Below are 142,328 nucleotides of genomic sequence, written 5' to 3'. Positions count from 1 at the left end.
GAGTATATCATGTATATTTGTATTGGTGAATGTTAAGTTTAGTATGTGTATAATCGGCTCTAATGTTAAGAATGAAATTGAAACATCTAACGTAAAACAAATGAATAATAAGTAAAGAAGTTCAACACTTCATAAACCACTATACTTTACTTTTTTTTTTTTAATGCGAAAGCTGGCCATCTCTTTCACCGATTCTTTGTTAAACAATGTAACAACGCTCATAATGTATATATGTATTCGGTTATTAAACTGTGAACCTCAACTATATATTCATTCAAAACTATGCTAGAGTATGAAGGTGTCTTTTTTTAATTGGTCCTACATTTTCTGATAATATACAAGAAGCTGTCAATTATGTCTGACAATAACATTGCTGCTAGCTCGATCCTATGGGCCATGCATGGGCCCATGGCCAATCAATCTCATGCCCATAAAAAATGCTATGTCTAGTTTTGCCTTCATCGTCCACTGCCAAAGGATAATTTGTTATCCGCTTTTCAGATGAGGCCTAGAAACTTCTTATTAATTTCTTCGAAACAATCTGATACTAATAGAAACTATAGAGTAATAGGCAAGTGTGATCAACAAAAAAAAAAAAAGAACAAGAAGAAGAAAATAAATCTAGCTAGGACTTGACGCGTCTCTTATCCAGCTTCTTTATTACACTCTATCGTTCAACATCATTATTTATTAAAGCAACTTTGGCCAAAAAAAAAAAAAAAATCATTATTAAAGCAACCAACAACAACGGTGCACATGGCAGATGATGATATATATCATTGTGCTACTAAGACAAACATAGGGGGTTAACTTATTATGCATGATGCATCCATCCTATATTAACATAATTAGGATAGCTTGCCACGTGGGAGTTTCCCATAATGTTGGGCCATTCCGAATGGAGAAAAACTAAAGGGAAATGATATCCACATTCTTCAATGTATCTTCTCTATCGATTTTTTTATTTATTATTTTCATTCTGTAGTGTATTTATATAATCAGAACAGTTCATTTTTTAGATTATTCTTTAAAGATTATCTCAAAAAAAATCAATTAAATCAAAATCATTTGATTATATAATTATTATATAAATAAACGGTGAATCAAATTGTTATCAAAACCATCTGTTTATTTGATCATAGTTACATAAGTAAACGATGTCTGATTTGATTGATTTTTTGCAGAGATTATCTTCATAGAATGATAAAAAAAAAAAATGATTCTGATCATAAATTTACACTGTAGATTGAGAATAATAAATGAGAAGGTCGGTGGAGAAGGTAGATTAGAGAATGTGGATAACATTTCTCAAACTTCAATAAGAGGGCGGATGTATTCTATGTATCTATTTGTCATTACCTAATAGATCTAGTTCATAGAATGTTAGAGATAGATACATAAATATATATGTCAGTTCTACACAAGTATTCTTTTTATTCAAATAGTTATTGTCAATAGATGACTGATTATTATTTTAGATAACATAGTCAAGTCCTATTTGATTCGCGAAATGAGTTCTTTAGGAATATCGTACCCATGCTTATTATAAGGAGATGAGAATAATCACTTTCCATTACAATATCTGAAAATGCCAGGAATGATAACTAAGAAATTATTGTCATTCTCATGTTTAGTTTGTAAAGTAATAAGAATCCCATATGATAGGAATAACATATCCAAGGGGCAAGGGTTTCAAATTATCCCTTCATGGGTTTGAGATACCTATGTACAAAGTAACACATTTTCCTAAATGTGCTAACCAAACATGAAAATATAGAATCTGATCGATACCATTCCCAAGCTACAAATCCACCAACCAAACGAGCCTTAAGGTTTGTAATTGATATCAAATTTTGGCATTATTGTGTTACCCTAAATAAACTCGTTTTGGTCATATATAATTAAATACCCACAGCCCACATCTAGCTAGACTCGGCAAAACTTGCCACGACCCGTTAACACGACTCGGAACGACCCGTAAATTTGCGAGTTTGGGTTGGAGCTTAATGGGTTGTGTCAAAATCGTGTTGACCCAATAACAACCCATTAAGATAACGGGTCGTGTCAGTGCCAACCCGCGAAACCCGTTAGACCCGTTAAGAAATAAGGGCATTTAAGTAATTTCATATACTTAACAAAAACAACCCTAACCTAATTTCACTTCAACACTCACTCAGCCGCCTTCCCCCAACTCTCTCTCTCTCTCTCAATCTCTCAAATCTCTTAACAAACCCAAAAGTCCACAACTCAGAGAAGGCTTGAAGCCTTAAACCAGAGTGCGAGACTCAGCGAGAGAGCAGAAGAAGGCTTCGGACGATGTGATCGACACTCAATCTCTCACTAGAGCTTGGATCGATGGCTTCGGGGCGTGTCGACTCGAAGAAGAAGAGCACAGGGTGAGCTTGAACCAAAGCATCTGCAAGCTGAGTTCGTCGCCATCGTTGTCGTACGCGTTGAGTTCTTCGTCGTCGATGTCGTACGGGTCGAACGAAGCCATTTCTCTCAGCTTTGTTTCTCTCTCTCTCTCTCTGTGTAGAAACGACCCCATGGATTTCCAGAAGATGAGAATCCAATTACTACTATTCATAGTTGGCATCATCACCCTCTGTATCGCAGGTACACATATATATTTTTAGATATATATATATAAATGTTTGCTTAGAATTCTGAAGGAAAACGGTAATTAGAATTCAAATTAGAATTTTTGCATTTACTCTCCACTGGGAAATGAAATTCTTAGCTAATTGAATTTGTAAAAAACTGTCATTTTTTTAGAATATTTGATATTTTGATCTTAAATCATACTCTTCATGTTGGGTTGCAGCAAAAATACGAGAAGAAGGGTGACAGAAGTAGAGATAGAAATAGAAAGAAAGGTTTTACCAAGGATTGGGTATTCTTTGAAAATTAGTCTCCTATGTATATTTGTCCGATGGATCGGTGTGGAGTCTGTAATTTCTGTAATTTTTGGAGTATTGTAATTTGTAAGACATATTAATTATAATTTTGTTTAAAAATATTTATTTTCTTGACGGATAGAACGGGTCGTGTCGTGTTCACCCGTTAAGAAAACGGGTCGTGTTCGTGTTGGGATTTTTGTCACCCGTAGTTTAACGAGTCATGTCGTGTCAACCCGTTAACCTTAACGGATCGTGTCGTGTTTGACCCGAACCCGCAAAACACGACCCGTTTGCCAGGTCTGCTCTAGCATGTGGGAATCTCATTTAAGTAGTGGACTTTAACTCTACCAGTAACTAGCTAATTAAGGTTTGTTTAATCATTTTTAGTCATTCTCATGTTTAGTTTGTAAAGTAATAGGAATCCCATATGATAGGAATAACATATCCAAGGGGCAAGGGTTTCAAATTATCCCTTCATGGGTTTGAGATACCTATGTACAAAGTAACACATTTTCCTAAATGTGCTAACCAAACATGAAAATATAGAATCTGATCGATCGATACCATTCCCAAGCTACAAATCCACCAACCAAACGAGCCTTAAGGTTTGTAATTGATATCAAATTTTGGCATTATTGTGTTACCCTAAATAAACTCGTTTTGGTCATATATAATTAAATACCCACAGCCCACATCTAGGCTCTAGCATGTGGGAATCTCATCTAAGTAGTGGACTTTAACTCTACCAGTAACTAGCTAATTAAGGTTTGTTTAATCATTTTCAGTCTCCATACATTATTAATTATCATATCAGTATCATATTCGTGTTATATCTATCAAATATAGTTTTTTGTTTTTTGATTAGCAAGTCTCGTTCATGAATTTTAAACTCAAGACTACATCTATCAAGTATAGTTAAAATTATATAACAAATGCAATTATTTATGTTAATCATGACCAATTAGTTATTAATTATAGTTATATTTTTCTCTTTAATTTCAGAGATGTATCAAGTTCAAATTTTCCCTCTTCTAAATTGAAAAAAATATATGTTACTTATGGTTAATAATGATGTAATATATGACGCATAATTAACAAAATGATAATGATCCATCGTGAATAATGATAATGAGCAATTCGATTTGCACTTGTTAGCAACTCAAACACAGCATAGGGTATAACATTTATTTTTGGTTTAGGATTTTTGTTTTTAATCAAAGATCGAAAGGAAGATTAGAGAATAATAAGAAGAAATGATAGCTGTAAGGAAAATAAGAGAAAATGTGTATTAAAGGATACATAAAGTGAAAACAAAAAACTTAAAACGTACCATTTCAAATAATTTTTAATTTCTTTTCAAATTTTTGTTTCATGCATTGTTTATTTATTCAGCCCTCTCCCTCCATTTTTTTTTTCGTATATTATTTTCTTTATCTCTTTTACTAAATAGAAAACTTAAATAAAAACAAAATCTTTACCAAGTGGCTAGATAATGCATACATTTTGGTGAAGTCTATAAACAAAAAAGAAAATAACAATCTCATGTCTGTTTTTTTTGGTGGTCTTCCATTGTGATGTATGTTAGATAAGGTATAAATAATAACGAAACTTCCTACCAAAAATAAAAATTATAACCCAAGTTACCCAAATTAGGGCCTTGAAAGAAATCATCGTGGGACCCACAAAGTACTGAACCGACTAATTTTTTTTTTAACGCACTAATATTTTGACTTATCTGTTTGTAGGCTTGTAGCTTGGACAGTTGCTTGTAGCCTTGTAGGCTTTGATTAATTTTCTTGGCAATTGCGTCGGTGGAGGACATCTTATTCCACAGATTGAGCATGTAATATATCTTGCATTTATATGAAGAAAAAGGCATCATGCAGTCCCACTGTTATTGACCAAAAAAAAAAAAAGTCCCACTGTTTTGGGAACCTTCTTTGGAAAATCACGCAAACTATTTTCTAACATGGTTAGAAAATGAGCATGCATACAATTACCCGGGAATTTTTATTTTTTCTTATAGAAAGAAGATAAATGAGATTATTAAGAAGACACAACATACAACAACCTTATCAGCTGCTTGGAGAGTAGAGAACAGCCATGGAGGCAGGAGGCAGGAGGCTTCCCCTTAATCCTAACGACATTATCCATGGCAGACAATAAGACAAGGCAAATTGAGTTAGCAAGTGCATATACGTGTTGTTTGATTATATTGTAACGTTTTGAATATCATGTATAATATTTTGGAGTGCAAAATATTATTAACCATTCTTTATATATAAATGAGTATATGGTTGGACAGCACAACTTCATATCATAATTAAGAGAAACTTAATTAGCAAGTAACAACAAATCCTACTGATTTCAAGTCCTAACTAATCTAAACGAGCTAACTAGGTGTCCCTGAACTGGCTCTGAGCTATTCAGGCCAGGCTTGCATTGTCGCTTTGCTTGTTCTGAATCAAGCTGCAGCTGGCTCATGGTTTACATTGAACTGGGCTGGGCTGTCTTTCTCTCTCACGTACTCGCAACAAGGGCTGGGCTGTTTGGGTTTTTGTTTTTTTTTTTTTTCTTTCTTTATAGTTTATACAGTTAAGGCCTTAAGGGTAGAGTTAAAGAAAATTTTAGAATTTTTTTTTTTGTCGGATTTTGAAAACAAATACGCACCCTAATTTGCTTTTTCTTTTTCTAGATATAAAGAAAAAAACAAAGCAAATAAAGGGTTGTTTTAGAATTTCCCTAAGCACAAAGACAACTTAGGAAAACAATTTTGGGCCGAGGGTTCAATTCATATTAGGCCCAACCCACATTACCAAACAAATAGAAAGAAAACAAAGCCATGTGACACCACTCGCACAGTCACTCACACTAACAAGTAAAAAGGCAAAAGAAAAAATTGCGCCGAACTCTGAGAGAGAGCCAGCTGCCGTCGAAGATGGAGTCCTTGTCAGCAACCATCTCACTTTCACTCTCGCTCTGCTCTCACTCAGACGACGGCTTTGCTCCAAAACCTCGACGACCCTCGCTTACGTCATCCGCTCGCAGAATGCCCAAGTTGGAGGTACGTTGCTCCGCCGCCCAAGCCCAAGCCCAATCGGCAAAGCCCAAGGAGGCCAAGCTCTGGGGCGGTCGCTTCGAGGAAGGCGTCACCGATGCCGTCGAGAGGTTCACGGAGTCCATCTCCTTCGACAAAGCCCTCTACAAGCATGACATCATGGGCAGTAAGGCTCACGCTTCAATGCTAGCCAAACAGGTACTACTTTCTCTTTCCCTTTTTCGATTTTTTGGGGCTGTTTGGTTACGGGAAATTTCTGTTCTGGTTCAGGGACTGATTACTGTTCCTGACCGGGATAGCATACTCCAAGGACTCGACGAGATCCAGGGGCGAATCGAGAGCGGCGAGTTCGAATGGCGGACTGACAGAGAAGACGTGCACATGAACATCGAGGCGGCGCTGACCGATTTGATCGGCGAGGCGGCGAAGAAGCTCCACACGGCGCGGAGCCGAAACGACCAGGTTCTGACCGATTTTCGATTGTGGTGCCGCGACGCAATCGACGCCATCGGTGCGCGGATTAAGCACCTTCAGGTGTCGCTGGTCAGCTTGGCGATGAAGAATGAAGGTGTGATTGTGCCGGGTTACACGCATTTGCAGAGGGCACAACCTGTTTTGCTTCAACATTTGCTCTTGGCGTTTGTGGAGCAGGTTTGTCTGCAAAGTTGTGTGCTTGTGTTTGAAATCAACTTGTAGAAAAGATTAGGAGGAGTGAGATATCCCTACAACCCTAAACCCACCTTGGACGATTGAACTTAAAAAAATTGCTCAGTCTAACTCCTATTTTCTAGTAATATTACTCTTTCATCCTTTATAAATTTTTTTTTTTTAATTTTATTGAACTTTCGAAATTAAAAATAAGAAAAAATCTTTAAGCAATCACTATGGCTGTCATCGGCAGATGACAACCATGCTAGAGCCATGGCTGAAGGTGGAAGATGGGATATGGGATTATTTTTCATTTGAGGAAAAAATTGAATTTCTAATTGGTGGTTTTAAGAGCTTTTTTTTTTTTATTTGAAATAGAATGACCCAAAATAATTTTATTAGTTATATGTTGTTTTTATTACTGTTATAAATTTTTTTGTGATACCAAAAAAATTGATCTTTTAGGTAAAAAAAATAGAAACCGAGTGTTTGCTTAATCTATTTATATATATAAGTGTATGTATACACGTATATAGTTTTCTGGGTCTTGTGTTATGGTATTTGTTTCATAATCATTCATTATTTATAATGTTTATAGTGGCTTGATAGTTTTTTTTTTCTTTGTGTGTTAATGTGTGGATTAGGTGTTACTACTATGTTAATTGGCATGTTGGGTGTTTATTAAGTTGTCTGTGTTGCCTTCATTATATGCTTGCCCTTTAGAAGAGTAAATTGTGGGCATCTTTTTGTTGTATACTTGTGTAGCTTGAACGTGATGCTGGTCGTTTAATAGATTGCAGAGTGAGGCTGAATTTCTGCCCTTTAGGTGCCTGTGCATTGGCTGGCACTGGACTTCCGATTGATCGGTTTATGACCTCCGATGCTTTAGGCTTCACTGCTCCTATGAGTAACAGGTATGTCCCTCGGTACGAGTCTTTGGTTGGAATCAAAGTTGATCTGTGCTTGTGCGCTGCAGCATTGAGCTTCATGTAGTCCCTTCCATGTTTCGGTGGCATTCTGCAAAAGATGTTGTAAACTGGCCAATTAATTAACTGATCAGTCAATTGCTTTGAAATGTTCCTCATACCATTTTTCTTATTTCCCTTCCAATGCATGTGAGGCATATCAACACACACGATAATAGTGTATGGTTTCCCTTGTTTATCATTCTAATGAACAGATTGCAAGAACTCTGTGAAAGAAGCAGCTGATAAATTATCTTTTCCCTTATTTAAGAATGACTGATGCTTGCCCTTCTTTTCCCTCACATCAACATTGACAACAAAGATTAGTGATGTTTACAAACATTGGCAAACACAATGTTTTGACGTTTGTTATATTCATCATGCTTTGTTGTGCAGTCATACAAGTACATTAAGTATCCCCAATGAGCTCAATTTAACAAGCCTGGCAACAGTGCTTTATGGTCCAATCTGTTGGATCTAAATCTTGTCTCCTGTCTTGTTGTGACTGTTGTGTATACCATACTTCTTTAGAATCTGGCTTCATCAAATAACTGATTTTTTTTTTTTTTTTCTTATTCATATAGTATTGATGCAGTTGCAGACCGAGATTTTGTCATGGAGTTTCTTTCTGCTAATGCCATCACAGCCATCCATCTCTCCCGGCTTGGTGAAGAATGGGTATTGTGGGCTTCAGAGGAGTTTGGGTTTGTCACACCAAGTGACTCGGTTTCAACTGGAAGTAGTATCATGCCTCAGAAGAAAAATCCAGATCCAATGGAACTTGTTCGTGGAAAGTCTGCTAGAGTAGTAGGAGACCTGGTTACCCTTCTCACATTGTGCAAAGGACTTCCTCTTGCTTACAATCGTGATTTGCAGGTATAGTCTTTTCTTTTTTTCATTCCATGAAGAGAAACTTAATGTGCCTGTTGAGGGTCCAAAGGATTTGATCCATAATGCAATCAGCATGGGAGGCAGGGGTTCAATTGGGTCTTTCACCCGTCATGTTTTTGAACCTAAAACCTAGGTCTTAGCCACATATTGCATTCATGTTACATTGGTCCATAAACAATGCTCCTTTGCTCCTTACAAGAAGTTATTCTGCTTGCATGTATAATGTATAAATTCATTGATATTGATTCCTCCTGCAATATTTTGAGTATGATTACAAAAGTTTCTTTTTCTTTTTCTCATCTCCTTTTCCCCCTTGAGACAGGAAGATAAGGAACCTGTCTTTGACAGCGTGAAGACAATTTTGGGGATGCTTGAAGTGTCTGCAGAGTTTGCACAGAACATTACTTTTAATAAGGAGAGAATACAAAAGGCTTTACCTGCTGGTCATCTTGATGCGACAACGCTTGCTGATTATCTCGTGAAGAAGGCAAGTTTTATTGATCAACCTTCTTTTTAACCAATTAGACAAGCTTAGAACTCTTCAAATTATCGTTCATGATTAGAAATGTAGTTCTATAATTGCAGCTATCCAAGTAACTAGTCAAACTCGTTAGATCACTGATCTCAATGACTGATGTTTTATGATCACATTTAGTTCATAACACTTTGATCTAGATGAAATTCCAATTAACTGCCCATCCAAAATGACTTGTCTTTTTCTTAATGAAGTTAAGGTTTCTTTGTATTGGCTAATTTTCAATTATTGCTTTCCCTTGTTTACTAAAGCTGAAAAAGAGAAATGACTTGAGGTTTTCCATATAACTGTTATGTGGGGAGAGAAATGACTCAAACAAATGGAAGAGAAAGGTGGTAATGAATCCCCTGTCCTAGAATTCTCCTGGTGAGAGAGAGATGAGATAAGATATGGTGGGTATATATAAAGACATGCCAGTGTACCCTGTACCATGGCAATAAGATATAAATAGGAGCATGCATTCTGCTCTTAATCAGTTTAGCAGTATAATTACTGTATGCATCCTGCTCTTAATCAGTTGAGGAGTATCATTTGAATCCGTTGCCAGTATGGTATTTTCTTTATGTCTGCAGTATTGTGCCTAAAGCATGGTGGTCTGTAGTTTGTGCTAAAATATTTTACCCTTCCAATGATGCTATAGATAGAAAGTCCAAAATTCTTTGTATAATTGCTACTGAAGTTGCGTTTCTGGTTTTATTCAGGGAGTACCTTTCAGAACTTCTCATGACATAGTTGGAAAGGCTGTAGCCTTGTGTGTCTCGAAAAACTGCCAGCTTCAGGAGTTGAGTCTCGATGAGATGAGAAGTCTAAATCCAGTGTTTGACAAGGATGTATATGAGTTTCTTGGAGTAGAGAATGCAGTTAAGAAATTCTGCTCATATGGTTCCACAGGGTCATCATGCGTTGCCAGTCAACTTGATCACTGGGTTACTAAACTTGAAATCACCAAAGGGGCCTGACCAACCAATGGTGCTAGCGATATATAATGTGGAGTGCTGACAAAATTAGGAAACTATCACTGAAAACTTTGAATTAGTGCCTTTTGGAGGATCAAATAGTCTTGGAACAAGGTGGATTTAGTAAGGAAGATGCAAACATGTCCTGGAAAGTGTACCCTATTTTTGTGATGCGTTAAGATCCTTAGGATCAGTTTTCTGTTGTATGAAGTGCTTCTGTTTGGATGAATTCTACTTTTTTCCTTTTCTTTTTGGTTGTGGCAACAACAATGATCCGAAATTGCCAAATGCCAACAAAATGGATGAATTCATTTTAATAATGTTGATAATATTCTAGGTGGTAGGGGGAACCTAAAACAAAACAAAACAAAAAAGTCGTTAGGATAGACTTGGAGATGTGCAAATGACGAGAACAAGTATCATTTACATATCAGAAAGAACAAAAGGTGCGACATTGATAAGTTATCGTAGAGTAAGTTATATTTGCCAATTTTCCAGGGTAAGGGTGACTATTTGGTTTGGGGTTTTGAGTATTTGGTTTGTGTTTGAGTACAAGTAAATGAGAATTATCATAAACTACCATCCCTTGGTTCTCCTTGGTGGTCCACGTACGACATTTTACAAGGCTAAAATTGTTCTCTTTTAGAAACCGAACTTTATACTAGTGAGGTTTGGTTGCACAACTTTATACTAGAGTAAAAGGCAAATGTAGATTTCACATGAAAACCTAAATGGCATTACCATCCAAATCAGATATTCAGCCAATTCGTTTGTATGGAAAAAATCATTGCTGTATGGAAAAAATCAATTATCATATCAATATCTGTGCATCCATCCATACACAGAAGCTGTTACATTCTAACATCCAACAGAAACTTTCATTTCTAGTTGATTATATGCATCTCCAAACCTCAGCATGAATGTGAATTTTTGTAAATTTTGTAAAGGAGAAATTTATCAAATTAAAAGACAGTGGTTCTCTTTCTCATACAATGCCTCACAAGCCGAACTGCACTTTTTGGAGCAATATCAACAGTCAATTGACTACACAGAAAATTCATCTTGCTGACCTTCTGTAATTTGTCATTTTGGATTGGCCCTTCATAGCTATATCTCAGCCTGCATTGCATTTTCCTCTGCTTCTTTTAGGCATTTAGTGTTTACTGGCAGTGAGGAAGTTGGTTCTACAGTAACAAGCCGAATTGCCGGTGGCTTCCGTCCCTTTTTTCTTGGGCCAGGTTTCGCAGCGTTTGCATTCACCTGTAGGATTTCAAATTTGCAGTTAGAGAGCAAGGAGAAATGTAATGACATGGTCAAAGGGATAGACCCCAGCAGGCACAGACTACATTTTCAATGCCAATGGCATTTAGGGGTCAGAGGTACCTTCAAAAGGTTTTTCTGAAAGTTTGTCAAATAGAAACGCAGACAGCACATATAAGGGTAGGTAAGAAAACCATTAGAGGGCGGGCAACAAAGGAATCACTATGAAACATTTGATTTTTCTTAAGAAAATGAAGTGGAGCTCAAAAAGGATAATGAAGCGTACCAATATGTTCCCTATTTCAAATAAGGGTTTCTTTGAATTCTTTCTTGTTCCAAGATTGTCACTCGATTCAGAAGGCTTCTGAACTAGTGCACTCTCAAGTAGCATTGCACCTTGAGAAGCCGCTATGCTACTCTTCTCTGTTTCAGTGGTGTTTGAGCAATTCAAAATGCCATCAGCGGTCTCTGATTGTGGCGAGTCATTCAACCTGATTGAAACTGCTTCCCTGTTGCTGCACTTAGAGGCTGCACAGCCACATGAAGTCCCGCAGCTCCCACCCGTGGATCGACATTTGCATTTCATTGTCTTGCACAAAGAATTCTTACTGCATGAGCAGCACACCGATGAAGCAGTTTTAGCTTTTACATCATTAGAATCTTCTGATGCAGATGCACTGGTGGCCGCTGACTCATAACTACTGCTCCCAACCGAAACAGAATGTTGACTCAGAATATCCTGACATCATCACTGAAAGTGTTAGAATAAAGGATATTTTCTTTTTTAGTTTCTAACTCAGAAATTCATCTTGTATTTGATTAAGAACTGTGCAACTAATTCATTCCCTCAAACCACTAAATGATTCTGGCTCCAGTAAAAGATGAACTGAAGTTCAGAATATCAAGAAGCATGGATCCACATCCAAGTGCACTAACCTGTGACTTCTTCGTATAATCAAACTCTGCCTTGTGCAATTTTAGTTGTCCAACCATACTACTTAGGCTAACTACTTGTTCCTTCAGTTTATTAATACCTAAATCCTTCTCCAAGCAGTCAACCTCTTTTTCCTGGCAGATGCACCTTAAGATGGCAGACGGAAAAAGGGCACAAATCAGAAGGCTTAAGCATAGATAGTCACCATACTATCACTAAGGAAAAGTTTACAACAACCTTGCATGAACAAAGTTGAGAAACAAAACTTCTCACCTCAGCTTTTCTTGCTGCAGTGCCTCTACTTCATCGCTAAGCTTTGCAGATTCCTCAGCCATCCTAGTCACCAAAAATGAGAAAGATGCATTTCTTAATTTGGTCCTAATTTCTATGGAGAAAATGTGGTTCAGAAAGTCTGTTCCACTAGCACCCTGAAGCAGAATCTTTAAATAAATTCCAAAAACATTAAAACAAAACGCAACAAATAAAGAACTGCATCCAGAAAGAACAAATTCAAGATCATAAAAGGTTAAAAGTTTAATTCAACAAATTCCGTACTGATTCAAACCAAGAACTGAACCTTTGAGAGGATTGCATAGCTTCAACAGTTGAAAGAGCTATTATTCAATTAGTCACAGAAACATGGAAAGCAAACAAAAATGGGACTCACTCTTCTATTTGGCGTTCATATTGAGAACACAGTTCGTGTAACTGTGCTGTGTCTTCAAGCTCATGCTCCATTCCCTGCACCAGCTGTTCAAAATGAACGAAAGTATAAAACTAAATCCAGCAAAGATCATTAGACAAAGTACCCATACATTTATCATTTTAATTCAAATTGCAACAAGATTTATTATTATGTTTGGGTCCAGTGTAGTGATATGACTGTGTTAGAATGAAACCAAAAATAGTAACAAAAAAACCACTTCCAATTGCAGGTAGACCTCTTTGAAGATGAATTAAATGCAATGTCATTTCCAATTCCACTACAAACTTAACCAAAATACATGTAATACAAAAAATATATTAATAAATCAAATTTTTGTTTTGGTAATTGTAATGAATCAATTTATGCATACACATGTACACATGTATGAGTGTACACACCACGCACGCACACACACACACATTCTACTACTCCCAGTTTGGTTATGAAATACCTTAATTGCTGCCACATTTACATTTCTAGCACCTACATAAATTTAAACAAAAAATGAGGGGGCAAGGTCAAAAATTATATATGTATTAAAAAAAAAAGGTACGCCAACTCAGCAGTAGGTTTCCTGACCACTTTTTTTGTGCAACAAAGCCTTGCGAGATTCTAATAGCTGTCTGAGGCGTTTAGTAGCCATGAAAGCTTCTGTAGTCTTTCGATGCAAAACCTACACAGGACCAAAAGTAAGAGAATTAATTTGCCACTAGTTGTAACTACCAGATATACGAGGTTCCATCAAGTACTAGGTCTATAATCTTAATCTTAAAAAAAAATTATAAAATTTACCGTCTTCAGTCTTTCATTGGAGGCCAATAGCTTTTGCATCTCATGTTCATTCTTCCTACTCTCCTTCTTGAGCTGTTGATGCATAAAGATATCCAGGGAAATTTCATATATCTTGGCATAATATAAGTTCAGCATAAACTAGCAGAAACTTTTCTAGATATACCAAGCAGAGTGAGTTACTAGCTTAAATCTGTATACTAAAAGATACAATTCCAAAAGGTTTATCTCAACTGCACATCTCATTCCCTTCCACACATTATTCAAATTCAAACACTTCCATTATGTGCTAAGTTACTACTCAATCAAATACAATGCCTTTTCTATTTAAGCTAAGTAATACTTAAATATGCAACTTCATCAGGAATAAAATAAAGACCAACAAAATTTTTAATGGTAAAGCTATGTCATAGATTTACAAGTAAATAAGGACATGATAAAGATAGCTTTACATGTCATGCCCTTTTCCTATTTAAGCTAAGCAAGGCCGCTGGATCAAGATCTCTAAACTACTACTTACTAGTTTTTTAGATAATATGCAAAATTTTGATAATACTACTTTGTTGGATAGAAAAGAAAAAAAAAACAAATGAGCATGAAAAGGCATTTACATGGCAACATATTTGGAAAGACACCGAGCCCTCAACCAACTACCCCACCCCTCAACCAACTACAGTCAAACATCAAATCTCAAAGAACTTGAGGAGGAATTGATACCAAAATGGAAGCATCAATGGTACCAAGATTTGAAAATCATGCAACCCTTCTAAAAGATTCATCCCTCATATGTATGTTTATATTAAAGTCAACAGTATCTCCAAGCTTTACACATGTGACCTTACAACACCGAACTTTAGTGGTTTATGTAGCCACACATATACCTGAAGAACTTCTTTTTCCATCAAAGCCTTGTATAACCTGAACTGCACAGACTCCAGCTTCATCTTACATTGCAGTTGAACCTAAATAGAACAAAATTTTGTTAATGGTGGAAGCAAAAAAGAAAAACCTTCACAATATTTCAAACAGACATGCCCATTAATTAGCAAAATGTCACCTTCTGAGCCTTCAATCTCTGAATCTCAAAATGTAACTGTTTTGTTGGCTCGTCCCCTTTTCTTCTTTGGGTTGAGAACAGAGATTGAGCATCTAGCTTCTTTGTCAACACCGTAACCTGCACAAATGGATTATAGATATAGAACAGGCAAATACTATTACTAAACACTTCATCACAACTTCAAACATAAAATCCACCTGATCTTCAAGGAAAGTCAACTTTTGAAGGTAATCTTCTCTGAGCTTTTGAGCACTACTATCACCGGAAGCGGATGGAACATTTGCAAGACTGTATCTCAGCTCCTCAACCTCCTTCTGCTAAATGTCACCAGAAGAAATTTAGGAGATTTTCACAACAATTACGAAACTCAAACTCAAAATCAAATTCTTAATTTTCTTTTTCATTTCTTTTTTATAATTAGTTTCGCACAAAGTTAATATAAACATAATCAAAACAACTCTCATTTTAATCATTCGCCCAAAAATCAGAACCTAAGCGAACAATGCCAAACTGAACTTTCCCAATTTCACTCTTTTACTACATTTCTCACCAGTCAAACATACTTCACATGCATAAAATTAAATCCAAACGAAATTCACATCCAATCAAGCTCGTCCAAGCAGAAATCAGCGCTTCCAGTTTCCTTTTTTCTTTTCAACATTTTCTCAGCAACCAAACACAACAGACTCCCGAGCTCTAAAGAAAAACGAAATAAAAAAAAGAACAAAAGAGTGACCTGATAAGCTTTGTTCTCAAGTTCCAGTTGGCGAACTCTCTTCTCGTAATCATCGGCGTTGGATGGAGCAGCATCGATGGCTTGCTTTGAGCGACGGTTGTTGGCCTTCTTCATCTTCTGGTATTCGATTCGATCAATTTGTCAGAAAATTGGAAACCCTAATCGCTCGGATCCAGAGAAGGATCTAGTGGAAGCGTAATGTGGTGAAGTGAGGAGCACCTGTTTCTCTTTGGATTCCTTTTAAGCCTTAACGGCATGATAGGACTGTAATAATAATACTAAAAGGAGGGAAACCTCTGATTCAATTTTGCCACGTCACATGAAATGAACGTTGACCAACTCATCATTTAATTTCCTTTAAAAAATAAAAAAATAAAAACTCAAGAATTCAAGAATTCAAAAAAAAGTACTGCTTTAAGATTCCAAATTTATGTACAAAATCTGAATCTCAATGTGTCACTATTAGAGCATTCACAGTTGTTCAATAGTTCAATTTTGTGAACTGTTTTTTGCATCTATTGAACTGAACTGCATTTTAATTGCAGTGATTATTCAATAGTTCAGTTCAAAAATTTAAGATGAGAGACAAAAAAATATAATGTAAGAGTCAAAAAGTGAAGCTAATGAATAGAACCAAGAAATTGGGATTTTCAAATTCGTGAGATTATGAATTTCATTTTATCGATGCCTAAACAAGAATTATGAGTAGAGAAACCAAGAGACGAATCTAAGGTTTGAAAAATGCAATTGAAGATGTCAGATTTGTAAAGAACAAAAGAGATAGCAAGAAATCATAAAAAAAAAAAAAACTGTCTAAATACTAAGAAAATAAGAAACTGCTTGCAAAGAAAAAAAAAAGAAAAAGAATATAGGTGAAGAGATAGAGACGCAGATGAATAAAGCATCAAAGATCAGCAATCAAAAGACGCAGCAAACTATCCAAATTCATCTAAGAAGCTTGAAGGATCGTTAATGGCGCTAGCCGATTGCTCTGATACCATGCTAACAGAGGTTGAAGAAAGCATGAGAAAACTAAGAGAAACCAAGAAAATGAGGCTTTGTATTGATTGAATGATCAAAGTTACAAAAGAGTAAGAGAGCTCGAAGCTCATATACAACAGAACTCTATGTGTCAACATGAGAGAGGGTGTAGATATATACTTTTTCACATAGTGGGCCAGCTTATTGAAATGAATTTCACTTCAGAGTTCATATTTTTTATCTCTGAAATGAACTATTGATCCCCAATTTGAAATAAACTCTACCACTCAAGTTATTATTTTACCTTTAGTTCAATTTATTGCAATAAAATTGAAATTAACCTCACCACTTTAGATGCTCTCAGATAAAAAGAAAACTTATATTTTTTGCATATTTTTTCTAGTCATCACACTCACTCTCTAAAAATTCTATGCTTTAGTTTCTCAAAAAAATTTCGACCAAAAAAGAAAAGGTTTCTCAAACATATATATTTTAATTTCTTAAAAGCTTTAAAAATTAAAATAAAAAAAATAACAATTCAGACCAATCCAAGAATGTCAACAAGTAGTGTGGCTCGATACAAGTATGTGACAATGTGACACAATAATCTCCAATATATAGGTGAGTGGTTTATTATAAATCATACTGAGGCTTTTAAGATAAAACCTCACACATGAATAAGTTCACTAAAATTTGATGCCCATCAAATGATTGACCTAAGTGGTTAAGTTGGGAACAATATGAGTGTTTGGTCAAAATTAGTAGTAGACCTACACTTTGTAAGACTATCTTCGCCGGATAAAAAGGAGAAATATTTTTTATTTTTAAATAAGATAAATAAATAGAAAATAGAGATTGAATAATTTTTGTACCGAAAAAAATATATTATAATATTTTGATAAGAAAAAAATCAATATATGAGGAGTGTGCAAGTAGAATTGACCAGAAAAATTTGAGACAAGATAAAGTGTAAAAAAAGCACCAACTATATTCCCTCCTCTCACATATGTTAACTAAATTATATGTTTTTATATTCATGTGGGTTCAAACTCAAAACGGATCCCTTTACCATTAGACGACCTATGTAGATTGCAGTAAATTCATTGGTTGGGCATTTATTTTTGTTATTATCTATTGTTTAGTGTTAATATGTGTGTATGCCTTTTCTTTTTGTTGCTAAATAATTTTAATGTCACCATGCATTGCACCAACTAATAATATTTACAATTTTTTTATAATTGTTTTTAGCCTTAGCCATATGCTCGTTGCTCTTCAAATGTTGCATATGAAAGGGATTGCATGAAGGGCTTGATGTACTTGATGTACTTGATGCTTATTTAATGGAATGATCTAATTATCAACCAAGAACAAAAAACAATCAACCATTGTAAATAATTCAAGACAAGTTCATGGAAAACAGTGTCAACTTCATTTGTGGGAGATGTTCTTTGAATGAATCAGTGTATATATAATTGCCATTAAAAATGGTGCATGGACAATAAGCAGTATCCACCTAATTTAACTCCTGAGCTGCTGAGCTCCATCTAAACACATCAAAGAAAGGCCTAATCATCTACATCCTTCTTCAACAGTCAAACAGAAATCAAGTTCTTCTAACTTCCGACACACTGAAATACACCTTACCAAGGCACAAATATTGTGCCATTGCTACCCACTTTCTCCAGCAAATTCAACTAACCTGCACCACCAAAATGGCATACATCCCCAGCTCTTCACACTGATGGGCATAAACTATGCCAATGAGGGAGAGGCAAATGAAAGTTAAAGGCCACAGTTCTCCTTCTCATCTGATGTTCTGTTTTGCCTGAGAGGACTCCTTGAAGATGGAAGACCACCATCTGATGTTCTGTCCTTATTGGCGCCTGATTGATCTGGCTTTTCAGCATTCCTTTCTCTAAATGGGTTGCCACCATTTGATGCAGCTGACCGCATGGCCCGGGGTAGCTTCATATGGATGTCTGCCTCACGTGGCCTGTCATCCGGCCTTTGAGGTGCTTCAGCAACTTCTGGCTGCGAGGGAGGCGGAGCATTTGTAACAAGTTGTATGGTAGATCTTCGCCACTTCTTTCTCTGATTAGGCTTTGGTGCATTGGATTTGACCTGTAGTTGATGAAAACAGACAAGAGAAACCAGAAAACTGTAAGCCAAAACGGGTGTGTGAGTTCAGGAATAATGAAATACAATCAACCAAGAACACATTGCTTTGCAAAGATGATAGTGCAAAATGGATAGCCACTAGTTCAGAAGTCAAAAAGAAATTCTTAAAACAATAGAAATGCTTAGGTGAATGAATTGGTAAAAGCTATTCAATAAAACAATGCTTCTAAAAAGAAAATCAGGCAAGACTAAAGTATACCAACGTATTGCCAATCTCAGAAAGAGCCTTCCTTCTTGGCCCACCATCATCAGTTGTCTCACTAGGCTTGTCAGCTAATGCATTCTGAAGTAGCATTGCACCATGAGAAGCAAGTTGTTGATTCTTCTCTATTTCGTCAGTCCCCGAATCGTTTCTAACCCCTTCAGCCATCTCCGCTTCAGCTAATGCCATCTCCGCTTGTGCAGACTCTTGATCCTCACCTGAGAGAGGTTCTCTGTTTGAACACTTTGTGGCCACACAACCACATAATGGCCCACAAGTTCCCCCAATAGATCGACATTGACATTTGAGAGTTTTGCAAGAGGAACTTCTACTACAAGAGCAGCATACACCCGATTCATCTTTCTTCAGCAAAGCAACAATCCCCTCACCTGATTCATTTTTCTTCATCACAGCAACAACCCCCTCCCGTGATTCATTTTTCTTTGTCACAGCAACAATCCCATCACCAGAACTATCTAATTTTAAGCCTCCCAAATCATTAACATCAAATGCATGAGATCCCCCACTTGAACCATTTTTGGACTTTCTCTTTTTAGCTTTTCTTTGTGTTGAACGTACCCAATCGCCATCCTTTGCATCAGGATCAGATTTGTCTGAGTCAGACGTATCCATATCCTCCAAGATAAATGATGTTCGGGAATCCTAGATGCACATAACCATTAGTGATTGAGTAGTTAATTACATGAATAATGAATAACTATTATTTGTCAATTGTAATCAATTCAGAATAGCTAGAAGTAATTTACATACAGGTTACAAACATTGTAGTAAGGAGCAAGATAAACTAGCAAAAGAGAAAGCCACTTGGCACTTGCACTTACCAGCTTGCGTAAATCATACTTGTGTCCTCCAGCGTTTAGGTCGGCATATTTCTTCAAGGCTGAATTCTGTTGCAAAATTCGTACAAGATTAACCAAACTAGAATTCACTTATGAAAAAGAAACATATCAGAAACTGAAAAAGGATTTTTTTCTAAAGCCAGAAAACAAAAAATCAGAAAATCCAAAACGCCAATGTGTCCACGAAATTCAAGAGTTCACACAAATGGAAATAAGCACAAGAATCAAATGCAAAGAATGATTCATCCATACGATTACCAAAAAAATGTTGAGATGGCAAATTTACTATGCTATACCAAATCATGAAAAATAATGCAAAGACTATGATGACATTTTAATATGGGATTATAATGGTATTATTTACTTTTTGAACTTGAAAAACTTGAGAAACTCATAAAAAATAGCTCTGTGGTCAAAATCCAGTTCAATCATCCCGACAGCTAACCCAAGTCTAATGTCTTCATTCACGTAAACATGCAAATTTATTATCATGATACAGAATAATTATATCAACTTGTGGTCCCTTCGAACCCATATCATAATTATATCAACTTGTGGTCCCTTCTACTCAAAGTTCAATTCAATTTACACTGACAACCAAATAAACTAACCTGTGACTTCACCTGATGAACAAGTTCAGCCCTCTGCATCTCAGATGTTCTAAACATACTACTCAGGCTTACTACTTTTTCCTTCAAATCCCTTATTTCCAAATCCTTCTCTCTGTAAGCAACTTCTTTATCTCGTAACAAGCACCTTGAAGAGAAGGAAAAATTTTGTTGTAGTCAATTGCAACCCGAAGTACAAGGGAAGAATGAAAAGAACAGATAAAAAGCACACCAACATTATGTTTGGCAACATACAAAATTAAATTGTTTGCTTTGAGATACGAATTAGAAGGAATATTTATATTTAGGAAAAACTTTTGACTTAAATATAATCTATTACCTGGAGGAAGAAGCTAAATTGAACAAATGATTCATCAAATTTTTTGCATCAGCAAGAGACCGAACTTGGTTCCAACGTCCCCTGCCGCTAAAACCTCTTTCACGCTCTTCTGCTTCCGACAATTGTGATGCCATAGAAACGAGGGTGCCAGACGAAGTACGAAGCATGTTTTCAAGCGCAAAAATCCTTGAATTTCTTGCACCAGGGGACATTGTTTGGCGATAATCACTACAATCGATCAACACCATTCAAAACAAGGTTATATATGTCAAGGTAACCACAAAATAATAACGAGGAAAATTTTATGGAACATCATAAAGAATATTCAAGTTCAATCACCTTAAATTACTCTGTTTTAACATTTGTGCTTCTTCCTTTAGCTTTGCAACCTCCTTGGCCATCCTAGCCCGCCTGGAATACCAAGTATTAGTTGAATTGATTCAACAGAATTGCCATGTTATCTGAAGCTCCCGAGGATAGTTTCAATTGAAAAACAGAACAAGGTATTGGTAACTGTTGGAGTCTAAATCAAATAGACTATATGCAAGTTCTGTGAAACTATAAACATATCCAAGGTCGGATAGATATACTTAACTAAGCCTTGATCCAAAGTTCCAAACACAAAATTCTAAAAAGTAAAGTACTCTAACAAAGAGAGTGATGACAGATGAGGAAACTGCAAGCATTTGAGGCAACATTAATATAAAATTTCCTGAAGTTATGTTCAATTTACTTTACAAACAAAAACAACTGTTATCTCATAAACAACAGCCAAGGGATAAAACCAATCATATAGAACCCGATTTAGTGAAGAACAAATTTCCAATCAACAAATAAAGATATCTTTGTACAGTAAGTTGTCTATCTAGTCCATCTATCAAGCTTATCTAGGATCACCTCAAACTCATTGCTCTTCTTGATACCATTTCTTCATTAACAAGTAAGGATGAAAACTGTACATGAATAGAAAATTCTAACAGCAACTTAAATAGTCCAGACAGCCCATGCTGGTTCATTCTTTGCGTACTTTCAACAAAGAAAATGAACCAAAGGGAATCTAGGAGACTTTGAATTTTTAACAGGATGTGCATGAAAGTAAATATAAGATACACACTCCTCTTTTAATTTTCCTTTGTCAAAAGATGAGGGGGTTAAAAGCTAGTTCTGTAACCTACACAAAATAATTAAAAAATAGCCAATAAAATCTGTTTTCATAATAATTCTTAGCACAACGTAGTCTAATTGAGAGTGTCCTCCTCAAGCTATTCAATTCTGAAAATCTCAAATGAATGAAAAACACATACTCTTCCATTTGACGCTCATACTCAGAACGTACTTCATGCACCCGAACTGTGACTTCAAGCTCATGTTCAATTACCTGCATCAAAGCCTGTGCGGGGAAAAAATTACATATAGGAGAACCACATCCCAAAACACCAAGTAACCAAATAAATCAAGAGGTATATATTCTGTCAAATTGGATGATAAGCCAAGTAGATCCCATCACATGCATTCTAATTTCCATGTTATAATAACAGCAAAGGAAAATTCTTCTCTAACTAATGACTTACAAAAATTTCAAACTAGCTGATTTTAAAGTTTCATTATCAAGCCACATGAAACACATGGTCCCTGTCCAATATTGACATTGATACTATGATGCCATCTTTTTGTACATTTTGTTTATAGATCTACCAAAATTCTCCTACTCCAAATCATAAAGACAATTTATTGCTTTTGATAAATGATTTTTTATACTTTCGTTTAGATCCTCATTATAGAGTTACAAGTACCTGAATTCCAGGACCACTGCCAGTTCCAGCACCTGCATAGAGTAATAAATTGTCAGTATGCTGTAATTACAATAAATGGAAACAAATGAGGTAAATCCATGACCAGAAGTTTCACGTGAGGAAGTCTTTCGAGCTTCTAAAAGCTCTTTTAGCCTTTTGGTGGCCATAGAAGCTTCTTCTGTCTTTCGTTGCAAAACCTGACATGAAAATTGAGAAAAGTGAGAAAATCTTTTGCATAAATAAAGGACATCCAAGAAAAGCTTTTTTTTTTTTTTTTTTTTTTTGAGCATTTGCTTACCATTTTTTGCCTCTGATTTAAAGCTAATAGCTTATGCATCTCATACTCATTCCTCCGCCCCTCTTTCTTAAGCTGATAATTTTCACAAAAGAAGATTACATAACTCTCTATTTTTTTAAATATGGACAGTGAAGATCAAAGAAAAACATGATAATCAAGCTACAATACGTAAAGAATCTTATAATTATTATTTAGAGGGAAAAACATGTTATGCATCTAGCAAAAGTAACTTTCTGCGAACCTAAAAGATACTAAAACAAATTAATAACATCTTCGGAATAATTTTTTTTGGAAATTCAATAAAGTATGTGTTTTCCAATCATGATTTCTGTTGCCAATAACTACTAGTAATAAAAAATTGAAAAATACCACATGATTGGTAAACTGTCTGCTACAGAGCACCAGGGCTATACTATACGCACATTGAGAGATCATTTACGTTATAAGCATTCTAGAACTGCTAGTATCTACCTTTTATTACTTCTAAGTTTAGCAAATTTTATATAATCAAATTTCTCTACTTGAATTTTTGTACATTAGATATCATATAAAATCAACCAGTTAATGTAGATGAGTTATTTGGCAGCTTAGTAATTCTGAAACTACAGTTAAAGTTTAGAACCAACAGAAACACAAATGTTAGTGTATTGTTCTTATATGATATAGGCTATCACTGAGTTTATTACATCATCACATGATTAACTATCTGTCAATAGATCCTAATATGAAAGAGAGACTCAACGACATTCAACATCTATCTTTTCTGCTATCACAAGTGTTTCTTTTTTCTTTTTTTGAAAACCATATTTTTCAACTAATTTCAGTAGATACGTAATAAATATATACTATATGCATATGTTTGCATACATCCACGCATAGACAAAAGATATTGTATCAGAAAGGCCCCTTCATGTCATACCAGTTTTTAGATATCATCTGAAAGTAGAGTACTTTCTTAGTCATGTAATTGTGGTTTCTAATGTGCATCAAGTGCCGGCATCATACATCGATTGAAAATAGAAATAATCTATTACTTTATTGAGCTTAATTAACTCAATCACAAGTATTGCACATGATGTCACTCTAATCCATTAGAAAAACCATAAATTAAATGCGCATGCAATTCCTCAATTGCATATACCTGAAGAACTTCTTTTTCTCGTGATGCTTTCCATAACCTAAACTGCTCAGATTCTTGTTTGATCTTGTGTTGCAATTGAACCTAGGAAACAAAACACTGCATTAATATGCGAACAAAATGTTAACATTTTGCATGAATAGGCACCTTCTACAGCAAATAGCACCTTTTGAGTCTTTATTCTCTGAATCTCATCCTGTAGCCTCTTCGCAGCCTCATCACTTTTTTGTTTTTGTCTCAGCAGTTGAGCTTGAGCATCTTGTTTCTTCTTCAATTCTGAAACCTGCAAAGGAAACGGTAAGCCCCAGATATGCAATTGCCATCAAAAGGCTAAGGCATTCACAATCACCTGTGCTTCAAGGACATTCAACTTTTGTAGATAATCTTCCTTCAACTTCTTAGCGCCATCATCAGAAGTAGATGGGATATTTGCAAGATTCTGTCGCAAGTCCTCAATCTCTTTCTGCAAAATCACAACAGGAAAATTTGTTAGTCCAGCCTTTAAATCAAAACAGAAATATTGCAAATAGAAAACCAACCTGTAGTGCTTTCTTCTCATGTTCCAACTCCTGAACTTTCTTCTCATAATGTAGTTTAAGAACCGAGGTTTCAGGACTTGCAAACCGCTTCATTTCAGCCTTCAACAAGTCAAAAGGAAACCAATGTAAAACAAAATGACCAAACAGCCACAACAATGGGGAATGAACAAACAAGCAAAACCTTGACAACAATAGGATGATACATATCACTTTTGCACTTCTTTTAGTTGGAAAGAAGTACTCTCAAAAATTTAAACATGACATCTATGAGAAAAAAAAATTGGCATCAATTAAGCATGCCATTCACAATATCTTTCTAATGAAATGTTTCTTCAAATTTGAGGATCCTCACAACTCCATCTGAGAAGCAATTCAATAAGAAAAGCCTAGAAACTCTAGATAATTGCTTTTTAACATCTCCAGGGATTTGAAGCAATCTAATTAAAATTAGGCAGCCATGAGAAAGCTATCACTACAGTCAAGACTTTAAGAAAATTTACCTCCTTTTGTTCGAGCCTTTTGTCCAATTCTTTGAGCTCCCTATCAAGTTTCTCTTGAAGAGAAGAATGTTCTTGCTCCTTTTCAACATCTTCAATCTCATCTACATATGAATTAAAATAATTAAGTTTCATATTTGAATATGGTACCCTCAACATTCGAGATAAAACCCCAACCCCCGAGAAATAAATTATAAAAAAAAAAGTTGCAAATACAACAATGTTGGCAGCAATTTTCAGCTAAAGGACAATATCCCAAACTATTATTAATCTATCCTACATCCCTACCCAACTAGCATTGCACAACTTGCCATACATGCCAGTAAATAGGACAGATTTGGTTTTTGTACTTCATGACAACAGCAATTATTGACAATTAGTTGTAATAGAAAGTAGCACTCATAAAATTAATCTTGATGGTAGATGAAATTCTAATGTGCGCAAATCTAACAAATATGAGAAAGAAAACAATAAAATAAATCAAAAATGCAAAATTAAAAAGATTTTTTTTTTGTATCTTACCTGAAATATCAACATCTTTGGTATCATAATCAGATGAATACTCATTAATACATGGGAATAATATATTCTTTGAGCGAAAGGCGTCATCATCTGACTCAACACAGTCAACAAATCTCCTGCGTTTGGAGTTGTTTAAGTTTTTCAAGCACAACAATTCTGCTTCTAACTCCTGAATTTTTGACACATAGGTTTTCAGCAAGTCATTATCCTGAAAAGAGTTTAAAATCCATGTCTCAGTCAAGTTTCTTGTTTATCAAAGAGCTGCAATAACACAATAAAAAAGAAAAAACCAAGGCATCCTGCCAGATAAGAAAAAAATAAACAGAAAAATATGAGAAATCATTGTATGCAAACCTGAACTGAATTGGAATCGATCTCATCCCAAGATTTACCATTTCTGGCTGATTCAATTTTCATGACCAGTTTATCTTTTTCAACCTAAAATATCCAATATTAGTGAGATCTCATGGATAAACATCAATCAATCACAGCATTTTAGAGCTATTCAAAAATACCTGAGCATCAAGAGCACGTTTCTTTAGATGTTCGCAAGTGATTCGGCGTTCCTGAAGCTCATGTTGCAGCTCCACGTTGCTTGCTTCGAGTAAAGATACTTTGTGTTTAAGAATCTAGAAAAATAAAGGGTTATTGAAAGATATAAAAACAATAAACACATAACTAAAGTAATAGGTGCAGATATTGACACTTCTACCACGGTGATATACCTGAAGCTCCTCGTATGGTGCACTAGCATCACCACGATAAAATAAAAGTTCACTCTGCAACTGCTCAATCTGGCTCCGCATTGTTTGCAACTGAGCTGCCATTGGATCGCGATTGATCTAAAATAAACAATAAAGGATAAGGTCATTAGAAGAAAAATAAATGAAACCATAGAAAAAGAATAATTAAGTTGCACAGAAACTTACAACTGCCTTGTTCTGGATGTTGCGAGCGCGATTAGCATATTTCAAAGTATTCAAGGTTTCCTCAGCATTTGTGTCAGCAGGACTAACACAAGCTAAGCAAAGACAATGAATTTTAGAAAATAAAAACAGAATGATTAGAAAGGTGGATCTTAATTGCCCAAAGATGATTACTGTAAGACACAAAATCAACATACCAATCATCACGGTCTTGCTGTTTCCTCCAAGTGAATCCTAGAAATTCAAATTCCAAATTAGCCATAAGAGCATTGACAATTTTACCCTTTGTTTCTTTACAGAGTGAAGGAATTCTACTTGGAAACTACAAAACTATATTTTTTGTATCAGATTTGCAATAATGACTTCATTTGTAGTAAACTTAAATATCGTGGTGTCTACTCTTAACACCTCATAAAATGGGGGTTCAAATGCAAGGTAAAACATGATTGCAAACCATTTCCCATCAGACAAACTGTAGCCCCTAAAGCGATGAATTAAATTTCTGCACATTCTTCATTCCATTGTTTCAATTTTTCGGCTATGAAATTCCAATATGCTGAATGCATTGTTGTCCGCATGACCATAAGCAAATTTAAGTGGCTGAAAACATATCTATAACTTACAAGAACTAATTTAATATATTACAAGAATAGGAAATCAAATAATTTACATGCCTGTAACAAGCGAGTTAACTTGCTATCACGATACGGAACATGACCTCCTTCTTTCCGCTTCTTCTCATCTCCCAAGGCACTTATCACATTGCCAAGAGCAAGTAAACCCTTGTTGATATGAATGCCTATTACAAGAACCATAAATTATTCTTAAAGTAAATAAAAAAATAGTAAGGAGTAGCCACAAAACCAATAGGAAAAATATCAAAAGGTAATTTATCTCATTTATTTGAGAACAACAATGGAATGAGACTACTGAGGCCAAGGTAACAAAACTATACAGATGTTAAACTTGCCACAATCCCATCATAAGCCTATTGTATAGTTTCTTTACAAAGAAAGCTTCCATATAAGAACCTCATAAATACCTTCTTTCAAACGCATGCCATCTGCACCTGTTCTTTTTGCCCGCTCTGAACCTGCTAGGTCCACTAAATGGAGTTTTGCGCATAATATATCATCACCAATATCTTCATTATTTGCTCCATTTGGGCAGTGAACAGCCTTCTTTTGCTCCATAGTTATTGTAAAGATAGCATGGGAACGACTGCATTGTGAGAAAAAAGGAAAACCAAAAGGAAACAAAGAGGATAATACATTAGTTCATCCATAATGAATAAATCTTAAAAGTAAAAAATGACTAAGAATTATGCAAACAAATATGGTGTTTCTTGAGTTAACTCAACGTGACAAAGTAAGAAAGCTAAAGTATGTCATATTCTTGAGCCACAAACACCACTTGCTGATAATATTGCTAACATTGATAATAATGCACATATTACTACTAATGTTAATTAATCACCTACTTTTAAATAGCAAAACTACTTTAAAATGCTAACTAAAAGAAAATTCAGACATAGCACCTTGACTGACTGTTCATGTTTGTGCTCCCAGTAGCACGAGATAAAGAACCACGAGCCAGATATGATGCCATCTCTTCTTTCGTCCTAACCTCTGCCTCAGTCACACCAGCAAGTGTTATCCCTCCATTCACCGTTTCTCTAATTTGTATAGGCACTCTTGCTGGCACAGGCTTTGCAGGAGCTGCACCTTCATTTTTAGAGATAGCTGGTGAATTTGGGTCAAGCAGGTCAAACACTTCTTCCTTGAATATCTGCCATATTGAAAATTCAACATGATCATATAAATCAAATAATATTAAGAGAACAGCTAATAAACTAGAGGGAACTTATTTTACCTCAATGAATGATACCCTGATCAAAAACTCTGTATCATCTTTTGTTGTCCCGACTCTTTTGAATATGCTTTCCATGACTTTGGGTATAATTCCACTACCTCCTTCTCCATTATAGTTAGTCCCCATCGTGTATGTCTTTCCAGAACCCGTCTTCAATGTTAAAGCAAAAATTGAATTAGTTACTTCATATTAGCTCAATCATAAAAGCAAAACAAACCCAACAAAAAAAAAACCTAAATAAATAATCTACCTGGCCATATGCAAGGACAGTAGCATTGTATCCATGAAAGAGTGCATCAACTAGAGGAGCAACACAATCATCATATACCGCATTGGAAGGAGACCCGCTGCTACCATACACATAATCATATGTGAATGAATGTGACCCAATTTGCACCTGTTCACGCATCACATATTAAAAACATGTTTAACATTCTATTACAATCATTCAAAAAAAATTGAACCTTGATTGAAAAGCCATTACACAATTAAGAATTAACAATTCATATGCAGATATGCATTTCAAATTTAATCTACAACAAAATAAACAGCTAAAATTTTAAAATATAACTTAAAAAAAAAAAAAAAAAAAGTACCTGGGGTTCACCGGGAACAACGGAAATGCAATCCGTGCAGCCTAACAAAAGCTCCGAGGTAATCAAAGGCCTTATATTGACAGCCACTCGCACACATTCGGAACTATCCATCTCCACCTATTACAACAACCCCTTGATTCCAAATCCTAAAATCCTAAATCCCGCAAAAGAATGACAATAAAAAAACCCCAATCAGAATCAATAACGCATTAATCGCATGAAAATGAACAAACAAAGAAGCACAACATAAATGGTATTCAATAGCTAAGAGACGAAGAAATTCATGGATCTGAGAGAGAGAGTACCTAGAGGAGGAGGAGGTGAACGAAAATGGTATTTGATTTCAATTTCGTTGTTTGTGTTTGCAGAGAGAGAGAGAGAGAGAGAGAGAGAAGAAGAATTTGAAAGCGGGCGATTGGGGTTGAATTAAAGTGGAATAGAGAGAAGGCGGTCAGGTCCGAATTCAAAATATAGGGAGGTCACGTGCGGGTCGCGTGCGTTGTCAACGGTACTTATTAGCGGGTTTAATTTTGGAATGTTATATTGGATTACGGACAGCCTGGCCCACTTAAAATAGATAGTGTTGGAAATGTATGCCTAAAGAAACGGACTTGGGCCAAGGGGGGATGTAAACACCCAACACTTCACTCATCAACAATTAAATTTAAAAGGGTGATTTTGAATTTTAATTCTTTGAAAGAAAGTTAATTACTATTTTACCTTGCATTTCATATTTTTCCTTTCATTTTAAATTCAAATTTTTAACGAGATTTATATTAAATTTAAATAACATGTTACCTTTAACCTACTTTAACCCTTTTAGGTACGAAATTTTTTCTTTTAGAACGATATGGGTGTTGATATATGAATTATATTTCTTAACAAAAAAAGATATATGAATTAAGAAATTGTAGTATTTCTTTAATTTGATTAAACCAAAATTTTTTACCGACAAAACCAACCTAAAATCAAAGAGTAAAATTTTGGATTTCGCAGAAATTTTAATGGAAATTTCAACAAAAATTAGACATAAACAACAGAAATTGCTATCAAAATACGGAAATTGCTATCAAAATACGGAAATTTTGAATGAAACTTTATCATATGTTTATTTAACATATTATCTACTACATTGATAAAAAAATATTAAAGAAACCAAATTATATAGTAGGTTTCATGTGATAAAAGATGAATATAATGTGTATTGGAGACAAATACTGTTAAATAAAAATGAGTGTGCCTCTTATTGTGCCCATGTATAATTTGTCTATACTCTCTAATTTGTATAATTTGCAAAGACATACATAATTTGTATAATTTGCCCACTCTAAATTATAATTTGTATAATTTGTCCATACTCTATCCATATTCCATAATTTCATACAAGAATAAATCACCAATGTGTCAATGCCTCAACGGGAGGGAAGTAGCAAGCTTATTCAACAAGATTTGGAAATGGTCTTTTGTGAAACCCCGAATCTTTACAAAATTTTATTTCGAAAAATAATTTCAAATAAATAAAATGTTTTGAACATTTTTATAAATTCACTTTTAAACTTTTAAAAATAAAAAAAGTTAAAATTATTTTTTTATTCAAATTCTCCATTCTCTCACTTAATCACTCATGGGGTGATTATTCTTTCTTATCTCTCATCTCTCTTTCATTTTTTTTTTTGCCACTCATCTCTTTCATTAATCATTCTTGCACTCAACTCGAAGACTCTTTTCATTTCTTATCTCTCATCTCTCTTTCATTTCTCACTTTCCCACTCTGTCTCAGACTCCCTACAACTCACCTCTCCCTCACGAACTCAACTCGATCTGCACTCTTTTCCCTTTCTGCTCTCTCTTGGTTCTTCTCTGTCCGGCCATGGATGGCCATGAAATCACCCTATAAATTCTCCCTTCTTCCTCCTCATCATCCCTGCGATCCAGAAAAACCCAAAGAAACCCCAGACCCAAAAACCCAACTCGATACAATGGGTCAACGCTGAAAATTTCAAAAAATTTCGTTAATTTCGTGAAATTTCGAAAAATTTTGGCAAAATCATCGAAATATTTTTTGGTTTGTGTTGAAATTTTCATACCTTTAAAAAACGAAAATTTCGTGGAAATTTTTGAAATTTAACTCCTTGCCTAAAATCAAAAGTGTATTGTCTAACTTAATTAATTTTTAGGAGACTTAGAGTTCGGTCTATTTTATGGGACCTAAGCTTAATTATCTTTTAATTCTTTATAGCCATTTTACTGAATTTACAATGAAAAAAAAAAAACTCATATTTTAAATTTATTTCATTTCAATTCAATTTCCATCCTAACGTTCAAATGTTTTGTGTAATTACAATTACATGGACATTCAACTAACAATTACAATCACATTTTTATTTAAGGTTGTTTTTTCTATGAACTTATGTGTATTAATTTTTATATTATGTACTAATATCTATTCCGTTATCCATGTTGTTGGCTTGTTCTGCATCTAAAGTATGTCCCTGAGTTATACTTTTTGTTAGTTCATGAGTTGGAACGTTAAGATTGTCATCATCGGTTTGTTCATATGCCTATAGAAGCATCTTTCAAGAAGTAAAGTTTAGGGACCACAAGTTCCATATCCTGATGAAGGCAAAAGTATAATTACTATTTTCGATGCTATTTTTATTCTTTAACTTTCAGATTAGAATTACTAATTTACTTATCTAAGTTAATCGGTTATATTATTAAATTTCAAGAAAAAAATTATTACCAAGTGAGCAACTACATTTGCGTTTGTTAACTGCATATGTAGTTATAACATTACAGCTACATTATGTATTCTCAATAAAAAAACACTAATTTTTATTCTAGTACTGCTAGATATACCACATTTTTTTACCATAATTTCATACCACCTTATGTGGCAACTTACATGGCATTCATACATTGAATACTAAAAAATAAAAATAAAAACCCAAAAAGAAAAAGAAAAATTATGTCCAATAAAGTAATGACACGTGAGATGGTATAAGAATGTGGTATAAGAAATGTGGTAAATATAGCATTATTCTTTTTATTCAACCAATAAATTTCTTAAAACACACTATAAAAAAACATAAGTAACCCCACAACTATTAAGATTGAAATAAATAATCAATAAAAAAATCGAGCGGTAAATGCAAATGTAGTTGTTAAGCACTCGGCAAAACACCAAGCAATCGGCGGTCTAATTTTTGTTGATAGACGCACTTTACGCGTATGAGTTGTCATTTAGTTTAATTATGTTATTCATTGTATTTATGTTTAAGATTTTCAATTATTTTGGAGTAATTAATATTTTTTTGTTAGAGTATGTGATGTCATATTGATAGATTACCAATGTAACATGCCACATATACATTATCCATGGTTTAAAATGGACAAAAGGTCATGTAACAAGTGCACAGTAGTGCTAGAAATTTCAGATTTTTTTTTTTCAACTTTCTTTTCTTAATTTACATGGCATTTATATATTAGACACTAAATATAAAATAAAACCTTAAAAAAAAATATTTTATCCAGTAAAGTAATGACATATAAAATGAGAAATAAAAATTAAGACTCTTAGCATTTTCCTTACACAATATAAAGAATAGGAAATTCAATTGAATTCAGGATCTAAAAATAAATGCTTTTAACTATTATAATTTCAAGCCCTCACAACAACATCCATTTCTTAAAAGTAGCATAGCATAAACACATTATAGGCCTGTAAATGAAATTCATAAACGAGTCTTGTTGCCAGCCTTGCAATCATTTTGAGAGTTGTTCTTGTGATCCTATCCATATTGATAAAAACGGAGATGGCGAGAACGAGAGATGAGATGACATGACGACAAGGTTCACACTACAATGGATTGGTAACCCTTATGGTCTTTATCCAAAATAAGATACAAACAATATCAACACACCACAAACGTGTACGTTGCACCAAGTCACCAACACAACACTAATCATGGGAAATGACAAGCCTTGTTTTTGTGTTGGTAGGCTTGGTAGCTAAAAGGCTTTAGCTTACCGGCGGATGCAAGCATACCGGCAAGCTAAGATGGGCTTGCTCAATGAAAAAGCTTAATGGACCTATTTTTGATCCTAAATATGATTATATTATATAAAACTTTATGCAATTACCAACTATATATAAATTAAGGATTACACGACACAATTAATAATCATATAATAGATTATAAAAAAATAATTATCTATATATATAAAACAAACTTCCTCTTTAGGTGAAATTTTCATAAACTCCAAAAATATCTTCCTACTTAAAAAAGCTATAGTAAAATAATTTAATAAAGTAAGGGCAAATCAGTAAAGTTTTGACGCTTCCAAAGTCATATTATAAAATTTCTCAAGTCATGTTTTAAGGTATCTTAAGTCGTTTCTTAGGGTATATGAAGTCGTTCTTGGAGAATTTCAATTAGAAACTCGAGGCATTTTAAATGTTTGTACTATTGATGCATTTCATATTGTACCTAGTGACATTTTAAGTCATATTTTGACGCTTTCAAAGTTATATTCTAGAATTTCTCAAGTCGTGCCTTAGGGCATTTCAAGTCGTTCCTTAAAAATTTCAGTTCGTAACTCGATACAATTTAAATGTTTATACTCTTAATACATTTCATATTAAACCTAATAATAATAAAAGTAAATACTTATTAGTTCTATTATACAAATTATATTGTTTCTTTCAAGTTTAAAGATGAGGTTAGATTATTATTAGTATTTTTCGATTAAATGGCGGACTTTAGACCGTCCAAAAACTAACAAGACCTAGAGCAAAATGAATCGAGGTCGAGTCATACCCAATAAATCCTCATAAAGGAACCATGGAACATAGAAACATAGGGAAGATGAGAACAAAACAAATATAATCCGACAGAGAATTCAAAGCTCAAACTAGCTAGAGAGTCTGCTACACAATTTTGCTCACGATAGATATGATATAAATAAATTAATAATGCAATAAATGTTTGGGTGAGTTTGGAGCAGGTCTAGATGAGTCGCCCACAATAGGCTCAATTAGGCCAAGCTTGAATAAGGCTCGATCTTAGGAGCCTTGGTCCATGCCTAATCCATTATAACATTAGCCTGCTCAATATCTTGTCGGGCAATTTTTACATAATTTTCTCAATATTTTAAGGCATTTTGAACTGGATTGTATAATATAGGGCCCAAGACAATTTGTTTAGAGTTTCAGATTTTGATCTCCATATATGGAGTAGCAAAATCCAACTTTGTATTATTGAATTTTTTTTATTTATTAAAAAACTGGCGTTCAGAAATTAAAGATCAATCCTCAATCAAGTGGTCATTGACTTATATTATAGAGTTCAACTTTCACATGTTTTGTAATTCTTTATCTTACCCTTCATTATATAATTCAAACAAACTTTAATTCCCTTCTTTTTTAATTATGACAAATGATAATAATTCTATTATAATTTTAAATTTGTAAATTTTATTGTTATGAAGTTATGAAAAAGTAAAAAGTATTGAATTTTGTTGGCCCAAGTCACAATTACAATAAACCCGACCCAGACATGAGATCGATCCGGCACACACGCATAAATATCATCGGCCCCAGTCTACGCAATGCTGGCCTGCTGGGAAGGCGAAAACCAGTGTTAAACTGTTAAATACGCACGCCGCACACGTTAAGGCTCTTCCTATGCGCCACATAAATTATCTTCGCAAACAGCGAAAAGGTAATTTCGCGGGTCCACGTAACCAAACAAAATCCAAAACGCTGCAATTAGATTTGACCACGTTGTCAGCGTGAAACTGTGTACTCTCGGCGCAAGTTAGCGGTAGGCCACCCGTTTTGGGCTTCCCACACCTCCCCTCTCAAAACTAGTTTCCATTACAAGAAAGTTTCAGAGAATTCGGGAAATTATCCTCTACTTCACTTCATCAGGTTATAGTAGTAATACTAAAAAAAAATTATTTATTTGCTAATTTTTGTTCGTAGAATTTTCTAGTTATTATTATTATTTTTTTTAGTTTTCAAAATTTTGGTTTCTCTGATTTTACGCAACTCAAGCAGTACTCGGAATTATTATTTGGTTTTTGTTTTTGTTTTTTTTAACTTGTACTTAGCCCAGGTGCAGAGAAATTGAAACCCAATATTTTCTGTATTTATTTAGTTAAAGAAAAAAAGAGGTGAACTAAGTAGTGCAAAAATCATTTGGCTGCTTCAATTGTAAGCTTTTTTTTTTTTTTTTTTGGTAATTTCAATATGAACTGAGAATTTGAAGTTCAACTTTGACAGGTGCTGTACGTATTTGGTAATCTGATTTTGAACTGCATTACGATACTGTGCGCCAAGTCGAAGCTCTGCTTCAGTTTGAGAATCAACCATGCCACAAACTAGTTCTATGCGATTGTTTTATGAATGGAGAAGTTACAATAGTCATGGATGCCACAATCCACATGCTGTATGTGAGATTTCTTTGTAGTCTTTTGCATATTGTGTTCTTGCTTAAGAGTTTACATTTTTTTCTTCTGGCTTTTAATTGAATTGGATTGAATTTGTTTATTTATTTATTTATTTTTATTTCAGTGTGTTACAGGAAAGGGTCGAGTACATATGGTTAGCATCAATCTTCCCTCACATGGCTTGGTATGGTTTTCATGGGTTCAGAGTTCTATGCTTTATTTATTTTTTTAAATAATTGCTGGTATATGATTTGGTGTGATTTCTTGTACGTGATTGTCACTGGATTTCTGGGTTTGTTTAATTTTTCTGCTTTCCTTGAATGGCATTGTTGTGCGCGCTCTAGTGCTTTAAAAATTTGCCCACCATTCCTTGTGCTTCTAGTGTAGCATATGATGCATGCTTGCTCTGTGTGTGTGTGTAACTTGAGGGGGTTTTCTAAATAGAGTCTGAGACCATGAATTTTTTTATTTTTTATTTTACATTTGATTGTCAGCGACAGGGTGCCTGTAGTCTCCACCTTTTAAGCAGTGTACGTGGCCCAATAGGTCCAGTATCTTCCAGATGTAATGTTTTCTTGTGCAGATCTGTTTTAATACCAGGTGGAGGAAATGGGGTTCCCATTCTGAAATCTGCTGCTGTAGTTTTGACAAGGTTCGCCACTGTGTTCCCTTTTGGATTCTTAGACTCTCTCTCTCACATTAGACAACTGCACACACCGCATAAGTGCATATATATGCACTTCCCTTCCATTTATTTGGACAAGGGGTTGCTCTTATCAAATTGTGCTAAAGTCACTTCATCAACTTCATCCTATTTTTCTCTCTCATCAGTATATAAAGGTTCGGTAACTAAAGGAATTTATATGTTAACATATCATGCAGGTCGTATGATGCTTTGCGTGGAAGCCCTGTTTTACTTAAATTGATACCTGCAGTTGCTATCATTGCTTTTGCTGTTTGTGGTCTTGGGCCCCTATTGCGTCTGGGCAGGATTATATTTCTTCAAGTATATAATTTTTTATTCTTCTACCACAGCTTTCCTTTAGACAGTGTTTGATTATCTAATTGAGTTGATTAATTGTTCGGTCAATTCTCTGCAGCGAACTGATAGTAGCTGGAAGAAAAGTAGGTCACACTATGTTATGACCTCTTACCTCCTGCCTTTGCTGCTCTGGATTGGAGCAACACTTATATGCAGGTTTACTTCTACATTACAAAGAAATTAAATTCAAATGACTTCAGGGAATGAAAAATTATGTTACAGTTCACTTGACCTTATTGGACATTTGTTTCCAGCCATTTATCTGCACTAACTACAGAAAGTTTTATTTCAGAGCATTGGATCCGGTAGTCCTACCTTCAGAAGCTAGCCAGGCTGTCAAGCAGCGACTTATTAATTTTGTACAATCATTATCAACAGTGCTGGCATTTGCCTATTGTTTGTCAAGGTGAGCGTAGTGCTGCTAGTGTTGTCTTTAAGAAATTTGTTTCATCATTCTGTTGGTCAACTACTATACTAGCCTGTGATGAATAGAATTTTGATATTTGTTTCTTTAAAAAGTAGTCAAGTGACTTGTTATACTTGTTAAAAGTAATTTGAACACTGAGAATGACCCAAATGCCTGGTTTCAACAAGTTTAGTTCTTCTGCCAATACATGGTTAATTTCTTTTGTTAGCACATTTTTTTTTCTTTGGTGCTATGCTCTTTTCTTCTTTTTGGCCTTCATTGGTTCTAGAATAATTTTTTCAATGCATTATCTTACTTTGTTATTGTGGTGGCTCTGGTTTTGGGGTTTAAAATGTTACTTTTTATTGTCATACTTTTTTCTTTGCAGCTTGAATCAACAAGCACAGAAGTTCTTTGCAGAGACAAGTGACCCAAGTGATACAAGGAATGTATGTTTTTGTTACTTTTTTCAGTAGACAACTTCCTTTAATTCCTTGTCATGTTTTATCACTTTGAATGCATTCTTTTGGCTTTATACTTGTGCTGGAAAAATCTACTTCTTCTTTTTTTGAGCAACACTGAGAATGTAATGCCATCAGAGCTCATGAAAATAAATTAAATAAATTTAAGATGACCAATCTTGATAAAAGTGTTGATGAAATGTACCTAGTCTAGATTAGCTTATTTACTACTTCTTTTGGCCTCTTTGAATAAGATTGTAGCATAGTTTTCCTCTTTCCAATCAAGTTTCTCTATTGTGGGTTAGTATGTGATGATATAGCAATTTAGCGATATTCCTGAGGGTACTTATAAAGTATAAGATCATTTTCTCTTTGCATAATAGTGCTCTCTTGCTTGGGCAGATGGGCTTCAATTTTGCTGGCAAGGCTGTTTATACTGCAGTTTGGGTTGCTGCAGTATCATTGTTTATGGAGTTGCTGGGATTTTCAACCCAGAAATGGCTAACGGCTGGGGGTCTTGGCACAGTATTGCTCACCCTTGCAGGTCGTGAGGTGCAGATCTTTCTTCCCCTGATATTGTAATTTGAAACAGCTGCAGTTTCTTGATCATAGCAAATTCTGGATTATCCATGTGTATACTTTGTTCAAATGCTATTAAGAAATGTAGTTTCTTTTCGGCTTTTGTTGACTACGTGCACTTAATTTATTTTTTGAACTCAGATATTCACAAACTTCCTTTCAAGTGTAATGATCCATGCCACACGGCCATTTGTTGTTAATGAATGGATTCAGAGTAAGATTGAAGGCTATGAAGTATCTGGTACTGTCGAGGTTTGTACATATCTTTATTAATACCCCATAAAATGGAACAGTGGTTAGTGGGAAAAACATAAACGTATAGGCATGAATACCTTTCACTGCATCCACCTTAAACATAAGAGGGCTATAACCATTTGGTTCCTTCTACAAAACAAATACTGGAATTGAATTTTTATCCAGACCAGTTTTTGTTTTGTTTTTTTTTGACAAATTTGTTATACTGTACCAGCATGTGGGTTGGTGGTCACCAACAATTATAAGAGGTGATGATCGTGAAGCAGTTCACATTCCAAACCACAAGTTCACTGTAAATGTTGTGAGGAATCTTAGCCAGAAGACTCATTGGCGCATCAAGACCCACCTAGCCATCAGTCACTTGGATGTCAATAAAATTAATGTGAGTAGTAACTTCATTTCACTGGCTTGTTAAACTTGTGCTCCATGGACTTTGCGATTCTTCTATCATCTCATATCAGAATCTGAGTCATTCCTTTGCTGTCTTCAGACTATTGTAGCTGACATGCGCAAGGTTTTGGCCAAAAATCCTCAAGTAGAGCAGCAAAGGTTGCATAGAAGAGTTTTTCTGGACGATATAAATGCAGAAAATCAGGCTCTTATGGTAAGGCTTTTATGTCGGCAATTTGAAGTTATTATTATTATTTTAAATTCAAAACAAGTCATATTTCTTCTCCTTCCCCCATCATATGATTGCTTTACCTTCTCTTTCAAAACGTAATAAGTTGCTTTACTTTAAAGGGTTAATTACACAAATTTCCCCTGAGGCTTAGTGCTTTTTCACTTAGACCTGCACTTTTGGAATTTACAGAAACACCTATGATACTAAGGTTTTTAAGTGGTTGCAAATTAAACCCTCTGTTAGTTTTCCATTAGAATTTGTTGACATCAACATAAGAAAACCTGTAAATGACAAAATTAACCATGAGCATTAACAATAACTAAAAGGGTTGTTACACAAACACCGCTAGAGGTTTAACAAGTCATCAGCAGTTCTGGATTAGTGGATTTTATAGAAATCCTCATTAGCATTCCATCACAAATTTGCTAACATCGGGATAATAAAAAAACTTTGAGCATTAACAATAAAAAAACTAAGATTTCTTAAGAGAAATAAGATAAACCACTTATTCACACCCAAAGGCCCCAATAAGAAGGCCTAGACAAAATTAGATTGCTCACCTAAACAAAAATTAGATCAGTTTTATCTTTTCAATTTTTTTTTTTTCTAAAAATGTATTTATTTAATGGTTCATATTTCAAGCGTAATATCTTCTAAGCAGTCCAATTTTGTTACAGATTTTGGTCTCTTGCTTTGTGAAGACATCTCATTTTGAGGAGTATCTCTGCGTGAAGGTAAGACTACTTTATTTGAAGAAGCTTTATGCAATCGTGAATCCAAAATAGTAGAAAATTTATATCAACTTTGAATGCCAATACAAATTTTAGGAATCTATTGATGCTGAGTAATAATAAATGTTTGGTAATCTGTTCTTTAGTACTCACTAGCTTGGTGCTTTCTAGTTCTGCCATTTATTTCCATACTGGTTCCAGTAACATGATTCATGAGACTCCATGCTGAGATTTATTTAGTACAATGGTAATTCCATAACCTTGTGTGGATGTTCTGACTGTTCTTTTTTTGCTCTTCTTTTCAAATACATTGGTTCTTGATGAACGTTTCAAGGGATATTTTGCAATAGAGGTTCAACAAGATGATTTATCTTTTCTTGGCATTTCCTTTTTCATTGGATGGAAAAGTTGAGCAACTTAGATTTGTAGTTGCGAAGTGGTGTTCCCACAAACACCCATTTTCATTTGAGGATTAGTTCACAAGTAACTCAAAGAATAAGTTTTACCTTGTTAACCAGACCTTGGATGTGGATTGTATAATTTTCATTGTTTTATTAGTTTTAAAGGTTTCCAAGCGTCTACCTGTATGCCTGAATTATATAGTTGTTGTTTATGGATATAACAATACTGTTTACTTTCTCAATGTCCATTATAGCCTCTGGGTGAAGGTTGAATATTATCTCATGTAAAATCTTCTAATGAAATAAAACAGGAGGCAATACTCTTGGATCTTCTCCGAGTTGTCAGTCATCATCATGCCAGGCTTGCCACACCCATCCGCACAGTTCAGAAAATATACAGTGAAGCTGACTTGGATGATGTGCCATTTTCTGACACCATTTTTGCTCGTTCTAGGGCAGGCGCAAATCGTCCATATCTACTTATTGAACCATCTTATAAAATCAGTGGTGATGACAAAAGCAAGTCTTCAACTCGTTCAACTCGTACAAATGGAGACAAGCATGTCCAGGCTGAAGCAGCCTCAACATCTGACTCCAAGGAAGATACTAAAGCAGGGCCAACATTAACTCATGTACAAACTGACGATAAGGTTGCAGCAACTTCAAGTTCTAGCTTGAGCACAAACTCCAAGACTCCAGAGATGCCAACATCTGAACCCCAAACCCGGAATTCAGCATCTGATGGTTCAGTCCGAAACAACTCCGAAATGCTGCAGTCCAAGAATGAGAGTACAAGATATGCAGGGAAGGAGACAACAGGAGTTGATTCCAAAGACGTGTCTCCAAAAAAGGTGACGTCTAAGAAGCCCCCTGTTGGTTCGCCTGAGACTAGTTCTGAAAACACAGATATTCCTTTGACCACTTTACAGGCAAAGCAAGATGGTGAGAAGAAACCTGTTGCATCACCATCAATAGCCAGACCTCCCTTAGAAGAGAATATTATTCTTGGTGTTGCTCTAGAGGGCTCAAAGCGAACACTTCCAATTGAGGAAGATATGGCCCCATCTCCTTCTGCAGAATCAAAAGAATTCACTGCCCGTCGTAATGGTAGTGGATCTCCTCCTGTTGGCACGGATGTGAAAGAGGGTTAAATGACTGCAGTTCCTAGAGTCATATAAGTGAATAGCATGACCAAGAAGGCTACTGAGTGAAGTTGTGTAGCAATGTTTGCTGCTGAGTTTTTGAAGTTGGCAGTACATTGTCTTCCATGATTGCTTCATAATTTGTCGAAATAGAAATTTATGGATCTGAAACAACTAGTTTCCCGCATCTACAAAATGTAAAGATCAAAGGGAAAAAAAAAAAAAGTGGATGAAGGAAGCCAATGAATGCATATGCTGTTGATGTGCCATTGCAAATTTGGCTTTTATCCTGAACATTTCATTGTTTACAGATTCCTTCAAAGTTAATTACAGAATGGCCTTTGCATGACCTTCAAAAAATATTTCGGAGAATGTTTTCAAATTATAAATAAAAACTTCCAGAGTTAGAACGTAACTTCAAGGTAAAATTGGATGTCAACACTCTTAACAGTTATTATTATTATTATTATTTTAAAAATTATTTCAAGAAAATATAAACAAATTGAAGATTATGAAAAGCAAAAATTTCACTACCTTAATGAAAAGATACAGCACTTTGAATTAAATGCATCAATACGAAACAAACATCTTGGATTAAAGCAAAAAATCACTATGTTCATATGAAACAGTTAGTGTCTTCCGCTGGTGAGAATCTGATCTTGTCCTTCAGGCATCAATACATTCAAACTTCAAAGCAGGCTATACAATAATGAGCTCAGATGAAAGGCTATACAATAATGAGCTCAGATGAAAGCCTATACAATAATGAGACTGGATAATTCCAAAACTAACCTACAAAAAGCTACTTGCCAATTATGATTAACCACAAAGTAAAAACACATGATTTCAACTAAGCTTGACACATGCAATCAGGAGCAGGATATGTATATATAGACTGCACCTCCTTTCTCAACTTGATCTGCCCTTGTCTATTTTTATGGCCATCCACAACTGCATCTTGGAACTCTGACCACTCCAGGCTCTTATTCACGAAAAGCTTGCCCAACAATGTCATGCTTGGTCTAATAGTCTTCAATTTCATGTAAGCCCGATGACCCACCTGATGATACAAATTTGATGCTGTCTACTCAGAAACTTGATTTCTTTTTAAGGAAATAATACATCTACTGAAATACCAGATGTTTATATATAGGAATGACAGGCTATTTAGGGCATTACTTATTTTCACTATATTTCACTAAAACTTAATATTTGGTGATGTACATAATCTGATTTTTCCCCACCATTGTAAAGAAGACAAACGGGACAATCGTTTACCGACTATTGAACTTGATATTCTTACCAGTGCATTGTGCATATTTCCTGGAGAAGCAGAAATGAAGATGTCACTTAGCATGCTCACATAATAGTCAACTGCAGCTAACAGAGAAGCCTTGCCTTCAACCTTGTCCCTTTCCTCTGCAGAGGCAAGGCTCTTCTTATCTTCCATTAGTGGAAATAATTGCCTCAAAGTTGAGATCCTTGCTTCTCCCCCATAAACCTGCAAAGATGAAAATAGAACTATTCATCCGATTTCAAATCCCAATTTAAGACACAATTTCAACCCTTACTAAGAATGAACACAAGGAATCATATGAAACACTAAAGACCCATATGGTAACATTTTTGTTTTCTTAAGAGACAAAGGGAAAGTTATGAAAGAAAGGAGAGGGAGATGAAAAATGAGAGGGGAAAGAAAGGAGAATACCTAAAAGTAAACCTATGTAAATCTGTTTTTAGTTTTTATAAACCATTTATATATTTTCTCTCCTTTCCTTTGTCATATTTCTTCACTTGTTCTCTATTTTTAATTTACATATAAGAAAAAAAACCAAAACCAAAACTGTTACCAAACAGGCCCTTATCTCCCAGGCCCTAAGAAACAGCATAAAAATTCTTCTTTTACTCAAGACAAACCTTGTGTGAAGCTAGATAGAGCCGGGTACTGTTGTCAAAGCCCAAAGCTGCTAGAAGCAATCCAATCTCTTCAGGAGTCAAAGGGCAACGCCCCTGATTTCTCAACTCCTCATCTGTGAACTGAGATTTTATGACCCTTCCCTGCCAAATTACTTGCCGATATTTTGCAAGCGCGAGTTTCTCAGCTTTACCACCACCAAAATCACAGGCAGAGTGAGCAGCCATATCCTGTATGAGTATATGCAGGCAAATAGGATATGAGGAATACTTGACAAAAACCAAACTGTTTAACTGCAACTAAGTGAGAAGTAAATTTATAAGATTCTCCAAGGATAATATACATTTATCAACAAAGTTTGATTGAGCACTTAGGACATCCAAAATTTCAGTTTCCAGAATAATGAAAGCATATTCAATGGTCTAAAATGATGGCTGTAGAATGGAACCATTCTGGTATAATGATTTGGTATGCCTAAGACCCTAACAAAAAGCTGTCTTGCCAGCTTTTGTATGTACCAATGCACCAAAACAGGTACTTTCTAAGATGTAATTAGGATATTTCTTTATGAGAACCAAATGAATTTTATTATTATGATATAAAGCAGGAACAAACACAGTAAACAAGCTGTCCACTGAATACGCATACAAGGCCTTTAACATCCAGCTACCATAAACATTCAACTGCATCAAACAATATAACTAATTAACATTGTAAGAGACCTAAAATAAACAACAGCCTAAGAATCCACATGAGTAAAGAAGAGAGGTATAACCAAAATTTAGAAAAAAATTGAAGCCCAAAAGTGAACTGTAACCACAAAAATCCCACTTCCTCCCCACCAATTTTCACAAAACTTTGTATTTCGCTCCATCTACATCACCCAAAAGACAACCAACACACTACAATTCCACAAGACTTTTGGTTTCCTCCCCCACCAAAAAGTGCAATGCTTCTCAATAAAAACAAATATTCATGAATCTGGTATCACCCACAACAAATTAGCTTCCCTAAGTAGACTGTTCCAAACTTTAATTTTTACATTGAATTTAACTCCATTACACTCGATCTCCAATGCTCCTGAAATAAAGCTAGTCTCTGTTTTTCCATTGTAATCCTTGCCTCAAACAAGCTTGACTGAGAATATCCACCTCCAAAAAATTGCACCAAGCTCCCCAATCTGCTTGAAAATTTCTTTTTTCCAAAAAGGAAAAATGGAAACACTTCAATTCCAAGCCACTCACCCCAACAAGATATGTTACTTCAAATTGAATTAAACATTGGTTTCCATTTCGTAAAAGTTGTAAATGATCCTTCTAGAAAGAATCTTGCATAGCTTCCAATTTCGACATCATAATACTTGACATCATTTGGAACCTGTTATTTCTTCCTCCTTAAGGAATAATAATGCTCCTCATGAAACCTGCCCCCACGTAAAAACGCCTATAACAGTACCATTCTTATTGCTAAATTTCACTATACACATGATATGAAATTCCTATGTATTGGTTGAATATCCGCTTTGGTTACTTGTCATTGCTGCATCCGAAAGACACAACTTGATCCATGAAGCACAACCCAAGTCTACTATCATAACTACTATAAATAATTCTTTAGTCTATTTCTCTCTATGATTTTGATTGCTCCTTCCTGTGATTCCTCATCGACCTCAAGAATGAATACCTTTTGTTCTATTGTAAAATTCCTAGCCAAATGTAACTCCAGCTCTCATACTTTCTTCCACCTCCCGATATCCCAAATCTCCCTTACCTTTCAGACTCTCAAGCTCTCCCTTACCTTGCTCCATCTCTCAACTATGAGGTATACTTAGATGTATTTAGGGTCCTTAAAAAAAAACTTTATGATTCTTCAAAACATAATTTTGGCCAGCATATATTTCAAAAAACTGACACTGGCTCAAAGACTCCAAAAAGATTACAGAATGAAACATTCCATGGTTCTCCAGATTATCTAAAGCAGATGAGGAACATACTTTATCAAAGCGAAGATGTAAAACAACAAACTTCCCCGCTCCGTGTTTCTCAATTTCATTTGTCCCCTCCTGTGAGTCAGTCCTTGCGTCTTTGTTTCTAATAGGAGGGTAGCGGAGACGATTAACAAGGGTTTCTCCCAATTCCCTGATATGAGGAACAAAGGCTAAAGCTTGAAAGTTGACTTTACAACGTAGGCGCTGGACGTTTTCAGGCAAGTTGTTGAAAGTCAAACGATGAGAGAATGGGGAAATAGCAGCAACTCCATAACTGTATCAATGAAAAACCTTCTGAGTCATCAAGATATACTTTTGAAAAAATTAGTTCCTAAAAGGCAAACTATAATAGTAAACATATGCATAAACTGAAGGTTGGTAGCTCAAGTTATACAAAGGGAAGATACCTCAGACCCCAAAGAAAATGAAGATACTTGAAAATAAACCCAACGGATATTTTCGGCTTAAAACTAGATACAAATAAAATATTAAAATTCCAAAAGTAGAGATGCTATAATATAATGTAGCTTGAAAATAAGGTGGCTTGACTGGTAAAGACAGAAGTATTTTTGCGGAGCACTACTAACTATATGTGCTACACACATTAACCAAATAACCTATTTCCCAAAACCATGTCCCTAGCATCATAATTATTATTCCAAAATATTCCTTGTACAACAAGTGATTTCTGCCAATGTGCTACATATACTGAATCATTATTTTAAGAAATGAAACTCTGTGTGATCCAGTTAATGACATGAATAATAGCAGATTACATATAATTGCTGTCCCCAGTCCCTCCTTTTTTGGAAATAGTAATATGGGCGGGGATATAGCTTTAAGGACAGACATATCATGTGGAAAAGAGTATATGGTGCTAACTTAACATTCAAAAACAGAAAACTGCAAGAACAGGCTCCAGAAAAATTCAAGCAAGAACTTTAACTCTCAAGTAAGAAAGGGTCAAAGCATTTACTGACCTCTGCATTATGGGCAAGACATTTTCCAGATACCACTCAGCAGAAGCATGGACAGGCGCTGTTTTAATTCTAGTAGGTCGTATGCCGGTAGCATAATACTCCCTAGTGCTCCAATAAAATTCACTAGGCAGATGTTTAACTACAGAAATTTCATCACGTAGGACTTCAATAAAGTGATCCACATCAAAAATTTCCTCAAAGGAACTGCAAAAGCACACATGAAGTTTCATATCAATGGCTCCACTTTCGATAGAAATAAAGAAAAATCTAGAAAAGATTCCAAGTTAGCGCACTCACGATATACCTCGAATCTTGCCACACAGGATTAACTTCAAGGTGTGGTAAAACCAGAGTTGCATTCAAGATTTTAGCAACAGCAACTGCATCACAAATCTTTTTTTTTTTTTTTTTTAATAAAGAACCAAATAAAGTTAATTAGACAATCTAATTTTAGACATCCAATTGGCTTCATTATCACAAGAAGTAATAAAATCAAGTAAATGGGCATTCTTGTGTAACCTCATTTTTTATAAAATGCATTGCTTCAGCAAGAAATTCCTCATAAAATTTTAAAACTCACCCCCATTTTCTGCTGGTTCAAGCCTCCATCAAGGAACACCTGAATATAACCAGAAGACCCTAACGGTGACATTAAGAAAATGAATGGAAGTATATCAGATAACAATCAATTCACTTTACTTAAAAAAGAAAAGAAAAAACACCTTCTAACCAAAGGATAAGCACTCACATGATACACTTTTAGGTTCTTCAAGACAATGTTTCCATCTTTGGTTGGCCAACGGAGACCAAAGCTTGCTCTTTTGCTCAACAGACTAAACAAAACTCAAAGTATACACATATAAATGTATGCAATTAGAGCAAGTGTTTATACCAATTCTTAAAGCAAATAACAAATTGAGAGGAGAAAAAGGACCCAACAGGTTGGCGTAGTAAAGCCGCCTCTAGAAGACGCGAATGCATGGGCTTTGGAGCATTCCACTCCTGCATTGTGTACTCATTCCCTTAGTTTTTATTGCTATATTAAAAAGAACCAAGAATTTCCATTAACAGCTTCAAAACTATGAGACTGGTTCGAAAGAAGGGACTTACGGAGAAGATGGAAGGAGAGGCACGGCCCAATGGGCCGAAGAGATCGGGCAAGAAGACCGGAAAGAGGACCACCAGAAGCCCAGCTAGAGCGGCTCTCGGGTAGTTGTGCCCGTAGTAGTCTTTGTGGAGCTTCATTGGTCTGTTTGAGTTTGATTGGAAACCCTAAGCTTCACATTGATTGCAGTTTAGTTGTGTAGGAAGAGCAGCAGAGAAGCTCACTGTCGTTAATGGAGGTTGCAGAGAAATAGCACTCTGAATCGGATCTGATTTTGACGGAAATCAAGGGAAGGGTGTATGGACGTTATGGTATGGACGTCCTCATTGGATGAAACCGCGGGAGATTGAAGCGGGTGTTACTTTTCACTTCTGGGAGTTTTGACTTCTGAGCACGGTAATTTTGAAAATAACACCTATTTGGCTATTTAGGTGAAATTTAAATTAGAATTTATAACTTTACAAATCTTACATTTTGTTTTCACATTTCTTTTTAGTGATATGAATATATGATGATATCAACTTATCAAGTAAGGAAATTGGAGATAATCATCTCTCAAATTATGCCTTTTAATAAAGAACCAAATTTAATTTCTCCATCTAAACACAATGTTAGCGTTCCAATAACATCATTTTCATTCTCATCATTAGTTTCTAAAAATCCCAATCCAAGAAATGCAAAATTATATAAGATTTCTAGAATCTCATTTTGCGAAATAAACACCAGCTGCGATTCTTCCCTAAAAGTTTAAAACCACTTGATGAGGGTTTACCACTATCTCACTTGGGTCATCTCACATTCTAAGTGTGAGTTTCCCTGCTCTTTGTTTTTGGGTTTGTTGGGGTTGATAATTCACATGGAAAATTAGGTGCTAAAGAAGCATGGTACGTCCTCCTTTTGAGCATGAGGAAAGAATTTCAAGAATTTGATGAGTTGAAGCATATCAAAGTTTAAACGTAATGAGCATTCTTGGTGCCAACATCCAATGCACTCAAAATTCAGCATGAGTTTATCAAAGTTGGGTTTCAGTAAATTTACCAACACTCTTTGTGCCACCATCTCATGCACTTAACCTCGAAATTCAGCATGACTTGACATTTAAATTATGCAACTATCTAAACTATTCTTCTATCAACACTACTACATACCACCATATAGGGCCTATATGGAGACCTGATACTATTCACAGCATTCAAATCAATACCTATCAAAATACTTATTCACAGTTATCTAAGTGAAACTGACTAAGAGTGGATCTATGGCCTCACAAATTTGAATCCTCGGGAAGACTTCATGTGACACATTTTTCCCCTTCAAGTGGAGGGCTAAGCCGAAGCCTTTTTGCAGCTTGTTGCTCTTCTTCTGACTCAGGCATCATACCATCATCAACCATCTGCACATCATCACATGAGATTGTCCTGTTTTCTACCATATCGGAGTCTTGGTGCGTTGGCATATCAGTATTTTCTTGGCATGAGGGAAGTGGACCTCCATTGTCATTGCTATCATGCACCTTATCATGGTCTTGAGAACCTTCAATATCAGTATTTTCTCGACATGATGGAAGTGGACCTCCATTGTCATTGCAGTCATGCACCTTATCATGGTCTTGAGAACCTTCAATATCAGTATTTTCTCGACATGATGGAAGTGGACCTCCATTATCATTGCCATCATGCACCTTATCATGGTCTTGAGAACCTTCAATATCAGTATTTTCTCGACACGATGGAAGTGGACCTCCATTGTCATTGCCATCATGCATCTTTTCATGGTCTTGAGAACCTCCAACAATGGAAGCACCCTGCATCTTGCCTGAAGCAGAAACAACACCATCAATAAAAAACGTGACATTTTCCATTGATGGACAACTTTGTCCATCCAGTTCTTCTTTCTGACTTTGACCCAAATCTTCCCCAACTGGATAGTTTTCAATGATCCCTATATCTTCAGAATCATCAGAGGCACAAATTGATGCTTCAGGTGATGAATCAATGTTTCCATTTTGTGCTTGTGCAGAAAGTTCCAAGTCAAAAGAAGTCTCGGCTCCATAAATTCTAGACGAGTAAGGGATGCTACAAGTTTGAGATGTCATTCCAGTTATTTGCTGAAAACCAGAGTCTCCCGTAGGCAAATAGGTGAAATGCTCTCCAGTTTCGGTATCTTCCTGTTATGAAACAAATAGACAAGTGCAAGTATTGCATTCTCCTCAATGAACTTATGTAACATCAAATGTATCTTCCTATAATATGTATGTTTAAGTCTCTAGAGATCTGAGCTAAAAAAAAAAAGCTTACCAGCCCGTCTCACAAGTTTATATAGCCTAGGATTTGTGAAGAATGGAACAAATGATTCTTAAGGCTTTTATTGATTAAAGGGACAAAAAAAGGAAGATATTGCGGGCTATTTTGAAATAATTTTTAAACAATAGATGATTCAAAATCTGTCACATGGTATGTCAATCTCTCTCTCCAACACACACATAAGCATTATGAAGCAACTCCCAAAAAGACGTAAAAGCCACAATTTATAATTGCTCATGATTTTCAATCCCAATTATCTCATAATTAGAACAAGGATATTGTTCCTAATAGAATAAGAAGAAACGTTCGTACCTCTACTGGTGGTATAGCTCCATTAAGACGGAAAAAAGATGATTTCTGGTCAAATGATTGATATTGTCCAAATGGTGAACCTGCAGTGGCTCCTGATTCAAAAAATTCCCTGAGAACCAAGCTTGCATCATTAACACACTCAGAACTCCTTAGAGAAGAAGTGGATAATAAAGTCATTTCAATCCCCTGGCCTGCTTGGGAACTTGATATATCTTCTTGGCAAGCTATAGCAGGACAGCATCGTCCTGAAAGAAACTCCACACCAGTTTCATGCTCATTACATACTGGAAGTTTAGCCCGGTTTTCATCACTGCAAGCTGCTGAAGAGACTTCCCGACAACGATTTTCAAGGAGTTCAAAAATTAACTTCTGGATTAAAGTACGCTTGAGAGAAGCCTCGGAAGGAGGAAACCAATTTGCTTTAAGCTGGTAAGAGAAGTCATGGTTATGAATGACTAACATTGAAAACATAAAAGTAAGTGAAAGAGCAATTAATCTACGGAAGGATTATATAAGAAAGTCAATAAGTTAAAACATTATGGAAAAAGGGCAAATGACCGGTAGGCGATGAAAACTTAATTAAAGTTTCAGCATTTGCATCTAAAACCCGAGTTCATCCCAAGATCTGTTTATTTCATTACATGTCATCAGAGTTGATAAACCTTCTATTTAAGAAAAAGAAAATCCTAGCATGAGAGATTCCAAAGAAATGACTATGTCCACATACAACCAAGGTATGTGGAAAAGAAGGCATTACATATGGTAGAAATTGAAAATCCACATAATAACACACAAACACACACATGTATGTATGCAGAAGTATTCAAACACTTGAGATCAAGCACTTCAAGAGGAAACATATCTTACTCTATGAATTGGATTTTCATCCAATGGTTAATAGGGAAACATACCATGTATTTGAATGCTCTAATCCTTTTTTAACCATCAGATTTTCATCCAATGACTTAGAGTATGTTATGTTTCCTATTTTGGTGTTTTAACCCTCCTCCATATGCACGTAATATACACGTATAAAAGATCATATATTAACAAATTAACAATAATTGATTTCCACTAAAAACGCATGAACAATAATTTACAAACATCACCCTCTAAACTTACATAGACTGTAACTTGGTTTTTAAAAACAAGAAATGAAGTATGCACAGCACAGGGAAAAAATTGAATATTTAGGATTGTGTAAGGTTAAAAATATTCAAATATTTCTAGGAAGTAAAGGTTAAAAATAATAAAAAGAATTAATGACATTAGATAAAAACTGAAAACAAAGTAGACCACTTACAAAGTTGGAGGACTTGGTTATTTTGAAAGGATTGAAATTAACAGGAACTTCTGCCAGAAAGAGCTCCAGATAGTGGAGCAAAAACAGGCCACAATCAAATGAATTTTCCTGTTGCGGTAGCTGAAAGCAATATAAACCAGTGTCAAGTTTTAACATTTTATCATCAGCAAAAAATGAAGCCTTTTAACATTTATGTATCACAAAAGTAAAAGAAAATGAGGGGGAAAAATGTTAACATGTCAGAGACATAATTATCTCATGTGATGTGACTGAACAAAGAGAGTAAATATCTAATGCAGGAAATAAAAAGACAGTATGATGACAGATGAGGATGCAAATATTAGAAAGTGAGGGGAAAAAAAAAGAATCAAGAATGGCTCTGTGATCACAATTCATAGTGAAAAATGCTTATCTGATTTCTAGTTATTCAGTGCTAATCGCAAGAAAGATTATTACATTCATCTAATGGCTTTTTTTCTTTTGTGGGGGGGGGGGCGCGGCTGCATCTGATAGCTCTTTATAGATCTTTAGAGCATTTGGGGATGAATATGTTAGGTATTTTCATTTGATAAAAAGACAATGGAATTACTAAAGTACATCTAGAAGTTAACTACCTATCAAAAGAAAGCTAAAGGGAAATAACTGAATCATAATTTGGTGCATTCACTTGAATATAAGACTATCTAAATACCCATTTCTGAAAAATTCTTTTTGTGTCTTCTTTTAAAAAAAAATAATAATAATAATTGTTTCAGGATAGTTATTCCCTTCACAGGAGTAGTAGCACTTTTTTTTTCTTTAATAAGACAAGATGGTAGCATTTAAATATCAAATTATTTAGACTTCATACATCATTTGAACTCCTAAAGTAAAGGTCTCTTAAAATCAGCACATATAGAGGACACTCATTTGCTCAATAAGATCTGCACTTAGCCCAAACTTTCTTATTTTTCAAACTAGGAATAGCTGCTATATGTTAATCTGAACTGCATAAAGCAGTTATAAGCATTAGAAAGTACAATGATGCCACTTTTATCTCTCCCGATCTTGAGATAAACATGCATCACCAAAGAATTTCAAGATGCCCTGCAGATACCGACGAGAAAAGGAGAAAATGAAAAGCATAATAAGGATTAGTCACAGTATCCAACCAGTGAACATCTTACACTAATGCTCAACCAAGAACATCATTCTGTATAGCTACCAATCTTCATCTAAATCGCCCAACATTTGAACACCAAGGTTTTGTACAATAAAGTAAAGTTCGCGCATATACTAGTATCAACCACAAGGTTAATAAGCATACACAACAATATGAACATATGACTCAAATGTGGCCCATCAGTCTATGAAATCACTATGTCGTCTCAAACTTCAGCTACAGTACCCATCTAAAGCAGATTTTTTTAGGAAATTCTATTTCTCTTCCCTCTTTGAAAAATTTGTCAGATAAGACTGGAGCATTACCTCAAATGGGACAAACCGCAGGTTGTGGAATTTTGATGAGATTTCTTCAGATGTCTCCTTTTTCCTTTCTTTCCACTCTTCCCACAAATAACTATCATTTCAAGGTCAAATATCAGTTTCACATTAGAAGATTTAAATTCCAAATTTGTTATCAAAGGAGGAAGAAAAGATGGAAAGAAGAAAGAGGAATAAGCCAACAAGTGTAGAGCAAAACATAGTAGTTATAACCATGTCAATACCCTGTGATCGCATGGCTTGCATCCTCCTTTGGTGTTTTTATTTATTAATCATTCATCAAAATAAACTAACAATGCCACGTTCAACCTCTATCCTAAGGGGATCTTGTCAAACAAATTTCATTTTGTTTTTTTTTTTCTTCTCCTTTGGTTTATTGGAAGGATCTAAATCCAAGACCTACCACTATCCCACAAACATTCACCAAAGCCTAACTAGCTATTCACCTCTTAAAGGTCCAACTGTGGCATAAGAAATACAATAATAATAAGAGGATTATGAGAAGAAAGTACGGTGAAGAAAGGACTTCATAACACCTCTATTCTTCAAAACAACACATATATGCATCAGAAAACAAAAAAAAAATGAACTTCAATAGCTAAAGATACCTTTGAACAAGATTTTTGAGACCTGTATGACTTCCTTTGATAGAATCCATGTGCAATATACAAGGTACTTTAAGTGACTTGCTCGGGTCCCCATCTGAAACATGACAAAAGTACATAAATAATTGGAAAATAAATTCAAAGATATATTTTACACAATCCAACAAAAACTTACCCTTATGTCTAGGCAATTCACCAGGATGACATATGACTATTAGACTCCAGTGTAGACTGGCATTAAAAAGCACAAAAATGATATATCAGCACTCCAATAAATTGAGCTTATTACAAGAGCCAAACAGTTTGGGCAAGAGATCATACTTGAAGTTTATAGGAATGAAGATGTACTCCTTTTCAAATAAATCCACTTTCCTTGTCCATTTACGAACACGTTGAAAGGCAGCCCTGCCATCAGAAACACTTGATGGATCTTTGTCCAGGTCAGCCAGCTTTCGAAAGAAAAAACTATTGAAAAAGTGGAACCTATGCTTTTCCTCGGGTGGAATCTGATTCTTCAAATACCTGCCAATTGATTACATTTAAAAAGGAACATTTAAATTGGAAAAAACAATTGACGAAACTTATAATCACAACAAAAAATCATAATTTTGCCAAAAATAAAGACCAAAGCTCCATTGTTGACAAAGCAAGTTTAAAAATTATTTAATAAATACCCATGCCGGACACAAGATTGTAAATTTGGCCAAAGGCTTAAAAGCCCAAACCCATTTACTTTGGGCAACAGCTTGGCCAGGTTGGACCTAGGACAAGGTTTTAGGGCATGACCTGGCCCAGTTTCCTTGTTTAAGGCTGGCCTTTCTGGACCTAAAACAACCAGGCTTAGGCCCGCTATTTAAGCCCAACCCAGTCCTTTTTGTTTTTAAAACGAAAGGGCCCATTTGATGCTGTAGTGTTGTTTGATTTTCAAACAATCATATGACCATTAATATATATTGCACCTAACCTTCAAATTTTCTGACCGTTTGATTTCGTTGAAAATTTAAAAATTAAACAAATGTTATCCCTTTATGTCCCTAATTCAAATAACTATAACTAAGGTTCAAAATCACCCATTTTTTCACACAAAAACCATTCCTCCTCGATTTCTCATCTTCCAATCTGTGTTAGTGACTTATTTTTTCTATATCCAATCACCTTCACTACTATTAGAAATCAAATTTTGTATCTACAGGTGGCACTAGCTACTTGAAAAGACAATCTAGAAGATGGGTAAGCATTCAGCATCCATTTTAACAAATCATTTCTAGTGAGCCTTAAGCAAAAAAAAAAAAAAAAAAACCTCAATGCTGTCCCTTTATGGAGCCAAAACTCGTAAGGATGAAAATCCATTAGGATTCAGAAAAAGAACATGGGTAGGGCTTAATACAAAGCACATAGAACCATACATGTGAGCTTATGCATGCAGGCTTACTTGATATAGAAGTCAATAATTGTATCATTAATGAATGTCTCTGGCTGTAAAAGATCAACATCTCTCTTACTGATGGAAACAGCATCTGAATCCCCTTTCGGATATACAACATCTTCAAATGGCTCGTCAAAACTGTATAAAATCTCAAATTTGTTCAGTATACATCATACAGTAGCACCAAGAACAAAAGAAAATGAACACAAAAGCAATCATTTTTCTTTTCACAAATAGAACCAAACAAGTGTTCTACCATATTATTGGGCAACATGACAACATAAATAGTCTCCAGCAGATTCCAGCTCTATAAAAACTCAAGTTGAACAAGCAGTGACATGAAAAGGGACCACAGAAATTTATTCTTCACCCACTAGTTCTATGAATTCAAGAAAAAAGGCATACATCCAAATCATACAGAAATAGTTCCCTAAAACTCAAAACAAAATTCATTCTAAAACGAATCCAAGAAAGTCACAGAAGTAAAACAAGCCTCATCATGCGATATCCAAGAAATTCATTTTCAAACCATAGAGATGTGATATCAATGCATATACCGCATGGGACAGAGTTAAATCTTTATCCAATCCTCATCATATAAGAGAAGGAAAAAAAAAAAACATTTTCAAAAACTATAGAACATAACAAAAAGGACTAAAGAACTCAAAAAGACATGAGAAACATGACAAAGTATCCAAAAAGAAAAGAGAAAAAAAAGGGAAAAAGAAACATCATAGAACATAGTAACAAGAGAGAGCATTCTAATTTGTGTCTTCATAATTATAATGAAAAGGAAATAGGATCACTTTAACTCACTTTGGAAAATGACGCCTCTGCCCAAGTGAATCATCCTCATCTGTCCCCATGCTACTTGCACCAAAAGGGGGAAAAAGATGAATTTAAGACTGTACATAACTATTGAAGTAAAAAAAAATTAAGAATACCCAACACACACAAAGTGCTAGTACAAATTTAAAATCATGACAAAGCATTTCACCAAAGACAAATAAATTGTGAATCCAGACCATTCCCTCACATTTCTAAGCTTGATATGCTTGAACAGAAAAAGAGCATATATACATCCTAACAAAATTAGCCACAAAAATGTACAGTTGACCCATTCTAATTTGCAAATTAATAACAAAACAGGCATGCTTATCACAAGAACGGCACATCATCCCTCTGAAGAGGCAAAAAGACTGGACACTATGCCCTAACAGATACCACACAAGATAAAAGCAAGCTGAAAAGTAAAACTCAGCACTAATGTAAATAGAGTACATAATTCAACCAAGACCCTTAAAGTACATAAAATGTCCTGTTCACTGAGTGTTTCTTCCACCATCAATTATGAGGATAGAAACGCAACTTAAATGGATCACACTATACTTGGCAGCTTCAAATTCAATACTGGATCTCTGATGTCTCACACCTGAATAATCTGTAGACATAGTATGGCAGCAATCCCTTTGTCTACTGGACTATATATCCCATTAAATCTGTCATATTGTAATCACCCAAACCACTATTTAATTGATCCTAAACCTAAATCACATTGAATTGTTTTATGACCCTCCACCCCTAAAATCTTAACTGTTGATTAAACGGTGATAAAGTTGATATTGCAACCTGGCCATTAACTTTAAATCAGATTACCTTGACTGTATCTTGGATATTGTTATGGCTATGCTGTCTCCAATTATTTTGTGCATATTGGTGAATATACCAATATTTTTGTAAATGTTGGTACAATTAGAGAGTTAAAGAAGAAAACATGAAATTTTTAAAAATCTTGTTAAAATAGAAATGCTAGTGATTTCAAAAGGCATAATTTTCGAGTCTGTCTAAACTAATACACAGAAGAATAATTAATAAGCTCAATTGCTTTTTACAAAATTATCAAATATTGCTTTTTTACAAAAAAAAATAAATAATGCACTCATTTCAGAAGTTCAATACAAATATCATAGCTGTCTTATAATATGAGTACTTAGCATAACAAAAAAGGGGAGCGGGGGGGGGGGGGGGGTGGTTAGGGTTTAGGGTTTAGGGTTTAGGGGGGGGGGGGGGGGGGGGACATTGATATCAACAGTCCTGGCCATTAATTTAGTAAGCCTATTGGCATGAAGCTTAGAAAATCGAAGAATAAAAATTACATAAGGAATGCAGAACAATATTGTATTAACCAACGCATGTTAAACAAACTTACTTTTGCACAGCCCATGCATTCAAATATTTCACATTTAAAGACGCTATCTTTTCCTGTATCTGGAACCAGTTGGGATCCACAACTGCAATCTTCAGCTCCTCAATGCCTAGGAAAATTTTGGGTAGCAGATAATGAAAGAAAAAAGAGAAGCCACAATCAGTTGAGAGTATGAAGTCCCAAAAAAGCATAACATTAACGAGTTTGGACAAAATTTAAACCACATACTGTTCCAGAACTTGAGTGATAATCTCATACCTTTTTTTTTTTTTTTTTCTAAACTAAAAAGAATCACGTTTTCTGATATGACAAATACTGTTTTTTATAGGATCATACGACACATACTACTGGCTAAAAGTAAAATATAAAACTGCAAGATGCCTCATTGATACTTGGATAAACAAATTACTTATCGGTCTTACTTATGACTTTTAGCTAAGAAAAGATTTTCCAGTCGTGCATAATATGATTCTATATGGTCTCCCCACCATAAAATATTTTTTATATTTGCTCATCCATAACATAATCTACTCTTAATCAGTGCCTTGTTACACAACTTAAATGTCATAAAATGAGAAGTGAGAATCTGCACAGAACCCCTGTGAGAATTTACCAAACTTTTGCAGAGAATTGAACAGCAGGTTAAACAATCCTACTAAAAGATGCTGGTGAAACTGAATGGAGAAAATTCCACCAAAACTACATTATGCAGTGCAATCCTAGTAGGTGAATGCAAAAACCAACAAAAACAAAGGAACACTACTTTGTACAAGTTCACTGACCGGAAGTACCATGTGCATTATCATCTTCAGCGGCATCCTTTGATATCACACGAAGTTTGATCATGACAAATTCTACCTGAATGTAGTCCACACCATAAACTGTATATATTCAATACCAAGTATGTATAAAAATCGGCAATACCAATAGAAGAGTTTCAGGACTCACTCTTTCAAACCACTGACATTCAACATTGACGAGATCATCAACTCCCCATTCAAAATTAAAGATTTCGTGGTTTTCAGATGGTGTTGGACCACTGATTTTGATACAACTGTCGGAAAACGTTAATTGGGGCTCTGTACAATAATTATCCCGATATACAACATAATCAGGATAAAGAACAACTGTCATATTTATGTCATCCTGCAAATTCTGTAAATGGATAAAAGTCACAATTAAAAAACATTCTAGCACTGGATAAACATGGTATTCAAAACTTATTTAGAAGGCAAGTACATTTTGTACTAATCAATAAGAAATTATGTTTTTTGTCTCATTACACTTCTCAAAATATTAGACAGCCTCACTCACTGAAAGCATGTATTTTACCTTAACTAAGAGAACATGACAATCAAGAAGGAAAAACTATAGAGATGAGGTTCACAAGACTATAATGATAGATTGATTTCTGACAAATGCAATAAGCATTGATTGATGAACATTTAGAAACATATAATGATACCACCACAGTAAAATTAGTAGTAGAAAATAGCCTAAGAACCCCCAAACAACTAACAACTCCCAGATAGAAACTCAGATATTATTTAGAGGAAGAGCATAGTATTGACAGACACTAGTGAGTGAAAACGGGACAGAGTGGCTCCTGAAATGATTTAAAAACAGAAGAGAAAATCAATGTAAAGGTAAGACAGAGAAGGCATTTAGGAGTTTGTGAGATCTAAGAAACAGTATCAGTCGGAGCCCCAAAGGTTAGGAACATCTCCCTCAATCTCTGCTTCATTAGCTCACCTTTATATTTCTTTGTTATCTATACTATTACAATTAAGTGGATTCTTTGGTGTCCCCAATTTAGCTCACCTTTCTTTCTTATGCCTCACTTTCAGTTTTTTGACAGAGAAGACAGAGAAGGCATAATTCCATTTTTTGACATTAAAAATACCCGATACCCACTTAAACCACCCATTACCCTATTTAGATTATCCCACAAACTACCCCTCTTTCTTTCTTGACGATTATTTTACTAAACTAAACCATCAACATAATATTTACTTCTTTATTTTTTGTTTTTCTAATCCCAGTTATGTAGTTATGTAGAAGACCAATCTCATATGCATTGGAAGGGCAATAGAAAAAGAAGAGAAGATTACCATTCCCATATTGCCTGAGCAAAGACCCAATTTAAAAGTACCCAAAGAAACTGAAAGTGAAAAACAAATAATAGTAAGAACACAAAGGTGCAAGACATAAATTCCTAAGCAAAACGCACACTAAAGAAGATAAGCATAAAAATCCTCCAATTAACAAAGAAATACCATCATCCTCTTCAATTTCAGAAGCAGGACTCGATGGAGACCCACTCATGCTTTCAGCAGCATCTGAAATCACATCAACTGGCTCATTCTGCACAAAAATCAAATTACGTAAGCATAAATTTGTATTGTTAATTTCCGCATTAAGGATGTACTTTGGTATATATATGGAAGTTAAAGTACACTGGATGGAGACACTGGAAGGGCACAGTCTAACTGGCCTTTCCCAAGGAAAGGCAATGTAGCATTTGAACCTCTTCTCTCTGGTTCAGAAAGAAAACTTCTGGATCCATGATTATCTAATTTGGAATCAGAGTACTCTTCATGACTCAAACGTTTGGATTGTGGGGCAGCATCCAATTCCAAATGATCTTTCTCAGTAGCAAGCTTCTCTTCAATTGTGCCCAGAGGGGAATGTGAATTAGCATTATTGGAACAATGATCACGGCCGATTACATCGACATCTACACAAGGTATGCTGCTAATTTCTTTTGTTTGAACATTGGCTCCCTGGGAAACTAGAAGCACATCTAGATGAATTAACATATTTTGAATGGTAATACTGATGGTATACATCAATCATCTTTAGCTCAGCTGACTTCAAAAATTAAGAGAAACAAAACAAAAGAAAAAACAACACCAACAACAACAACAACATATCAACAAGATTCAGAGAGCTATATCAACCAAAACTGGACGAATCAACAAATAAACAAACATTCACAAATAGTGAAAAACCATTTTGAACAAGAGACTGGAACTATCGAGGATTTTATAGACAGTCAGAGCTTAACAACATGTTAATTAGTCTATACTCTTTACATTTAAAAAATTATGCAAAAATATAGATAACTGTAAGTTGCCTTATATAATGAATATATGATTACCAGGAGATCCATCTCTAATTAACTAGTTGTTTCAAGTATATATCCCAACTAGCCGAATAATTTTCTGCTGGATTACACTTTTCTAAAATATTATTAACCTAAAATTTACAGATTAAACAATGCCATTCATTTCAGCAACCAACTGCCATATTATCAAATTACTTAATTCTACGTGAACAATCAATTTACACATAAAGATAGACTTATATGAAGAACCCAAATTTGAAATTATTATAGTAGTAAGTGGGTAACTGCTAACTGATAATTCGAAGAAGTAACATATAAATTCAGACAAAGTACTGAACTTTCATTCATTCTCCAAGTTTTATTTTCCCAAAGATTCTAGGCAACCAAACATGGAAAAGTAGTAGTATTAGACATTGGGAACGTGACCTACCACACTCGAAAAGCTTGCACTTCAAAATTGGGTCGCTATCGGGGCTAGGGTTTTTGCACTTTCCCGGACAATTCCCGACGATCTGTTCGGTGAGCTCGTCCTCTTCGTCATAGTCGAAGACTTCAAGGCCTCTACGCGGGGAGCTGCTCTTCATGGCGAATCAGCGAAGGGCTTGGAATCGAAACTCGGGCGAGTCGAGTGACTCAGTGAGTGAGCATTAGGCTTTGTGAAAACTCAGTCAAATCAGAGAGAAAACAATGTGCGACGAGAGCTGAGAGGGTTTTGGCCGCGTAGGAGCGGGTCGTAATTTGTAATGTAACTAACCAATCGGAGACAACTATTTTTTTCCCTTTTTCTTTAAAAAAAAAAATGAACGTTAATGAGCGTATTTATTAAGTTCACGCGCGTTGGCGGAGCGTGCAAAACACTGCCCTCATAAGAAGGGCGGAGTCGTCGAGTATTGCAAATGTATTCTATGATGGTTATGTATAATTTGTCTATTTTTCTTCTTTTGAATGCATAATTGATAGGGATACATTCCTTTTTCTCTTTCATCTTTTTCCATATGAGCCCTACTTGCCTTTTCTTTTTTCTTCAAAGCTAAAAATATAGGCCAACCATTTTTGACACCAAATATGAATGTCATTCTTTTCCCCACATTTGGCATAAGAAATGACAAATGCAATTCTTGTGGCAACATATTCATTCATGCACAAATGGATTGGAGATAGTTGTTCAATGATTCCCAAATTGGCAATAGCTTGTACAAAGTTTGGTGCATTGCAAATTCACAATTTCCAAAGAGAAATAAGTTTTATACACTACGTTTATTTTTATTTACAAAAATAGAAGTGTCAATTGTAACATTTTTTAAAAAACTATTTACATCAATTTATACCATGTGCAATATGGATTGGATTAACACGAATCCCAATAAACCCAATTCGACTTTTTAATTTATATGAGCATGTTTAAAAAAAAAAAAAAACACATGTTGCACTTAGGTTGGACTTGGAGTGAAAATTTTTCAACCCAATAAATTTTAGTTCATACTTATTTGAGGCTCACCAAACCTTCAAATTAATTATTTAAATTATTTTGGAGAGTCCGATTATTATGAGAGACTGTGTGAAATTTTTAATGAAAAATGATTGAGAAAATTTGGGTTAAATACCTAATCCCAATAATGTTTTAGAAAACCAGTAAGACCATATAATTTTTGGGTTGGGCTACTAATTTATGGAGTTAATTTTCAGAATAGGTCACAAACTAACAACCAATTTCTATTGGGCCTTATTATTGACAGATTTGCCCTTTGGCCCATATCTGATGGAACTTGAAGTTCCTTAAAATAGTTTTGCTGTGATCGTCATTAAAATATGACTCTTTTAAATTAGGTCGTTTGGCCACTTCTCTTTTTTTTTTTTTTTTTTTTTCTGTTTTCGTTTGTGATCGTCTCTCTCACGCAAATATTCTCTGCATTTGTTTGTGCAATTTCTGGAGATTTTGATGTGAGTTTGGTGAGCTCGCTTGGTTGTAAAGGTATGTGATCGCTCTCTGCTTTTCTTCGTTTGGTTGTGCGATTTTGTAAATTGATGTTGTGTCAATGTTGAAGTTTATTGTAAGTTTTGATTTCGCATGTAATTTAGGGTTTTTCATTGATTGTTTAGAATTTGTGATCTTCATTGTAAGTTTGAACTATGTTTTTTCTTCAAAATCTGAGTATATGATGAAACTCACAATGAATTATTTGTCTGGATTATGTTTCTTTTGAATTTGTGCTATTATTTTTCCTAGGGTTTGAGTTGCGATTTTTGTTATCTTTGTGTAACTTTTGAGTTTTTTCAAGTTTTGTATATTGTTTAATTTTGGACTTTAGGCTTGGCTCTGTTTTTCCTTATGTATTTGATTTGATTACTATTTCTCGTTATGTATGTTATTGTTCTATTATTATGGTTTCTGCATTAGAGTTATTATTCTGTAATTTTGGAGTTCAGTCACAGCTTCTAATAATAAATTTAGGCATTAATTATGGAGCTCAGTCACAATTGCTCATTACCTTCTAAGTTCAGTCACAGTTTTTATTAATTATTGTTTTTTTGTTTTTAATCTTAAAGGTGATGGAAAATTTCATAATAGGACGTTGTTGCTATGGCTCAGACATTTTCATGGTTAAGTTGTCTATGACTTCATCGTTTATTGATATAACTAGTAAGGTTTGTTTGAGGTTTAACTTGAAGTTAGGACTTTTTAAGTTGAGGTATGAACTTGTTGGGTGCTCTAATTGCTTTTTGGACTGTGTGATGATTTGCAACTTATGTTGGCATATGCGGAAATATCAACTAGTAAATATGTGGACATAGTTGTAAAAGATTTGGTTTTGGAGAATGAGATTGAGAATTTAAACAATAATAGTGTTGTGCTTCATAAAAGTGCTTCTTCATCTACCAGTGTAATTTCTACTGATGTTGAGACTGACTACAGTGAATATTATGGCAAGTATAAGAGTTCCAAATCAATGGTCTATTTGTCAAATGAATGGCAGCAATATATTCATAGCGTTGGTTTTGATTTTCATTTTGAATATGTTTTCTTTATCAATTTGGTTGATTATGACTTTTAATTGATCAACTTGCTTCGAGCTTTTAGGGATTTGGTTTTGATTTTCATTTTAAATATTTTCTTTCTGTGATTTGTTGCAATAAAATCTTTTATTAGTTTGATTATTTAGGGTTTGATCTGCGATTTTCAATTTTTTCTTTTCTATCTTTTCTGCATTTTTTTAGTTTGAGATATAGAAAGATAAAGATGAATTTCAAGTTGTTCTGCTTGATAGTCACAGGTTAAATTTTCTTCTTAGAGTGTATATATTTAATGTATTTGTTTAATGAAAATCTCATTTTTATGTGAGCTTTTATGTCAAACATCAAGGTGTTTTATGTTAAACTTATCTTTTCTGATCTCAGTCACAACTTCTGATTTTGTTAATTAGTTGTTATATGAGTTTTGGTAGTGATTTTGGTTCTATTGAGTTTTAATTTTTGTAGCTTATGTTGATTAGTTGAGAAAACTATGGCAGATGCCAAAAGGAAAGTAAAGTTTGCATGATTAGGTGTTTTATGAGCAAAAGGGTTCTTTGTTTGTTCTTATTGTTGATTCTAGTGAGGTTGCAATTTTTTTCTGCATATTTTTTGCTTATATAATTCAGAGTTACATGACAATTTGATTGATTACATATACACCTGTGTTATGTCATGAAAATTTGGTTGATTACATACACACATTGTTATGTCATTAGACCTCATCAAATAGAGAAAACTTTCTAAGGTTGTGGAAAGGTTGAAGTTATTAGACCTAGTACATATGCAGTACTAGGTGAAGTTCGAATGTGTACAATCCAAATTTGCATTCTCTAATTACAAAATAGTAAATGATAGGACTTGTATGCTTATGTAGATGCATTGTCATTTGTACAATGATATTGTCTTTATATTGGGGTTAGCATATGATATTATGATATCTTGATGACCTTGTAGCCTACTAGTACTTAATTGTTATACCTTCAAGGAGTCTCTTAATTTTGTTGTGAAACAGTCAGTCACAACTAAAATATAAAGTTGTGACTGTCGAACAGTTACAACTAAATTATGACAGTCACAACTTAGATTTAATTAGTTGTGACTGACTGGATTAATTATTTTAAAAAATATATATATACACAATATCATATAAATTAGGTTCAAATCAATTACTTTACACAAAAGAAGACTTAGTGCATTACAGTGAGTGCCACAAAGGTTTTGAATTTTGATGTCAAATTGCGACTTTGTATTTGCATGTATGTTCGGTTTTCATTGTGACTTCTTTTCCATTCTTATGACAAGTATGCGTTTTTTTAATGTCTTCTAAATTATGATTTTCATTTTGCTACCTTTGTAATTTTTTCTTTGAGAGTAATAAGGTTAGAACCATTGAATCATTTGGGCTTTTGTTTCCTTTTTCCCCCTCTTTTTGGCAGAATAGGTTTACCGATACTTTTGCATTGATGTTGATTATGGGTTTCCATGTATTGTTCATGGATTTGTCATTTTTTGAAATTAATTCATTGCTCAATGACCAACTCAGAGTTTTTTCAGTAAAACAAGTAATAAAACTCAAAATGGGTAGTAAATAAGAATGCTGGTCTTGGTAAGCAAGGTTGCTTTAAGCCTATTAACTATGAATTTGTTCTTTGGGAATTTGAAATATTTTTGATGGTTATGTAGGGGATACTCTGAACCTTTCTCTATTTTACGTGAGCTTTTATGTTAAACATTTAGGTCTTTTATGTTAAACTTATCTTTTTCTTAATATTAGTCACAATTTCAAATTTTGTTATATGAGTTTTGGGGGTGGTTTAGGTGTACTTTCTATAGTTTGCATGCTGGAGTTTATGGTCTATCTTTTTCAAATTGTGACAGTCACAACTTCAGATTTAGTTGTGACTACAGAACAATCACAACTAAATTATGAGACAGTCACGGTTAAGTTGTGACTTGATTGAATGTTTTTGAAAAAATTGTACTACAATGTAGTATAAATAAAGGTCAAAGCAATATTTTGTATACAAAATAATTACTAGTGCAATTGGGAAATGTATCTCTTTCAACTTACCATGACAGTCACAGTTTAACTTGTGACTTGTGACTGAATTAATTTTTTTTTTTTTAAATTGTATTACAATATTGGATAAATAGAGGTCAAAGTAGTACTTTTATTGAAATTATTATGTAGTGTAGTGGTAAGAGGTGCCTCTTTCTCTTGCATGAGAGGGGTTCGAATCCCTTCTATGCCAAGTTATTTTTGTGTTGTTGAACGGCGTTGGCCGGTGGTTGGTGGTTGGCCGGCCGGACGGCGGTGGCTGATGGTCGGCCGGACGGAGGTGGCCGGTGGTCGGCCAGACGGAGGTGGCCGGTGGCCGGTGGTCGGTCGGACGGAGGTGGCTGGTGGTCGGTCGGACGGCGGTGGCCGGTGGGCGGCCGGACGGCGGTGGCCGATGGGCGGCCGGACGGCGGTGGCCGGTGGTCGGCCGGACGGAGGTGGCCGGTGGTTAGTTGGGAATATTTTAAATTTTTTTATTGTAGTGGCATATGATGTAATTTTTATGAATTCTAGTACCCTTCACTTTATTAGTTTGTTTGACTTTTCAACTAGTATTTAAATTAAAATGCTATTAAATTTTAGTACCTAAACTAAAAAATTATTAAAGTTTGGTATTTAAAGTCAATGGACCTAAAATGATTTAGGGTGCAAAAAATGATCTTTTTAATGAAAACATTTTGATTTCTAATTTGGCATTTCAATTCGCGTGGACATGGAGGACCATCAAGGATTCAAGGGTGCACCCAACTACCCCAAGCATTCCCCTAAAAAAATTAAGATTCAAGAACCATAAAACTTGTCTTTGAAATTTCGTTAAACAACCTTTCCACCATCGTCTTTTTAATGAAATTTTCCACCATCTTTTCAATCACAATACTCAGTTTTCATAAACGACATAGTCTTAAATATGATAATTTAATATAATAAGAGTAATTAGTAAATGCATTACATAATACTACTTGCAACATTCATAAACATATTTAAAGGAAATTGATCTACTAGCCATGTCTTCCCATTTTATACCAATTTTTTTTCAAGCCAACTCTGTACCAACTTTAGACATACAACTAACGGTAACTCTTAAAACCACGACCTTATTTATTAATTATAATATCATACATATACTCCCATCTTTCTCCACATTCTAGCCAGAAAAAGGAAGCCTGAAATTTAAAGAAAATGTAAATTGATAAGCATTTTTATTAAATAATGAAAAGAAATAATATAAGCATCATAGCATAATGAATTAAAAGCCAAATTACATTTATTAAATTTAAATATTAGTTAAAGAATATATAGTAATTATGATAGTCATTTGTTGAGGTATGACTGGTGGAACCTACTTCATATTATAATTCAATGATTGAAGTTGTTTTTTTTTTTTTAATCTCTATGCAAAGATCACGTCTGTAAAAAATTAAATAAACTGGAACTCATTAAAACATCCAATTGTGGTTGGATAAACAAATGAATATAGTAATTTCGATAACCCTTTGAAATGATAACCATTTAATCAAACAGTTAAACGATTTCCGATTTATCTAATTTTTTGCATTGATAATTATTGGATTGCGCATAGCTCACCCGAGTTTGAGAGATAATGTGTCGGAGCAGTCATCTTCAAGAGAAGGACTGCTACTGGTGTTGGTGACATTTGTTGCAGAATCCGATAACATACCATCTTCGACAATCAAGGTATCCGACTCCATTAGCACACCTATGTTTCTATTGGACAACATCACCATCTGTAATTACAACGTAAAAAGATCACCAAACTTTAATTAAGAGCCTTTTGAAATAATAATGATAACCAAATAATAATAATATTAAGGAAGTGGTCGCTTACCTTCTGCCTCAATTGGTTGTTCCCTTCTTCCAACTCCGCTCCCTGCATTTTTTAATTAGTGGGAGAAGCCAAATAAATGATTAAAAAAAAATCGTAATATTACGAAGCCCAAACAAGACTGCACATTTTAAAAATTAAATCTCTTCCAGTTTTGGCTTGAAAGGGTTCATTCGCAAATTTGTGAAACTTAAGGTCCATTCGCAATAAAAGCTTATTTTCTAAGTAAATATGTACATCTAATAATACTTGTTGTATCTAACTTGCTAACCTTTCTTTCAAGTTCCATAATCTCTCTCAGAATCCTTTCTTCCTGAAAGTAATGGGAAGTTTTCGATTAGATATTTCTCTATATGCATACATATATATACCAAAAAGAACAATGTCATAATCCCAAATTTGCATAACCAAATAATATCTCAATACACACATGTTAGTTTATCACTTATTAGAAATAAATAAAGTTCATAATGAAATACTCGCACATTTTGTGCACAAACCTTAGTTTCAATCACCCGGCGAAGTCCTGCTCCAATTATATTTTCCAGCTTCTGCAACTCATCTATATTCAACCCTTGAAGATCCTCTCCCTTCATCTGCCTGTTGCATGAAGGCATGCTCTCCAATTTCAGCAGACACGTCAAACAAGAATATCTTAATTCAGAAATAACCATATTAATTAATTTCAAGTTAATTACTTACCTTAGCTGGTAGCTCTTGTCCGCAAGTTCCTTGCCCAGTTTGATGTTATTTTCCTTCTCTAGCTAAAATGAGAAATGGAATTGTAATTTAATTTAGTAATCTTCATTTGCATAATGAAAAGACACTAATGAGATGATAAATATCTATGGGGGAAGCATGTAATGCCTCAGCTTGATTTTCTAAAATAAAGTATAAAGCTATTCAAACCTTCTCTATCAGTGAATAGTTTGGTTTGTTTGCTGCTATAATTAAAATCAAATTTTATATAAAAGTGTATAAAATTGTAAGTTAAAACAGTCAGATCTTTCAGAATACAATTTGAAACTGCAAGTCTACCCAGATTTTGTTACATTTGCCTTAAAACTTTATTGGATTTTTTTTCTCTCTAAAGAAAGGAAAAGATACAAGCATGGGAAACTATATATTCAAGTGAATTGAAGTACCTGCAGCTCAACGTATGGCTGGTCCAATTTTTTGACCTCATTGTACCTTGCAATCACATCCTTGGTTCTTCACAGCACAAAAGGATGAAATAATTAGAGTGTTTTCAGGGTCCAATGTTATAGAAGATCAAATTAATATATGTGACCAAGTATACAACTCTGCTGAGACTTGAATTTTGACCCACTAGGTGGTTTGCAAGCAGATACAATACAACACTTGTGATGAAATATACAATCATCAACATTTATCAAATTTGAAAAAGATTCTGAAGAAATGATTCAATCCTCTTATTTTTATTTCTCGAATAAACTAACTTGCTGAATTTATTACAGAAATTACATGAAGAGTAAAGAACAGAGGAACCATGACAGGTTTGTAGATTTAGACCAATCAACCATTAGCACTGTTCCTACCAAGAATCAGAAAGAGTTCATTCAACAGCAACATCACAACCATGATTCTAAAGATTGGTCAGCTTGCAGACAAAAGCAACCAAATCTCAGTTTTGGGGTTGATGATTGGGGTTCATCATCATATAGACACACAAATCTCAGTTTTAGTCAGAATCCTTGATATTTAAAATACAAGGAAAACTAAAGTGAGGCTCTTTTAGGACTATTCATTTTCATTTTACATATGTGTCTAAGGGCTCCTTTAGGACTATTGAAAGCAGAGACCAGTCTCTAGGGAAAAGGATGTTCTATATCTTGGTCCCAGGTTGAACTACAGAAGCTAATATTAAGAATCTGCAGTTTTTCACCGGTCAAAAAAAAAAAAAAGGATCTGCAGTTTCTCATACTAAAAAGGTCTTTTTGGAATCTGATTTCCAATTATATATTGCGGACCCAGAATTTGATTTCCAATTACCCAAAGAGGGTCACCCCAAAAATTAACCAGTCATCTAAAGAAAGCAAAGACTCTCATATGTTTGCTACAAGTAATTAAAATCATAAACTTCAATTTAATTGTGATTATAAACAACCACTTTGAGCATGCATGCAACAAACTAACTTGTAGAATTTAGACCAATCAACACATTAGCACGGTTCCTAGCTTGAATCAGAAAGAGTTTATTCAAGACCACCATCACTACCATGATTTTTAAAGATTGGTCCTGTTACAGAAACAAGCAACTAAATCTCAGTTTTGGGTTCAACATCAATTACCAAACTGTACAAGCCAACCTAGCTCTCCCTCAAGCATGATTTTTGAGCTCATACATATATGCCACTTGTTTTTTTTGGAGAAATATATGCATAATGAGACAAGTTTGAAGAAGGTTAAGCTAGCTTTTTGCGCAAATCCTTATGTTATTTGATTTAACCGAGAGTCAAGGTTCATTCAGATTCCTTGATAATGAATCAATGATAACTAGTTGGCTACTCCAATCTAGAATATAGGTAGAGTTGCAAGCTTAAAGTGTAACTGAGAGGTCAATCAAAAAAGAACATCAACTAAGTGGCGCTCACCTATCAAGAAAATAAAAATAAAAAACTAAGTGGGGATTAAATATCTTCCTCAGTTGACTCAGTTAGATCTTTTATTCTTGGTCAACACTTGGTAGCTGATACCAGACAAAGAAGAATCAAATAAAATCCATAAACTCTCAAGGGTTTGAAACTTCTATCCTATGATCTTTAATCTCATGCAATATGGTTGATTCATTTTAATCAATATAAGTGATCCACGTTGACTTGCTGGGGCTAGTGAGCAATTTGACAATAGACCTTAAAACCCAACATCTTGGCCTTGCATGCCAACATGCATGGTGTAATAGAGAAGATTGTTAAAAGGAAGTGGTGGGCTTGGGGCTAGGTCATAGACAAGCGTCGGGCTTCATCTCTTAAGCCAGGGTTCGTTTTTTCAAGTCATCCCATCAGACATTTATACACCCTCCATATCATATATATGTTAAATATATGGAATGTAATACTATTCATTCATTATGTTGAAACCTTTTGATGCAGTACAATCAGCCAAAGGTTTACAAACGTAAACCTAGAAGAACAAGAAGCCTGGAATCCACCAGGAAATTGAGAGAAAACCTCAACAATTAGTTTGATAAAAATAATAATAGAATAATCCGCTAGCAATTGTAAAAATTGCTTAAGTACGCTTAACGAAACCCTAGGGCGCAAACAACCATATAATTAAGGCCCACGGACAATTACAAACCCAAATAAAATATAAACGAAAATAAATAAAATGTCTAAAAGTTTAGAATGCAGTTTTGAGGCCCTAAACGATCTCGCGATTCCCTTCGAAACGATATGCATTGGTACCACTTTCAGAGCCAAACCCTCCGACTAGTAGAAATAATTTCCCCAATTTCTTGGGTTTGCGACGATCAAGCTGTTGCATAAACTTCTCCGCCATCCGTTCTGCATCACCTTTTCTTTCATCTCAATTACAGATATACTTCTTTTGGCTTAGTGTGAAAATTCAGTTTTATTACAAGGAATATGTTATCTGCACTTAAATAAGTTTATGCACTCTTCATGTGAGTACTTGGAACAATGAGAGAAGTTCATTTTGGAGGGCAAATGATAGAATTAGAGCATCCAACTCAAAACTAATTGGCAATGGGAGGAGTAGCCCAAATCTTTATATGCCACTAGCAAGGCCCTCACATCTTCAATGTGAGATTTTTCTCAACACACCCCCGCATGTGTAGCGTCATTTAAGCCTAACACGTGGACAATTTATATTGGGTAGCGTGGGAGCATGTGTGGCCGTTAGGCGCATCACGTGTATAACCTGCTCTGATACCATGATAGAATTAGAGCATCCAACCCAAAACCAATTGGTAATAGGAGGAGTATCACAAATCCTTATAAGACACTAGTAAGGCCCTTACATCTTCAATGTGAGATTTCTCTCAACACAAATAACATTTCTATTATAAAAATATTAATTTCTCTTAATTTTTATGCAATGTCAATTCTTTTGCTATACCTTTTGAAAATCTTGTAATACTCTACGTCCATCCCACAATGTATGAAAGCTCAAACCCGCTTGTTAGGGCCGAATCATATCCATCAAAATCAACACTTAAGGGATATTTAGACAACAATTTATTCTTTCATTAACTAAGCTAATGTGGGATGCACACATTTTCAAAATCAAGTACTACCTATTGCTCTATGGTATTAGAACACTAACGCAAATACGAGGAAATTTTCATGTCTATGTCATATTTCCACCATATATGGGCTGAAGAAACTCTATAAGCACCAAAAACACCTACGGTTGTCTCCTCTTCAAGCATAGCTAGGTTGTACAGTACTACCTCGATTACCATCAACGCAACCACTCACCCTCCAAACTCAAGTCAATGAATAATCCAACATGGCATGCACATTTCATAGCCATCCTACGTACTTTGGCAAAACATAATACAGCTCATTCTCATGCATGCCTACCACAAACTGAATAACGGTCTTAGTCTCACGCATACTCTTTATATTGGATGCACTAACATGAACTCCTATTACATGTTATTCTAGCCTTAGTCTTGGAACATGTTGCATCAATCACTGCAATTGCAAAACCTGGTGTCATTTCCAATTCCACCTAGGACCTAACACCCTTCGGACATATGCACCAATAATACCCGTAAAAATTTCCCAAAATCAACAACTAAACTACTAATGCCATTAAAAATATAAATCAAAGGTACAACTCCAATCAATGACGTCCGCGGTCGAAAATAAGGCCATGCACATGCAGTGCCAAGCAATGTATCTTTCACCTTGGAGAACTAATGCCCTTATTGTGCGTGCTTCAATATTCATGCTATCAGTATGAATGACTTGTTCTCTGCCACTTTCAGTACCAAAGAACATCAAACTACCAATACTATATATGTCCTACTCGCTAACTCTAAATTGGCAAGATAATTGTATCATTGGATATGAGCAACCTTCTCTCTCCACTCCACATATGAACGACCAAACAAAATTAGCTCCACCACAATAAACTTCTTTTGAGCTGAAGCATTTCAAACAGTTACTTATCTTATTAACCAAATACCATTCCCCAACACTTCAAAACAAGTTCCCATGCATTTAAAGCCTTTATTTTTTGGAAACACCCAACTACCACAAGCTTCTTGCCTTTGGTTGCTTATCCTATACGGCGTGAGTTGTAATTTAGTTTAATACGAGTTTTAATCATTGATTACTTTTCTTATTCTATTTTTTCCTAGGCCTAGTCTAATTAGGATAGAATTATTACATTTCTTATTATTTTTAATTAGTTTTCTTATCTTTATAGAAATAGAATTGTATTATTATAAATACCTCATAAGGAAAAAAAAAAAAAGTAATGCTAAATTATTTTTACCTAAAACTTAAATTTTGACACGCCTTAAAATAAGCATAAATTAGAATATTGCTCTCACCCATGTGTCTCTCTTAGTTAATTATTCAAAATGCCTACAAATGCATGTCTTCATGATTAATTTAAAGCCTTGCATGGTGTAGGAACTAGGAAGTAAGTTTGTTCTTAATTTCTCATGGTTTTATAAACTGAGCGCTCCAAATTGGGTGCCTCACTTATCATTTACCCATATTGATAATGTTGTGTTTTATTTTCTCGTCTATGCTTATAATCTTATATTCCTTTGCCAATGATGCATTTCCATTTTCTAAATTTATTGGTGTTCTCTTTCATCAGTTCTTCGTAAGGATTTGGGTTGCTTAAATTATTTTCTTACTCAAAACAAGTACAGACTTAGTGTACGAGATGAAACAGAAAGCTTGGAAATAAGACTCTGAAGCCAGGCAGTAAAAAGACCTTTAGTGCAAATATGTTCACCCGTTGATCATGACTGCAAGTGTAATCAACCTCAAGTTCACTACACTACGTACAACCTTCTCACAAACTTAGTGGTACGTAGTCGTCCTTCAAGTGTCTAGTGCCCCATGGAAGACCGAATGTGGAGCCAACGAGATATATATAACTAATGTTGCCACACCAGACCTTAGGACAAAGGAGAAATAAACCCAAATCTTTGTATAAAGAATGCAGCCAGGATATTTCAACCGCAGTATACTCAAGCTGTCTGTATTCAGCCTCGATACTATAACCAGAAACTGTGCAGTGCTTCTTGAAGGAAATTGGAGTATTTAACGCAAAACCAATTGGCCATGGGTGACGAGGCTTAACTCCTTATAAACTATTACTCAAGAATATATTTTTCTCAATATGGAATCTCTCTCAACACCCGCACGTGTAGTGTCACTAGCTTAAACCTAACATGTAGACAATTGTTAAGCAAGTAGAGAGTTGCTTTACTTCATAGCAGCTTTATTCACAACTATTTTACTTCACAGCAATACTAAATTGACCCTAAGCAATACTAAACTGGCCATAAGCACCATGATCTTCCATCAAAATCAAGTACTGTGAATTTACTACTACCGTTACTAAGCATTTTTGTTGTTCAACCTCTACTTGGTGAGCATGATGAACTCGGTGTCTTTCTTCCCAAATGAAGAAATGTTATATAACCACTCATGGACACCTCACCGCCTTAATGTTAAACCTGAAAAAGGCTAATCACTAATAATGCTCCCTGCAATCTTTATAGCCTTGATGGAACCCAGTACATAACCGTTTGAGATCAATACACGCTAGCTCGTACATTCCACACAAACTTGTGACATTAGATTACAATTAAACCTTGTGGACCTAAACTAGTATTGCATTGCCCTTAATCCCGCTTGGTGGCATTTAAATGGCTCTAATACCATTTATCACGACCCAGGAAAAGTTCCTTGCAATCACATAACCGATGTGTGGGACAATCCACACACCATTTGGAGTAATACACTGTCCCCTTAATTATTTGACGTTTTTGTCAGGCCCACAATCAAATTTTTGACAATTTTGTAAAGAAGCACATATGCTAAGCTCTAGTTTTGCGATATGAGACATTACTTCACATTACTCTCAACAGTCCCCGCACGTGTGGCGAGATTTTGAGCCTAACACGTGGACAAATTGTATTGGGTGACTTGAGAGTATGTGTGGCCATTGGACCTTACACGCAAATAACCAAGTTCTAATACCATGATAGAATTTGAGCATTCAACCCAAAACCAATTGGCAATGGGTGGAGATGCCTAATTTATAAGCACATATGCTAACCTCTAGTTTTCCGATATGGGACATTGATCTACATTACTCTCAACAAAAACAACCCAGGGACACTCACCACCTAGACATGATACCCCAAAATGACTAGACATTTATAAGGCTAGCTTCTTACAATTGCTTATATAGCCTATATAGACCCGAGATTAACCGATATGAGACTCAATAAAGGCATGATTCACACAGTACTATTAATATTGATTAGATGTAGTAATATATATATATATTGCATTTTGATTAAAAATTTAACTTTTAGTGTTAAACTTTATAGTTTATACATCAAAGATGTAAGAGTTATGCTATATCTTTAACTTTTACATAGAAGACTCGAATCGAAAGTCAAGTAACACTAAAAAACACTATGATCCATGTCCAAAAATCAAAGATACCAATACATGTACCTTAAAAATACACCTATAGATATTTTACATACAATTTATTCAATTAAAAATACTTTTTAATTTTCTTATGAGTTACAAGTCTTGTAGTCATCGATCTATTTCGTTTAAAGCATTAAATAATTGAACATCTCAAAATTGGAGCAGTCAAAACTATAGTTTTTAAATTTTTTTCATTTATGATTTTATAGAGTTTCAAGAATACGTGAATATACCAATTTTAGGATTGTTTTCCATGCTACCAATGAAATAGAGATTGTTTTCTAGAACTACACTTTCCAGCCTTTTCAAAAAGGTTATGTTGTTCTTTAGACTTAGATTTTAGTTTCTAATATTTTTGTACAATCACTTTTAAGGTTTTTGTTTTGTTTGCAAGTATGTTTTAAGTATAAATATGTCTAATAGAAGATACCAATTTAGAAATGAAAAACTTCAGAAATAAGAAAAGAGAAAATAGAAAGATATATTAGTCTTTTTTTTTTTTGGCCAAGAAAGAAAGATATATTAGTCAGTTTGCATAGAAAAAGTTAATAAGCTAGAATCTCAAAAAGCAAGAAGTTGACTTTTTGTTCGGTCAAAATCATAATTAGTTATTATATCAGCTTATTCGTATATTTACCCAATGAAATAAAACTTTGTCTTATTTCACCCTATGACAGTTTAGTATCTCATACCCCTAAAAGTTTATCCATGTTCCACATTATACGAAAATGTCAAGTTCATCAATGCTACTATCTAAATTTATGACGAAATTGCCCAGCCACGTAGAACACTATATCATCGATTCAAAAAATTAATTGACAAACTTAACGGTTTCAAGTAAGTAGAACATGAGATATAGGGGTAAAATACAACTTAAAACTTTTAGAGTGAAGTGAGACAAATTATAGTTTTAAGAGATAAATGTACAAATAAACCTATTATATAATGAGATATCAAACTCATTTCATAATTTTACTGATGGGCCTCATTTGTAGCGGATCAGCTATGCTTGTAAAAGCAATTTTAGTTCTCACATAAACGAAACAGTTTTTCTGATTAAAAAACAAACACTTTTAGGTGTGCCACTATATGCTATTATTAATCAATTGAAAATATTAAGAAAAAAAAAACATTTTTAGTTTGTTTGGCATTTTTAGAAGGTTTAAAAGCCCTTTTAAATGGTCAAAAGCGTCTTTACTTGCGTTTGGCGAAAAAAATTAAAAGCACTTAGAAGCGTTTCCTATCACCGCGAGCAAACATGTCATTATTAATGACGAGGAACACATTTTTGCTATGCTACTAATACTTGTACTTGCTCTGCTATTCTGCCCCAGCCTGGCTGAGGAAGAATTACGAGGCGTAAAACAAAAATAAAAAGAATAAGGCCATTCCATTTCGACAAAAGACCCACGCCCAAATTCCATAGCTTTGGGTCCGATTTATGTGTTTCTAACTAAAGTGCTTTTAGTGAAAGCGCTATCAAGTAAAAATGTTTCCTATAGAAGTACTCTCAAACAGACCCTTAGAAATTATTTCAGGTAATTATATGTCTTATTGTCTTATGTCACTTATGCTAATGGAAAACTCATTAAATTCTAGCAAACAATAAAATTTTGCAATTTCAGATTAGTATTTATAAATATTAATAACTAAAAAAGAAATTATCAAAATCATTTGTTCGTGCAATATATGCACTCGATCGATAAAAACTATCATAACATAGTGTATTTTTCCTATTATATGCAGTGTAATTGGGATTGCATTGACAAAGAATCTTGTAATGCCACATGTTGGGGTTAAAGAAATTAAACCACTTAGGCATGCACTTACATATGGTGATTTACTTTAGAGTTTTTTTTCATATTTAGCACCTAAATTTTGACCATTGTCTTAATGTGGTACCTAAACTTTTATTTGTCCCAATTGAGTACCTAAACTTTTATTTTGTGTCTAATATGTACCAAAATGAATTTCTGTTAAAATTGTCGACAAAAATTAGGGGCAATATAGTTACTTCAAAAAATTTATATTTTAATTATAATTTATTATTATTTTTGTTTGTTGTGTGTTTTTTTTAATAATTTTAAACATATAAAGAAAATAATTAAAATATACTTTGACTATATTGCCCCTAACTTTTGTTGACAATTTTAACAGAAATTCATTTTGGTACCTATTAGACACAAAATAAAAGTTTAGGTACTCAATTGGGACAAATAAAAGTTTAAGTACCACATTAAGATAAGAGTCAAAGTTTAGGTACTAAATATGAAATAAACCCTTTACTTTAAAAAGGAAACATACATAACCTTATTTAAATTCTTATTCCATGGCAACATTAATTCTCACCCTCCCTCAATCTTCTTCGGTTCTTCCACTCATGCATGCACACGTCATGAAAAGTAGGTTTTAGTTTGAAACAATTTTAATATGCAAGAAATCCAGGCATGACAAAAACACGTTAATATGTTATATGTATATAGCCATGCCTCGAGCACTCATTGCCCTACTCGAAGCATGTACGCATGCATGCATATATATTCCCGCTGAAAGCAGTACTCTTCAAGCTTCGATACGAAGAATTCCAATTTATCATCAAATCACTTTAATTCCTAGTATGAAAATTCCAAATCATATAATATAATGCTAGTAACGTACTCTTAAGTCTTCTACAAAATGCATGTAATCGCACTTGCAAACATTTTAGTTTAAGTGAAGAGAGACGTTGCATATTGTAAAACTACGTTGGATACTCTTAATATATTCTCTCAATCTCTCACATGTGGCGCAACTTGAGCAAATACGTGAAACACTTCTATTGAGTGATGTATTAGAATGTATGATTGTTGGACCTAACTCGTTGATGACTTGATTTGGTATATTAATATATAGCAAATTATGGAAATCCTCTCTAAACTCATATTTCTCCTATTAAAATCCATGTAATTTATTTTTTTATGATTGCCAACTCATCCACTTTCCATATATATATATATATATATTTTTTTTTTTCTTAGTTAGCATTATTTATAATTAAGATTTTGTAAATTCCTTGTATGCCCTCAACCTCATGTCAGATATTTTTTCATTGTTTTTGACTTTTTTAAAAATGCTATTGTTACCAAGGAATGAAATTTCGAAATTTTCGGCGAAATTTCGCCGAAAATTTCATTTTTTTGGGTCACCGAAATTTTATCACATACCCAATTATTTTCGGTAATTGTTTCGGCGAAATTTCGGCTGGGTTTGGGGGAAAAGGGGTTGGGACTTGGGAGGGGTCTGGGTTCGGGGGAAAAGGGGCTGGGAAGGGCTGGGTTTGGGGGCAAATGTAATGCCAGCCGCGGCCCAAAATCTTCGATCCGCCACCGTGTAGGGTCGTCGGAGCCAGGGAAGCACATGGGCAGACTCGCCGTGACGAGAGGAAGACAACCCAGGTGATGGGAGGTCGCGTCGTCGCCGGAAAAGTGAGATCGCCGCCGGAGCTCCAAGGATCGGCCTCAGCTGGTTTGCGAGTCGGGGGAGGTTTCTGGGCTGCGCCGCCACCAGGGGGAGGAAGAAGGAAGAACGGCGAGGAGATCTGGGCCGGTCCCATTGCCAGCCATAGCCGGACGCGCCGCCACGCGCCGGTGGCAGGCGCGGCGAAGGAGAGAGAGAGAGAGAGAGAGAGAGAGAGAGAGAGAGAGAGAGAGAGAGAGAGAGAGAGAATGGGATAAAAATCTGATTTTTGGGTTTTAAAACCCCTTTTGTAAAAATTACAAAATTGCCCTTTACTTCAGATGTCCGTAACTTTCAAACCATAACTCCGATCGACGCGTGCTACGTGTCTATGAACTCGTGAACTCGAGACCTATCCAACGTGCCCAAAATCTGAATCAAAAGTCCACTAATTTTAAAAGTTAACTTTGGGTCAAACCCAATTTAAAACAAAAATAATTAAATAATTAAAATTAAATTAAAACCTTTTTAAATTCTAAATAAATTTCCAAAATCCTTAAAATAAATTCTCAAAATATTTAAAATAATTATCTGGAAAATACAGGGTTTCACAAAAAAGGGACTGTGAAGGGCTAGGTTTGGGGGGAGAGGGGCTGGGTGAGGGGGGGTGTGTCGGGGATGGACTGGGTTGGGGGGAGAGAGGCAGGGGGCTGGTGCTTGGTGGGGAAGAAGAAGAAGGAGAGTCATGGGCAAGGAGGAAAAGGAAGGAAGAAAGAAAGAAGACTGTGAAGAAGAAGATAAAGAAAAGGAGTCATGGGTAGGACTGTAGGAGGAAGAGGAAGGAAAAAAAAAAAAAAAAAGACATGCCAACATACTGTCATGCCTAGGTAGAGGAGATAGGATTTGATCTGGGTTACAATTTATTGACAGAAAATAACAAAAAACAACAAGATCTTATCAACAATTTTAACTAAAATGGAATTCCCACCACTGATGATAAAGCAAATGAATGACCATCATGGCATCATCAACGTATATTGCTTACAAAGTTACAAGTTAACTTTAAAGAAAAGGAAGGAAAGAAACAAAAAAGAAAAGAAAAGAAAAGGAAGAAAAGAAAAATAAATAAATAAAAGGAAGGAAAGAAAGAAAAAAAAAATTAAAAAACAAAGAAAAAACTTTAGGGTTGATTGAGATTTGAGGCCTTTGGGCAATTGGAAAGAAAAAAAATGATTTGGAGTTTCGTATAGTTGTTTTTAAACCCTAAACCCTAATACACTTTTATATTAAAAATAATTAAAAATATCCTAAAGGGCCTAAATCATAATATCTTATACCATATGGTCCATATCTTAAAGAATATACAGTATATAGGGTTTAGTGCATAGATTATAGAGTATAAAGAGTATTAGAGTATATAGAGTATATAGAGTATATAGGGTTTATTATTAGAGTTAGTGTATAGATTATAGAGTATAAAGAATATACTGAATTCATTATTCATTATACTAATTTTGTTTAACAGTATTTGTCTTCAACGCGCATTATATTCATCTTATATCACATGAAACCTATTATATAATTTGGTTTCTTCAATGTTTTTTATTAATATAGTAGATAATATGTTAAATAAACATATAGTCAAGTTTCATTCAAAATTTCGTATTTTGATAACAATTTCTGTCGTTTTTATCTAATTTTATCGAAATCGAAATTTTAATCGAAATTTCCACGAAAATTTCCTCGAAACCGAAATTTTACTCCTTGATTGTTACTACTTAAATTTTGGTACTTTTAATACTAACGCAAATATCATAAACTACTAAAGAACCTACACAAATCAAAATAGAAACAATTGCAATAAGAAACCTACAACTAAGACACCTACCCCAACAAATTTTCAATCAACTCATTTTTCTATTAACTTTGATACTTTTTCTTCAAGGGAATAATATGTATATTAATAAACCTACAGCCAAACTCTAGCTCGTTTGGTACTGCTTTTAGAACTGTCAAAAGTACATTCAGATTAGTAAAAACGCTTTTAGTAGCGTTTGATAAAAATAAATAAAAGTGTTTATGAGTTATAAAAGCACTTTTAAATGATTTTAAAAAAAAGTTAGATGCTTCCTTAGAAAGCACTTGAAAGTGCTTTTGTATGAACAATTTTAAAATTTTTATAAAAATTAAAAGTGTTTCGGATAAAAATGTTACTAAATAAAAACGCTTCAAAAAAGGAACGAGAAACGGGCCCAACCACCTAATCATAATATGCTCTAGCCCCGCAATTTGTGTAGGTTCTTTGTTAGTGAACCTACAGTAAACTAAGTCAGCTACACAAATAATATTAAACATATAACAAAGAACCTATACCGTACCCTAAAGTATGAAGACTGTCAGTCCAGGCCTTAGGGATGTCCAAAAGGAGGGCCTAGTTCATTACTTCATTATAGTGTTGTTGTCGTTGTTGGGTGAGAAATTTCGAAACAAACGTTAGTTAAATAATGGCACAATTTGTAAATAGTAAGAAATTAATGGAATATTATTATTTTATGTGACGCAGGCTTTTGAATATGTACATGCTTTAGGTATCAAAAATAAAATAAAAATGATGGGCTAATAAGCCTAATATAGACAATTAAATGGGCTAATATACAAATGACTGTTATATAATATCATCGACCACACACCAGTTTCTTGTAATTATAGCTAGAATTAAACCACCGAATTTTAACAAAAGATATGGAATTTCCATAAAAAGTGATCTCCTCCTTACATATTGACCCAGATGACTCAAACTCTCAATATCTCTCTCAATATCTCTCTCTCTCTCTAAAACAGAGAGAGACAGACAGGGATAGAGAGATATTGAGAGAGACATACTACTTATACATAATGATTATTTTTTTGGAGGAAGAAATTAAAGTCAAAACGAAGATATTTACACATAGATGGAGTAGTAGAGCCGTAGGGGTACCTGGAGCTGGAGTAGTCAAAGAGCTTGCCAGTAGCAGAGAAGATGATGACAGCAACCTCAGAATCACAAAGAACAGAAAGCTCTGCTGCTTTCTTGAAAAGCCCTCTTCTCCTCTTCGAGAAAGTCACCTGCCTCGCTGGCAACTTGTCAATCTTCTCGATCTTGATCATGTTCATCGATCTTATTCAACATGAAAATCAAACCAAACCCATTTCACATACGCATTCACTCAAACAATACGTGTGCACACAGATACACAAGGATGTACATATATATATATGGACCAAATTTTAAAAATTATTCAGCTGAAACCCTATCATCAATTAAATTTAAAGAAAACCCAGAAAAACCCAGAAGCCATGGCTCATGAACTGACGAACAACAAGGTATACCACATAAATTAGTCGGTTTATTTTGCTCTGTTTTGTTTGTTTACCTTTTTTGGGAGGAAGATGATGAATATTTGGTGTGACCAGAGCAGCGAACTGTACTAAATTCAAGAAAGAAAGGATATTTCCCCTTTTATGGTAAAAAAAAAATAACATCTCTCTTTCTTTATTATTATCCTCTCTGCTTTTCTTAATTTTCTCGAATTGATTGGACGGAGATCACTGCACTTGAGGTGATGGATGCGATCTCCACCGTTTATTTGTAAGGCGGTAAAAGATGTGATATTTATAAAATTATAGAAAAGCTGTCGGTAAATTCCTTTTTATCTGGACGCCCGTATTCCGTACAGGTTCCAACCATGCGACTGAGCTGGCACTAAACCCACCACCGTTCGCCACGTGGCTGTCTTTATTTTGGTCGTGCATGCCCGCTCCAATTGTACGAACTTTGATTTGTGGTCATGTGATGTCCAAACTTTCTGGATCCATTATTTTTTGTTTAGGTGCTTTAGTAGTATGAGAAAAGACCTTTTTTTTTTTTTTTTAATGAAAGAGATATATAAAATTTTATTTTCTCCATTTCAATTGGTATAGACATGGAAATTCACTCTAGAGTGAACAAGTTCGCATTATTTAATACCCAAAAAGAGGACTAAAAAATGGCCTAGCCAGAGTGCCCCACATCATAAAGCCCGTCAACAACAAAATTCTTTTTTCTTTGTTCTATGAAATGTCGCCAAACAGTTTCCACGTTTTTTTCAAATGGGGTTGTGCCACCCTCTTTTCAAGCACAACAATCAATTACATAAAATACAGTCTTATACTCTTATGTAATAAATATTTTACAACATCTACATGCATTACACAATACCGGCTGCAAGTCTGCAACATATAAAACATATTTAAAGCAAGTTACTCTACTAGCCATGTCTTCCAATTTTATACCAAACTAAGACATACACGACATACAATTACTCGACATTGTTCATTCATTATAATAATATACAATATCTATATATAGATACTTTCATCTTTCTCCACATTCTAGCCCAAAAAAGGAAGCCTGAAATTTAAAGAAAAATGGATAAGCAATTTCATTAAATATCAAGTAGAAAGGAAATATAAGCAGATAGAAAAAATTATAAATACTAAATGCTTAACTTAAGTTCTAACTTCTAACTTAAGTTTTAAATAATAGATTTAATAGTTATAAATAGTATGAGAATTGTAGATTATCCCATTTGTTATCAATTTCTTTAATTTCACTCGCATTTTCCTTTTCAATCACTCTATTCATCCCATAAATCCAAATTTCTATCTTTCTACTGCAATTACAATATATATCACATGTATTGTATGTGGTATTTAATTGAGATAAAGGTAAGACAATGGTTTAAACGTCTCATTGTTATTGATACTTGATTTATTTAATTATAGTATATGAAATAAGTATGCATATATATCTTCTAAAAAGGCAAATTCAAAGCAGAGCTCACCCCAGTTTGAGAGATAATGTGTCTGAGCTATCATCCTCTACCGAAGGGCCACTATTGCAGTTGGTGACAATTGTGGAAGAATCGGATGACATAGCTTCTTCTGCAATTAAGTTATCCGACTCCATAAGGACACCTCTGTTTTCAGTGGACAACATCACCATCTATAAATTGCACAAATATCACCAAAATTTAATAAGAGCCTTCCCAAATAACAACGACCACAACAACAATAATAATAATAAAAATAATAATAATAATAGATAAGTATTAACTATTAAGAACAGTCATAGTTGGTTACCCTCTGCCTCAATTGGTTGTTCGCTTCTCTCAGCTCAGCTCCCTGCATTTTTAGTTTGTGGGAGAAACCAAACAAATGAAAAAAATAAGAAAAAGAAATTACAATCTTTGAATAGAATACCCAACACTCCCTTAGGTTCTACCCCAGAAAAATTAGCTAAAATCGGCGCTGAAAATTGTAGAATACCAAAGCTCCCTTCAAACCAACCAAATGAATTTCAATTTCACAATCGAAACCCTTTGAGCTCAAAAACGAAGGGGCTTCGGGATTTGATTCGTAAATTTGATCAAGCAACTATAATGCATATAGTATTACTGTTATATCTAAATTACTGACCTTTCTTTCAAGTTCCATAATCTCACTCAAAATCCTTTCTTCCTGAAAGTAATGAAAGGTGTGCATTTAGATATTTCTCTATAGACAATAGAGATACATATATATACTTGAAAGGATAATTAATGCTACAATACCAGATAATGTGCCAATACACACATGTTATTAGTTTATCACTTGGTGGAAATAAAAAGAAGTTCAGGATGGTCTCAAATTTGAACAAATGAAAATGCTTGCAGCCTTGCACATGCAGTGAACAAAATTTAACAAATAAATTTGATGAATGTGACAGTACTCAACATGAAAATACACTTTATATTCTTATAAAACGATTTATTAGCACAAACCTTAGTTTCAACCACCCGGCCAAGTCCTGCTTCAATCATCTTTTCCAGCTTCTTCAACTCTTCGATATCCAAATCCTCAAGTTCCTCTCCGTGCAGCTGCCTGTTGCAAGAAGGCATGCTCTCCAATTTCAGCACACGCATAGAAAAACAATACCTACCTAACTCAAACATATTAATTAATTACCTTAGCTGGTGGCTCTTGTCTGCAAGTTCCCTGCTCAATTTGATCCCATTTTCCTTCTCTAGCTAAAATGAGGAATGAAATCGTAATTTAATTTATTAATCTTAATCTTAATCTTCATAACGAAAACTTATAAACAAAGCACACAAAAAAAAAATAAAGTAAAAAAGAAATGATTTTAAGCCATGTGAGATTAGTTCATTTAGCCAAAACAGCATTCTGAAAGCTAATGAATATGCTGTATGGAGCCTAAGTCATCATATGCATTCGGTTGAATCAGTTATGAAGCCATCAAAACTCGACTCTCGACAAAAGGGTCAACAAAAACATCAACTAAAGCCTGAGCTTTGACCAATTTCTAAGATAATACTGGATTATGAACTTGGATGAAGTACTAGTCCACTTACCCATCCCTTTGATAATTGGTCTACTTAACAATTCAATATAACACGCACCTTATCAAATCGATGTTACCAATGATAAATATCTCTCTGGGAAGAATGTAATGCCTCAGCTTGATTGTTATAAAACAAGGAAAAGATACAAGCGTGGGAACTATTCAAGTGAGTTGAATTACCTGCAGCTCAAGGGATGGCTGGTCCAATTTTTCAGCATTGTTATAGTGCGATTTGTACCTTGCAATCACATCCTTGGTGCTTCACAACACAAAAGGATCAAATAATTAGTGTTTTCAGGCATGCAGTCATAGAAGACGATGTACTCATGAAAAGGAATTAATAGGTGCAAGTGAACATTAGAGTCAATTATCACATGTAGAGGATCAAATTAATGAATGTGGCCAAACATATTACTCTGCTGAGACTTGAATTTGACCCACTTGCATTGGTGGTTTGCAAACAGATACAACACTAATTTTACAGTGAAAGAACAGAGGAACTATTACAGATTTAGAGATTTAGACTAATCAACCATTAATTAGCGCTGTTCCTACCTAGAATTAGAAAGTGTTCAATCAACAATAGTACATGCCACCCCAACCATGAGTTTATTTATTTATTTTTTGTTGGTCTGACCAACCATGAGTTTAAAGAATGGTCCTAATTGCTGACAAAAGCAACCAAATCTCAGTTTTGGGTCTCCAACATAATTTACCAAAGAGTACAAGCAGACTTGGCTAGCTGAGCTCAAGCATGATTTTTGAGCTCATTTATAAGCTACTGTTTTTTGACGGAGAAATCATATGCATAAAACGACTAAATGGTCAGTCCAAAAAAAATAATAAATAAAGACTAAATGGGACAAGATATTTAGAATGTAAGGCAAACGAAAGTGAGAGTGTGAAACCATCAAATCAACTAAGTACCGCTCACCTATTTAAAGAAATAAAAAAACTAAATGATCTGATAGGGTTCATATTATTTTCACATAATTCTGATATATATATATATATATATCTTATTTTTTTCGCAGATGCGTACAGAATCACATGATTCTATACAATTTTCACCTCATCCTATATGCATCCAGAAGAAAAAATAGATGCGGATCATCCACACCTAGGAAAAATCCTATATATATATATTAATGGCTATATGGGTGTGCATGTCTCATGTGTGTGCAAGGTTCTTTTAGGACTATTTGAAGCAAGGATCAGTTTTCATGCTAAAAAGGTTCTTTTGGAATTTGATTTCCAATCATCTAAAGAAAGCAAAGAGGCTAGATCTATTTGCTACTATAAGTAATTAAGTTCCTACACTTGAATTGATTGTGATTGTAAACAACCACTTTGAACAAACATGCAACAAACTAACTTGTAGAATTTATTACAGCAAACCAACAGCACTGTTCTTAAGTTTTGGGTTTTCAACATCATCAACTCTAAGATTGGTCCTGTATTCATGCCAACCTAGCTCTCGCTCAAGCATGATACTTGAGCTCATATACATACTACTGTTTTTACTTTTCACGGGGAGACATCATATGCATAATGAGCCAAGCTTGTGAAACTTTAAGCCATTTGCAAGTTTTGGTTGATCAAATCAAAATGTTTAGTCAGATTCCTTGACACACTTGATAGCTATTCTATTCTAGAATATTATGACTTTTATAAGACCATAGGCTAAGATATTTAGGCTAAATGGGACAAGATATTTAGAATGCAAGGCAAACCAAAGTGAGAGTGTGAGATCATCAAATCAACTATAAGTGGCGGTTCACCTATAAAAAATAAAAGTAAAAGATTAAGTGGGGGGTCAAAAATCTTAGTCAGCTGTTCTCTTACATCAACTCAGACATCATTGCATCAGCAAAATAAGCATCAGACTCGTTGCAATATGTGTTGTTTTTTTATCTTTTTGCTTGGCCTTTTTTTCATTCTTTGTCAACACTTGCTAGTTGCTACCACACATTAAAGAGTCAAATAAAAATTCATATTCAAATTTGCAAAACTTTGACATTTCTATTCATCATAGTCCCATGCATTATGGTTAATTCATTGGCTTGCAGGGCTAATAGCAAATTGACAATGGACCTTAAAACCAACGTGGGGCGGGGCATACAAGGCCTATCTGTTGCCTTTGCATGCCAAACTGGTGTAATAAAAAAGACTGTTCAAAAGAAACTAGTTGGCTTGTGACTAGGTCATGGGAAAGCTTGAGGCTTCATCCTCAAGGTGGGATTGTTTTCTCAAGTCAAACCGGCAGACATTTATACACCCTCAATATCATATGTTAGATTGAATGTAATACTTGATGAGAGTTCCCATCCAGTCAGCATAGTCAACACTGTTGACTGCTGACTCAGCATGCTAGCTGTGTTAGTTATCCAGCTGTGTTGTTGTTTTAGTATGATAGTTAGTTACTCAGATTCCTTGAGCTAAGCTTATCTTATATACTGTACGAACACACTTGTAACCATTCATTCAATTCAATACAAGATTAATCAATTCCTTTCTCTCTTTTCTTGCTTCTCTTTCTCTCTTGTTTTCTCTGTAACCAAACAACACATGAACTCAATCATGGAAGATTATCAAGACTATATATTATTCATTATACAAAAATCTTTTCTTTCATCAATTAGAAATATACTTCTTTTTAGTGAGGTTAAGAAAAAGAGGTACTTGCAATCCTCATGTGTGAGTACATTGAACAATGTGATATATCAAATGTTTATTTTGGAGTGCAAATAAATTTTTTCTGTTATAAAAGATTAATCTCTCGTATTTTGATGCAATGTCTTTTGCTATAAGTTTTTAAAATCTATAAATATTGTATGGGTATTAATACTCTGAGTCCATTTCACAACAATGTATGAAAGCTTAGACCCACTTTGTAATGGCCGGATCATATCTATCAAGATTAACACTTAATTTTCTGTACTGGATTAAGCATTATTTGGTGGAAGCTCCAAATATCCCATGTGATGAGCCTTGAACATCGTCTTACTATCACACATTGTGATTCAAAGCATGTGGTCGAGTACATACAAACCATCTAGGTATCTCTTATCAATTAGCGGAATTAGCTTTGGTTGATGCACCCACTATATATAAATGATGATATTGTGATCCATATCATGAACAACTTTGGGCCTTAATTCAAGAAACCTATTGTTTGGACACGAAAATGATGGGCCTATGCTATGCAAGCGGCTACTGAGCTACCACGTGACAAAAGGAGTACTGGCGTGCCACTGTCGGACACGAAAAAAAAAGTAAATCCGGCCGAGATCTAGAAGATACGGTCATAGGAGTGATCAGGAGATTGGTGATTGTGGGCCGAGATAATCCTGTTTTCTCAGCTGAGATTCTTTTCTTCACTTGTTAGAGCTTGTCCCTTTGTGACATCATGAGATTCTCCTTGATTGCTTCGTCACCTCAGCCGAACTTATGTCTGTCTGACTTCGGCCGGAGCCCTTTATCTTGGCCGAGAGATGGTGACTCGTTTGGTCAAGTTTGACCTTACTGCTTCTCTCATCCACGTAGCGGAGTAAGGGAAGTGCCTCATGGCGTCTCAAATCTAGTTTCAACACTTCAAAACATATTCCAATTTGAAGCCTTTTTCCCTCATATATAATCCCATTTCAAAAGAAGTATCTCAAAGCATTACCACATGGTCTTCTCATAATCTTTCCCTCTTGTCAGCACTGGAAATAACTTACCTATCACGGTTGTATACACTTTTTGTGTCTATCTCTCTTATCATGTGATCTAGCACGTGATGAGATAGATAGACACAATGATATATACACCCGTTACATGGAAATCTTTCTCGTCAGCACTTCATTTTGAGCAAATCATAAAATTTTTCCTCTCTGTACCAACTAGCTTACCCACATGAAACTTACGCCTCATCACTTCTTGTAGGGTCACGTCTGAATATCTTCATTTGTCAACATCATCCCTCTTTACCATACCCCCTCAACATTTCAATCCATCTTCCCTAGTCGCTCATGTATTGGATTATCCCACCCTATGCCCATCTCCACTTATCTCATAGTCACTCTCACCTCACAACATTTTCAAACCCAAACTAATCACTTGAAACTAGTTTATGTCTACAATACGCTTTCTTGTGGTAGACTGCCCCTCCTAGGGGGCACTTGGCAACAACTCACTCGTGGGGCATGATATCCCAAACTCAATGTCATTGTTTGTACCAGGAAATGAGACGCCACGTGTCACTCCCCTAATCGCTGCCACGTAGGCACAAAGGATGACAAGGACTAATGGACCTAAATCGACGAATGACCTCTAGACCAAAAGCGTGTCATCTCGGCCAAACAAGTATGTTTAGGCCGAGATGAACGGGCCGTTGTCTGGGCCAAAGTGATGGGACTCGGAAACAAAGAATCTCACATGACCAAAGTAAGGACAACATCTGTAAAGATACCCTGCCATAACAGCTGTGAAAGGACAAAAGTGCTGCGAGGCTGACACAAAAGTACGAGATTAGGTGGAATACATGAAGGCCCTACATGTGGTGCACATCAAGGAAAATACTTACTGAAACCCTAGCCAACAAAAAGGCTATATAAGCATTACTGCAAAGAGCATAAAGGCATCATCACCAACCCCCAAAAAACACAAACTCTAAAGCCGCGACCCTACAAAATCTAAAGATTCAAGAACCCTCTTTTGTTATCTTTCTCACCAACTTTCTGCTTTCTGCAACTTGTTTAGGTAGTTTTTGGCTTATGAATGAAACCGACGACTATTTATTTATTTTTAGTTTATTGTCTTGTCTAGTTACTCCAAAGTTACTATTTTTATGTAAGTTACTTTATGAATCTTTGAAATACCTCATGCTCTTTACTTTTCATATCTTTGTTTATTTTTATACTTGGAATATCTCCCACCCTCTTTTACTCGACACTTAAAAGTGGTTCCTTTTTCGAAAAGTGGGGAAAGGGGTTTGACTAATGGTTAGATTTGTGGTTAGAACCACAGTGACTTATCAACCATACCGGCCCTTGCCACATCATCTTAAAGTTTATTGTTTAACCTAGGGCAAAACACTTTAAGTCCAGTAGTCAATATCTTTGAATTCACTTACAGAGTAAGGTCAGACACAAACGAGTGAAGTCTTAACCTAAATTAGGCAAAAAAAGAGCATGGCCCCAGAAAAACGTCTTTTTCTCGGCCGAACAGTTGTCTTGATTAGAAAAGTTAGATTAGGATGAGTTTTTAACGGCTAGACCTTCATTTCCGCCGGCACGCCCGCAAGAGAGAGAGAGAGAGAGAGAGAGAGAGAGAGCCGTGGGGTGACCTCTCGGCCTGACACGTGGCCGAGATATTTTTAGACCAAAACAGTCATCACACCATGTTAAAGTAACTTGAGTTTGTTTTTACAGGATCACCCTTAATTCTTCGACGTCCTTGTCAGGGCCATTCTTTGACGTCTCTTTCAAGCCCATTCTCTGACGTCTTTGTCCACAGGTGGCATTAGAATGGGTCTAATACCACCGCGGACAAGAACACAATATCCCAGAATGACTTGTCATTTATGGCTAGCTTGGCTTCTTACAATGGCTTATATAACATATAGCAACCCAGAGTTAACTGATATGAGACTCAATACATGCATAATTCACGCAAACTGATAGCCCTTGAATATATATGTGATATAAGACTCAACTGAAAGTCAAGTAACATTAAAAAGAGAAAATGATCCATGTCAAAAAATCACACACACCCATTATATGTACCATAAAAATACACCTCACTACAATATCATACATACAAAATTCATTCAATTAAAAAATCTTTTAATTTTCCTTATGAATTACAAGTCTTGTAGTAATCTGTTTTGTTTAAAATTAAATAATTGCACATCTCAAAATTTGAGTGGTCAAAACTATATATAGTTTTGCTTAATTTTTTTATTTCCAATTCCATTTATGATTTTAGAGTGTTAAATGAATATACAAATTTTAAGAGGATTTTCCATGCTACCAATGGAAGAGATATTGTTTTCTAGAAGAACACTTTTCCAGCCTTTTCAATTATAGATAAGGTTCTACTGTTCTTTAGACTTAGTTTCTAATATTTTGGTAAATCAATTTCGAGGTTTTTGTTTTGTTTGCAATTATTTTTATGTATAAATGTCTAATAAAAGATACGAATTTGGAATTGAAAACTTCATATATTAAAAAGAGAAAATAAAAAAATCAGTAAGTTTGCGTAGAGAAAGTTAATAATCTAGTATCTCAAACAGCAAGAAGGTTCTCACCTAAAAAAAAAAAAGCAAGAAGGATGTCTTCTAGACAAGTCAAAATATTAATTAGTTATTATATATTGAGATATCAAACTAAAGTCTCATTTTAAAAATTTAGTGATGAGCCTCATTTTGTAGCGGATCAGCCATGCAAATAAAAAGCACTTTTAGTTCTCACAAAATATGAAAAGCACTAGTCCTCACGATAAAATAAAAAATAAAAAATAAAAATAAAATAAAAATAAAAACTTTTAGTTGTACACTTGTACCACTAGTTATGCTACTCAGTAAATCCATTGAAAATATAAATAAAGCATTTTTAGTTGTACAACTAGTATATGCTATTTACTTAAAATCCATTGAATTGTTTTTGGCTAATTATGTCTTAAGTCACCTATGCAGATCCATTTGCTTTCTTTCTCTTCCCCAGACAAAAAAGAAAAAACCTTTTTGCGATCAATAAAATTTTATAGTTTCATATCATAATTTATAAATAGTAACTAAAAAGAAATTATCAAAACCATTTGTTTCTGCAATATATGCACTGGATAAAAACTATCATAGCATGGAGAGTTTATTTTTCTACACATGCAGTGTGCTTGGGAGACAGGGAATCTTGTAATGCGACATGTTCGTGTTAAAGAATTAAGACCACTCAGGCATGCACTTAGGTATGGTAATTTACTTAAACAAACAATTAATTACAATAAACTTATAAACGTTATTTAAATTCTTATTCCATGGTTAACATCAATTCTCAGCCTCCCTCAATCCTATTCCTCTCATGCATGCACGTCATGAAAAGTACGTAGGTTTTTTTTTGTATGGTTGAAATCATGAAAAGTAGGTTTTAGTTTGAAATTTTAATATGCCAGAAATCCATGCATGACAAAAGCACGTTAATACGTTATATGTACTTATGGTCATCACTCATTGCCCCACTCAAATCAAATGCATGCATATTCCCGCTGAAAGTCTTCAATCTTCGCTATGAGGAATTCCAATTTATCATCAAATCACTTTAATTCCTAGTATGAAAATTCCAAATCATAATATAATGCTTGTAACTCTTTTAAGTGTTCAACATATTGTCATCACATTTACAAACTTTTTAACTTGTGGGGAGAAAATATATATATATACATTTTGTGAATTTCAAAAAGAGCTATGAGAGGTAATCAAGAAAAAGTCAACCCAAAATTAGCTCCTAAAAATTTCAAATATATATACCAACAAATAAGATATTAATATCATAAAAAAGTCAACTCATAAATACTGATGGTCAAGGGACTAAAAATAGTCTTTGATCTTACACCAGGGTCTATATATATATATATATATATATATATTTTTTACCAGTAAAGCAAGACTTCACATTCCCTATATATGCCATGAGATACTCTCAACACACTCCTTTATGTGTGGCATGACTCGAGCCAAATATATCGACAACTTTTATTGCCTGACGTGTAGTCGTTGGACTTAACATGTGAATTGTCTGCTCTGATACCAAGAAGAAGTTAGAGCATCCAATCCAAACCGATTGACAATAAATGAAGGCTGTAAAAAGAGACATATATCATTCTATTGAATCTGTTATGATAATAATTAATCAGCCAGACAAGTTACAGAATCTACAAGACAATTTACGTACGCATTTAGGAAGACATAATCTTCATGCATGTAATAAACAAATTAAGAATATAATCACCAATCACTCATAGTTTGCGAATAATTACATGTATGTATGTTTGTATTCGGATTTTATCTTAAAATCTTCTATCGAATGAAGAGACGGTGGGACCGGAGATGCAGATGAAGCTGGTACGGACACCTAGCAGTTGTCTTAATGTAAACGCTTAATCATATATCTTCCTCATCCTCATCTGAGGACACATGTACTACTGTACCACCTACTACGTACTACGACACATGCATGTTATGCTTTGAAAACAGAGACAGATGACTAAAAAAGAATCATTAACAAGATTCCTCTCTTAAAAGCTTCTGGCTAGATTCTCCCTTTCCTCAACACCGTAAAAGACATACATGTATATATAATATCATAGCTAGCTAGAATTAATTAACAAAGATAATGAATTTCCATAAGGGTCTCCTCCTTATCTATTGACCCAAATGACTCTCTCTCTCTCTCTCTCTCTCTCTCTCTCTCTCTCTCTCTAGCTCACACACACACATAGGTATCATGTATGTATGTATATATTGATTATTTTTTCGAGGAAGAAATTACAGTCAAAAGAATATACATGTCTATGGAGCACTAGAGGTACCTGGAGCTGGAGTAGTCAAAGAGCTTGCCAGTAGCAGAGAAGATGATGACAGCAACTTCAGAATCACAGAGAACTGAAAGCTCTTCGGCTTTCTTGAAAAGCCCTCTTCTCCTCTTCGAGAAAGTCACCTGCCTCGCTGGCAAGTTGTCAATCTTCTGGATCTTGATCTTGTTCATCTTATTCAGCATGAAAACCAAACCCACTTCACATACTCAGTCACTCAAACTCTATGTGTGCACACAGATACACAAGAATGTACATATATATAAATAGACCAAATTTTAAAAAAATTTCAGCTGAAACCCTAGCACATATCCAAAATTTGAATAAAACCCAGAAACCAAAGCACATGAACTTGGAGGTAGATCACAGAAATTAATGTCTTTCTTTTTTGCTATTTTTGTTTACCTTCTTTTTTTGGGAGGAAGCAGATGAAGTTTTGGTCTGACCAGAACTCAAAGCAGCGAACTGGAGAGAGAATTTTGAAGGAACAAGAGGCGGTTGGCTGTTCAAGAATAGAAAGAATTGTTTACCTTTTATGGAAAACAATGACATATCTGCTTTTCTTTATTTTCTCGCACTGATTTTTCGAATCGGACGGACAAATGCATTGAGTAGATGAATGAGATCTCCACCGTTGGTTTCAGATATTTTGAGGCGGTAAATAATGTAATATCATCAATACTTTATGTAAAAGTTGCGAGTAAATTGATTCCGTTTTATGTGGACTCTAGCATCCCTTACAGCCATGCAGCTGAGCTGGCACTCACACCGTTTGCCACGTGGCTATGTCTTTTCGTCCTGTCATGTCCACCCGATTTATCGCGACTTCATTAGTTTTGAAGTCGGCCCGTTCGGGTGGTTTAGCAGTATATATGAGAAATGATTTTTTAATAAAAGATACAAACTTCTATTTTGTCCGTTTCTGGTGGGGTGGGACCTACAAAAATTAAGGTTGGTATTATCTTCAAACAAAAGTTGTTCGACTAGTCAAGTTGGAGAAAACCCAACAAAATCCTTAATGAAAAGCTACTCATACAGTCATACCCAAAAGAAAGACTCAAATATGGCCAAGCCTAGATCCAGGGGCCCCACATCGATCATAAATTAAGCAAACGACAACAGAATTCAATAAAAGTACGTCACTATGGTACATCTACTATTACGATATATATTGTATCCAACTTGCTAACCTTTCTTTCAGGTGCCATAATTTCACACATAATCCTTTCTTCCTGAAAGTAATGGAAAGTTTTCATTTAGATATGTTTCTCTGTAGCCATATGTAAACTTTAAAGAATATTTAATGTCATAGTTGCTAAATTTGCATGTGTTAAATACACACATGTTAGTTTATCACTTGTTAAAAATAAATTGTCTAGAATTAACCCAAATTTGATTAAATATACTAGCACATTATATGTTGAACAAATTCAACATGTAAATTTGCTGAGCATAACATATATTACTCAACCTGAAATTACACGTACGTATGCTTTCAAAAACTGAATTATTAGCACAAACCTTAGTTTCAATCACCCGACTAAGTTCTGCCTAAATCCTCTTTCCCAGCTTCTGCAACTCATCTATTTCAAGCTCTACAAGATTTTCGATCTCCTTTCATCTGCCTATTGCAAGAAGCATATTAATGAATTACAAAATGGCTCTTATCTGCAAGTTCCTTGCTCAATTGGATGTTATTATCCTTCTCCAGCTAAAATTAGAAATGAAATCGTCAATTATTTAAGTAATCTTAATTTGTATAATAAAAAGCTTTAAACCCATCCAAACAAACAAAAGACCAAGGTAGCATAAGCTTCCGACAATACAACGTCCATACTCCCTAGTCATTAACTCATTAACATTTGGTTATTACTAGCTATATCTCTACCAGCAAAATAAACTTCAAGAATTTGAAATTAATTAAAATTAGAGGTGGGTACAGATTGGTTCGAATCAAACTAAAGCTCAATCAACTTGCCCAAAAAAAAATAAAAGCTCAATCGATATTTTTGGGTTACCCACCTCTAGAAATTGATGAATTGACTAAAAAAAATTGATGAAATTTTGATGAACTCAAGCAATTAATCCTTGGACGTCTAAGCATGACAAATGATCCTCAAAAATATCAACCAAAGTCTGACCTTTGATTATGAACTTGGATGAAGTACTACTTCACATACCGATCCTTTCGATAATTGGTCTAGATAACATGTAACGTAACAAATCATTGTAACACTTCAGCTTGATTGTTGAAAATTAAGTATAAATTAAGCTAAGGAAAGCTTCAATATCAGTGAATAGTTTGGTTTGTTTGCCGTTGTATATAGAACCAAACGTTACCTAACTCTATATACTTTGCGATGTGGCCTAGTCTGCATGCATATATATATATATATATATATATATAGTTTAACATGTAAGCTAAAATAGACAGATCTTTCAAAATGGGTTTGAAACTGCAATTGTACCTAGAATGTGTTGCATTGACTATTTCAAGTAGAGACCAGTTTCTAGGGAAAACTGAAAAGGATGTTGTGGGTATGTTGGTCCAAGGTTTAACTAGTACTGGAGAAGCCAATATATGCTAATCCTCAGCTTTTCATTCTAAAAGGGTTCTTTTGGAAATTGATTTCCAATTATAGTGCAGACCCAGAACTTAATTTCAAATGACCTACAAAGGGCTCCCCCTAAAAAATTACCAATAATCTAAAGAAAGCAAAGATGGTCCAGTAATTAACCAACCACTCAACAATTAATTAAACTAACTTGTAGAAGTTATTACAAAAGAAACATGAACAGTAAAGAACAGAGGAACTAAAGGACAACACTTGCCTCAGTTTCTAATTGGATGAACTCTTCCAACCTCCTCTCACGTATATGCATGTTATTTTTGTTTTTTCATTTAATTAATTTATAAATTCATTTTTTATTTATTTAAAATAAAAATGCCAAAAAGACGTGCTTTTGTGAAAAGAGATTGAAGGAGCTCCTATTAGGGATTAAGACAAGTATTGTTCAGAACAAAATATTAAAGGGTGATCCTGTTCAGTTCTGTTCCTTATTAGAAACGCCATCAGAGCCATGGTTTTAAAGGTTGTTGCACACAGAAGCAACATGACTTTTGACGAGCATGAAGTTAAAGTGACTTACATGACTTCAACATTGGTCCTGTACAAGCATAAAGTCTAAGCTCAAGCATGACTTTTCAACCCGTAAGTATATGCTACAGTTTTTGGACGGAGAAATCCCACATGCATTAAATGGCTAAATGAGCCAAGTTTAATTGAGAAACGTTGAGCTATTTTCAAGTTAATTTGGCGATTGCTTGGTTGCGCAAATCAAAATCTTTAGTCAGATTGCTTGATGCCTACTCTATTCTAGAACAATGATGCGACCATAGACTATAAGATAGAAATAGAATACGAGGCAAACTACAGTGAGAGTGTATAACACTATAACCATCAAATCAAGTAGTGGGCCTCACCCGTCAACAAAAAAATAAGGAACAATATTTTCCCTCAATCCTTGTACCTCCAACCCCCTCAATGTCTTTTTTAGTCTTAAGTAGGGATTTCAGGAGCTCCTCTAACCAGGAATTGAGAAAAATATTGTTCAAAAATAAGTGGGGCTATAGAAACTTACAGTGATTTTTATTGCATTCATATTCTTGTTAAATAAGCTTGAAATATAATAATTCTCTAAATTTTTAGTTTTTGCGAACTTTTATATTGCCGAGCGTTCAGCTATGTAGCTGATTTTTAACGTCCGATCACTTCTTGCAGTAATCAGTGCCATTTCCTCCGTCATTTTATACCTAATTTTCCAACAAACTTAACCTCATAGGGTGTAAAATGATTCATTGAGACTTTTATGTTATATTTTAACTTTAAAATTTTAGGCCCAAACTCAAAATTTTAAAATTAAAACTCAACATAAAAGCCGATAAATCAGTTTCGATTGCACGAAAAAACAAAAAAAACAAAATTACTGTTGAGCACTCAGTAATTGCTACCAAGCGCTCAACATCTGAGATGAAAATAAAAATTTCGGTGTCCTGCACTAGAGAAGGACTCTATATATGTAAACCTAAATCCTATTGATAGCCTCTTAATATGCTTTTATTTTTTAAATTAAAAAAGATACGCAAACATTGAACTAAAAGCATTCACAACAATCACAACCCACTATGTAAGGAAAAGAAAAAATACAACAAACAATGGGTAAAACATCAAATAATATGCGTTAAGGGCATTTTAAGAAATCTCTAAATCGGAATTTTCATTACTATTGAGTATTGACTCAAAATTTAAGATTGGTGAGTTGATAAGTAGTCAAAAGGTGAACCCACAAGGGAAAAATGACGAATTTTCATGGTTGCATATCCGGCATCGATTAGGCACTTTTAAACTCGGCGTTACAAACGTTACTTCCTTTGCACTTCTTCTATAACCTGATTTAGAGAGAGGACGCGGTCTTTAGACACTCACCATACTTCTAAGTATAGATAGACAAAGTTGAGAAGTACTAGATACGGCCCAACTATAAGGTACACCAACAGGTGTTACAATAATACGTAGATGAGTCTTGGCTAGTACAAGTGTACAACCACTCTATTGTCCACTTCTAATAAACGCGATTAACCCAATTCTAGATCATCATCTGGAATCGTATAACTATCAAAAGTGATTTCATCAAAACTGTTATAGTTTGAATACACATAAAAGAGATGATGTATAATATATACTTGCAATAAAGAAAATGTGAAGCGGGGTTTAGTAGTGTGAGAAATAATGTTATTTAAGAGTAAACTACACTTTTAGTCTGAAATCACATTTAGTCTTCATAGTTACAATTTTTTCAAATCGAAACTAATAACTCAATTTTACTCTAAATTGACTGAAAATCATGCATGTAACCTTGAATTTCAATTTCAAACAAGAATTTAAAGAAATCTCAAACTTAAACCCTAAATTTTGAAAGCCTCAATCTCTTTTGCAAAGAAATATGAGAATGAAAATTAGTTTTAAAAAGTTTACCAGATGGTGTTTCAATCCCTCAATAAATTTTTTCTCAAAACAAATGAATAACTTGTCCCCATATTGAAAATTTGAATTTTTGTAAAGTTGTTATAAGATTGCAAACAAAATAAAACACAAGGACCAAATTGCAACCATGAGTACCATATGTGATTTCGAGCAAAAGCCAAGGACCAAAAAGGTATTTTACCCTTTTTTTCAATAACAAACATATCAATTTCGATTGGTACGGACAAAGAGACAACCAGAGGTACATGCACGTGCACCCAAGCATTCAAAAAACGAAACTGAGGTTCCCAATTATCCTAGTAGTCTAGAACAATAAAACTATTCTTCATTGACAACAAACAATAAAACCAAAAACATAAGAGAGTCCAAAACAAACAAAACAGCAAGCTTTCCGAAATCGGACCCCCGAAATGCCAAACCCTAGTCTATTGGTAATCCTATCAGCAACCAAAATACCCAATAGTGAAGATGAGGGTAATGTTACCCAATCCTAAGGACACATCTTCATGCGAGCTAGCTTAAAGACTGCATCTACAGCTCTATTAGCTTTTCGATTTACCCACCATAGTCCTTTTAATGGAATTTTCAACTATCTTTTCAAGCACATTAATCAATTACATAAACGACACAGTCTTAAATATAATAATTTGTTATAATAAGTATAATTATCTAATTGTTTTACATAATACCGTCTGCAACATATAAAAACATATTTAAAGCAAGTTACCGTACTAGCCATATCTTCCAATTTTATCCCGAGTTTTTTCCAAGCTAATTTTATACTGAATTTAAACATTTTTTACTGGTATCTCTTAAAATACCCCGACCTTACTTTTTAATTATGATATTATACATATATTCCCATCTTTTTCCATATCCTAGCCAGAGTAAGAAAGCCTGAAAGTTAGAGAAGACGTATATTAATAAGGATTCTCACTAAATAACGAGAAGAAAGAATATAAGAATTTTATAAGTACCATATTCAAAAGCCAAATTATATTATATTTTAATTTTGTAGTTTGAATAATTTTCACTTAATCCCTTACTAAAATTTTTTTGATAAAATTTATGTAATTTACTTTAATTTACAATTAAGACCAAATCTTTTATTTCGTTGAGTAATTTTATTACATGGCGGCTCCATAATGCTTGAATAAAGATATTTTGATCATTTTGTGTAAGATTTTGACAAATAAAAGATAGTGAAATAGTTTTCTGTATTATTCTCCAACTTTATGAGGCATATATATAGTGATACAACCCTAGACAATCTAGGGGATACAAGCCCAATATGAAACTAATTACAATTAAGACATGCCAATCAGGAGTCAAGTCATAGTTAGTACATAAAATTTTAACTTTGTTTTCATCCGGAATCATATTCAATCCTCGTGATTTAAATTTGGCGAATTTAGTTCCTTTGTTTCAATTTGGGGATTAATTATCCATTTATTCTTTCGAAATATTTTGTCAGGGTATTAAAATATCATCTTATGGACTTTTTAAAACTAATTTCAATTTTTATTTTCTAGATAAATTGAGGCTTACAAAATTTTTAAGGTTTGCACTTTGAATTTGGAATTTCTTTGAATTCTTGTTTGAAAATCAAATTCAATGATACATACATAATTTTTTGTCATTCTTGAGTACACTCGCGAGGTTAAACAAGTTATTAGTTTTAATTTGAGAAAAAAATATGACGTTAAATGCAAAATGTCCTAAAATTGCAAACAACATAAAACACAATGATCAAATTCGAAAAATTTAAGCCAACAAAGGCTAAATATTTCATGTCAAAATATAAGGACAAAAATGTACTTTGCCCTCTAAAGTATTGTGTATTCATAAACGATCAAAGATTGAATCTCATATATTACTTTATTTATTTATAAAAAAATTAGAATTAAATACCAAATATTATTAGTTTTTTAGCAAAGCAGCAAGACACTAATTATTTATTAGTTTAGGTACTAACTTAGAACAAGACATTAATTTTTTTTTAGTTTAGGTACTAGCCTAGGTCATAAATCAGTTTACTATACAGTTGTGACTATTCGTCAGTCGAACAGTCACAATTGTGACGGTTTGAAATTCATAAAAATTCAAAGTTTACGAGAGTTTAGTGCTTTTGATTTAGGCTCGAGAAATGAAGTCCTATAACCTAGAGACTAAATATTAAAGTTTAAGTCTTGCACACACTGAAAAAATAAATAAATAAAAAGTTGCTATGTTTTTTAAAGCTGGTACCTAAACTAAAATTTAGTATTTAAAGTGAAATAACATAAATATTTTAGTAGTTAAAATGAAATAACATTAAAATTTGATACCTAAAATTAACGGACATATTTATTTATTGTTATTATGCTTGAGATTAAAATTATATTACTTTCCACATCTATTTAAGTATCTTCCAAAATTCTATACACAAAAATTAAAGAGTGCTTATATTTACACCCGCCGTCTTATTTCTCTACCCACCTTATTTTTATGTCCACCATTAAATTTTTTAAAAATATAAAAACACTATTTTACCTCCTATTATTTCTATAATATCCTTTGATATACCAACTCAATACACCCACCAACTAAATACTCTTCCCACGCCCCTTAACCATCATTCCACTCACCCATATTTTTGCAAATAGAAGAGAGAAAATCTTATACCCATCCTATAATTTATTCCTAAATTTCAAATTAAATCTCTAAGATTAATATTCAATTTCGAAATCAAAAGATACATTAAAATATAATGAATTTTTTTTCCAAAACAATAAATAAATACATAAAAAGAGTTTAGGGTATAGAATAATCATACATTTTAAAAGATGTATGGGCATCAACCAAATATATCATCGATTTTTAGTTTTGGTGACAGTAGAATTAGAGTTTATGAAAATATATGGGTATGTGGGATGATAATTAAGGGGGTGGAAAGAGTGTGTAGTAGATGAGTGTTTGAGTTGGACTATCAAAGGATATTATAGGAATAATGGGAAGTAGGAAGATATATTATTTCTAAATTTATATTTTTTTTCAAATTTAATGGTGGATGTAAAAATAAAATGGGTGATCAAAAAGAATAAGAGAGTGAAAATATAAGCACTCAATCTAAAATGCTTAACCTTTTTTTTTTGGCCAACTAAAATGCTTAACCTTAAACTCTAAAATACACTCATTCCTTGTTCACAATTTACATAATAAACATATTAGTTAAAGATAATATAATAATTATTAACTAATTTCTAGATAGTTATACCTTCACTCTCTCTCCTTTGTCAACCAAACTATTCATTCCACATATCCCATTTTGTCTATATATACTTCAACTTCCAACCTCCAACCCACGCACATATATATTTTTTTTCCAGGAACAACACATGCACATCAATTTAAGGGATAGAGGTAAAAGTGAAACAATGGTTTATGTGTTGCTCGAGTACTTAGTACTTTTTTAATCTATTGAGGAAGAATCAAATTTATGACCTTTTCCAATCAAATAGAGAAAAATAGAACTGACCAATAGCTAGTTGGTCCAAGTATTGATACTTGATTTAATTAATTTTAATATAGAAATGTTGGGTGTATCACATTTTTTGTACCACCTCACTAATAAAGGCAAAGTTTACCTATAAAAGTAAGTCACACCTTTATTAGAAATGTGGAAAATAAAATAGACCAATAGCTAGTTGGTGCAAGTATGGATACTTGATTTAATTAATATTAAAATGGGAATGCTAGATGTACCATATTCTTTGTACTACATTTCTAATAAAGATAGGCCTACCTATAAAAGTGAGTCACACTTTATTAGAGATGGAACAGTACCAAAAACCTGATACACATAGCATTTTGAGAAAAGGAAATAACACACGTCTCCTGAAAAGCAAAGCTCACCCCAGTTTGAGAGATAATGTGTCAGAGCAGTCATCTTCTAGAGAAGGACAACTACTGCCGTTGGTGACATTTGTGGCAGAATTCGATGACATTCCATCTTCTGCAATCAAATTATCCGACTCCAAAAGGACAATTCTGTTTTTATTGGATAACATCACCATCTGTAAATTATAGTGCATAAATGTCACCAAACTTTAATTAAGAGCCTTTCGAAATGTCACATCTGTAAATTATAGTGGTTTCTTACCCTCTGCCTCAATTGGTTTTTCGCTTTTACCAACTCAGCTCCCTGCAGTTTTCCCCAACTTAGATTTCATTGGATTTTAAAAGTCTAATGAAATTTAGGTGTCCCCAATTTAGATTTTAATGGATTCCAATGAAGTTTAGGTGTCCCCAATTCAGATTTTAATGGATTCCAATGAAATCCAGGTGTCCCCAACTTAGATTGGGGTGGATTTTAAAAGTCTAATGAAATTTAGGTGTCCCCAATTTAGATTTTAATGGATTCCAATGAAGTTTAGGTGTCCCCAATTCAGATTTTAATGGATTCCAATGAAATCCAGGTGTCCTCAAAAAGTCATGGATTTCATTAAGTGAAGGATTTTAATGGATTTGGATGGATTTGGTTGGATTTGAATGCATTTTTTACACATAACAAATTCCATAAGAATTCCACCCAATTCCTTTGGATTTTGATAGATTCTATGGATTTTAAAATCCATTAAACTCCTTTAAAATCTGAGTTGGGGACACCCCCCTTAGTTAGTGAGAGAAGCCAAATAGAAGAAAAAAAGTCGAACTCTAAATCCAATCTCAAAATTTTAGGGCCTATTCAATTTTTTTTTTTTTTAAAACTAAATATATTTTAATCAAGAAAACATGTTTGATAGACCATTTTTAAAAATAATTTTTAGAAAAAAAATTTTCAAAAACTTTTTTTAAAAAATGATAAAACATTATTTTTCTTAATTTTTTTTATACTTATTTCTTCCTTAGCTGTCATTATTTTTACAATTTAAAAATTGTTACCAAATAAGTTTTCAAATTTTTAAAATTAATTTTGAAAACTCACATTTAAAAAAAAATCTCAATTTTTGAAAAAAAAAAAAAATTTGAGTAAGATGTTCCCAACAATAAATGTGATCAATGTAATATGAAATAACTAAACAAAAGAGCTAGCTTTTAAAACGAATGTTGCACATTTTCAAATTTGTAGACCCAAACTCTCAGTTTTGGCTATAAATGGTTTAAATTGTGAAACGGAGCCCTTTTGGATTGGCTATTTTAGTTAAATCAACGAATGAGATCCAAGTAGAGATCCCTTCAAACCAGCCAAATGAATTTCAATTTCATAATCGAAACCCCTTCAAGCCAAAATAAACGGGCTTCAATTTGATAAGCAAATCTGCAAAATCTAGTGTCATCCGCTTTAAAAACTTTTCTAAGTGAATATGGTACATCTAGTGATACTGTTGTTGTATGTAACTTGCTAACCTTTCTTTCAAGTTCCATAATGTCACTCATAATTCTTTCTTCCTGAAAGTAACGGAAAATTTTCATTTAGATGTATCCCTATAGACATATGTATATATATTACAAAGAATAATATCATAGTTACCAAGTTGCATAACAAATAATGTGTTAATACACACGTTAATTTATCACTTGCTATAATTAAAGTTCAGAGTGGACTCAAATTTGAACAAATGAAAAACTTGCCACATTATCTGGTGAACAAAATTTAACAAATAAATTTGATGTGTGTAACAGTACTCAACTTGAAACACACCTAAGCTTTCAGAAACCGAATTATTAGCACAAACCTTAGTTTCAATCACCCGGCTAAGTCCTGCTTCAATCATCTTTTCCAGCTTCTGCAATTCATCAATATCCAACCCCTGAAGATCATCTCCCATCAGTTGCCTGTTGCAAGAAGGCACGCACTCTAATATCAGTAGACACATTAAAATAATAGCTAGCGTTCCTAAAAAATAATACCTTAATACAAAACCATATTAATTGATTACAATTAATTAATTAATTACCTTAGTTGGTGGCTCTTGTCCGCAACTTCCTTACTCAACTTGATGTTCTTTTTCTTCTCTAGCTAAAATGTGAAATAAGATCGTAATTTACTTTGAATAATTATGACCAATGGAAAAGCTTATAAACAATTGAAAAATAATGGACCTAAGTATTTAGGATTTACCTCAAGCCTAACCAACTAAGGTAATACCAGATTATGAACTTGAATGAAGTACTAGTCCACTTATTAATCCCTTCGATTAATTGGTCTAGATAACATGTACCAGATCGAGTCGATGTTACGATAATTGTCTAGATAACATGTTCCCTATCGAATCCATGTTAGAGACTTAGAGATGATAAATATACATCTCTGTCGGAAACATGTAATGCCTCAGCTAGAGTGTTGAAAATTAAGTATTAAGCTAAGCAAAGCTTCTCTATTCAAGAATAGTTTGGTCTGCATGCATATATGTAATTCTAACACGTAAGTCAAAACACTCGATCAGATTTTTCAAAATACGTTTTGAAACTGTAAGTCTACGTAGATTGTCTTACATTGACTAAAAACTTTACTGGATTTATTTTCTTCTAAAAACAGGGGAAACTATTCAAATGAATTGAAGTACCTGCTGCTCAAGGGATGGTTGGTCCAATTTTTCAGCATTAATAGAGTGCGATTTGTACCTTGCAATCACATCCTTGGTGCTTCAAAACACAAAAGGATGAAATACTTAAGAGTGTTAATTTTCAGGGCCCAATGTTATAGAAGAGAATGTACTCATGGAAAGAAGTAGGTGAAGTGAACATTAGCCTCAATTATCAGATATATAAGATCAATTAATGTATGTGACCAAGCATACCCACTCTGCTGAAAATTGAATTTGGTCCACATGGTGGTTTGCAAATAGATACAACACTAGATTATAGTGAAATTGATTGGGTTCTAGGGAAAAAGGATGTTGTGGGTATGTTGGTCCAAGGTTGAACTAGTACTAGAGAAGCCAATATTAATAATCCTCAGTTTTTCATACTAAAAAGGGTTGTTTTGGAAGTTGATTTCCAATTATATTACAGACCCAGAATTTGATTTCCAATTACAGTGCAGACCCATAATTTGATTTTCAATTACACTGCAGACCCAGAATTCGATTTCCAATTTGTTTAGGACTATTTCAAGCATAAACCGATTTCTATGTTGGTCCTGAAGAAATCTAGACATCCATCCTAAAACCATACCATGAAAAAATCTAGACGTTCATTCCAAAACCAATTGGCAATAGGAGGAGTAGCTCAAGACCCTGTTATAATATTCCAATGTGGGACAACACTCCACATTCTCACAAGTCCAAGGTTCAACTAGAGAAACCAATATATGATAATCCTCAATTTTTCATACTAAAAGGGTTCTTTTGGAATTTGATTACCTATATTGCAGACCCAGAATGCAATTGATTACCAATTATAATGCAGACCCAGAACTAAATTTCCAATGACCTAAAAAGCGTTGCCTCATAAAATAACTAATCATCTAAGAAAGCAAAGATGCTCCAGTAATTAACCAACCACTCAACAATTAATTAAACTAACCTGTAGAATGTATTACAGAAGAAACATGAACAGTAAAGAATAGAGGAACTATATATGACATGTTTAGACCAAATTAACCAGTACTGTTCCTAGCAAGAATCAGAAAGAGTTCACGATCAAGAACACCATTACAATTCACAACCATGATTTTAAAGGTTGGTCCTGTTGCAGACAAAAGCAACTAAGTCTCAGTTTTGGAATTTTCGGGTTTTTGACATCATCAACTTTAAGATTGGTCCTGTACAAGATGTTTGAGCTCATATACATGTTTTTTGATGGAAAAACCATATGCATAAAATGACTAAACGGGCCAAGCTTGAGAAATGTTAAGCACTTAATCTATTTGCAGGGTAATTTGACGATTGCTTGGTTGAGTACATCAAAATGTTAATTTAGTAAGATTCCTTGATAGCTATTTTATTCTAGAATATTATGATGAGACCAAAGGCTATAATAAAGATATTTAGAATATAAGGCAAACTAAAGTGAGTGTGAAACCATCAAATCAATTATTGGGGCTTGAGAGAAACTTTCCTACAAAAGAGATATGGTTAATTTATTATCTCAATCCAATAACATGATGACACATATGCTTTTATATTTCTATCACATAACAAATATCAAGACATAATCTATCTCTTGGAATGCCAAGTCAGCCTCTATCTTTGTTATATCTTTGTTATATCTTTGTTATAGGTAAGTTTTGTTCTTTGGCCTTACCTATAAAAAAAAAAACTAAGTGGGGCAATAGAAACTGATAGTGAATTTAATGGGGTTCATTTTCTTGTTATATGGGTGTGGAATCTGTGGATGTGTGTGAGGGTTCTTTTAGGACTATTTCAAGCAGAGACCAGTTAGGATGAACTACAGAAACCAATATTGATACTCTGCAGCTTTTCATGCTAAAAGGATTCTTTTGTAATTTGATTTCCAATTTTAATTGCAGACCCAGAAAATATTTCCAAAGAGACAAAAAGGGGGAAAAAAAAAAAAACAGAGACGCTCATGTATTTGCTACTATAATTAAGTAATTAAGGTCATAAAAGCTTCAATTTAATTGTGATTGTAAACAACCACTTTGAAAATGCATTATCAGATCATAGGCTAAGATATTTAGAGTACAATGCAAAGTGGCAAACTAGAGTGAGTGTCTTGAGACCATCAAATCAGCTATGCGGGGTTCACCTATCAAAAACTAATAGATAATTAGGGTGCACTCCTTCCTTCGTCACCTATCCTGTCATCTTTAATCTCATTTTACGTCGGCTTGCAAGGCTAATTATGAGCAATTTGACAATGTGGGCTTAAGAGACCAAGAACCAAGATGTTGGCCTTGCATGTGAATTGGTGGACCTGAGGCTAGGTCATGAGCAAGCATCGGGCTTCATCCTTGAGTTGGGTTTGTTTTTTCAGGTCTTCATAATCATATAATGCTAAATTATTCATTATATTAAAACTTCTTTCATCAATTAAAAATATACTTCTTCTCAATTAGAGCGGTTAACAATAAAATTTGAGTTTTATTACACAGGATATTTTATTTGCACTCCAAAGAATGCCTGAGTAAATCATACAAACTGAACAGACAAAATAAACTCTACTTCACCAAGTTTCAATACCACTATCTTTTTGTGCTCAATCACCCTAAAACTTCAACACAAGCTCCCATTTGAATCCCATTTTCCTCAAATGACCCAAGTACCCAACTACCACAAGCTTATTGTCGTTAGTTGTTTGTGCTATACGACCTTACAGTTGTAGCAAGCATAAACTAGAACATCACTCTCACCGGTGAGTCGCTATTTATTCCAAACCCTCAAAATGCCTACAAATGTCTTTACTCCTTACCAGTCCACTCATCACATCCTATGACATTCCACACTTGATTAGTCCACCTTCCTTTTTGCGTATCATAACACATCTTTCCAAAGTGTCACTCCATTCCGTCCAACATTACCATAATCTTTTTAATAAATTACTCTCAAAGACAAAAAATTACTGTTTTATAAACTTAAGCTCTGGATGCCTCACTTACCATTCACCATATTGTAATATTGTGGCTTATTTTCTCGTCGATATATGATCTTATTGTGGCATATTATATTTATGAACTTATTTGGGCTCTCTCACATCGGTTCTCTAGTAAGGACTCTCTCTCATTGGTCCTCTAGTAAGGATTTGGGTTTTCAATATTACCCATCACCCTCTCAGACACAATAGACAAACAACCAAGCGTTTTCTTGGACATCTCAAAACAACAAAGCACTCCCCAATTGCATGCCTACTTACTGGGTTGAGAACTGTGATGATCGTGCCTATTTTGTTTATCTTGCAATCTCCTAGTGCTCCACTAAGAAAATGATCTTTTATCGAAGTCGAGTATCGTGCATTTGCTACCATTGTTGCTAAGATTTCCTTGGTATTGATCTCTTCTTGGTGAGCTTAGTGTCTCTCTTAGCAAATACAAAGATGTTATCTCACGACTCGGGGACACGATCACCACCTCAACGTGATATGTGAAAAAGACTAGTCAGTAATAAAGCTCCCTGCAACCGTTATATAGCCTAGACTGACCTAATACATAATTGATGTGAGATCCAACACACATTGGCACAGGTCACGCAAACATATATAGGGTATTATAATCTCCCCTTAAATTCTCTTACGTCTTCTGAAGGCCTGCAATTGATCTTTAGCAACCTTGTCAGGATCCAAACTTTTACCACAGTGCCTCGAGCTTGCATGGTGGGATTATAATGACTCTAATATATTTTACGACCTAAGGACACCTAGAGGAAATTCCCAAATGATTACTCATTCATGAAGCTCCCTACCTTCTCGGGACCTTGGGTGTGTGGCGTGGGGGGTAGAGGATTCTCTTATATAACCAAACCGATCCAAGATATATATAACCAATCCGAGCTCAATATAACCCAAATCGACCCAAGATATAACCGATGCGGGACTCAATACTGATTAGTTGTGCTAGGCATGTTTTGCATTTTGATTAGAAGTTAACAGATAATTCTAATGTTAACCTTAGATCAAAGATCTCTTTAACTTTGACTATGGAAAGGGAAACAAAAAATTTGTGAGACGAGACTCACATTGAACGTCAAGTAATACTAAAATCAAAATGATCCATGTCCGAAAATCAAAGACGCCAACACATATACCATACAAATGACTACAATATGCATACAAAACTTTTTCAACTAACAGCTCTTTTTAGTTTCCTATATGAGCTACGAGTCTTGTAGTCATCAATTTTGTTTGAAGCGAAAAATATGCAAACATCTCAAAATTTGAACGATATAATTATATCTCCTTTTTTCCCCAATTTCATTTATGATTTTATAGAGTTCAAGGAATACGTGTACCAAATTGTTAAAGTAAGATTTTGTAATTGAAAATTTTCTAAGACAAAACACATCATTATGTAAGTTTCTAGATAAGTTAGAGTTTGTGGGTCAAAGAGAAGTTTGAAGTGAAGCATGTTAATCAAGGCTTAAGATCAAAGTGAATTTGAAACGAATGATTCGATGTTCAATCTTTTAGGCTAAGGTAATGTGACTTAGAGACCTTGCATTCATTATAGGTGGTTAGGATCATGTTCATATGTGATTAAATGTTTTTGGAATTGAAAAGGGTGTTAAAAATTGTTGAAAATGTGTTTTAGATGCAGAAGACCGATCCTACCCTTGGGAGTTGAGTGTTCAGAGAAAGATCTCACATTAAAAATGTAAGGTCTTGCATAGTAGCTTATAAAGGTTTGGGCTACTCATACTCATATTACCTCTGATATGGGTAACTTAGTTAACCCTCGTGACTATCATGGTGATAATGTTGGTGGTATTGCTTCTGGTACAGGTTTGCCCATTACGAAAATTGGTTCTTCCATTCTTACCCATTCTTCTACTCCTTTTACTCTTCATTATGTTCTTTATTCTCCAAATGCTTCTACTAATCTTCTTTCTGCTCATTAGTTCACTAAAGATAACAATTGCTATTTTCTAATTTTTCCCGACTCTTTTCGTGTGAAGGATCTCAAAACGGGGAGGACTCTTTTCCAAGGCTCAAGTAGCAGTGGTCTATATCCCATTCAGTTTTCTTCCCCTTGTCGTTTATTTGCTCTTCATGGTATCAGAGCAAGCTATCCACGTGTTAGGCCCAACGGCCACACGTGCTTTCACGTCACCTAATATGAATTGTCAACGTGTTAGACTTGAGTAATGCCACACGTGCGATGGCGTATTGAGATAAAGATCTCACATTAAAAATGTGAGGCCTTGCATAGTGGCTTATAAAGGTTTGGGCTACTCCTTCCATTGCCAATTAGTTTTAAGATGAATGCCTATATTTTTTCATTGGGAGGATCGATCCAATGCGTGAAAAACATGAATTTAGAAAAAATTACACCAAAGGATCAATCCTATGGCTGGGAGGATCGATCTTCCAGTAGGTACTTAACTGTAGGATCGACTTTTCAATTCCACAGTAGGATCGATCCCGCGAGAATTTTTCTATTTTCCAAGGTTTTCTAATCCTATTTTTTCATGGGTTTCATTCCTAATTCATATCTAAACTTTCCATATAGAGTCTATGACTTATTTCATTCTCTTATAAGGTTTTTGTCTTATTTCCTTGTTCCATAAGATTTTTAAGTCAGATATCAATTCTAATCTTTTCCAACAAGATTTATGACTTATTTCCTATTCTGTTAATGTTTTGTTTCTTATAAATACCTAGCTTTCTTATAAGTCTAGGCGTTCACGCATAATATACACTTTTGAGAGATTGTGCATTCTTGAGTCTAGTGTAATTTATGTTATGATTGTATGAAAATCCTCATTGCATAAACACTAATCATATAAGATAGTTCGTCGTGCATAAACATAGATAGTTTAAATAGATTATTCATTGTGAATTTATTCAAGCTATCAGCTTCATTCATTCTTCTATCAAGAATTGAACTCGAGCATCAAGATTGAAGCCGAGTTCGTAAGCTCTTGTCCTCAGGGTGTAGGCAAGAAGGTCTCCCTACAATTCTCGTGATGGAAGAGCTACAGATGACGTTAGGTCAGTTTACTTTCTAGAATGAATCTATTTAGGGTTTGAATTGAGTCATTGAATGTATCTTTTTAGGTTATCATAATAAATTGTTTATCTAGACTAGGTCCCGCGGTTTTTACCCACCTTTGGTGTTTTTGTGATTGTTTGTGATTGTTTGTGATTGTTTTGCTTTGTTGATTAATTTATATTAATTTAATCCGCTGCTTAATTAATGAACTATGTAAAATTAAAATTGTATAAATTTTTTATTAAGCCTATTCACCCTCTCTAGGCTTGTTTAGTGATTCCCTAGTTCAATACTAAATGAACATACAACTTTTAAGATTGTTTCCATACCACAGTTGAGAGAGAGAGTTGAGAGAGAGAGAGAGAGAGAGAGAGAGAGAGAGAGAGAGAGAATTTTGTAATATCCTTTCAATTATGGATACGGTTTTATTGTTCTTTAGACTTAGTTTTTAGTTTCTAATATTTTGGTACAATCAATTCTACGATTTGTTTTGTTTGCAATTATTTTAAAGTTTGAAAGGTACATTGATTTTAACTACTAAATTTCAATAACTTTTTAGTTTAGATACCAAAATTAAATAGCATTTTAGATTAGGTACTAGTTGAAAAGTCAAACAAAATAATAAAGTAAAAAATATTATAATTTACAAATATTACATTAATTTATACTATATTGTATAAAAAAAAAATCAATCCAGTCACAATTTAACTGTGACTGTCTTGGTAAATTGAAAGAGACAACTCACACCACTATACTATGTATTATTTTAAGTAAAAAGTATTATTTTAACCTCTATTTATACTATATTGTAATATAATTTTTCTAAAAAAAATTCAATTAAGTCATAACTTAACTGTGATTGTCTCACAAACTTAGATGTGACTGTCGTTCGATCACAACTAAATTTGAAGTTGTGAGTGTCGTATAGTCACAACTAAATGTGAAGTTCATACTACATTAGCAAATTTTTAAAATAATATAAAGGTCTCAAAGGCAATTTTGTCAAAACCTTATAAATTTTAACTAACACCCATCATATGTGGGCTAAAAAAAAAAATATAAAATAAAAAAGGCTCAAATCAAAAGGACCAACATATTTGTGATCTAATTTAAAAAACTACATTTAAATTTGGTAGTTCAAATAAAATATTATATAGTCTTCATGATATACCAAAAAATTATTAATATTTGATATTTAATCCTGATTTTCTAAAGTTTAAATATGTAATAAAATATACAAATTTGGAAATGAAAAACTTCAGGAATAAAAAAAGGAGAAAATAAAAAGCCAACAAGTTCGCATAGAAAAAGTTGAACCAACAACTTTTTATCTCAAAAAAGCATGAAGAATGACAAACTAATCAGCCATAATCAGGAAAAGCATTTTCAGTTGTACCCCTAATGCCACTTATAAGAGTTTGTTTAGAAGTGCTTCTTATGCTTTTGATCTAAGCACATAAATGTTTTTTTAAAAAAATCCAAGTACTTCTTGTAAATGAACCTGGAAGCACTTGCTAAGTAAGCACTTACCAGGTGCTTCTCCAAGAAGTGCTTCAAACTGCTTTTATAATCCAGAAGTGGTTTTAATTTTTTTTTTTTTTCAAACAGAAATTTTAAGTTGTGGATTATAATTTAAAAATAACAAATTATTTTGACCAAAAATAATAATACTTATAAAGAAGTTAAGAAACCATTTTCGTGTAATATATGCATTGGATAAAAACTATCATGGTACATGCAATGAAATTTGGATTACATTCCAAAGAACCTTGAAAGGCCACATGTTGGGGTCAAAGAAATTCATTTAGGCATGCATTTTCGGTAATTTACTTAAAAAAACAATTACTATAATTGTTTTCAAACGGTAAATTAAAAGGAACCATATATAACCTTATGTAAATTCTTATTCCATCGTGAACATTAATTCTCACCCTCCCTCTTCTTCCTTTCATGCATGCACACGTCATGAAAATTAGTTTGAATAATTTTTATATGCAATAAACTCATGCATGGCAAAAACACGTAATATGCTAATAATGTAATATTATTCATGGCTCGAGGACTCATTGTCCTACTCGTAAGGATATGCATGCATATCCGCGCTGAAAGTAGTCTTCAAGCTTTTGCTATATTGAATTCCAATTTATCATCAAATCACTTTAATTCCTAGTAAGAAAATCCAAGTCATATAATATAATGCTCGGAACTCCAAGTCTTTCGCAAATTGTGATCACATTTACAAACATTTTAGTTTAAGTGGGGAGAGAAATTATGTAAGGTAAGATCGACTTTATATTTTCGATGTGAGATATTCTATTGGGATTGTTTGACTTTGGACCATGAAGAAGTTATTATGACAAGAAGCAACAAGATACAGAACTATCAAGTATTAATAGTAGCATTATCTAATTGATTATAAGACTACAGGGTCGCTCTACAGGACAAGTTACACATGTAGGAGGAGAAAAAAATTACACGTAATAAACAAATTAATAATATAATCACCAATCACTCATAGAGTCAAAAGTATACAAATAATTACATGTATAAATTCAGAGTTGATATTAAAATCTTATATGGACGCGGTACAGGGGCAGACCTATAGCTGGGCTGACGTGGGCTGAAGCCCAGGTCATTTCAGCAGCCTAGCTATTATACTTGTTTCTAATTATCCCAGTCCAGTCTTCTTCTTCTTCCCGTGGCCCAAAGTCTCTTCTTCTTCTTCTCCTGGCCCAATTTTGAATCTGGGTCCGCCCATGATACGGTAGGACCCGGAGAGTGAAATTGTTTTTGGGAAGGCAGAAGTTGAGAAGCTGGTACCACACCAACAGCTAGAAGTTGTCTTAATCGAAACACTAAGATACATCATTAGACAAATGTACTACTCGGGTGTACCGCCAACTACTACGACACAACAACTTTAATGAGAATCTTGAGATAGATAAATCTCTTAAAAGCTAGCAGCTTCTAGATTTTCCCTTCCCTCAACACCGTATATAAATTTGACCCAAAAAAAATTACCACATATAAATAACAATACATGTCTGTGTTTATTGTTTACATATATTATATATATACACAGATATCTTGTAATTCTTAGCTAGCTAGAATTAAACCTTGGAATTTCCATTAAGATCTCCTCCTAGCTTATATATTGACCCAGATGACTCGATCTGTGTCTCTCTCTCTCTCTCTCTCTCTCTCTCTCTCTCTCTCTCTCTCTTTTTAAAACATCACTCACAGAGAGTAATACTATGTATACATACTATGTAGTAAGTGTACATAGTATGTATACATAGTATGTATACATATTGATTATTTTTTCGAGCAAGAAATTAAAGACAAAAGAAGATGTATGTATACGGAGCACTAGAGGTACCTGGAGCTGGAATAGTCACAGAGCTTGCCAGTAGCAGAGAAGACGATGACAGCAACTTCAGAATCACAGAGAACTGAAAGCACTTCGGCTTTCCTGAAAAGCCCTCTTCTCCTCTTCGAGAAAGTCACCTGCCTCGCTGGCAAGTTCTCAATCTTCTTGATCTTGTTCATCTTATTCAACATGAAAATCAAACCAAACCCACTTCACATCCATTCACTCAAACAGAGCGTATGCACACAGATACACAACGATGTACATATAAACATAAATGGACCAAATTAATTTTGAAAACTATTGAGCTGAAACCCTAGCATAGTAGCATATATCCAGATTTTAAAGAAAACCCAGAAAAACCCAGAAACCATATATAGTTTATAAGACAGAAATTAGTGGGTTTAATTTCCTCTCTTTTTTTCTCTTTTTTTCGTGTACCTTTTTTGGGAGGAATTAGCTGATGAAGGTTTGGTCTCACCAGAATTAGTCACGGCAGCGATCTGTGGAGAGAGAGAAAAGAGAGAAAAGGGAGAAATGAGAGAAATGAGAAGGAGGCTTGTCCGTTCAAGAAAGGAAAGTACTCTTTTCCCTTCTTATGGGAAATAAAGACATTACATTCTTTATTATCCTATGCCTTTCTTTTTCTTTCATTTTTTCGGAAATTATTCGTGTGCGGTTGAGATCTAATCAGACGGACATCAATGCATTTGAGGTACGAAAGATATTTTTTTTTTTTTTGGTAAGAACTAGAAAGGATATTTTGAGGCGGTTAAAAATGTAATATACATAATTTATGTAAAGGTAGTCGGTAAAGTCCTTTATAGGGGAACGCAGCTCCTAGTCCGTACAGCCAGGCTGCTGAGCGGGCACTAAACATACACCGCTTGACACGTGGATATACCTTTGTTTTGGTCCGATCCACTCGATTTACACGATAAATTGGACGATATATCGGCAACCTTGAGGTTCGTTTCGATTTTGGATTTTGCGGTTGTTTGGGCATAGTTGTACGTCACCGTTTTGTTAGGACACATTATATGGGGTCGGGATTACAAAATTGGGATATAAAGCAGTGCTCGTAGAATTGTTAAAACGTTATGCAGTAAATGAAGTATTACTCTATAAATTTGCCCGCGAGGCTTCGTACCTAAAATTAGGGATGCACAAAAATATCGAAAAAACGAGTTTCGAACCAAATCAAACAGATTTGAGTTTCGAACAAAATCAAACTGACCAAATTGATTTAGTCTAGGTTTTTTTTCCGGTTATTAAATCAAACTAAACCTAAGTGAGCGGTTCGGTTTTCAATATTAAAAATTTCAATTTAACTAAATTACTATTTATAATATATATTAATTGATTTATATATGGTTTTAATACCTATTATAGAGTAAACCAAACCCCTATTATAGTTTATAACTTTATTAACTTTAGGCTAAAGTTTAATTTAGACACTAAACTTTAAGGGGTATTTCAACTGCATCTATCATTTACAAAATCATTTAAAAACATTCTCCATCTAAAATTTAAATTAAAAAAATGAATTTTTCTTTTTCTTTTTCTTTTTTACCCTTTCCACCCACCCACCCCCACCACAACCCGCCGGACTCTCTCATTCCACTTACCCGAGTCTTTCTTTTTTTTCTCTCTCATTTTTCTTATTCTTCCCCATGTCTCCATTCTCTCTCGAGTGACTTCGCACAGTCCAGCTGTGACCAGGCCAACTCCGGCCAAGCCCAGCCAGCGCAGCACTACCAGCCACCAGCCCATAGCTAGGGATGGACACGGGTCGGGTTGGGTCGGGTTTAGGCATAAACCGCAGACTGAACCAATCCCTACGGTTTCCTATTTTCACAACCCAAACCAACCCAATCAAACGATGGAAACCAAACCAATCCAAACCAACTGTGATCGGGTTGGTTTGGTCGGGTAGACGGGTTGGGCTTGGCCCATATAAACAAAAAAAATAAAGGACAAATTTGAGGCCCAAAAGACAAAGAGTAAAAACAATTACAAGTTCATCCTGAAATTCATCCATAAAAACAATTCATACATACTTAAAAGTTCATCCATGATCCAAATCCACATTCCAAATAGTCTAATTGTCTAAGTTCCAACTTCCAAATAGTCTAATTTCAACTTAAAACTTAAAAAACATAAATAAATAACAGTCCAAGCATAAAAAAATAACAGTCTAACTGTCAAAGCATAAATAAAACATCAATTGGCAGCAAATAGCAACCCAGCCAGTCAGCATTTAGCAACTCCTTAATCCTCATTTCCTCATTCTTCATTCCTTTGTAGTCACTTCAATTGGCAGCAAACTTGGACCAAAACAATTCACAATTCACATCATCAATATCAACAACAAATCATAACATCACATCACCAAAATAAAGTCATATATACCTCTAATCAACGTCTTCCATATTCAGAACATTGCTTCCCAACTGTGTAACTTGAGAGGTCACTTCTACATATTTGGACAAAGAAAAATAAACATGAGAACTTAAAATAAATAATGAACACACTAAAATCAACAAAACAAATTCATGAATCATAACTACTAACATGTATACCTGCCTGTGTTGATTGTGTCCCTCCATGCAAAGTCTCAAAGAAAAGTAAGTCATCAAATGAGGGGGCTGTATACAAGTTTAATGCATCTGCATTAAGCCAATTTTGGCAACATACAAGAGCCTCCACTGTTTTAGGGTCCAAGGCACTCCTATAAGTATCCACAACACGCCCTCCAGTACTAAACGCGGACTCTGAAGCCACTAAGGAAGCCTGGACAGCAAACACATCTTTTGCCATATTTGCTAAACCAGGATATTTAGTCCTATTAGCCTTCCACCAAACCAACACATCAAACTTATCATCTTCCACATTTTCAGCAGGATCACACAAGTACCTATCCACCTCATTCTTAATCTCAACAACATCCTTCTCCTTTCTCATTTGTGAGAATCTTGCAAGCCTCTTAATCAAGAAGCCAGCTGGTTTTGGATCATTTGCAGGCATCATATTAAAAGATGACCTAACAGATTGTGAAGATTCTTCAACACTTGATCCTACTTCAGAGTTATAAAGTTTCCACATCCTAAAAAAGAGGTTCTTAATGCTAATTGTGAACTCCTCAGCCACATCAGCACCATATAAATCAGAAATGTTGTAATTTACATAATCAAGTTTATATCTTGGATCTAGAATTGTTGCAATAACTAGAATCTTGTTCACACTCTCAACCGACCCCCAATACTTGTCAAATTTCCTCTTCATGTTGGCTGCCATCTTACTCAAAAGAGGATCCCTACTTGTACTCAATGTATTCAATTCAGATTGAATTGAACACAACTCAGTAAAGGGCCAGTTGGATGTCACACACAATGTTCCACTAAATTTCTTGGTACAATCATAGAAAAATTCTAAAAACTTAACAAACACAGCAGAATTATCCCAATCAGCCCCTTGTGGGGGCCCTGCCCTTTTTCTCCCACCCTCATTTTCCTCAAAGTAGCTCACATAAGCATTGTCATCTTCTTCCAACCACTCAAATGCCTTTCGAAATTTGTTGGCAGCCTCTAACATTAAATAGGTGGAATTCCACCTTGTAGGCACATCTAAGACTACAAGCCCTTTGAACTCAATCTTTGAATGCTCAATTGCTTCTTTAAATTTTCTCAATCTCGCAGAGGATGACCTAACATATCTCACAGAATTGCGAATACAAGCAATTGAGTTTTGTAGTTCCTTCAACCCCTCAACCACAATCAAGTTAATGATGTGGGCACAACACCTAAGATGCAAAAACTCCCCAGCTAGCACACTTTTCCCCCAAGAATTAAGCCTACGCTTCAAATAGTTAACAGCCACATCATTTGATGATGCATTATCAACAGTGATAGTAAACACCTTATCTATACCCCAATCAATCAAGCATTTCTCAACAAGTTTCCCAATGGTGTCCCCCCTATGATTGGTGATAACACAAAAATTGAGAATTCTTTTGTGCAGATTGAAATCAGAATCAACAAAATGTGCTGTTAATACCATATAGTTAACATTTTGACATGATGTCCATGTGTCGGTTGTAAGGCTAACTCTTTGGGAATTGGCAGCCAACATACTCTTCAATTTTAGCATCTCATCTTCATACAAACACACCATATCTCTAGCTATTGTTCTCCTAGATGGTGGCACAAATTTAGGGCAAGCAATAGCACAAAAATACCTAAAACCATTACCTTCCACAAAGTTAAATGGTAACTCATCAGTTATTATCATCCTAACACAAGCTTTCCTACATTGCTCTTTGCTAAACCCTATGGCCTGCAAGTTGGTAACACCTCTATCATTTTTTTCAAAACTTAAAAGCTTTTGTCTCTTTTCTTCAATTTTTCCAGGAAACTTTGGGCATTGGTTTTTCAAATGGTGTTTCAAAGTGGAGGTGCCACATGTCTTAGGATTACATGCATAAGTCTTCTTACAATAATTACACATGCATCTAGGGTTATTAAGATCACCTCCCTGAATTTTTGTGAAGTGAGACCATACCTCGGATGGGGGTTTGGTAGGCTTCCTTTTGGTACTTGGTGCTGGAATTTGACTTGGGGTTTCACTTGGAACTTCAATAGCAGCAGTTGTGCCAGCTGATGATTGCACACCAGGACTGGGATTTGAATCCATCACTGGAGTTGAACTTGTAGCAGGGGTTGACAGTGGAGATGGTGAGCTAGCCTCCATGTTAATCTAGAAAAAACAAAGTTAACAAACCCTAAATGTTAATCCAGTAAACTAAAATTCGAAAATCAAAAGTTCAAAACCCTAAAACTAAAATCCGAAAATCAAAATTTCAAAACCCTAAAACTAAAATTCGAAAAGCAAAACTCTAACAGTCAAGCTTGTATACCTTCAATGTTGAAGAAATTGAAGCTGAAGAGTGGAGAATGGAGAAGGTGAGCAGAGATCGAGTGATTCGAGTCGCAACGGAGAGAGCAGAGGGCTTAAGAACCTTGCAATGGAGAGAGAAGAGGTCCTGAGAGTAGAGGCGAGCAAAGACGAGCAGAGGCGAGCAGAGACGAGCAGAGGCAGAGGCGAGCAGAGACGAGCAGAGGCGAGCGCGAGCAGAGATGAGCAGAGGCGAGCACTGAGCAGTGAGCAGAGGCGAGCACAACAGATGCTAGCACTAAGCAGATGCGAGCTGAGGGTAGGCTGGTAGCGACGGAGGCATAGAGAACTCAGAGAAGAAGAGACTGGAATGGCGGCTTGAGAAATGAGAAATCAGAAATGAGATTGAAAAATGAGAGTCAGAGAGAAACCTAACCCGATTTGGGCCTGTGGGCTGTGTCTTCTTTTGCCTTCTTGGTCTTGTGTTCGATTAATCATTTAATCATTCTCCTTACTTTCATTTGGAGCAAAAATGCAATAAGTATATGAGATCGGGTCGGGTCGGTTTGGAATGGTTATGTGAAGTTGTTACCCGTAGGCCAACCCATTAGAGATCGGATTGGTCGGGTTGAGCACCGACACCCCCAAAAAATGTGTTAAAAACCAACCCAATCCAACCCAATATGGTCGGGTTGGTCGGGTTGGAACGGTTATTGTCCACCCCTACCCATAGCTGCTCTTTCTCCCCCCGACCATCCCTTTCTTCCCTCTCTTTTCCCATGCGACTCCCTCCATGTGCACACCTCAGCCCAGCCAAGTTCGGCCATTTCCCGGCAGCCTAAGGCCATTAGCAAGTCCCCCTGGTGCAGACCATCCCCCCACGAGCTATAGTTGGGGACGGAAAATTGTTATGGGGGTGGGGTCAAGAGGATTGGACGGATAGAGGGAAGAGAAAGAGAGTGGGAGATGGAGGTAGAGAGGGGTAAAAAAGAAAAAGAGGAAGAAAAATTCATTTTTTCAATTTAGATTTTAGATGAAGTATGTTTTTTAATGATTTTGTAGATGATGGATGTAATTGAAATATCCCCTATAGTTGAGTGTCTAAATTAAACTTTAGCCTTAACTTATATAGTTTATAACTTTATATAGTTTATAGTTTATATGTTATAGGTTTAGTCTATAGTTCATAGTTTATATATACTATAAGATCAAATTGGGTAATTAAGCTTGGTTTTGGGATTGGATCACTTGTGAGTTGTGCCCAACTGTCAATTATAATTAAAAGAAATTTTATAAGGCTCAATATGTTTTTAAAAAGCCCATAAGAGTTTATAGCGGCTTACAAAGTCTCAATGTACCCCAATTTCTTAGTGTGTGAAAACAATTAAAGGGATAAATTTTTTGTGAAATTTTGAAAAAAAACTGGAAGACCGTATCAAGCTTTACCTAAGCAATTTGGGCAAATAAAGAGAGAGAAAAAGAGAGGGAAGAGAAAGAGGAACGAACACAGAGAGAGAATGGGGAGAAGAGTTGTCTGTGTGTGGTTTAACCGGACTGTTAGCAGCAAAGGTGGTGGTGGAATGACATGAGGCAAGGGGTTAGGATTGGGTTTGGTAGTGGTTTGTTGTATTTTATTTTTTATTACATTTGAAGGAATTGAGCTATGGACCTAGTCTGATATTAACCTTTACTTTACTCGATCTCACTACTTAGGCTAACACAAGGGTTTCTTTTCTTTTCTTTTTTCAGTAATAGTTGTCTTGTCCTAAATGGTCTTTTAATATAAAATTAAATTTATAATCACAAAAAAAATGGTGTGTATTCAATAGTCATCTTGGTTTTATTATGTATATTTTAGGCTTATTTACATATTTATCTCATAAAATTATAATTTTGTTTCACTTCACTTTTTAAAGTTTATTATTTCAATCTACTCTATGTAAGTTTCTTTAGTGTCTCACATAATTCAAAATTATCAAATTTATCTATTCCATTGTTTAAATTGATGACATGGCATCCACATGACAGTAGAAAAATTGACGAACATGAAAATAACTTGAAATAATAAACTTTAAAAGGTAAATTGACACAAAAGTATAATTGATGGGAATAAATGTGTAAATTATAATTGTAATAAGTAAACATCTTGATTTGGATTCGAAAACAGTGGGCAGGGTCAAGCGACCTCAAGGGAGTCGAATCAGTCGATCATGGATTCTGGGACATGAAATGACCAAAACACCCGCGATCAGAAACAAGAAAAGCTATAAACACACCCTTGCCATTCCCTGTCTAAAGTAAGCCCCAGTATATACACCCAGATAAAAAAAAAACTGAAAAACATCACATCTCTCTCATTTCAAACATTTTCATATTCCAGATAAAAAAGAAAGCAACCAAACAGCAAACTTGTACAAACCACGCCAATCGGCAATCGGAACGGTGAAAACCATGGATCCAAACAGAGCGGAAGCCGAGCGGCTACTCGGAATTGCCGAGAAGCTTCTACACAGCCGAGATCTGAGCAGCTCGCGCGACTTCGCGATTCTGGCGCAGGAGACGGAGCCGCTCCTGGACGGCTCGGATCAGATCCTGGCCGTCGCCGACGTCCTCCTCGCCGCCGACAAGCGCATAAACAACCACCACGACTGGTACGCGATCCTCCAGGTCGATCGCCGATCCGACGACCAGGATCTCATCAAGAAGTCGTATCGACGGCTGGCGCTGCTCCTCCACCCGGACAAGAACAAGTACGCCTTCGCCGAGCACGCGTTCAAGCTCGTCGTCGACGCCTGGGCCGTGCTCTCTGACCCGGCCAAGAAGCCGCTCTACGACAACGAGTTGAGTCTCTTCAGCCGAGTCGACCTTAGCGCGTCGAATTCGAACAAGCTCCCGGTGCGGCGGAGTAGGGGCGGTCAAAACGACGTCGATGCGAACGAGGATGAGGCTCAGGCTCCACGTCAGCAGCAACAGAGGACGAGATTGTCGAGCTTCTGGACGGCGTGTCCGTACTGTTATGTACTCTACGAGTATCCTAGGGTTTACGAGAATTGCTGCTTGAGGTGTCAGAATTGTAAGCGAGGGTTTGAAGCAGTTTCAGTTCCGAATTTGCCGCCGTTGGTGCAAGGCCAGGACGCCTACTACTGTTGCTGGGCCTTTTTTCCGATGGGTTTTGTGGGCGGGAGCTCCGCTGGTGGAGGGAAGGGTAAGGCTGCCGCCGCGTCTGCATTTCCCAATTGGATGCCGCCCATTTTCTCGACGCCGCCGCCGCAGAATAAAACCCCTTTGGCTCCTGCTACGGCGGTGCCCGTGACGGCGGTGAGGGCGGATGGGGAGGCCAATCGCCGGACCGGTGGAATGGTGGGTAGTTCAGGTGGGACCCCGGGTTCGGGGACTACTCCGAAGAAGAGGGGACGGCCGCGGAAGGTTACTTAATTTGGCGGTTTAGAGTAGAAGAGGAAGATCCATTTTGTATGGGAATGCATCTGATTTTGGAGACCAAGGAAGGTACTCTTACAGTTTTACTTTTGTTGTTGCTCTTGTTTTTGTTTTACAATGTAGTTATTGCTTGTAGATGTTTTAATGTTTTCTTCTTCTAAGTTATTAAACTGACTGCATTTGTAGATTTTGTAGTTGAAATGTAATCCTTATCATATGTAGTCAAATGCCATTTCATTGAGCTTTTCAACCATTCTTTGGAGCCTTTTGTTCTGTCTCTATATTGAATGTTCAATTGTTCATGTACATTGTGTGGGAGTCTTGTTGGATAATTCAGAAAAACAAAAAATTTATTGGGGGGTATAAGATCAAGTTGGTCATGATTATCAAGCAGTAGCTGATTAGTTGAATAATCTTAGCTGTAATTGAAACAGCAAGTTTTGTGATTTTGTATTGAAGTAACAATTTGTAATTGTGTACTGGTTCTATGGTAGTTACTGTGTATTATGTAATATGTGAAAGAATGCAGAAGTTGACAGACAAAGAAGAAGACTAAAAATAGTATAACAAAGGCTAAAGAGCAGAGAGTAGAGACTCAATGAGTTATAGTATTCAATCTGCAAAAATACAAGAAGAGTACTGCTTAAATATGAGTCCTCCTTTCGGTCAGCTTCAGATAACAATTCTAACTGATTCTCACCAGCCTAACTAATTAATAACTGACTGATTGCTTTTGCTGATTGAGCATTGTGCTTATCGACATTTTCTCTCTCAATGAACTTCTAGAAATATTCTTAAAGTCCAGACTTCATATGATTACTTTCATAGCTGCAGCTGCTGCTGCTGCATCCTCTGTTATGAGTGTCAGCAGCTGTTTTTGTTGCAGCTGCTGAAGTATAGTGGTTAACAAAATGTAGCATTGTTGTATGGGAGCATTCCATACAGTGATTAGTAAGTTTAGTCTGACTTTGAGCTAGGCTTAAGCCCAATAAAGGGTTGAACACGAAGGTCTCGATTGATGCATAAGATTGAATTGAATTAGATAAATGATTGGATTCATGTGTATCTAAGAAAGAAGATGGGACGAAGATGTATCAGCTATAAGGGGAAACTTATTCCCACTAATCTCAACATTTTCTTTCTTCAAGTTAGAAGCTTATTCTTTAATGCATATGAATTTAGTCATTTATCCTATCTAATCAATCTTATCTATCTACACATGCCTCCAGATGCTTACAAAGAATTGCCTATTTCACTTCAAGTGGGAAAAGATTGGACTGTCTATAATTGATGTGTGAATAGTATTTGTTCGCATTTAAAGGTGGCTGTAATCCTTCTGCAAGATTTGTTGATCCATACACAGATGGGAATATGGGGGTGAACTTAGCAGGAATACTTAGACGTTCTTCTATGATGAGAAGTCTATACATTTTGTAAGCCAAGAAAGGAGTTAGACGTCAATTAATTTTCTCCTCCTCATCTTAGACATTAAAAATTATTTGGGTATTTTGTTTGGCCCGTATGATGGTACCACCTCTGAGAAAATAGCATATGTGCTTACATCATGTAAAAATTGATGACGTTTTTAGCACAGGGAAGCTTCCACGATGGCAGAAGATAGAGTAGTCCAACTCACCTTATATTCCCACCCCCAAATTGGTTTTGGGGGTCTCACTGTATATGTTCTTTTCCATTCTTTGCAGGCATCTGGTCATCTTGAGCATATCGAATAAATTGTTAATCCCAAACCCCTATTGTCTTCGATAATGCATCTTTGACAATAATTCAATCTCGCTTTGTAATACGCTCCTTACTTCATCTTGGACTTGGGGGGTGTTCCAATTAGGATTTTAAATAATTTTTGTGGAATTAAAAATTCTCTTAATATTCAATCAAGATTTTTAAAGAGTTTATAAAAGTCTGATAGTATTCAATTAAAACTTTTAATGAGTTAATATAAGTCTAATGGTATTCAATCATGACTTATAACTAGTCTATAAAAGTTGTGTGGTATTCAAAAGATCATTGACTTATACAGAATTTATAAAATCATAGACTTTCATGGACTTTGCAGTGTAAATTATGTTATATGAAAGTCAATAACTCTCCGACCTTCTCTCTACATATTTTAACGAATTTCAAATATTAAAAATCATACACATAAGGGTTATTGTGGGGTTTTTATTTGGATTTTTTGTTTTTGAATTTGATTTGCATATTGGAGGAAGAGAGGTTGCCGCTGTTTTTGGTGGCGGCGGAGTTGCTAGAGAGGGCGAAGATAGAGAGGGAGGACAGAGGGGAGGAAGGCAGGTGGGTGGGTGCTAGATCGATGAAAAAAGAAGGGAAGACAGAGGAAAGATAGTTATGGTGGCGGCGGAGTGGATCAGTGCAGATGGAGGGGAGGGAGGCACGTGTGTGGGTGCTGATGAAGGACCTTTAGTTTTTTTATTTTATTAATTTTTAATTATATTTTATTTTATTTTAAAATATTAGAGTTTTAAAATAAATATCTAATTAATTTTTAAGCACACGTGGATGCCACATCAGCACACTTAACAGTGAATATTGACGAACTTAATGGAACCGAACTATGTGCAATACGAGATATAGCATGAGGGGGTAATGTGAGACAAAACAAACATTAGGGGGTGATATGAGAATTCGAAATATTTTCACGGCACAAACCAAATAATAAGCTTTTTTTTTTTTATTAATCAATTGACGTCTATAAAATTTAGGGTTATTTTTTTAAAATCCATTTTTTAAAATTTACTGTTCATCCGGCCCAACTGCTACAGTGAAATACTGTAGCGGCCCACTTTTTAAAAAAACCCGGTGGTACAGTAACGGCGTTACTGTAGCACGATACAGTGTTTTTTTAAAAAAGCCAATTTTGTTTCCTTCTTCATTTCAATGCCAATTGGTACCCAAAAAAAAAAATATATATCATAATTTAGGTATTTTTCATTCCATAAACATATAAAATAATAACCATCATAAACCACAACAAATCAAGATGAAGCATCCATAATCTTTTTCAATCACCTATTACTACTGTCCGGTAGTAACAATCATCTATTGTTACTGTTCGGTAGTAACAATCACCTATTGCTACTGTCCGACAGTAACAATCACCTATTGCTACTGTCCGACAGTAACAATCACCTATTGCTACTGTCTGTCAGTAACAATCACCTATTGCTACTGCCCGCCAGCACAATCACATATTGCTACTGCCCAGCAGTAGGAATCACCCATTGCTATTGCCCGGCAGTAACAATCACCCATTGCTACTGCACAACAGTAACAATCACCTATTAGGATGATGACTTAGATCAAATCAATTTGAGATTTCAAAATTTATTTACCAAACGCCATTAATACTAGATATTCAAAGAGAAAAAAAGTTAACACATATGCATTTCACAACTATTATAATCAACAATCTTACACCTATGCATTCAAAAACCATAGGAATCAACAATCTTGTATTTCCTAAATTTAGAAACCAAAAAGGAAAAACATTAGTATGACAGAAAAGAAAAGAAAAAAAAAAGCAAAAGAAAATGAATTATCTTGAATCCATTTCTATGACAAATCCAAGAAAATGCAACTTGCAGAGGAGAAGCACTCATCAATAACAGCACAGACATTCATACTAGCACAACAAAATCCCTCAAATTTGACATAAACCCTTAAACCCCAACTAGGTAATAACTGAACCACCACAAATTTTCAAAAAAAAAAAATGTATAACAAACCAACAAATACCTTGAGAAGCTCGTTGGACTCAAGGTTCTCTATAAAAGAAGCTGCAACATTAGGAGTTACACCGGACTTGCCCACCAATTGGGACTTGAGCTTCTTCCCCAAGCTGTGAGCATAGGACGCAAGTTCCTTCTTTTCCTTCACTGTAAGGTTGCGTAGCTCGACCCCATCTCTCTTCAAAATCAAAGAAGACTCCAAACCCACTTGGGCATCCTCTTTCCCATTCAAGTTCTCAATTTCAAGTACACTGAGTTAACTCCATCACCACTACCACCATGACCACAAGACCAAAATAATAAAAAAACACAAAAACAAGAACGCAAACCCCTAAAATAAGAGTTAACCCCAACACAACAGAAGACCCAAACCCATCAAGGTCTCATTCGCCATAGCCAAAGTCACAGTGTCTTAGATCTGTAGCCAAGGCCTCAGCTTCTTACGCCATCGAGGCCAACGGCATCGACTCTAACATCGAAGGTAGCGCAAATTGTTTCGGTATTGTCGATCGGACTCAAAACAATAGCTCGACAATGGCAGCGAAGCCACTGAACCTGGCTGCTCTGAGATCGGCATCGCAACGCCGTCCGAGCACCATTGCTCAACCTCTGAGCCCACGTGGGACGACACAGATCGAGGATGAGGGGTGGCTGGGCGTGAGTGAGGAGAGAGAAATGAAAGAGGGAGTAAGATATTGACGGAGAGAGAGACGAAGAAGGGATGAAAAATTAGAAGTGGGCCGGAAGAAAATAAAGTGGATCGGCTGGGAAATTCAATTAAATAGGTGTGTTTAAGAGGAAATAGAAGTCCAAAATTGGACTTTATAATAATTTACTTTAAAATTTAAAATAAGGATTTATTCTGATATTAGGAGGTGATATGAGAATTCGAAATATTTTGACGGGACAAACCAAATAATAAGTTTTTTTATTAATCAATTGACTACTATAAAATTTAAAATAAGGATTTATTCTGATAAAGAAAGACCAAGTGAAACCACTAGACCAAAATATCAAATGGTCATTGGCCAAATATTGAGATTGAGAAAAGGAAGCTCGGAAAAATAATTACTGCTTTATGGGAAAGTGATGCCTCAAAGGAATAACTTGAAATCCTCCGACCAATTTGTGTTTCATTTTCATTTTTCATGGGAAAATCTTAGTTACAACTTTTCCCTATAAACAATTATGTTACATATCCTTATATGTTTTTTTTTTTTTTGGCCACTCCTTATATGTTATATATACATGATAAGTAAGGGTATAACCGTATAAATGAAATTGAACAATTTGTTTATATTTGTGCACAAATCAAGCATGAGAATGAAAATAAAAAAATATTATAATGTGTCAAATGCATAGGAACACATTTCTCGAATTTTCTATTATGCAAACCAACGAGACCTTAAAAAGAAGAGGGTAGTACCGTAGTAGCGGCAAAAAAAAAAAAAAATAGAGAAGAGGGTAATCCACTAATCCTAAAACGAAGAGGCTAAGGCCAGTCCGGAACATCCCAAAATTACAGAAAACAACCAAAACAGGCCCAAGAGGAATCCAACCTCAAAACGTATATATATAGAGAGAGAGAGAGAGAGGGTTAAAACTGGTATTTGCGCTCCCTTAAAAATAAATAAAAAAGGAGCCGCGCTTTAACTGAAGCAGAAGTTGATGGTGAAGTGAAGTGACAGGCAGAAAGGAGCCCAATAAGGCTGACTGACTGCGTTCCTCGTTCCCACTCCCACTCCCACCCCCACCCATCCAATACATTCCAAAACTTCAAATCATCTCTTTCTTCTTCTTCTTCATTGTCATTGGTCTTTCTTCACACAAGCTTGTGGACAAGTGGACCATTCTTCCTCAGTCTGTCTAATCTGCTTCTACTTGGACAGTGACACCTTCTCCCTCTCTCTGTTTCAGTCTCTGCTCTGGTGAAACGTAAGTATCCAAAACCCCCGCTTGTGGGTTTGTTTTCCTTGTGGGGTCTGACTGTCTGAGTTGTGCTGTTTGCTTTCTGTGTAAATGTAGAAGAAACAGAGATCAAAGTTTGAGCTTTTAAAATTGGGTTTCAAATTTGGCAATGTGGTGTACAATGTTCATAGAGCTACTTACATTTTAGTAAAGTAATCTAATTAGCATGGTTGTTTCTAGTTTCTACCGAATGTTTTGAATTTAGGGGTAAGGAAATGGACAGTTACTTGTTTCTACATGATGTTTTTATTAAGGGGTAACAGGGTAACAACTCAAAAGTAGATGAGCAACATAGACAAGGCTAAAACATAATAATATCAAATTTATATTCAAGAAATGATGATCGGAGCTCTTAGGGGCAAAGAGGCTGAGCTGAGTTGAATCTTCATTGAAAAGGAAAAAAGAGAGAGAAAGTGCCAGAATTGTATGAGAATCAGATGTTTGTTTCATTTGTGCAATTTTGTTATCTGTAGAGGTTTGCAATGCAATAAAAGGAATTTGTTTTAATTATCAACTGCAAAGGCAGGCACTGAAAAGCAAACGTCTTGAACCTGGGAAAAATCGTGTTAAAATGGAAGATGGTGAGGGTGTTGCAGCTGATCAATTGGGAGGGGAGGTCAAGGTTGCAGATATGATATGGGTAAAGATTCCTGGAGGCTCATGGTGGCCTGCTCAGGTGTTTGTAATGCTGTATTTGCTGGTTTATGTGTCATTCTTAATTAAGCTTTTCAATTGCATCTAATACCACCAGATTTTATCTAATTTTCAGTTGGGTGTGACAAATGATCCCTGTTTTACTGCTTGCTTATTTGGTAGGTTGTTGATGACAATGCTGTGAGTGGGAACAACAAGCCAAGCAAAAGACCAGCAGGGAAAGTTCTTGTTCGGATCTATGGAAGCTATAAATAGTAAGTGCTTTTGTCCTTGGTCAGCTGTTTTGTCTTCATTTGTGTTTTGATTATATATAACTTTTTATTGTATTTCCTTGCAGCTTGTATGTGGACCCTCTAAAATGTCGTTCTGATTTCGACATAGTATGTCTTGAATGCGTTCTAGAATCTCCTTGAACTCTGCCTATGTATTTGAAAACTAGTTTTCATCGGATTCTGATAACTGTGCTTTATGCCTAATCAAATTGATTGAATTATTGAACTTTCAGATACTCAAGCAGAATAATGGTTGTTATATGGAACTATTTCTAAAATCTCTGGAGCAGGTAACTATCTGTTCCTTGATAATTGCTCCTCTTTACTAGGAGTGAAATCATGTTCTTGTAGTTGATAGTTTCTCCTTTATCATTTAAATATGGGTACAGGTTGTTTCTTGCTCAAAAGATGGTAGATCAAAAAACCAAGGTTCCAAATCTAAAGGTTAGCTAACTCAAAATCCTTGTAAGTGTATTGCCATTTATTAGTTGTTTAAACAGAAATTTGATTATTATCTGAGATTCTGAGTTAAAAGGTTTTAAGTATCAAAATTGATGGATGTCTTTGAGAGTTTACAGCTGAATGTTTAAACTTATAAGAGATATTATCTAGACAAACAACATCAGAAAAGGGAAAGGGTTTATGCTCTAATAACCTATTTTTTAAAGCACTATACAAAAAAAAAGGGTAATGCCTGAATGGGCGGTCATCAGAATGAACTTGCGGGATCACATAGAACTTAGAAAGGAAGGGATCATCGGAAAGTGTAAATATGTGGAAATAGTAGATGAGCCTATGTCACCTAGGTTCAAAATTCCCTCACCTGAACCATTATGGCTGAAACACCATTATACTCCTTTGAATGCGCCCATGGGTAAGTGTTGGCAGCCATGATATGGAAGGAGTATGTGAACTGACCGAAGAAGATTCCCGGAGTACGGCCAGCCTAGGTTAAAAATATTGATATTGGTAGAAATATTGGTAAAATGGGGAAACAATGGGAATTTGATTTAAAACATGAGAATTTTGAAAGGAACTTCTAGAAACCCTAAACCTGCCAACAATGCATCAATTAACCATGCAAACCTTATAGAATAGTATGTTCATGATGGGAATATATTACCTTGATGATAAATTAGGAGACTGACAAGACCTCATCCACTATATGCGGAAAGGAAGCTATCTTTATCTTCTGGATGCAGAACCTATGTTAATTCTTATCTTCTAAAGAGGATATTATAATATATTTATAATAATATGAAATTGTATGCTTATTTTCTTTGAATACATCATAGAAATAAAATTGGAAGGATGCAAAGAACATGGTTAGATCTATACTGGTGCGTGAGAACAGGCAGATGGTGTTTCGTTCTTGATTACATCATGAGGTTTCCATGTCCAATACACCCTGTTTGTGTGAGCAGAGGTCATAGCTCAAGTTATTGCAGCAATTTACTATTTTTGTTTACTGAAATTAAGATGTTATTACCTAAAAGGAAAATGCTATAATCTTTTTCTTATAAATTTACTGGTCAAAATGTTGGGCAGTTGGTGCTTCTAATCAGGAAACAGATGCCTCAAAATTGGTAAGTTTTGATTTTTAATTATTCTCATTCTGTAATTTACTTTTTCTTAATGTCATATATGGAAACCTAGTAGCAGGCTGCTGATACTCAGGAAAATATAGCAGAAATGTTAGACTATCGTATTGGAAACCTTTCAGAAAAATAACCAATGAAACATAGTTCTAAGCAGATTAACTCCATAAAAATTGGATTTTCTGTAAGTTCGTTTAGCTGGTCTATGTACTGCTTATATTCATGGATTTCATTGTCATGCATTCACATTATCCGTATATAAATCTGCTTTAGGCAAGGAGGACTTCTCCAAGAAGACCGCGAAATGTCATTATACCACAAACAAAGGTGGAGAATAAAAATGTACAAACGAGAAGAGCTGAAGAAGCAAACAGCAAAGCTTTCAAGAGAGTTGGGAGAAAACCAAATATGCCAATTGCCACAGAGGAAGTAGCAAAGAGGAAATCCTCTAGGGAAGATGGCTTGCAAAAGAAACTTAAACGAAATGGCTTAAGTGATCATGCACAAGTGTTGTCAAAGTCCCAAGAAGTGAGTGCAAGGAGATTGAGAGTGATGCAAAATCTTGGCTTGATTGCTCCTTCTGGATCTCCATACAACAAGAATGGGCACATTTGAGTCTCTGACTTACTGTATAACATTCTTGTTGTTTGTTATGGTACCAATCATCCATTACAAATGTTAAGTTTTCATCCTTTGTTTTTTATGTCTTTGCAGCTATCATAGTATTGTACCATATAGAAAATTAATTCAAATTTGGCGCAAGAGCCATTCAGACTCAGCTTTGTTACCAGACTACTGCTAGCTGCCGAATTTTGATGCAAGAGTTAAAATGGTTGATGCATAGGTTTGTGCTATTAGACCACCTGACAAAGTAAGCTTAATTATACTCATCTGGTGCGTTTTTGCTCTTGGCTTCAGTTTTTCGAGTGGGTGCGGCTATGCTCAGCTTATTTTTTAGTCCATTTTGATCAAGTATTTGAAAGTATTCGGAAGTTTTAAAATGATCAGATTTGAAAGTGTTGGATTTCCAAATGTTCTTGTTGTTGCAAACCTATTTAGTACGATTAGATTTAAATATGAAGTTTGTAATTTTCCGATTACATGCACCAATATATCTATGTTTAATTTTAAAATATATTTTATTAGGAGTTTGTCGATTTTAGTTATTTTGTAAAGGGGTATCATTAATAACAATTGTTAAAAACTGGGTGCATTGATTAAATTTATGGGTTTCTTATGGAATTTCTCTTGAACTAAAATCCTTGATGTGCAACAGGATTTAACATTGGGGGGGGCTATGCACACCACCCTAATCCACTAAGTTGACCACCCCACTTAAATTTTTACCCCTTTGTGCCCATTTTGCCCCTGCATTAAAAAAAAAAAAATCATTTCTCCAATTTTGGCCGGCCACCTCTCCCCGCCGCCGGCGCAACCCCACCCTCTCCCCACCGTCACCGCGACCCCACCTCTCCCCTTCGCCGGTCGATCTCACCCCTCCCAGGCGAAGACCCACCCACCCAGGTGAAGACCCGACAGCCCCTTCGCCGGCGATCTTCCTTTTCCGGCAGAGTTGAGACGCCGGACCACTTGGGTTTTGTTCCCCAGGTCACGGCGAGTCCAACCCTGGTCTTCCTTTGTTCATCCGACCACCGTGCGCGGCGAATCGACGTCGTGACCCGATCGGCCCCTTCGCCGGTGATCTTCCTTTTCCGGCGGAGTTGAGACGCCGGACCACTTGGGTTTTGTTCCCCAGGTCACGGCGAGTCCAACCATGGTCTTCCCTTGTTCATCCGACCACCATGCGCGGCTAATCGACGTCGTGAAGCTCCGCGGCGGCGGGGAGGGGTGGCCGGCCAAAATTGGAGAAATGGTTTTTTTTTTTTTAATGCAGGGGCAAAATGGGCACAAAGGGGTAAAAATTTAAGTGGGGTGGTCAACTTAGTGGATTAGGGTGGTGTGCATAGCCCCCCCCCCCTTTAACATTTCCTTCCCCCAAGTGTTGAGAAAATAAGAAATCAATGGTGAACTAGGCTTGGCTCGCAGCTATAAGCTATTGTTAGGTTTAGTAAGAATCCATTAACATCTTGGGCTTTTTTTGGATTGTAAGATTGGGCCCAGGCCCAAAAAAAACAAAGCAACCAAGTACAAATTGGCCGAGGCCTATTAACACCTAACAATCTTGTAATAAATAGTGAGTGCTTCTGTTTACACCTATTTGTTTGCTTATCACCCAATTCCAGAAAGAAAGAAAAAAATATCGCTGACTTTCTTATTTCTTCCTCACTCTTTCTTAATATTTTTAAGAAGAATATTTATTGACCAAAAAAAAAAAGAAGAATTTTTATTTTTTTATTTTTTAAACTCTAAAGAAAATATAAAGAAGAATAAGAAGAAGAATTGGGATGCTGGGAGTGTTGAACCGTAAAAAAATTCAAAAAAAAATACAAAGGTTGAGGTTGAGATAAGTTCCCCATATGCCATGTGCCACATTAATTTCAAATGAAAACAAATTGAAAAATGAGATAATGTGAATTTATCTGAAAGCTTAATTATCTCTTATCTGATGAGTTTAAATTTAAATGGAGAGAGTTATCTCATCTCCATCTGATCTCATCACTTGGACTTCCCATGGACTCTATAAATAGAGCATAAGGGGTTCAGAAAAAAAAGGAGGAGAGAAAGAGAAGAAAAAAGAGAGGACGCCAAAAGGCTGAGGAAAGGGAGGTGTAGAAAGCAAAAGTGCAGTCGCCAAAACAAACATTGCAGGTAGCTGTCCTTCTATGCCATTCATTTCATATCTGTTTTGGGATTCAACCAAAATTCTCCTCTAATGGCGTGTTGAATCAAGCCTTTAGATTCGTTTAGAATCCTCTCAAGACGGCCTTTGGATTTATTTAGAATCCTCTCAAGACGGCTTTTGGATTCGTTTAGAATCCTTTCAAGATGGATCTCTCATATGCCTCTCCCCCATCGTTCAGCCACAGGCTCAGAATGAAGTCACCCAAAAGAAATGATCTAAAGGAATGCTCATGAGTATCCAAAAGAAATGATCTAAAGCAATGCTCATGAGCATTGCATTTTCTAAATTAGTTGTCCATGGACAACAATTGGATTTCATGTGAATCCTCTCAAGTTGATGTTTATGGGCATCAACCTGGATTCATATAAATCCATTCAAATTTGTTGCTCTATGATATCTATCAAAATTACACACCAAAAAACAAGTGGCACAAAGCCAAGAAAATAAAACAAACAAGAGGGGTTACATTCTTGCTCTCTGCGGATATGTATGTACCTGCAAACCAAAAGGGGTTATTTCATTTAGCCCACAAAAGCAAAGTCATAAGTCACTTATGCTATTCAGCCACATAGAGGATTACACTACAAATTCTTCTCTACCGCTGCCAACAAAAAGATAGCTCTTTCATTTCTTCCTTTAAAATAAACAATTAAGGGAAACCAAAAAAGAAAAGCCAAGCAAAAGAAATGGATAGCCTTCTTGTTCTCTGTACGTCAATTGCAAGCAAAATGGATTGAGGTCTTTGGCTTACAAAAGCAAGTAAAACAAAAAGAAAAAAGAAGAAGAAATCAGCTTGCTGCCAGCAACAGGGAGAAGGTCAAACATATGCATGTTGGATTGATAAGTCAAATTCGAGTGGCAGCATGGCAAAGGCTCAAGCCTGGTACTTGAAACCGAAGAAAGAAAATGAAATAAAAAGAGAAGAGGGAAAGCAATAAAAAGAATATGGATCTAAGTCCCAGACTTGCAGAGAAATTGGCACAAGCAAAATCCCAAGAAGCAAAGATGATCGTGGCCCATCAAAGTGGACCTCTCTCTCAAATTTTTGCCCATTAAAAATATAGTATGTGTCAATTAATAAATAATTGATACAAAAGTATTAATGGGCATACATAACCAAATTCATATTCATCCATTAAAAATAAGAACATGTGTCATTTTAAAAATAAATGATACAAAAATATTAATGGGCACATTTTCCTCCAAATCCCAATTCTTAAATTGGTACAAGACCAACACTCTCAAATTGGTATAAAACCAACTCTCTCAATCGGTATAAAACCGAAACCAAATCCAAATCCTAAATTCAAACTCTCAAATTGGTACAAAACCAATTCTCTCAATCGGTACAAAACCGAAACCAAATCCAAACCCCAAATTCAAACTCTCAAATTGGTACAAAACCAAATTCTCAATTGGTACGAAACCAAATCTCTCAAATCCAAATATCAAAATGGCATAAAGCCAATCAAGTCAAATTCTTTATCGAACTACGTTCGGTTTGATCCCATCATGGGTACGTAGGCAATGTGAGCGAAATTCACACTCAACCGCATCCACAAAATTTTCCAAATTCCCTTAGGAATTAATTCATATAAATTTCTTTGAATTAATTTCGCACCAAATCAAATCCACCCAAATCCTTCAGAAATTAGTTCTACACACAAAAGTCCTTGAATTAATTTCTCAAATCAAATCCAAGGGCTCTAAACCCTACCCAAATTACACAAATCATTTAAATGGGTCATCCACCCATTTAATTCCCAAAAACTGAACTACGTGTGGTTTGATCCTGCAGTGGGTACGTAGGCAACCTAAAATACGGGTGCAACCGCAATCACAAATAAATTCCATTTCAATAGGTCTTTTATCTATTGGAAATCTAAACACTCACAAAGTGATCCGTTGGTTTCATTGCATTTGGACTCAAAGGGTGTTCCCTTGAGTCAAGGGACTATAATTAAGAGATGTACTCCATCTTAAATGGGTCGTACCCAAAATAATAAAACCCTCATTCCATAAATGAATTTGGGTGAAATTATGTTGGGTAATATTTATTATTTATTTACAAATTTTGTTCAACAGAGAGAAAGAGGAGAAGAGAAGAAGCTAGAAGCTGAGCTATTGGAGTGGAGGCTAATTTAGGGACTAGGCCTGGGATGGGCTGGAAGTGGAGTGGGTTGGGCCAAAAATGTTTTTTCTCTTTAGAAATGACCTGGGTTATAGCTCATGTCAGCACTCTTATAACATATGTACAGTTATTAAGGGTTTATAATTTAGATATTAATTAATGATTATAAACGTGGGGTTTAGATATTAATGATTAGATATGGATTATAATTTTATAAATTCCTAACATCATGTCACCATATCATGTGGTGCTACTGTTACATAGAAAGTGACCACATGGTTTAGAATCCACATACATCAACAATAGATGGCTTGGAGGAAGTCGTCCTGCAGGGTGATGCTAGTTGCTGCTATTTCTTTGATTGGCTGAAGCATGCATGCATGCATTCTGGCTTTTGGCATTTGAAACAGGACTGCAAAAACAAAACAACATGCACAGTAATATTGCAAATGAATCCTCTTCAGGAACCACAAAACTTGTAGGGATTGGCTTGTCAGCATTAGCTACAAATAGAATGGGGTTGAAGGAAAGGCCATTTGGGGTGGTGGTCCACGTACGCTAGCAGTAGAAAGCCAAAAGCAAAGGCATGCATGCATGGCATGGTCTGAAATGGTGGGTGGGAATCGCCAACAGAATACATATCTCAGAATTAGACCTAGCAAGCTATAGGTAGCTAATTATTGATATATGGACCATAAATGCTTCAGGGTAGGTAGGTTTGTAGAAATATATATGCCAATTGCAGTGTGGAAATGTCATGTTCATGATGATAGTGTACTGTTTGTGGCCATTAGCCAAGCCCCAACAGTCGTAGCTACTGCAACTCTGCGACGCTTCTGAAATCTGAACTCACCTCTTGCTGTCGACTGCATCCTACTGCCATTGGATGTTGATCTTACCTTCCTCATTGTTTCCATGCCTAGCTTAATTTGTAGGTCCACCCAACATCCTCACATGCGCGCATATATATTTATATATTAAATATTATGTTTTGATAAAAATATATAAATGATTGATATTATAATCAAATTATCAAAAGATTTTACAGTGAACCAAAAAGGTGATTAATTAATAATTATATTAATTTGTTAACTAAGTTAGTTTTAAAGTATTTATATATATATATATATATTTCACAAAGTACAAATTAATTACATTTTTTATTTTTACTACTCAATATTTACATGATTATTTATTGTAAACGACCGAACTATAAATTCATTGTAGGAGATTTTTCATGTGTAAGTCGCATAGCTAACTGGGTGTGTTGCAGTAAAGATGAGGAAGATAATGAAGTGGAGGCGTACAATAAATGTGAATAAATGTTACTTTCATTGGTTGAAAGGGATGATATTTGAGAACTTTAGTCTTTATTGTTTAATTGTCACTTATTTTTATTAAAATTGAGATACTTTAATTCCTATTATTTAATTGTCACTCATTTTTGTGTAACCAACGAAGTGGCATGTGCTCACATTTTTTGTATTGAGGTGTTTTGACTAGGGGTTTGTTTAATTGTTTTTCTTGAAGAGTTGTGGATTATTACTTGGTTGGGACAATGCATTTGCCTCCTAGGAGAAAGAGCCAAAAAGGAGAGGGTGAAAGTGAAACATAGATAGGGAGGGAAGGTAAAAACCTGAGGTGAAAGAGGTTGTCGGCTAATGATCTCGCCTTTGATTCCCTAAAAGCTGTTACCGCCGCCGTTAAGTAAATTATAGCATTACTATACAGTCTATACTATGCCCTTGAAAATGACTGTGCCACGTTTCGCCTTTTCACACCCCTCTTCCCCGAATCTTTTACTTTTACTTTCTTTTTTCTTTTACATTATCTTCATTTTTTTTGTTTTGAAGTTTCCTATTAATAATTAGTTAATCCAATCATCCAAAATCTCTTATAAGGTGTTGAAGTTTCCTATTAAGTTTTAACAAAGATAATTTATTAATTAAACATGAAAGTAGAGTACCAACGACATAGGAATATAAAAATTTATGTACATTATAGGCTAGGTACATGTACATGTATATTTTACAAAAGTTAAACTCATCAGCAACAAAATTTACTTCTCAATGCTTATGACAAATTTGAACATGTGTAAAGTTTTGAAGAATGTTACAAATATATTCCATAAGCGTGAATAGCTTTCAAGATGGTTGTACTCGGTACTATAATTAACATGTCAATTGAAAGCTTGAAATCGCTTTTAATGATGATGCGTCAATATCATCCTTGACATGCTGGTATGAATCCTAGCATGAGTCTTGTTAATTTTGCATGATATATTTTATAAGGTTTTATTTTCTATCAAGCTTAACTTATAAGTTATAACATAGTTCTATTTTAAGATTAGGTCAATTTGTGAATGAAAAAAAAATTTACTTAGTTAAACTATTAAATTTAGTTTAACCGATAAAAGAGGGCGAAAAATGGAGTTAAAATTATAATAAAATATTGATTTGTAGAGAGTAGATAGAATTAGAAAAAGTAATACTATTCGACCCAAAATAACTAACCAAATTGCTTAAGTGTCTTAATACATACTTGGGCCAAGACACCCAATCGATGGCTGACACTTCATTCGATCCAAGCAATTTGATCAGTTGTTTTGTGCCAAATAACATTATTCAATTAGAAATATTACCAAGTTTTTGTTAGAATTAAGGCTCCTAACTAATGTCCTAATTCAGTTTTGGTATGAATTAGTTTCTTAAATGTATAGAATAGTTTTAATTAAGCTGTTAGTGAATATAGCTGTCAATTGGACAGATGGCAGTGTCTTATAGGGCATTGCTTCTTTGGTGAGGTGGAGGTTATAGGCTCTCCTCCACATTTCTGTTGCAACGGCTAAAGGCCCACATTCATTGTACTGATGAATAGATATATATGAATATACTGCTCCAGAGCTTTTGGCGTGAGCTCCAGCAATTTCACAAAATATTCCCCTCCTCTCTCTTTGATTTTCTTTGCTAATTTCTCAAATCTCAACATGGTATCAGAGCAGCCAGGTTCAATCTGAGCTGGGTGTTGCTTCTGTGTGAATCCTTGAGAGAAATTTAACGAAGAAACATTTTGTTTCTGCAATGGGAGAATCAGGTGGTGAGCTACGGGCTCCCATCTTTGATGGAACAGAGTATGAGTTCTGGAAGGTAAGGATGATTACAATTTTCAAGTCTCATGGGATCTGGAAAATTGTAGAGAAAGGGATTACTGTTCCAGAATCAAAGAAAAAGAAAACAAAGAAGGAAGGAGAACCAGTTGGCGTTGACGATGAAGAAGAGGTCGATGCCGTCATGGAGGGGCTGCTCATGAAAGACGCCAAAGCACTGGGCATCATCCAGGGAGCAGTCACAAAGGAAATCTTTCCTCGAATTGTGAATCAAACCACTGCGAAGGGAGCTTGGGATCTACTTCAGGAAGAATACCATGGAGATGAACAGGCAAGGTCAGTAAAATTACAGGGTCTACGTCGTGAATTTGAGTATATGAGAATGAGGGAAAATGAAACTCTACCTGCATATTTCTCCAGATTTTTTGATTTAACAAATCAAATGGAAAAATATGGTGAAAATTTAACAAATGAGAGAATGGTTCAGAAAGTTTTAATTAGTCTGACCAAAGTGTATGACCCGATGTGCGTGATAATTGAAAGAACTGTGGATTTGCGTACTGTATCAGTGCATGAGGTTGCTAGTTCTCTAAAGAGTTATGAACTGAGGTTAATAAGACATGAGGAGGAGGCTATGGACTCTGAAAGGGCACTTGCTAGCATGAGTTTTTCTCCCAAAACTCAGTCTACACAAAATAGAGTGTTCACTCCTGATGGTGTAAAGAAGGGGCAGAAGAACTGGAAGGGAAAATCTAGAAAATGGGAATCGAAACCTCAGAATACAATGAAGCAAGGAAATGGAGCTGACACAGGGAAACAAAGATGCAAAATCTGTGATAAATCTCATCTTGGTGAATGCTGGTTTAAAGGAAAAGTTAAGTGTTATAATTGTGATAAGTTTGGTCATGTTATGAAGGATTGTCATCAGCCAAACAAGAAGGGTCCAGTGGCTAATTATGCCAATCAAACACAGGAGACAGCTACAATGTTTTATGCTTGTCATGTTGCTTCTGTGCAGAGGAGTAATGATGTGTGGTATTTGGACAGTGGTTGTAGCAACCACATGACCAGCTGTGAAGACTTGCTTATCAACATCGATAGGACTGTGAGGTGCAAAATTAAAATGGGGACAGGAGAACTTGTGCAATCAGCTGGAAAGGGTACTCTTGTAGTGAAGACCAAAAGGGGCACAAGATATATACCAGAAGTGATGGTGGTGCCAGGGCTAGATGAGAACCTTCTGAGTGTAGGACAGATGGTGGAGCATGGATATTGGATTGTATTTGGTGATTTTACAGCATGTATATATGAAGACAAAACACTCCAAGAACCTATTGCCACCATTCAAATGAAAGGGAATCGATGTTTTCCTTTTACATTTGAGAATGTGAATCCAATTATGGCTAACAAGGCTACTTGTGCTGACTCATCTTGGAAGTGGCATAGGCGGTTTGGCCATTTGAACTTTGATAGCTTAAGGCTACTTCAAGAGAAGGAAATGGTGTATGGTCTGCCAAGTCTCATGGAGTGTGCTCATGTGTGTGAAGGGTGTGCTACTGGAAAATCACACAGGGAAGTTTTTGATAGAACCAAGGTGAGAAGGGCTGAAAATCCACTAGATTTAGTACACACAGATGTATGTGGTCCCATGGTTGAAACCTTTGGAGGTAATAGGTATTTCCTTACATTTATTGATGACAAGACAAGGATGTGTTGGGTTTATTTCCTTAGACTCAAGTCTGATGTGTTCTCTATATTCAAGAAATTCAAAGCCATGGTGGAACTGCAAAGTGGCTACAAATTGAAGAAACTAAGGAGTGACAGGGGTGGAGAGTATACATCACATGATTTTGAGAGGTTCTGTGAAACTTTTGGAATTGAAAAGCAGTTAACAGTGGCCTATTCTCCTCAGCAAAATGGTGTTGCTGAGAGGAAGAACAGAACCATAATGGAAATGGTTAGAACTATGCTTTTGGAGAAGAAGATGCCTCAAAGGTTTTGGGGTGAAGCTGTTAACACAGCTGTGTATCTCCTTAACAGATGCCCTACACATGCCTTGGAAAATAAAACCCCATTCGAAGAGTTTAGTGGAAGGAAACCTGGAGTAAAGCACTTAAGGGTATTTGGCTCAATTTGCTACTTTCACATTCCAGCACAATTGAGACAGAAATTGGATGAAACTGGACAGCAAGGTGTATTTGTAGGATATGGAACAAGGGAGAAAGGCTATAGGGTCTTTGACTTGAGAAGCGACAAGGTGGTTATTTCAAGAAGTGTTATATTTGATGAGGATGCAATGTGGAACTGGGAAACTAGGCAAACACTGTATGTGAATGCTCCTTGGAACAACAAACAAGATGAATCTACTACTGAAATAGAAGATGTGCCTGCAACTCATTTTCTGTCTACTCCATGTTCCAGTCATAGGCTAAATGAAGACTTGATTGACTCAAACTCACAAAGTGTGATAGCTCCAAATGAAAATGGAAGACAAAGGACTGTTTCACCTGCAACTGAATCTGAAGGAGGCATAAAGTTGTCAGAAACCTATGACTTCACTCCCAGAAAATGGAGAGATCTCAATGATGTTTTTGCACAATGTATGGTGAGTGTCATCGAACCAGAAAACTTCAGAGAAGCTGCTGCTGATCAGGCTTGGCAAAAGGCAATGGAGGATGAGATTGCAATGATAGAGAAAAATCAAACTTGGGAGTTGGTTAGCAGACCGAGTGAGAAACCTATTGTGGGGGTCAAATGGATCTTCAAGACCAAGCTGAACCTTGATGGCACTATCCAGAAACACAAAGCAAGGCTGGTAGCTAAAGGCTACACTCAAAAACCAGGGGTAGACTTCAATGAGACCTTTGCCCCTGTGGCAAGGCTTGACACAATTCGAACCTTGATTGCTTTGGCTGCTCAAAGGGGCTGGAAACTCTATCAACTTGATGTTAAGTCTGCGTTTCTAAATGGAATTCTAGAAGAAGAAGTCTATGTTGACCAGCCAGAAGGTTTTATTGTGAAAGGTGAAGAGAGTAAAGTGTACAGGTTGAGAAAAGCTCTTTATGGGCTGAAGCAAGCCCCAAGGGCCTGGTATGGAAACATTGACTCCTACTTGAGTCAGTGTGGTTTTGAGAAGAGCCCAAGTGAGGCTACCCTGTATGTGAAAAACAAAGGGGACCAAGGAACTTTGATAGTGTCAATCTATGTTGATGACATTATCTATACAGGAAGCTGTGAGAAGATGATAGAAGAATTTAAGAAGGAAATGATGATGAAATATGAGATGACTGATCTAGGCTTGCTGCATCATTTTCTTGGCATGGGAGTAATTCAGCAAGAAGAGGGTATCTTTGTGCACCAAAAGAAATATGCATTGTGCTTATTAGAGAAGTTTGGGCTGAAGAACTGCAATCCAGTAACTACTCCCTTAGCTGCAACTGATAAACTGAAAAAGGAGGATGAAAGTGCACCTGCAAATGAAGAATTGTATAGGAAAATGGTGGGCAGCCTACTGTATCTAACAGCTACTAGACCAGACATAATGTATGCTGCTAGTTTGTTGGCTAGATTTATGCATTGTCCTACCTCTAAGCACTATGGTACTGCCAGGAGAGTTCTCAGATACATACAGGGAACAATAGACTATGGAATCAGATATGAGAAGGGTAGTTCTGCAGTTTTGATTGGTTATTGTGATAGTGACTGGGGAGGGGATGAAGATGACATGAAATCCACCTCAGGCTATGCTTTCTCTTTTGGCAGTGGGGTTTTCTCTTGGGCATCTGTGAAACAACAGAGTGTGGCTCTCTCAACAGCTGAGGCTGAGTACATGAGTGCCTCAGAAGCCACCACTCAAGCTGTTTGGTTGAGATTTGTTCTACAGGACTTTGGGGAAGAACAACTGGAACCTACTGTTTTGTTATGTGACAACACCTCTGCAATAGCAATGGCAAAAAATCATGTCTTCCACCAAAGGTCCAAGCATATCAAAAGGAAATTTCACTTCATTCGTGATACAATTCAAGAGGGGATAATTGAGCTGTTGT

General features: G+C 35.1%; 12 protein-coding genes across 30 annotated transcripts; 4 read left to right on the top strand and 8 right to left on the bottom strand.

Annotated features, from left to right (window-relative positions):
- Nucleotides 1-5,767: 5,767 nt before the first annotated feature.
- On the top strand, nt 5,768-10,270 carry LOC147285242 (L-Aspartase-like family protein). Its single transcript, XM_086244217.1, has 6 exons — nt 5,768-6,156; nt 6,229-6,609; nt 7,372-7,520; nt 8,156-8,447; nt 8,785-8,949; nt 9,699-10,270. Exons 1-6 carry the CDS (start codon nt 5,839-5,841, stop codon nt 9,954-9,956), a joined length of 1,563 nt encoding a protein of 520 aa, XP_086100343.1. The 5' UTR covers nt 5,768-5,838; the 3' UTR covers nt 9,957-10,270.
- A 790-nt stretch (nt 10,271-11,060) lies between these two features.
- Nucleotides 11,061-15,549, bottom strand: LOC147285241 (chromosome-associated kinesin-like protein). Its single transcript, XM_086245783.1, has 13 exons — nt 15,436-15,549; nt 14,897-15,013; nt 14,700-14,816; nt 14,524-14,604; nt 13,646-13,717; nt 13,433-13,526; nt 13,305-13,336; nt 12,815-12,888; nt 12,421-12,483; nt 12,150-12,294; nt 11,500-11,952; nt 11,337-11,351; nt 11,061-11,213 (listed from the first exon to the last, which is right to left on the bottom strand). The coding sequence occupies exons 1-13, from the start codon at nt 15,547-15,549 to the stop codon at nt 11,061-11,063; spliced, it is 1,530 nt and encodes a 509-aa protein (XP_086101909.1).
- Nucleotides 15,550-17,911: 2,362 nt separating this feature from the next.
- Nucleotides 17,912-28,923, bottom strand: LOC147285240 (P-loop containing nucleoside triphosphate hydrolases superfamily protein). Of its 3 annotated transcripts, none has more exons than XM_086242923.1 (27): nt 28,786-28,923; nt 28,440-28,586; nt 28,190-28,339; nt 27,855-28,105; nt 27,360-27,538; nt 26,992-27,116; nt 26,515-26,551; nt 26,321-26,412; nt 26,117-26,233; nt 25,907-26,020; nt 25,746-25,829; nt 25,392-25,599; nt 24,873-24,973; nt 24,373-24,471; nt 24,183-24,296; nt 24,000-24,116; nt 23,837-23,917; nt 22,696-22,767; nt 22,501-22,594; nt 22,398-22,429; nt 21,909-21,994; nt 20,944-21,015; nt 20,605-20,832; nt 20,268-20,412; nt 19,639-19,704; nt 18,794-19,459; nt 17,912-18,537 (listed from the first exon to the last, which is right to left on the bottom strand). In XM_086242923.1, exons 1-27 carry the CDS (start codon nt 28,894-28,896, stop codon nt 18,199-18,201), a joined length of 3,927 nt encoding a protein of 1,308 aa, XP_086099049.1. In that variant the 5' UTR covers nt 28,897-28,923; the 3' UTR covers nt 17,912-18,198. The 3 variants fall into 3 exon arrangements, with proteins under 3 accessions (XP_086099049.1, XP_086099050.1, XP_086099051.1); XM_086242924.1 differs by having other exon boundaries at nt 20,280-20,412; XM_086242925.1 differs by having other exon boundaries at nt 22,513-22,594.
- Nucleotides 28,924-34,546: 5,623 nt separating this feature from the next.
- On the top strand, nt 34,547-41,226 carry LOC147285239 (mechanosensitive ion channel protein 3, chloroplastic-like). Of its 3 annotated transcripts, none has more exons than XM_086242927.1 (14): nt 34,547-34,717; nt 35,072-35,237; nt 35,363-35,422; nt 35,739-35,890; nt 36,121-36,244; nt 36,339-36,436; nt 36,573-36,686; nt 37,075-37,135; nt 37,550-37,699; nt 37,868-37,978; nt 38,196-38,363; nt 38,472-38,585; nt 39,281-39,337; nt 40,047-41,226. In XM_086242927.1, exons 2-14 carry the CDS (start codon nt 35,160-35,162, stop codon nt 40,884-40,886), a joined length of 2,127 nt encoding a protein of 708 aa, XP_086099053.1. In that variant the 5' UTR covers nt 34,547-34,717; nt 35,072-35,159; the 3' UTR covers nt 40,887-41,226. The 3 variants fall into 3 exon arrangements, with proteins under 3 accessions (XP_086099053.1, XP_086099052.1, XP_086099054.1); XM_086242926.1 differs by having other exon boundaries at nt 34,548-34,717; nt 35,733-35,890; XM_086242928.1 differs by lacking the exon at nt 34,547-34,717 and having other exon boundaries at nt 35,072-35,241; nt 35,733-35,890.
- A 225-nt stretch (nt 41,227-41,451) lies between these two features.
- On the bottom strand, nt 41,452-47,140 carry LOC147285238 (O-fucosyltransferase 31-like). The gene is made up of 10 exons (XM_086243759.1): nt 46,870-47,140; nt 46,699-46,761; nt 46,508-46,592; nt 46,340-46,398; nt 46,064-46,152; nt 45,760-45,963; nt 44,786-45,053; nt 42,795-43,022; nt 42,181-42,378; nt 41,452-41,937 (listed from the first exon to the last, which is right to left on the bottom strand). The coding sequence occupies exons 1-10, from the start codon at nt 47,002-47,004 to the stop codon at nt 41,728-41,730; spliced, it is 1,539 nt and encodes a 512-aa protein (XP_086099885.1). The 5' UTR covers nt 47,005-47,140; the 3' UTR covers nt 41,452-41,727.
- Nucleotides 47,141-47,821: 681 nt separating this feature from the next.
- LOC147285237 (putative ubiquitin-like-specific protease 2B) lies at nt 47,822-60,336 on the bottom strand. The gene is made up of 16 exons (XM_086244389.1): nt 60,059-60,336; nt 58,958-59,292; nt 58,778-58,865; nt 58,613-58,662; nt 57,450-57,656; nt 57,284-57,359; nt 56,505-56,610; nt 55,112-55,162; nt 54,302-54,433; nt 53,191-53,391; nt 53,045-53,100; nt 52,873-52,966; nt 52,250-52,340; nt 50,783-50,902; nt 49,480-49,905; nt 47,822-49,031 (listed from the first exon to the last, which is right to left on the bottom strand). Exons 1-16 carry the CDS (start codon nt 60,210-60,212, stop codon nt 48,156-48,158), a joined length of 3,063 nt encoding a protein of 1,020 aa, XP_086100515.1. The 5' UTR covers nt 60,213-60,336; the 3' UTR covers nt 47,822-48,155.
- A 5,259-nt stretch (nt 60,337-65,595) lies between these two features.
- Nucleotides 65,596-81,226, bottom strand: LOC147285236 (MADS-box protein SVP-like). 2 transcript variants are annotated; one of them, XM_086245366.1, is made up of 9 exons: nt 81,076-81,223; nt 80,640-80,819; nt 67,688-67,754; nt 67,245-67,306; nt 67,043-67,142; nt 66,814-66,855; nt 66,546-66,587; nt 66,284-66,444; nt 65,596-65,862 (listed from the first exon to the last, which is right to left on the bottom strand). In XM_086245366.1, the coding sequence occupies exons 2-9, from the start codon at nt 80,813-80,815 to the stop codon at nt 65,844-65,846; spliced, it is 669 nt and encodes a 222-aa protein (XP_086101492.1). In that variant the 5' UTR covers nt 80,816-80,819; nt 81,076-81,223; the 3' UTR covers nt 65,596-65,843. The 2 variants fall into 2 exon arrangements, with proteins under 2 accessions (XP_086101492.1, XP_086101493.1); XM_086245367.1 differs by lacking the exon at nt 65,596-65,862 and having other exon boundaries at nt 66,280-66,444; nt 81,076-81,226.
- A 620-nt stretch (nt 81,227-81,846) lies between these two features.
- LOC147285235 (MADS-box protein SVP-like) lies at nt 81,847-101,731 on the bottom strand. 4 transcript variants are annotated; one of them, XM_086245364.1, is made up of 10 exons: nt 93,842-93,859; nt 93,057-93,153; nt 92,649-92,824; nt 84,261-84,339; nt 83,687-83,748; nt 83,503-83,602; nt 83,159-83,200; nt 82,823-82,864; nt 82,525-82,685; nt 81,847-82,091 (listed from the first exon to the last, which is right to left on the bottom strand). In XM_086245364.1, exons 3-10 carry the CDS (start codon nt 92,822-92,824, stop codon nt 82,073-82,075), a joined length of 681 nt encoding a protein of 226 aa, XP_086101490.1. In that variant the 5' UTR covers nt 93,057-93,153; nt 93,842-93,859; the 3' UTR covers nt 81,847-82,072. The 4 variants fall into 4 exon arrangements, with proteins under 4 accessions (XP_086101490.1, XP_086101491.1, XP_086101488.1 ...); XM_086245365.1 differs by lacking the exons at nt 93,057-93,153; nt 93,842-93,859 and adding an exon at nt 101,591-101,731; XM_086245362.1 differs by lacking the exon at nt 93,842-93,859 and having other exon boundaries at nt 93,057-93,345.
- LOC147285234 (MADS-box protein SVP-like) lies at nt 92,733-114,236 on the bottom strand. Of its 11 annotated transcripts, none has more exons than XR_015122460.1 (10): nt 113,665-113,846; nt 104,245-104,323; nt 103,636-103,697; nt 103,414-103,513; nt 103,085-103,126; nt 101,838-101,879; nt 101,591-101,751; nt 94,173-94,276; nt 93,842-93,883; nt 92,733-92,824 (listed from the first exon to the last, which is right to left on the bottom strand). XR_015122460.1 is itself a non-coding variant. In XM_086245353.1 (10 exons), exons 2-10 carry the CDS (start codon nt 113,832-113,834, stop codon nt 93,468-93,470), a joined length of 819 nt encoding a protein of 272 aa, XP_086101479.1. In that variant the 5' UTR covers nt 114,097-114,236; the 3' UTR covers nt 93,450-93,467. The 11 variants fall into 11 exon arrangements, 9 of the variants coding, with proteins under 9 accessions (XP_086101481.1, XP_086101479.1, XP_086101480.1 ...); XM_086245353.1 differs by lacking the exons at nt 92,733-92,824; nt 94,173-94,276 and adding exons at nt 93,450-93,588; nt 114,097-114,236 and having other exon boundaries at nt 113,665-113,834; XM_086245354.1 differs by lacking the exons at nt 92,733-92,824; nt 94,173-94,276 and adding exons at nt 93,450-93,588; nt 114,099-114,234 and having other exon boundaries at nt 113,665-113,837.
- Nucleotides 114,237-116,069: 1,833 nt separating this feature from the next.
- On the bottom strand, nt 116,070-119,375 carry LOC147285233 (zinc finger BED domain-containing protein RICESLEEPER 2-like). Its single transcript, XM_086245782.1, has 4 exons — nt 119,352-119,375; nt 118,571-118,807; nt 116,238-118,410; nt 116,070-116,131 (listed from the first exon to the last, which is right to left on the bottom strand). The coding sequence occupies exons 1-4, from the start codon at nt 119,373-119,375 to the stop codon at nt 116,070-116,072; spliced, it is 2,496 nt and encodes an 831-aa protein (XP_086101908.1).
- Nucleotides 119,376-120,871: 1,496 nt separating this feature from the next.
- LOC147285232 (Chaperone DnaJ-domain superfamily protein) lies at nt 120,872-123,775 on the top strand. Its single transcript, XM_086244342.1, has 2 exons — nt 120,872-122,055; nt 123,216-123,775. Exon 1 carries the CDS (start codon nt 121,000-121,002, stop codon nt 121,981-121,983), a length of 984 nt encoding a protein of 327 aa, XP_086100468.1. The 5' UTR covers nt 120,872-120,999; the 3' UTR covers nt 121,984-122,055; nt 123,216-123,775.
- Nucleotides 123,776-127,581: 3,806 nt separating this feature from the next.
- On the top strand, nt 127,582-130,864 carry LOC147285231 (uncharacterized). Its single transcript, XM_086245781.1, has 8 exons — nt 127,582-127,685; nt 128,245-128,394; nt 128,535-128,626; nt 128,710-128,752; nt 128,878-128,934; nt 129,034-129,088; nt 130,193-130,230; nt 130,516-130,864. Exons 2-8 carry the CDS (start codon nt 128,290-128,292, stop codon nt 130,855-130,857), a joined length of 732 nt encoding a protein of 243 aa, XP_086101907.1. The 5' UTR covers nt 127,582-127,685; nt 128,245-128,289; the 3' UTR covers nt 130,858-130,864.
- Nucleotides 130,865-142,328: the final 11,464 nt, after the last annotated feature.

Source organism: Dryas octopetala, chromosome 5 (assembly GCF_963921425.1).
Source record: "Dryas octopetala chromosome 5, drDryOcto1.1, whole genome shotgun sequence".
NCBI classification, from domain to species: Eukaryota; Viridiplantae; Streptophyta; class Magnoliopsida; order Rosales; family Rosaceae; genus Dryas; species Dryas octopetala.
Note: the sequence above shows the minus strand (reverse complement) of the source record. Positions and strands in the feature narration are given on the sequence as shown.

Coding starts and splice junctions, on each gene's coding strand:
- LOC147285242 (XM_086244217.1), top strand. CDS start 5,839: ATGGAGTCCTTGTCAGCAACCATCTCACTTTCACTCTCGCTCTGCTCT. Junction 6,157..6,228: donor CTTCAATGCTAGCCAAACAG/GTACTACTTTCT, acceptor GTTCTGGTTCAG/GGACTGATTACTGTTCCTGA. Junction 7,521..8,155: donor ACTGCTCCTATGAGTAACAG/GTATGTCCCTCG, acceptor TTATTCATATAG/TATTGATGCAGTTGCAGACC.
- LOC147285241 (XM_086245783.1), bottom strand. CDS start 15,549: ATGAAGAAGGCCAACAACCGTCGCTCAAAGCAAGCCATCGATGCTGCT. Junction 14,605..14,699: donor AGAGATTGAAGGCTCAGAAG/GTGACATTTTGC, acceptor TGTTCTATTTAG/GTTCAACTGCAATGTAAGAT. Junction 13,718..14,523: donor TGGAAAAAGAAGTTCTTCAG/GTATATGTGTGG, acceptor ATGCATCAACAG/CTCAAGAAGGAGAGTAGGAA.
- LOC147285240 (XM_086242923.1), bottom strand. CDS start 28,896: ATGGATAGTTCCGAATGTGTGCGAGTGGCTGTCAATATAAGGCCTTTG. Junction 28,340..28,439: donor CTGTCCTTGCATATGGCCAG/GTAGATTATTTA, acceptor TTAACATTGAAG/ACGGGTTCTGGAAAGACATA. Junction 22,595..22,695: donor TAAATCAGAGGCAAAAAATG/GTAAGCAAATGC, acceptor TTTTCATGTCAG/GTTTTGCAACGAAAGACAGA.
- LOC147285239 (XM_086242926.1), top strand. CDS start 35,160: ATGCCACAAACTAGTTCTATGCGATTGTTTTATGAATGGAGAAGTTAC. Junction 37,700..37,867: donor TCACCCTTGCAGGTCGTGAG/GTGCAGATCTTT, acceptor TTTTGAACTCAG/ATATTCACAAACTTCCTTTC. Junction 39,338..40,046: donor AGGAGTATCTCTGCGTGAAG/GTAAGACTACTT, acceptor GAAATAAAACAG/GAGGCAATACTCTTGGATCT.
- LOC147285238 (XM_086243759.1), bottom strand. CDS start 47,004: ATGAAGCTCCACAAAGACTACTACGGGCACAACTACCCGAGAGCCGCT. Junction 46,399..46,507: donor AGAACCTAAAAGTGTATCAT/GTGAGTGCTTAT, acceptor TGTCACCGTTAG/GGTCTTCTGGTTATATTCAG. Junction 46,153..46,339: donor TGAACCAGCAGAAAATGGGG/GTGAGTTTTAAA, acceptor AAAAAAAAAAAG/ATTTGTGATGCAGTTGCTGT.
- LOC147285237 (XM_086244389.1), bottom strand. CDS start 60,212: ATGAAGAGCAGCTCCCCGCGTAGAGGCCTTGAAGTCTTCGACTATGAC. Junction 54,434..55,111: donor CAGAGGCGTCATTTTCCAAA/GTGAGTTAAAGT, acceptor GATTTTATACAG/TTTTGACGAGCCATTTGAAG. Junction 52,967..53,044: donor TGAATTGCCTAGACATAAGG/GTAAGTTTTTGT, acceptor GTCATGTTTCAG/ATGGGGACCCGAGCAAGTCA.
- LOC147285236 (XM_086245366.1), bottom strand. CDS start 80,815: ATGAACATGATCAAGATCGAGAAGATTGACAAGTTGCCAGCGAGGCAG. Junction 66,856..67,042: donor GCCGGGTGATTGAAACTAAG/GTTTGTGCACAA, acceptor CATTACTTTCAG/GAAGAAAGGATTCTGAGAGA. Junction 66,445..66,545: donor ACAACCAATTGAGGCAGAAG/GTAAGCGACCAC, acceptor TTGTAATTACAG/ATGGTGATGTTGTCCAATAG.
- LOC147285235 (XM_086245362.1), bottom strand. CDS start 93,203: ATGTCATTGTTTTCCATAAAAGGTAAACAATTCTTTCTATTCTTGAAC. Junction 84,340..92,648: donor TTTGACTACTCCAGCTCCAG/GTACCTCTAGTG, acceptor TGTGTTGTGAAG/CACCAAGGATGTGATTGCAA. Junction 83,201..83,502: donor GCCGGGTGGTTGAAACTAAG/GTTTGTGCTAAT, acceptor CATTACTTTCAG/GAAGAAAGGATTTTGAGTGA.
- LOC147285234 (XM_086245352.1), bottom strand. CDS start 113,846: ATGTTGAATAAGATGAACAAGATCAAGAAGATTGAGAACTTGCCAGCG. Junction 104,324..113,664: donor TGTGACTATTCCAGCTCCAG/GTACCTCTAGTG, acceptor TGTGTTTTGAAG/CACCAAGGATGTGATTGCAA. Junction 103,514..103,635: donor GACAAGAGCCACCAACTAAG/GTAATTAATTAA, acceptor TTCTTGCAACAG/GCAACTGATGGGAGATGATC.
- LOC147285233 (XM_086245782.1), bottom strand. CDS start 119,375: ATGGCCGAACTTGGCTGGGCTGAG. Junction 118,808..119,351: donor CCGAACTTGGCTGGGCTGAG/GTGTGCACATGG, acceptor CTCACTGCTCAG/TGCTCGCCTCTGCTCATCTC. Junction 116,132..116,237: donor GACACAATCAACACAGGCAG/GTATACATGTTA, acceptor CCAAATATGTAG/AAGTGACCTCTCAAGTTACA.
- LOC147285232 (XM_086244342.1), top strand. CDS start 121,000: ATGGATCCAAACAGAGCGGAAGCCGAGCGGCTACTCGGAATTGCCGAG.
- LOC147285231 (XM_086245781.1), top strand. CDS start 128,290: ATGGAAGATGGTGAGGGTGTTGCAGCTGATCAATTGGGAGGGGAGGTC. Junction 128,627..128,709: donor ATCTATGGAAGCTATAAATA/GTAAGTGCTTTT, acceptor ATTTCCTTGCAG/CTTGTATGTGGACCCTCTAA. Junction 129,089..130,192: donor CCAAGGTTCCAAATCTAAAG/GTTAGCTAACTC, acceptor AATGTTGGGCAG/TTGGTGCTTCTAATCAGGAA.